The sequence below is a fragment of the Hemiscyllium ocellatum genome, chromosome 31, assembly GCF_020745735.1.
Source record: "Hemiscyllium ocellatum isolate sHemOce1 chromosome 31, sHemOce1.pat.X.cur, whole genome shotgun sequence".
Lineage (NCBI taxonomy): Eukaryota > Metazoa > Chordata > Chondrichthyes > Orectolobiformes > Hemiscylliidae > Hemiscyllium > Hemiscyllium ocellatum.
Window position 1 is genome coordinate 24204483 of NC_083431.1, and position 144179 is coordinate 24348661.

The following is a 144179-nucleotide window of genomic DNA, read 5'->3' on the forward strand; positions in this document are numbered from 1 at the left end:
ATTCATACCGCATAGAAACAGACCCTGTGAGCCAACCTGCCGACCATCATCCTAAAATAAACTAGTCTCAACTGCCTGCAGTTGGCTCATATCTCTCTAAACATTTCTTATTCATATACTTAGCAAAATGTCTTTTAAATGTTACAATTATGCCTGTATCCACCACTTCCTTGAAATTCATTCCAAACACTTAACTATTCTCAAAAAAAGTTACCCCTCATGAATTCTTTAAATCTTTCTCCTCTCACCTTAAAAATGTCTCCTAATCTTGAAATCCCCCTCTCAAAACTGCAAATTCCTACTGAAAGCCTGCAGCTTTCTACAAAACCCAAGATTAAATTGCTCCATCTACTTCAGAAGGATAGCCTGTAAATCAATGTAATCAACTGACTTGGACATCATAATTCTGGGACAATGCAGGCTTTCAATCGAAAAATCTTTCCTCGTCATCATTGCAGAACTGCCAATTAAATTCATTTGCTAATACTATTGAGCATTCACTTGCTTTTGGATGTTCTAATGGGATGGTTTGGAATCTCTCACTTTTCATGTATATTTCTCCTGAGAAGGGAAGTTAATATATTTGTTGACCTTGGTTGCCCAATACAGACAATATATGCGCTTAAGCAGCTTCAAATTTAACATTGTCTAGCTTAACTAACAGTGTCTATCTGATAGTGTACTCTTGTAGTGAAACTGGAAGCTCTTTTGGGTGTTTTAAAATGCATAAAGGTGGATAAATCTCTAGGACCTGATAAGGTATACCCTAGAACTCTGTGGGAAGCAAGGGAAGTGATTGCTTGGCCCCTTGCAGAGATATTTGGGTCATCGATAGCCACAGGTGAGGTGCCAGAAGACTGGAAGTTGGCTAACGTGGTGCCACTATTTAAGAAAGGTGGTAAGGAAAAGAAAAAAAAAACTATAGACTGGTGAGCTTATTAGCGGTGATTGGCAAGCTATTGAGGAATCCTGAGGGACAGGATGTACATGTATTTGGTAAGGTGAGTGATTAGGGATAGTCAACATGGCTTTGTGCGTGGGAACTCATGTCTCACTAACTTGATTGAGTTTTTTGAAGTAACAGAGGTTGATGAGGGCAGAAAGGTGGACGTGATCTATATGGACTTCAGTAAAGCGTTCAGCAAGGTTCCTCATGGTAGACTGGTTAGCAAGATCAAATCACACAATATAGGACAAACTAGCCCTTTGAAAACAACTGGCTCGAAGGTAGAAGACAGAGGGTGGTGGTGGAGGATTGCTTTTCAGACTGGAGGCCTGTGACCTCATTTTTATAAATGATTTGGATGTGAACATAGGAGGTATGGTTAGTAAGTTTGCAGCTGACATCAAAATTGGAGGTGTAGTGGACAGTGAAGGAAGTTACCTCAGAGTACAATGGGATCTTGATCAGATGGGCCAGTGGGCTGAAGAGTGGCAGATGGAGTTTTAATTTAGATAAATGTGAGGTGCTGCATTTTGGAAAGGCAAATCAGAGCAAGACTTATACATTTAATGTTGTAGTTATGATCTGGGGAATGTTGCTGAACAAAGAGATCTTGGAGTGCAGGTTCATAGTTCGTTGAAATTGGAGTCTCAGATAGATAGGCTGGTATTTAGTATGCTTTCCTTTATTGGACAGAGCATTGAGCATAGGAGTTGGGAGGTCATGTTGCGGATGTACAGGAGAATTTTAGGATATTGTGAAACTTGAAAGGGTTCAGAAAAGATTCACAAGGATGTTGTCAGGGCTGGAGGGTTTGAGCTGTAGGGAGAGTCTGAATAGGCTGGGGTTGTTTTTCGTGGAGCATTGGAGGCTGATACAGAGGTTTATAAAATCATTAGGGGCATGGTTAGAGTAAATAGACAAGGTCTATTCTCAGGGTTGGGAGAGTCCAGAACTAGAGGGCATAAGCTTTGGGTGAGAGGGGAAAGATTTAAAAGGGACCTAAGGGGCAAGCTTTTATGTAAAGGGTGGTATGTATATGGAATGAGCTACCAGAGGAAGTGGTGGAGGCTGGTACAGTTACAAATTTAAAAGACATCTGGATGGGTAGATTAATAGGAAGTGTTAATAGGGATACGGGCCAAATGTTGGCAAATGGGACTAGATTAATTTAGGATTGATCGGCATAGATGAGTTGGACGAAAAGGTCTGTTTCTGTGCTGTACATCTCTGACTCATAAGTAGTACGGCCAGGAAACAGCCCCGTTGCACATATTCACAGGATGTATAAAATGCTGGAGTAAGAGGTTACTTGTAACCACCTTAATGCAGCATCAAGATAATGTTTTCATTTTTGCAACTGGCAGAAGTCCATTAAGTTGGCCTCCAGTATTTTAGTACATGGAATAACAACGAAATGCAAAAATTGACTGTAGAGCAGCAATCGCAGGAGTTTCTGGGTGTAATTGAGGACACAGCACAGAGGTTCATCCCAAAGAAAAGAAAGATTCTTGGAGGAGTGTGAAATGTTTGAGACAACCATAGCTGACAAAGGATCACAGAAACAGAGAGAGCCTATAAAGTGGCCAAGAGCACTGGGAAATTAGAAGATTGTGAAGACTATAAAAACAAACAGAGGATAACAAAGAGAGAAATAAGGAATAAGAGAATCAAATATGAAGCTAAGCCAGCCAGTGATATTAGAAATGATAGTAAAAGTTTCTTTCAATACATAAGAAACAAACGAGAAGCAAAACGAGAGATTGGGTTGCTCCAAATTGATGCAAGGTGACTAGTGATGGGAGATAAGGAAATAGCTGAAGAACTTAAGTACTTTGTGTCAGTCTTTACAGTGGAGACAGGAGTAATATCCCAACAATTAAGGAGAATCAAGGGGCAGAGTTGAGTATGGTGGCCATTACAAAGGAGAAAGTACTTGAAAAGCTAGAAGGTCTAAAAATTGATAAATATCCTGGCCCTGATGGGCTACATCCTAGAGTTCTGAGGGAGGCGGCTGAAGAAATAATGGAGGCATTAGTTGTAATTTTTCAATCATCACTGGAGTCAGGGAAAGTCCCAGATGATTGGAAAATCGCTGTTGTAACCCTCTTGTTTAAGAAAGGATCAAGACAAAAGATGGACAATTATAGGCTGATTAGCCTAACTTCTGTTATTGGAAAAATTTTAGAATCCATCGTTAAGGATGAGATTTCTAAATTCATGCAAGTGCACTGTCGAATTAGAAAAAGTCTGCATGGATTTAGTAAGGGGAGGTCGTGCCTGACAAACCTGTTAGAATTATTTGAAGAGGTAACAAGTAGGTTAGACCAGGGAACCCCACTAGATATTATCTACCTAGACTTCCAAAAAGCCTTTGATAAGGTGCCTCATGAGAGGTAGCTGAGTAAGGTGAAAGCACATGGTGTTCGAGGTGACCTGCTGGCATGGATTGAGGATTGGCTGTCTGATAGAAGGCAGAGAATTGGGATAAAAGGTTCTTTTTCAGAATGGCAGCTGGTGACAAGTAGTGTCCCGTAGGGTTCAATGTTGGGGCCGCAGCTGTTCACTTTGTATATAAATGATCTGGATGAAGAGACCAGGGGCATTCTGGTGAAGTTTGCCGATGATACGAAGTTAGGTGGACAGTCAGGTAGTTCGGAGGAGGTGGGGAGCTACAGAAAGATTTAGACAGTTTAGGAGAATGGTCCGAGAAATGGCTGATGAAATTCAATGTGAGCAAATGTGAGGTCTTGCACTTTGGATAAAAGAACACAGGCATGGACTATTTTCTAACTGGTGAGAAAATTCATAAAGCCAAACTACAAAGGGATCGGGAGTGCTAGTACAGGATTCTCTAAAGGTTGACTTGGAGGTTGAGTCCATGGTTAAGAAAGCAAATGTAATGTTGTCATTTATCTCAAGAGAGTTGGAATGTAAAAGCAGTGATGTGCTACTGAGACTTTATACAGCTCTGGTTAGGCACCATTTAGAATACTATGTCCAATTTTGGGCCCCACAACCCAAGAAGGACATACTAGCACTGGAGTGTGTCCAGTAGAGATTCACAGAGATGATCCCTGGAATGGTAGGCCTAACATATGATGAATGGCTGAGGATCCTGGGATTGTATTCATTAGAGTTTACAAGGTTGAGGGGAGATCTAATAGAAACTTACAAGATTATGCATGGCTTTGAAAGCGTGGATGCTGGGAACTTGTTTCTGTTGGGCGGAGACTAGGACCCGCAGACACAGCCTTAGAATTAGAGGGGGTCAATTTAGAATGGAAAGGAGGAGACATTTCTTCAGCCTGAGTGGTGGAGCTATGGAATTCCCTGCCACGAAGCTCAATGGAGGCATGGGCGTTAAATGTCTTCAAGGCAGTGCTTGATAAATGCTTATTCTTGCAAGGAATTAAGGGATACAAGGAGGATGCAGGTAAGTGGTGTTGAAATGTCCAGCCATGATTGAATGGCAGAGTGGACTTGGTGGGCCTAATGGCCTTACTTCCACTCCTATGTCTTATAATCTGATTGTTAATACAAAGCATAGCATGTTGACAATGTCAGAAGGACAAATACATATTTAGCAATGAAAATGCATGCTAACAAACTAAATTCAGGTTGCTTTTACAAATTTAAATGTGTGTATCACTTTAAAGGTTAGATGTAAACATTATTACAGTTGATTCGTTTCAATTGTACAACCATCAAATTGTTTCTCCCACCCTTCGGTTCTGATATTATCTTGAAATAAGTAAAACATTTCATGAGATGTAAAGTAACAAATAGTAGTAATTGCAACATTTAAAATAAACTGTTATAGTTACCCAATACTAAAACAATGTTTAGGAAAATATTAAACTCAAACTGAATAAGATTCAGAGTGGATGCTGGGAACAGGATCCAGAGTAATTGCATGGATTAGATGTATGTAACAGGAAGCATCAAGATTTTCTCATACTCTTACTTGAGAGTTGTTAAGATTCAGTATATTTTCATTAGTTGTTTATGCTAGCATTAAAATATTCAGCTATGCATTCTCACAGAAACTGGCAATATAAAACATTTGTGGTAGATCAGAAACAGCTGATTTATTTTGTTGCAACATTAAAATAATTCTGTGGAAGGATTCTTCTGTGAGAAGTAGTATAAACTATGAATAAGTACCCATCAAATTAATCAATAAATTCAAATCTACAAGAGCAAGTTGCATACTTTTAACATATTTGACATTCTATTTTGACATCTACATTGCAAAGTATTAATCTACAATTACAAGTTAAATGTAACAGAAAGATGTGAATAATAAACTTACCCCTTTCCAACAAAAGGAAGCTTTCATTTGCATCACTTTCTAAGAACTGTTCCTCCAGTAGACTGCGGTCAATTAATATAGCGTCCAGTGAAATGAGAAATGGGCTTTTCCTCATATTTTTATGGATTACAGGATAGTAAAAAAGTGTTGTGTGCAATCCTTCAATTTTTCACTACAATATAACTGCTGTCTTTTTTTAATAGTCAAATCTGACATGCTTAAAATCCAAAATTGACATTTTACTGCAGATAAAATTAAAATGATTCGAGAGAGAGGTGGTGTGAATTGTTATGAATTTTACTTAAAATGAGGCCTGGGCATCAAAATAGCTCTGCTCTCTCATCTGGAAAAGTGGACTATGTACATTGCTAATGTCTTGCTTAAAACGACATGTATGTATGTATGTAATTTTTAATTGATAGGTTGCCCACATCACCTATTGCATGACAATTTCCACAAGTAGCACTCTTGTCGAAGACAGAAGTTCCACTCAAGACACAATCCACATTTTCTTATTGAGATTAAAGTGACAATGCTGAGGAAACATTGCACAGTTGGAAATGCTGCCTTTCTGTGGAGTTATTAAACAAACAAGCCACCTGCCCTCTCCTGTTGACATAACAGATCCCATGGCACTGTTTAGTAGTTTTCGTTGGAGTTCTAATCACTATATTAATTTAAGACTGCCAAAGCATTTTGACATTTTTTTAAAAAAAGGAATCCAATCATCCCTTGGTGACTGCAAATCTCAGTAGTTTGCAATTACTTTTTCAAAGTGTTAATGGCAACCTAACAAAAACTGATTCAAGACAGAAGAACTGAGAATTGTTACAAATTTTACTTAAATGAGGCCAGGGCATCAAAATAGTAGTGCTCTTTCCTCATCTGGAAAAATGGACTAGTCTGTACATTGCTAGTCTCTTGCGTAAAGTGACATATATGCAATTATCAATTGATAGCTTCAGCCTCACATTCATAATTAATTCCTTACATTTTCCACTATGCAAGATGGGTGGTGAAAACAATACTGTCTGTTGATCTACTTTTGTCGGACAGTTTTTTGGGTAACTGTGTTCAGTTACTACTGAGGTGGTTTATACCCTACATTTTGTAGTGATTGAGAAATCAGCCTAAACAAGTTTTGCATCCATATCTTCTCAGTGTCTGTTTCTCAAAACTCATCCCTCTTTGGAATCTGATAAAAACAAAATACCTGTTCATAGCAAGCTAATGTTTCTGCACAACTTGCTCAAATGATTTAGAGTGCAGATTGTTCTCATATTAACTCAAGTAATTCTGCTGGACTCACCATTCAACAAGCACATTATAATTAGGTTCAACCCTGTCCTTCCATGTCCTACTATTTCATTTCAAATAGTAATTAAAACTGATCAGATCTGGTTCTCCACTCCACCCTTCCTCCGGCACTCAGGCAAACTCTAATACTTAATCACCAAACACTGTAGGTTTAAACCTAGTGCTTTCTTGCGTAGTGTTACTAACTTGACATTTAATAAAATCCAAAGTGCTTCTTAAGCATGTGTGTTAATCAATTTATTGTATAGATGTTGTGCAGCAAAATACACCTTTAAACCATATTTGAATGGAAATTACTAGTAATTGTGCATAATTAGTACAAAGTACTATATTTATCCAGTGACCAAGATCACTCAGGTTGATGTCTATAAGACCATAAGACAAAGCAGAAGTTAGGCCATTCAGCCCATTGAGTTTGTTCTGCCATTCATTCATGGCTGATAGGTTCTGGATTGTCAAGGGTTACTGGGAGAATGGTGATGAGAAACCTATCTATCTCAGTCTTAAATACATTCAGTGACCTGGCCTCCACAGCCTTCTGTGGCAGTGAATTCCATAGATCAGGTTGCTATTCCTTGGGAGTGAGAAATCAGAGTAACTTGTTAACATTTAATTAACCTCCCAAGAACTAATTCTGGAACTAGGATGGGATTGGATTAAACTGGGATTCTCAAAGGATATTAACAGGAAAATAACAGGCAAGCATGAGAAGACTAATGTATAATAGGCACTGAGATGACATATTGCATACGCACCTGTGCAGTGTACCTCAGTTAGACATGGACATTATAAATTTGGGCAAATCTGAAAAGAACAGATTAAAAAAGAGATAATATCAATTATATAGAGTCATAGAGACATACAGCATGGAAACAGGCCCTTCAGTCCAACTTGTCTGTGCCGACCAGATATCCTAAATTAATCTAGTCCCATTTGCCAGCATTTGACCCATAGCCCTCCAAACCCCTCCTATTCATATACCCATCTAGATGCCTTTTAAATGGTGTGTGATTTTTATCTTTTTCCACCCCAGTCCAACACCATCTTCTCCAGGTCATCTCTCCTGCCCTCCCTTCCCTACTTAATTAACAAATCTCTTTGCTTTCCATTGACATGATCCAAGCACATCCTGAATTTGCCCCCAATTTCATAAAACTTACTGCTTTATCTCAATTGATCATTAATACAAATTCCCAAACAAGCAAACCAGAAAAGATGAAGTGACAGTTTTTTTAAATAAAATGAAGAGAATGGAATTAAATGAAGCACACTGCAATTTAATCTTGTGCTAAGTTTCTGTAACAGGGCATTTAACAGTGTATGTTAGTAAGTTTTGTCCTTGCAATTTACAACTTTTATTCCCATAGAATTGACAATGTCACAGCATGGAAATCTGGACATCTGAGACCTGTGGGAATAAAGGCAAGCAACATCCTTAACTTAATTATAGGGTTGTGAAATTAACAGTTCAGGGATTGAAAGGCAATGAAAATTACACAGGTTCAAATTCAACAACATATCTGGTACAGAGAACGAAATAAAGGGAAGCAAAATGTTTGAGACAGAAAAATAAATAGGAAAGCTAAACAATGCTTAATAATTTGAAGATTTCAATAAAATAAAAAAGAATTGAGTGTCTACATATTGGTAATAGTTAATTTTCATGAGAAATATTGATTGATAATAATTAACACAAAATTGTTAAAATATTTAAACTGAAATGAACAAGACTAACTTTGTAATGAGTTGTATTTGCATATGTGAGAGTACAGTAAGTTCACATTATTCCATCTTAAATTAGCCAGACTGAGATCCTGTTCTCAAAATGCCAAAAGCACAGCTGCTCAAATCATAACTTTTGGTTATTTAAACTTAACCAGAAATCTGCACCTAGCTATACCATTTGTACATAATTAAAGCCATTAATAAATGGGACAAAGGACATATGTGCATGTGTGTCAGAGAGAAGGTGGGGAGAGAGAGAGGGAGAGAGAGAGGAAATGTGGGAAGATGATTAGTAAAAGCATGTATTTTTCTTTTGGGCATACAAGTTTGGAGAAAAGAAATACTGATTCTCTTGAATGACGTTCTGAACTAATGAAAACATTCACTTTAAGCCACTTAAAATTTAAAATGATAACGATTTGTACTTGGAAACAGAGAGAGCTTGGAACATACATTTTGAAATATTAAACTGATTCATTTACACTGGCAAATATTTAATTACACTGGCTAAAATCAACTTACTTCTATAGGAATTCAGTCATTAAAATATTGAAACAGGAATTTCTTGGTGTATTTGCTTTATTCATGGAAAGATACAGACATCAAGAATGGAAAGCATGATAATATGGTTTAAATTTTCCCATGTTGCAAATACAACTTAACACTCATTTATGAAACCATAAAACTTTAAATTATTGAAATAGAGTGCAAGGAGAACCCCATTATTATCTATATATTTTCCACCAGAAGTAAATCAGTGGGAAAAGGCATTCTCACCAAAAAAGAACTAAAGTAAATTTAAAATACTAGCAGTTATATATAGGTTTAAATATTTTTTCAGTGTAAAATGGAACAGAATAACATTATATTTCAAAGCATAATACAGTTCCCAGTGTGCATAAAACTGCCTTCAGTGCACAGCCCAAGCTCACTCACATTCATCCTAATTACAACTCGTAATTCAGCTGCTTTTGCAGGTCAGTTAACTGTGCCATAGCAATTTACTGAAATTGCATATAGCTACATTTGTACCGACTTGTTGCAACTACAAAATGCACATTTCATTAAGGTTCACAGTACTTTTATTCAGAACACGAGTTTAATATACTTCAGCTAACTAGGTAAAGATTGTATTGAAAATATCTAGTCTCCTCTTCAAAGCAATACCTTCCAAGATATTGTGGAAAATTATTTTGCAATGAAACAATGATTAAATACAAAAAGCTCTCATGGACTTTTCTGTTCTGAAGTCACTTATCTCAAAATGTTATCGGTTTTTCTCTCTTCATAGATATTGCCATATGTGCTGAGTATTTCCAACATTTTTACTTCAGATTTCCAGCATCCACACTATTTTTTCTTTTAATATATTCTTTCCACCTGATCTAAATTATTCCCTTTTCAAACCAATTCAAACACGTCACTGCGTTTAGATGAGGAATGAACTGGGTTTCAAAAAAGCATTTGCAAGTTCATTCATTTCAGTGTTTGTGCTACTATAAACTAAACAAGTTGTGTTTAGTTATTTTGGTACATAGGTCAAATACTTCCCCATCTGACTTGCTTCATTATTTAGTACAAAAGCTAAGGTGAAACCATACATTTGGACAAAGCACTACATTTTAAATCTTTTGAAGCTTATTGCAATGGCTTAGCACTTATTATTCAGGTATGGCAAAGTCTCAGAAAAGGTGTCAAATTTTAAAAATGAATTACAGACATTGAAGAGGATGATAACAATTCCCATTAAATGCTTTTTCATAAGACACAAAGAAATTTAATACAAACTGGCTACAATCTCAATTAGGATAAATAGCTCAGATAATATAATACTGTGAGTACTCAAAAATCTATTTCATGACAGCCTTCAATTATTTCTGAGCCATGTTTCTGAAAGGATTTTAAGTTGACAAATTTGATAGAAAGGAGTAATTTAAACGTAGATTGGGTGCTATTTTGCCTCAACAATGAAAAATATAGACCACAAAGGTGGAGTTGTACAGATAAGATAAAACGAAGGCATTAAGGTGACTTTACAGATATCAAAAATGGTACATCTATTCATTGCATCATTCCCTCCGAGTGGAATGTGTGGGGCAGTTTTCTGTGACAAGCAGAAGTCACAGGATAAACTATTGAAGGACTAATGTGCAATGTGATTTGGACCACAGCAGTACACCTCTCATTTCAGTACCTGCTGTAGTGAAACAGCATACCCTGTGTATACAGTATGACTATAACCAACTGCTGCAGATCAAATGACATTGCACAATGGCACCCAGCCCAGATGACATGGTACAAAGGTCAACCTAACTTCCATCTGTTAGTACATCATTTGCTGCTGCAAAGAAAAACTGAAAATGGAATAAATCTGCTATCATATATACAATAAATATATACACACATATTAACAAACCATTGGAATTCAGATATTGGTAATTTGATTAAACTTCACACTCAGATTATCTAAATCTCTCATAAGTATCCCTTTATGCTGTCATTCACATACTGAATTACCTTGAAACACAGATGAAGGAGTAAAGCTATTTATGTTTGAATCATTTCACGCTTCAAGTGCCTATTAGGCAACTGAGATATAGCGTTCTGATATAAGTTGAAAAATAACCAGAGTATCAGAAAATGTCTTCAAAACTAAATGCTCTTTTATTTAAAGGGAAAAAAAATCTTATTAAATCAAGTACAATTTAAACTATCTTCTCCCACCAGAACATGCTGGGAATTGGTTTGTTATTTTAAGTTTCACCACAAGCATAATAAAACAAAATCATTTTGCATATGCCCATTTATGTACACCATAATAGTATCTGAAACATTTGTATATGTCAAGCAGGTGATAACCAGTATGCTTGAAAGAGTTATCCATTACTTAACGGTTACAAATGTTCTGAAATTTGAGCGCTCTGTAGAAATTAAAATTAAGCTGACTGTAAACTGGCATTTTTTTTGCACATGTACAAATCCCAGCAGAGTAGATATGCACTCACTGGTTCAGCCATTTGGAATAGTACATAAGCCTACTGGCCTATTCAATCCGGTATTCCAGTGATTTTCCTTAGGTTTCTGAAAGCATCATACTTCCAGTTGTATGGACAATACTGAGTGTCACAGAGATCCTGAAAATAGCCAATGTGTAGCTGAGAAAAGTTGGGTTTGGTTCAGGGAAACACTGAAAATAGCAGACCAGTAAAGTGGGATTAATGTTCAAACGCTGTTCATTTTGTCCTCTACCGATCCATTTCATCTAGCAATGGTGTGGCATCACCTGCGATGGACATCGGGGTGCCTTCAATCATGGGACTAGGTGAAGGCCGAGGTGTCATCTTTGCTTTCTGTTTTCGCCTTTCCTGTTCTTTCTCTTGTAGCCACTGTTCTGCTATCTTACCCCAGTCTACTGCAGTATGAGCAGTTGAAGTCCTAGGTTAAAGAATGATAAAGTGTTAGTGTCTTTGAATTCATGTTTTCATCATGCTAAGTTTTGTCTTAAGTTGCACACCATCCAAAAATGCATGCATTTCAATCTAAATTCCAGACTAATATCTGACATTAGGACATTGCTACGAGTAGACTGCAGATTATCCAGACATTATTCGTTCTCTACCTGAAATTTAGCTTAAAGAATTAACTCCCGTATTTAGGTTACAACATGAATGATTTAATGTTTTATTTTCTATTTTTAAATGCAAGGCAATCCCAGTCTTTGAATTTCAATAGTGGAGACTATGGGGCACATTCTTTTCTAGGTACCTTGAACATATAGTTTGGGATGTCAGCACTGCAGATTGGGAGTCCAGGTGATACCTTTCCAACGTCATTACAAACAGGTTTTGCTGTATACACCCAGTACACTAGCTGGGATGTTGGCAAGCAAAATTTCAACTTTACACCTTTCAACCTTCAAGTTATATAAATACAGAAACATTCCAAAGCTCAAGGCCAATCAGAGCATCCGGCACATTTTAACTTTTTAGATTAACCAATTAGACCACACAATGTGCGTTGTGGATATTTTGAATTAACCTGTTCAGATGTGTTATAGCATACTTCTGGAGCAGGTGGAGCTTGAACCCAGACCTACAGGACCAGAGTTAGGGACATTACCACTGCACCACAAGATACTTCCCCATATCACTGTACCCTTGCCTTCAAACATCCATTTGCCTCAGTGTTTAAATGGCCCAACAATCAATTAAGCACAGCCCTTTTGTAGTAATTTCCAGGTTTTCACCACCCTATTTTTTCTAAAGGAAATGCTTCCAAATTTTGCTCCCCTATGACCTAATTTTAATTTTGGGATTACATATACCTGTTCTCGATTCTCCTTCTAGAGAAAATAATGCTTTCTCATCAATTCTTTCAAATCCTTCTAACATTGTGGACAACTTGATCAGATCACTCCTTAATCTATTATAATCAAAGGGATACAAATTCTTCAAATCTCAGTAATATTTTGGTGATTCTGCATTTCATTCCTTCAATGCCTAATATATTACTTGTAGTGCAGACCTAAATTAAACAGAACTTTAAATGGAGTCTGACAAAAGCTTTATAAAACTGAACTACAGCTGCTTCCTCTTTACATCTTCGTCCCCATAAAAAGAATAACAACATTCCCTGAGCCCTTTTGAATCAGTCAACTTGATATTGATGGTTAGTTTTTAAATTTTTTTACTCAACAGTTCTCATTTTCAAAATATGCTCTGATTTAACTTTCTTGGTTCTAAAATGATTATCTCTCTCTTGTCTACATCGAATTTAATGCCATGATTTTTCCCTCACTAAACCATTCCCTGTCCATAAGATGTTCATTTGGCCCAGACAATCTGTTCCACCATTCAATGAGATCATAGCTGAGCTGATAATTCTAAACTCCACTTTCCTGCCTTATCCCAGTAACCCTCCATTTACTTAATGTTTAAACATACGTTTATCTCAACCTTGAATATACTTAATGACCTAGCATCAACAGTCCTCTTGTGGTAAGGAATTCTTACTACCTGAGAAACAAGTCCTCCTCCTTGCTATCCCACTGCAACTCCCTGCTCACTGAACTTATTGTTCCTCTTAACTTTGTGCCAATTGAATTGAAAGATGAGAGATTTATATACGTTAATATCATTTTTGAACTTTGGACTTCGAAAAAAATAGTAGCATATGGATGTTGGCTATTTTAATGAAGGGCTTTTATTGGGACAAACACAAATAGATCAGATATTCCTTCTCGAATAATGATCTAATCCAGTGTCCTAGGAGCAGGCAACCCCACGGGTAATAATGGAATTCTGTTTCTATTATCGTTATTTTCAACAAGTAAACAGCAAAAGCCATTACATTGTTTTCAGATCAGAATAATCAAGGATTGATTTAGATTAGAAAATTGCAGTGATTAAAAGGTTGTCGGGGAGTTCAGAGGAAACCTGATTAGGATCAGAAGCAAACATAAGTTTTCTCCTAGAGATAAAACTTTTTTTCCAGGGCACTTAAGTGAATAAGTTATTCAATTTTAATTTGTATAACTTCCAAATCAGAAGTGTTCATGTAAGATGACTTTACAGTTAATTCTCCTGGGGAGAATCCATTAACTAGAACTTAGATTTGATATGGGCTGGGGGGGGTAATTTTTCAATTTAATTTCCTGAAAAATGATGGTATTAGTAATTAGTAATCGTATTTTTGCTTTGTTGTATAGTTTAAGCTTTCTTGAAACAAACAAACAAAGTCTCTGTACCTGAATGGCTGTTTCTTTTTCTTTTCACCTTTTGGGTAATACATTTCTATTCTGTTAATGAAACTATGTAGCCTCGTGTGACTAAGTTTAAATAACTGACCATTCGGTTAACTGAAATAGAAAAATTTGATCTATCCATTCAGATTTCATTCTGGAATGTGACTTGTGCAGTCGTACCATTGGCTGGGATCTTAACACAATCAATACTGCAAAAGTACTCACTTTGGCTGCGACCTTTGTCGTGTTGTAGATGGCGGTATGACAGAAGCTTGAGGTGTAGCATTACCATGGTACTGAGGTGTTGTCATTGGTTGACTGGGTGTTGTGTATGAATAGCTTGGAGTCATCAATGGTGTTGCTACTGGCTGCTGTGCAGGAGTTGCAAAAACCTGGTAAAAGGATCAGATCTAAGTCAGATTCAATTAAGACAGAAAATAGGCAGCTAAGCTAGAGAAGATTATAAGGGTTACATTTTGCTGTATCTTAACCATGAAAAGTTGTGCCCCAACACTACTAGAATTTAGCAAAAAAAAAGCTGATCAACTCACAAGCTTTTGAAGATATAAATGCCCCTTGAAGTGAAAAGTTAAATTGCAGAAAATATTAACAATAACTCAAGAATTTAACATAACTTGCAGTTTGAATTGCTAATATATTGTTTCGTACTTTGCCATAATGCAATTCAGTGAAAAAGTCAAAACAAAAAACAGAATGGGGATTGGTTTGAGGAGATCTGCTACTTGAAAGTAATGCTACAGTTGGATGTAGCTCATTGTTGGCTGAGTTAATATTTGCTGGCAAGCAACCAGTGGAAATTCTGCTCAGCAAGCTTAACAGTTGACCAAGTTCAGTTCACCCTACTCCTGTAAAAACTTGAATTTGTTCGAGACCATGTCATCTCTGGAGGTGATACATTGCCTAACCGTTCCCAGAGCTGGCAAAGTTGGAGGGGTCTTCAATGACCTTCAATTTCTTTTCTCGACAGTATGGAGCAGCCCAGACCATGCAAGATCTCTGAAATGTTGTGTTGGTACATGGATGAACATGTGGACTGACTGAAAATGAGACATCATCATCTTCCACATGTTAAGTAGCGTGGGTGTGTTTGTTACAGAAAAGGCCAAACAGAGTGCCTTGGATTTCAAAACTGCAGCGCAAAAACACTAAACATTGTCTGACTGCATTGATTACACAGTAGATTGTAACCCACTATCTGAAGACAGCACACCAAGCAGTAGAGAATACTCGAGTATTTCCAGCGCCAATTGCTGACATTTTTTAGTATCTTTTACCAAGTCAAGGCATTGTAAGGTGTGAACAGAGTTGAATAAAGACATTTTCCCCATATTTACTGTTTTATTGTGTTTTCATCTGGCAGTTTCTTTTGACAATGTGTCTGTAAGCAAATCAGGTTACAAAGGGTTCACTTTGGCCATTGTGGAGCTATCTACAAAATGAATTTGAGAGTGGATCCCCTGGGACTGGACTCATTGGGACTTTATGGAGTAGAAATAGAGCAAATGAGGAGGTATCTTCAAAATCGCAATGACTATTTGAAGCATTGATACAATTAATTATTTTAGCTGTCACAAGATGTCAGGTGCAAGGGAAGAAATTACTCTTTTGCACAGTTGACAGCTTGGCTGATAATTAGTCAGAGTTAGTACCGATGCACACTAGGTTAAGTGAAGAGGAAGGATTTCCATTTGTATGCTTGGTATTTTGGATAATGGATAGGTCCAGGAAATCCCAAATACAATTTGCCTACATGAGAGCAACAATTAAGTCTTGGGCAACTTAGAAATTATCAACATGGTAGTATTTAAAAAGGTGAAAATAGAAATCTTAAGGCAGAAACATACATGATAGGCACTGCTTCCTCCATAGCCATACTGACTGGATCCCCACTGTGCTGGAGTAGCATTTGGGTTCTGACCCTGTCCAGTAACAGCTGCTATGGCATTGAACATTTGTGTTGTCATGTTCTGTGGGAGAGCATTAACTGCTCGTGTAATATCTAGTAGAGAAGGGAAATAATTGGTTAGTTAGTTACTGTGGACATCAGTTACGTATTCATTTAAATTCCATTTCCTTAGCACATCTGAAACAAAGTTTATTACATTTACACTGAAAGCACAAACTAAGACAGATTCAGTATGCAACAAGGATCTTAATATTAAACTACTAGATATGCAGTGTACAAACATTACAACAACATGAATAAAAGCACAACATAGAACCACTTTCTTTTTAGAGATTTAATGTCAAAATAAATCCAACACCAACATGACAATTGCTCTCATTACCCCCAAATCTAAAAGCTTTCTTTGGATCAAAATTCAGGACCACTAGATTACGAATCCTCAAAATATCCAATCCACTTCCAACTCATTCTGTCCACCAGGAAGTTACTTTATTAGCTATTAAAAAGATCTGGTGTAATGGTGTTGTGACTCAATATTATGTGAAGCGTGGAAGGGACAACATTCAATTTAATTTTCATCACTGGTTTTCTAAAACCACATGAGAGAAAACACTAAAACACTAAACAATATTTATTGTTTGTTATGGATCTTCCAGCAACTGAATAACCTCACTGAAATATTAACTAGCTGACAGAAGGTGGTGAAAGATAGTGACAGCAACAATGTTAAGGGCATCAAAAACCAGATTTGGAACTGTATAAGTTGCGCTAAACATAAGAAAAAACTGCTTTGGGAGACAAAATTACTTACTTCCTTGCCATTCAGCTTTATTAAACACAAATAAAGCTATAGAAGTACAGCAACGCATTTTACAAGCAGGAACATTATGAAATGACAGTTTGAACACAAGAGAAGAAAGTAATTCCATACACATACCTGCCAAATTAAGATTAGCTGGTGTTGCATCCATAGAGGCAGGTGTTCTGCTGGATCTGCTTGTACTTGAAGGTGTAATACCTGGGAACAGATAATCATGTTCATTTCAGTATTCATAGTTCATGACTAAAATTCTTGTTTATACAGTTGCCACAAAAATCATAAATGTCAATGTATACCTTGTGGTGAAAATATATTCCATCCAAGCTTTTAACAATCTGAATCCATTCTATTTAAAGGTCAAATGTATCTATTTTTCTTACTACTTAATTTCAGCCCATTTGGAAGTGCACAGACTCTATGCATTGGTTAAATTCAACGGCCTCTGTAGTCTTACCTGGAACAGGATCCTGGAAGTGATCCTTAAACCATCTAAACAGTCCATTCACAGTTGGGAAAATTTGCCCCCTGTAGCGGTATCCTTCTGGTGTTACTGTAACATACTCCACCCTACAAACAATATAACATTTAGAGTGCAAACAGAAACACTGTATATGGAATTACTTTGCTGAACTGTTTAAAAAAAAAGTCCTATAATCTTCCTAGTGTTAAACCTATTGAAATGCAGGCTCCCTTCAGTAATATCTCTTCTCTACAAACGTACTGTATTCATACATTAGATTTCCTTTCTTTCCAGAAAGGAATGCAAATAGATTTCTCATACCCTAATACCACAGAACAAAGATACCCGTCTTAGAAATTTTAGTTGCAGCTTGCAGTCCAATTTCTGAAAGCTATCAAATTTACATCTTTGGCTTGTGCTGTAATATAACAACTTGAAAAGTAAGCATTCCAGAAAACTTTCCTATTCTAAAACAGACCATTGACATCACATCATAAATTAAAGCATCCACATTTGGATAGCACAGTGTCTCAGTGGTTAGTGCTACTGCCTCTCAGCACCAGGGACCTGGGTTTGATTCCAGCCTTGGGTGACTGACTATGTGGAGTTTGCATGTTCTCCCCAGCATGGGGTTTCTGCTAGATGATCCACCTTCTTTCCAGATGAGCAGTTTAGGTGAATTAGCCATGGTAAAAACAGGGTTATCAGAATTAGGTAGGGGCTGTCTGGGTGTGATATTCTTCAGAAGGCTGGTGCAGACCTATGGGCTAAATGGCTTCTTTCTACACCATAGGGATTCCACGATTCAAATCAGTTGAAACTGGCTCATTCTTATCACCTAACAGGATCACAGTTCAATATACAGTTACTTTCACTTAATAACTGCATATTGGACTTGTACTTGTAAAAGGAAATGCAACAATGTGAAATTAGTTGAAATTCACATACTTTTCCAGCTCCAGACATACTGTTAGCTACTCTGCACATTCATTGGCATGACACTACTGGCAATCCTCATTTTCTGCAATGTAGTGCATGAATATTACAATTATATCCATAATAACAACAACTTCATAAGCCCAGGAGAGGGGAGACCTTTCAGTAATAATTACACTAGCTAATTAAGAATATTAAATGCTTATCACTGAAATTACAGAACACCACTTTGGAGGTACCAACCTTGGTTTAGCACGAGGTTGGTAGCCTAACAAAAATTTTCCTGGCAATTCCTTTGATGCTGAAATAAAATAGGGAATAAAAGACGGCTTTTCTCTTTTGGATTTTGACAGCAGTTCCTCCATTTTCTAGAAAGGAAAATAAATTAATGCCATATTTAATACAGTCTTGGTAACAACAAAACATTAAGATTAACTGTGGAAATAACTGTTCAAAAAAAGTAGGTCTTTTGGCACAAATTAATTTTATATTTCAAAAGGATATGAGGAGTTTATGCAATGAAATGTTCCACACTACAAAAACAATAAACATGACTTTCTTACTACAGAAACCAAATGACCTACTGTGTTTAGTGTTTTTAATTTGCTTTATTTTCGTAAATAACACTTTTTAGACAACTGTTTACTATTAGAACCACTGATCTATTAAATAATTGCGGTAGAACTGCAAATAACCGTTCTATTAAGAAGGGACCCTGTCTTGATGGCTAATTAAAATAAAAGTGGGCTGACATATTCTGATTGATTAAATACTGGCAGCTTGATTCCCGCTAGTTCCTAATTTGACTTCAGCTGAAAATACTGCTCAGCTCAGTTGCTTTCAGAAATAACTCTCATTTCCAAACATTTAACATGGCAAACAACATTTTTCCTAAGTCACAACGTGTTCAAAATCCAGGCAAATGTACAATTTGAATTTGAATAACTGTCTTAGTTGAATTCAAGGTCCCTCCTATTTAATCACCAGTTTTGCTAAAGCACCTTTATAACAAAAGTAATGCATTAAAACAGTTGCTTGATTTTAATCTATCATAACTTTTACGGCGGCACGGTGGCACAGTGGTTAGCACTGCTGCCTCACAGCGCCAGGGACCTGGGTTCAATTCCTGCCTCAGGTGACTGACTGTGTGGAGTTTGCACGTTCTCCCCGTGTCTGCGTGGGTTTCCTCCGGGTGCTCCGGTTTCCTCCCACAGTCCAAAGATGTGCGGGTCAGGTGAATTGGCCATGCTAAATTGCCCGTAGTGTTAGGTAAGGGGTATATGTAGGGGTATGGGTGGGTTGCGCTTCGGCGGGTCGGTGTGGACTTGTTGGGCCAAAGGGCCTGTTTCCACACTGTAAGTAATCTAATCTAACTGGAACAAATGTTGGTCGAACAGAAAAGAAAAACCATGTCACAGTGTAACTTGGAATGCTCTGCTAATCAGGCTGCTTGCAAGTACTGTCCAGAATCCTGTGCTTATCCAGTGCTCTGAGATGAAGAGCAATCTGTGTCTCCTTACACAGAAGATTAGTATACAGATAGCACAACTAATTAGGGAAGCTATTTATTGGAGAGGGGATTGAATCTAAAAGTAGGAGGTTATGTTTCAATTATACAGTATATTAGTGAGATCACACCTACAGTACTGTGCAGAAAATTGGTCACTTTATTTAAGAAAGAGTGTAAATGCATTGGAGGCAGTTCAGAGAAGGTTTACTGAACTAATGCCCAGAATGGGTGGGTTGTCCTAGGAGGAAATTTTGGATTGGGTAGGCTTGTATCTGGAGTTTAGAAAAATAAGATGCAACTTAATTGAAAGATATAAAATCCTGAAGGGTTTTAACAGGGGTGGGGGATAGATGTGGAGATGATGCTTCCTCTTATGGGAGAATCTAGAACGCAGAGGCAATGCTTAAAAATTAGGAGTTGTGCATCAAAACAAAGATTAGGCAACTTTTTCTCTGTCAGAGGATAAGTCTTTGGAATTCTCCTTTCGAAAGATGGTAGAATCTGAATCTTTGAATTTTTTTTAAAAGAACTCCGTGGAATGTCAAATTCGCTAACTAAGTAGAACACGAGTGCAGATTATACTAGTCATATTACTAAATGAAAACAGTATTTGTTCCAACACATATGAGTAGAGGGTACAACGTTACAAGCTACATTCATATGGTGAAGAGATTGTGACAGCTCAAAGCTTTTCAAACATTAAACATAACAAAATGACGACCTATGGCTGAGAGCAAATAGTAACATGCTATACCACTGGGGAGGAACTCTGACAATATTTCTGTTTGGGACTTACAAAGATTTAAACACAAGTTCCTTGTTTTTATGAATCTGCTTAAAAGTCTCATCAACTCATCCTGACATCTTAAAAAATCTTTATGTATAAACCCCAAGATCTCTTTTTTCTGACCTCCCTTACAATTGTATTATTTAGCTTATGGTGCACTTCTTTATTTTTTCATCCAAAGTGCACCATCTGCTTTCCTGTTCGTCTTTATCTCCAAAGGACTGAAACACAATTTAGGGTGGCACAGTATTTAGCACGACTGCCTCACAGTGTTAGGGACCCAGGCTAGATTCCCACCTCGGGCGACTGTCTGTGCGGAGTTTGCACATTCTCCCTGTGCCCGCGTGGGTTTCCTCTGGATGCTCCGACGTCTCCCAGAATCTAAAGGTGTGCAGGTCAGGTGAATTTGCCATGCTAAATTGCCCATAGTGTCAGGTGCATTAGTCAAAGGTAAATATAGGGTAAAGGGAAGGGGTCTGGGTGGGTTGGTGTGGACTTGTTGGGCCAAAGGGCCTGTTTCATAGAGTATTGCAGATGATCTAATCATTCAGTTTGGGACATGGCACTTCAAAAAAGGTAAACTCCTTGGAGGGCTACAACTTCACCAGAATGATATCAAAATACAAAGCGTTAAATTATGATGACAGAATGCATAAACGTGCCAGATATTCCTTCAAATTTTGATGATTGATGAATAATAAAATGGAGGTGTTCAAATTATTAAAAAAGGTTTCAACAGAGTAGCAAAGAGAAACTACTTTCACTGGTGGAGAATCCAGAACAAGGAGGTGTAATCTTACAATTATAACCATGCCATTCAGAACTGAGAACAGTAAAATCTGGAACTGTTTTGAACAAAAGGTTGTAGATGCTGGTTAGTGAAAGTTTTGAAAGCTGATCTTCACAATTTAATTCACAAAGGTATCGGGAAAGGGATCAAAACTGAATGAAACAATAGACTTGAGGAACTGATTGGTCTATTTGTGCGCCTCGAAGCAATCATTTTTGCATGGATTCTGTGAAACTTCATTTAGCAACTGCAAGAATCATGATGTCCTACTTCTCATCTAATGTATTATGTTCAGTTACAAATAAATTAATGGCACTTGCACAATGGGACACAGTACACAATTTCTCTTGTATGTAATTTTCCCTCTCATTTTCCATTTTGTGATTTCAGGATACAATGCTAGTTAGAGATTTCAGGTTAACTTGATAGTTTCTCTGGATAAGCAATATTATTGCTCCAATAAATGATCTGCGTGTCTTAAACTGAAAATATGACTCAACTGTCCTGGATTTGCTTCTACGAAATAACATAGCATATTAAAACAGTTTCTCTTTGCAACCTGCAATGGATAGGTGTGTCTTTTGTACAGATCTCTTCATTTTTTTTGATGTCAGATCAAGTCAATACTACAGTAGTAAGGGTTCACTGAATCTGTAAACAGAATTACTTCAAACTGAGATAATACATACCTAGCAACAGATATGCTGAGAATAAAATGGTTTAAATTAGGACAACTTATATCCATGCTATAAAACAAAATGAAGGAAAGGCAATACTATCACGGTCCAGTGGATCATTTCCCCAGACCAAATAACACCTTTACCTTTTGTCACAATGCCTAAAGAAAAACATTTGTTTTTGTCAGTCTCCTATTCATTTGCCTCCCATTTAGTCAAACCTGCCTATCCTCAGTTCCCAGAGGAAAGTCTACAGGTTAACTTGACAATAATCCCAAGTACAAGTGAATAGCCTATCAAGACAAGAATGAGTGGTGATGGTTGTTAGTATGATTAAAAAAAATCTTTCATTGCTGATGTTTTAATAGATTGCGTGCCAAATGTTACAGGTTTAACCCTTTTAATGCAATCTTAAGTTAAAATCATGTTTTAAATTAACTCACATTAAGTTATTCCCAGAGGAATTGGTTAAAAATACATGCACCACTCAGAATATTACAATTCCTAGAAAGAGATGACTGTGCACATGGAGTGTATTTTCAAGGATTTAACCCCAACAACATCCTTCATCCCCACCCAACTGATGGCAGGTACAAATCATGTTTTTAGAACACACTTGCTTCCAATAATTCATGTCCTGCTTACAGACTTTTAATAAAATGGGTTCAGTGAAGATTAAAGTTAATGTGAAAAAAAATTAAGACAGTCTTGCCCATTTCCATGTTAATAAACTCATTCGGATTGCTCCTTGTGTGGAGCAAGCCAGGTTCACATGTTGTGTAAATACCTTGCGGTCTCCGCCACTGCAATCCTGGTAATATTTGTGATACAGCAGGTCACGAGCAAATGATGCCATCGGTTGCACATAGCGAGCAGTGATTTCGTCAAGATCTTCAAATTCCTGGATAATGAAATTGAAGATTAAAACTGTAAGTGCCTTACAATACAAAGTTCATTTTTTTTTAAAAAAAGGAGGATATATATTTGCTAGAAAGAATAAACATTTGCATGACTATTTAAAAGGAAGACCTCAACTTGCATCCAAAAGGTTCATGCACTGCATTGCTTTTGCATACATTATGTAAAACATATCAACAAAAAAAAATCTGTCGAAAGTGAATAAAAAGATACATCATTTCACATTACAGATTTACTCTAAATGTGAAGTCAACAGTCACCAATATCAAACATGTATTTGAAATTATAAATAAAGGCACTTCAGTGCAGAAAACAAAAATCTGAAAAATCCAGTCTCTTCGAGAACACTGCAATGCTTATTTCCAGGAAGCTGAATTTCCATAAATTTCATAGCTACAGATTCAACAAACTTCATAAAATCTGTATTTACAATGAAATATTTAGGTGTTTTCTTCTCTTACCTCATTGTTGATCAAAAGAGACTGTCCCAAGCTAAAGGCATTCTCTTTGCCTTCTTCTCTTACGTCTATATGTTGATAGATCCCATCAGTTACTTTCCAGGTTACAGTAAGGTGGTTTGCTCCTTTGCTGCTAGGTCTGATGATAACATCTCCTTGGTCCATGGTTTCCATCATCTTCTCAGCCTGCTTGAAGTTGATATTGTGGAACGAGGGGTGCACTATTACTCGTTTGATATATGCTGTTGGAAAGTAAAGAGTGAACAATAATTAATACAATCATTCTTTTTTTCAAAAAGCAAGAATTTCTGTTTACGCATACTACCAACAACTTAGACCTGCAATTTCACAAGTTTGCAAAACTTGAATGCTGTGGTAAAAAATGGAGGTGAAAAATATCTTTCAAGTCAAAGACTTTTTTTCCTGAAGCTTTTATACACTTAGATGACGGAGACTTGGCTACAGACTTAAGACTTAATTCAAATAAGGGATTAACTTAAAACTGAGGTCAACATAATGAAAACCTCAATATCAAAATAAATCAAATTTTGAACTGCCGAGTGACTTACTCGTGCGCTGCTGTTTTTTCTTGGCATCGTCGTCTACCTTTTGGTCTGCAGCCTCAGAATCAAAGTCATAATATGTGTCCTTGGGCAACTTCCATTCATTGTTCTTGTCCATGAGATCAGATGTTCGACAGGTAAGATCAACACTAAATTTTTCAATATCTATCTTCATTATTCTGCAGTGCACAGTCATACCAATCTACAAGAAAGTCGAAATGAACAATTACACATCCAATCAGATATCACCAAACCTGAGAAATAATTCAAGAGAAAAAAATCCCCACCTTGACCCTTTCTTCGGGATGCTTCACATTTTTGTCACTAAGGAATTTTGTCGGAATGAAACCTGTAACGTTGTTGTCTAGCCTTGTTTTCACACCTATAGCCTGGCCAGGGCAGGCACCGCTGTCAAAATGATTCCAAACCTGTGGGGAATAAAAATCAATCTTTTAAGAACAACTTAAATTACTTTAATGATTTTGAGTTTTTTCTGCTGAAAGGAAAGTGATGATGAAGACAGTAACATTTACACTCCACACAGCCTTTTGCATTGATAGACATTCTTTCAAGATAAAAGCCACATATTTAAAAAAAAATCTTCTTTTTACCTTTATGTCATTCACAGGTCTTCAGATAGAGAACACACAAGGCAGGCAGGAAAATTTGAACCTCCAAGTGGGAGGTTCAAGTGGGAGGTTAAAACTGTTAAAAATCAAAATCCTGACCCAAGGTTGTGACCGGAGTGAACTGAATCATTTTATTACGCTCAAGTATCTGGAATGAGTTTTTCAGCCCATACCAGTTCAGTTTTCAACCCCTCAGACATTGAAGCACTCTGTATTGATATGCAGCAAGATCTGGACAATATTCAGATTTGGCTTGATACATAAGCAGATGGCAGTTGAATTACACAAATGCTGGGCAAAGACCATCTCCAACAAGAGAGAATTTAAGCACACCCGTTTGACATTACCATCACTGAATTCCTCATTATCAACATCCTGTGTTAACATTGACCAGAAATTGGACTGGATGAGATATAAACGTTGTGACTACAGGAGCAGACCACAGCCTGGAAATTTGGGGTAACGTGCCTTCTTACTCACCAAAGTCTATCCAATCTTCTATGAGGCACAAGCCAGAAGTGTGATGAAATAGTTTCCTGTTCCTGAATTAGTGTGATTCAATGACAATGACATTCAGGATGACACAATACAAAGCTGCCCAGTAAATGAGCATTCAGTTGACTAACTTAAACATTCACTCCTTCCACCATGGGCACACAGCTATAGTAGTATGTACAATATATAGGAAACAAAGTTTGTGCGAAGATTTGTAGCTCGGGTGCTTGTTGTAGTGGTTCTGTTTGCCGAGCTGGAAGTTTTAGTTGCAAACGTTTCGTCCCCGGGCTAGGGGACATCATCAGTGCCGTGCAGCCTCCTGCGAAGCGCTTCTTTGATGTTTCTTCCAAGGATAGACCACTATAAATACCGGAAGAAACATCAAAGAAGCGCTTCGCAGGAGGCTCCACAGCACTGATGATGTCTCCTAGCCAGGGGACGAAACGTTTGCAACTAAAACTTCCAGTTCGGCGAACAGAACCACTACGATATAGGAAACACTGCAGCAACTGGCCAAGTCTACTTTAATAGCACATTTCAAACTCAGGACTTGTTAACACTTCTAAGGACCACCATTTACAAGGTTCCTTTTAAGCCACAAACCATCATGACCATTATTTCTATTCCTTCACTGCCACTGGATCATAATCTTGAAATTCCCTTCCTAACAGCACTGTGGTACCAGCACTAGATGGACTGCATGGTTCAAGAAAGTGGCTCACAACCAACTTCTCAAGGATTGGTAACAAATGTTGGCTCAGTCAGCAATCCCCATATTCCATAAATTTAAAAAAATTCAAAAGCTGTTATGACTGACACAATGTTTTAAGAAAAGTACTTTAGAAAAACAAAACACATCTAAACAATTTCAAACTTAATTCAACTGATAAATGCTAAAATGTAAATGATGAATTATGAGATTTAAAAAATTATAGGTCCAAATTTTAAAATGGTGCCATACCTCACTAAGTTCTGGGAAGTTGTCTTGTTGGCAGAAAGGACACTGCCAGAGTCCAGTTTCATCATTCCTGATAGCTTGATCATAACTTTCACCCTGAGGCCTCCTGTGAGCAATCCCTGTCACAACACATGTGATCAACTTACCTAAACAGAAGGAAGAGAGTTAGAGTAAGAGTAATTTCAACAAACCCGTAGAAGTAAAAAGGTTTTAAAATCCTTTCCTAATTACTTAGAGATTAGTGAAAGAGAAGTCTTACCAATGTAAAATGTCTCTGGAGTTTCTTTTGTTAACATGTTGAAAATTTCTTCTGAGTTTGCTGCACGACATGGAACTCTTAAATCCTTGTACCTGCAACTCAGCTCAGCTCGAATATCATATAATGTGATACCTTTGTTACCATATCCCTGTTAATGATAAATTTAAGTGCAAAATAGACACGTAAAATTATTTGTTCTGTACTTAATTAGTAGTTGCAGGAAGCAATGCTTACTAACATTCACGAAAAACAAAATTTCTGCTAAATATTAAACATTTGGGGAAATCAGGGACTACGTCCTAGGCCTAATGCAGACATAGAATTTTCCACAGCATACCTTTTAGATGCATTTTTATATTTCTACCATTTCTACTGAGGTCTAGATATTAAAATTCAATTCTCAAATGCTAAATAGCACTTAAAAAACTGAACAGTAAATTTCTATGAAAATATCTCAAATCAAATGATATTTTGGGGATAAAGGGAGTTAAAGCAGCAAAACATAAATAACTCAAATAATTTTACGTAATCTGGGCAGCCTACTATTCAAATGGACAGGGTTAGTTGGCACACACTGAATATCCTTTGATCTGCTGATCTTACTTCAGATGATATTTGTGAACACCAAGTATATATTTTGCAAATACTGACAAGAATATATTGAGTAGGCATACATAAGCTGGTCCTCAGACAATTAATCAATTGGGTTAGGTTGGAAGGCTGGTCGTGCCTTTCAAATTGCACCACATCAAGTTATCATTGTCAGGGTGCAAAGGTAAATATCACCCTCAAGTCTAACAATGCCAAAGCTTTTGAAGGTTTATTATACATTGTATCATTTATTAATGGAAATTGTTCTACACAGCAACATTCATTCATATAAAATATTCAAAATATACATTCTCTACCAATTCTAGACGTGCAAACAAATATTGAAACATAGCATGCTTATCAGTACACTGGTCACAGATGCAAGTGCACCAAAGATGAAAATGCTCTGTTGTTTTGAATTATATCTGACAAATAATTCTGAATTAAATATTCAATGAAAAGTCATTTATGAAAATACCAACCTGCCTCTCCAGTTCTTCTGCAAATGCGTCAAGGTCAAGATCCTTCAGTCGCTCAGGATTTTCCAAAATTTCTTCCAGTGCTCCAGCTGGGTTGGCGTCCTCTGCTGACTCATCATATTCAAGTGCATCCACAGCCATCTTTCTGGCCCATTCATACGTTTCAGGGTGAACTCTTGAGCCATCGAGGACCTCAATGTAGGAATCAGTACTGCAGATTTTATACAAGGCAGATTATAGGTAAACGTCGCAATGAAAGTACAAGACAAATGCGCACCACATAAGTGAGCAATATGGCATAGGAACTTTAGTGCAGATATAATGTCAGGTATGTCAGACTGCATGCCACAGTACACTCCTATACCTTCAACACTGGCAGAGTACTGACAATGCTCAATCGGCCTATGCTTGCACAAACCAAAGTATGGTGTCCGAAATTAGATGTGATTCCACAATAGGCCAGAACGTGCTAAACAATCCCAAGTGCGTTAATAATTGAACGAACCAATTTAAGATTAGTCAGGCTTGCTGTATATCTTTCAGACAGTTGGGAGAACAAAGAAAATTTACAGCCCAGGAACAGGCCCTTCAGCCCTCCAAGCCTGAAGGAGCTATTTTCTGCCAGGAAAATGTACATACCCACACATTGCACATTTCTCAATTAAACAAAAACATGGGAGACAACAGCTCTGTGACACATTCTATGTGCCAACATTTCAACTACAGTGTACATATCTGCAAGTTTTTTTTCCGTGTAGAATGAATTCTTGCTCCTTTGAAATTTGGCATTATTGCATTTGGCCTGCTATGTGCAAGTTGAAAAGCCTCGATCACTTATCTTTTTTCAGCAATGCAAACTATCATGCCAGAATTCACATTTCCAAAGAATAAGTCTCAAAGGAAAGTTTTTCTCAAGCTTTAGATATTTGATGTATTATCCATCCCAATTCGTTAATCCGGAATAAATCATAAAGTAAAGTCAGTTCTGCTATAACGTGTGTTTCATCAATACAAATTGGCTATAACACGATTGAAGAATTTAGACCATTATTTGTAAAACGCAAACGTTCCTTACTTGCATTGGCTATAACCTCAATTCCAGCCCCATAAGTTGAAATGGTGCAGCTATTATGCGATTTTCATATAATGGAACTATCGCATTATATCAGAACCAATATAGTATATTTTACAAAGCACAGCCTATATCCAGAAAAGCCTTTTTGAGTTCATTCTGACAGACATTATGGCAATGGTAGACACTAAGAGCAGTTAGGTAGCTGGAGACCTCTGGCTCACTGCACTGTTACAGACCTGGAAAGGTGTAGTTGGCAAATCACAGAGTAAACAATACAACACAAAAATTCAGAACAAAATTGTATCCTACATCAAAACTGACCTGTCCCCTAATGATGCAGTATCTATTTTAATAAAGCCTGCGCAATTGATGAAGACCTTTGGGCCCATATGGCACATCGTAACTAGCTGGGTCCTGTTTTCCAGGCGAGTGTTATTTTGTTTGAGGATCTGCATAAGAAAATGACGTTAAATTAAGGTACATACAGAAATCCAAAGTATAATTCTGCTGCTTACAGAACTGTAGTCCCACTCTTTCAAAATCAATGCAATTGTACAACAGGTGAATTGATCTTTGATAGACAGAGCATGCAAAACGGTACCATTGTATTTATTGTTTAGTGCCTTTTAAAAAAACGTTTTCATTGAATATGGGCACTTTAAATATTTTCCGTTTATCTTCCTTTCCCTTCAATCCCCTCTTCATCCACCTCACCCTGTCCTCAATATAAACATTTTAACCATCTGGCTTTACAATATGGAACCAGCTACATCCTTTTGCTGTTAGCAGTGAGTACTACCATGATCGTTAAATATATTGTCAATTGAAATAGAGGCCTTAATCAGCAGCCTTCAGTTTACTTCCTTACCTTCTGTAGGTGCGATCCTTTGCGAGGTCCCAGCCCACAGACATACTGAACCAATGCCTGAGTATGTGGATGAGTTATTGCTCGGTTTACATCAACACCTACTTCATTCACTCTATTTATGAACTCACAGTAAAGTGCATTCAATAATTCTTCCTTTACAACTTGTTCCTGAGGGTAGAAAAAAATTAAAAAGCAAGCATGTTAAAACTCCGTCAATGTAGTCACATTAGAGTAAACTAAGGGTGGCATCCACATAAATATTTCTTTGACCGTGATTAAACTTCAGAAATCACCTAATAGAATTTATGGCATTTTTTTCACTCCTCCAGAGTCTTCTGTTTTGCCTCCTTCTGCTAGCAGAGTATATAACCGATATCCTTCAATCTGACAGGTTTTAAATTATTGCATATTATCCAACTTCTTAAACCTATTGCAAATAGGATATAAGGCAGCAAGGTAGATTACCTGCAATGGATGGAACTTGAGGCAAACAATGTCTTCATCTGAGCTGCAAACTTGAGCAAATTCTACAAGTGGATCCTGTACCCGACGAGCCAATGATACCGCTTGACGTAGCAATGGTGGATAATCCCTAAAGTCATTCTGGTGCACAATAGAACCAAGTTAAACAAAGTTTATATTCCTGTTAAAAATGCAAATTTGTCTACTTTGTCTCCAGCTCTTCAATCTTGTGAAAATACATTTCAGAGCACTCGCTCAGCCCTCTGACAACGTATTTCTTCAGTATGTTGCTGGGAGGTCCACAGGAGCAAAGCATAACAAATATTATTCAGATTCCTTTCTCTCAAGGGACGGCTGGTCTTTTCTTTCCAGAAACATCACTGCTATGGAAATCAGGGGCGCAACCATAAAATTGAAAGGAATAACAAGGGCAACAAACTGCCCTCAAACAAAGTACCACAAATTGGAGTCATGATTAATGCAATTTTGTTATGAAGTATAATAGATTGATGTTGAGGATACTTGTATATTATGTAAGTACAAAATGCTTTCAGTACTTGTGCAAAACATACAGCTGTGTATTTAGTGTAATTTTCTTGAAATATTGTAGCCTGCATTTGTTGATAGTTCACAAACTTCAACAGTGATAATGCAGTCTTACCAAAATCGCATGGCAGCACACACTACAGAAATTTAAAACATACAATGTTTGGAATAAGATTCAAAAATTTCAATGCAAGTTATGCAACTTGTGATTTGCTTTATTTCAACTGGAATCCTTCAAATTCTGTAACTGTCATACGAAGTGTATATGACTGAAAAAGTATCAACTGATTGGCCTATCAGCAGCACTCTGATTTAGAAGACTCAAAGTTAAAATTTTCTCCTTCACTAAACATGCAGCAGCTGAAGATTGAACAACTTTGCTAACTGAACCAAACCTAGGTCTTGTGACTGTTTACTTTCCGGTAGCTATGAGACTAAGGACCAAAGATGTCAGATACTTGGCTGTCTATTGACAAATCATTTTGCTTTTTTATTGGGTCTGAAATATACAACATAGGAGCAGCTCTCCGATTATTGCCGGCAACAAAGGCAGGAAAGAGGCAAGAGAAGGAATTGATGACTTTCTAAGATTGCTCGAGAGCCTACATGAGGGTTGGCCAGTCGCACCAAATGAATGATACAGAAGTTGGTAAATAAAGTTGCATTCCAACAGGTTTATTCAGTGTAACTGTGAAGCACATGTTGTCATAATTCTTACCTCTGACTTTTTACTATTCATGTACAAAAGAGCTAGCTCGTTGTCCACCAGCTGTACTCCGATGGGTGACATTTGATGCTCCTGTTCTAATTCATGTACTATTCGTTTTATGTCCTCTACAACCATAAGTGCATCCCTACCAAGAAAAGCACATATATACACACATTAAACATCCAGCATATGGTAGACATGTCCTGCTCAAAACATTACGTCTGGAAATTTATTATAAATAGTAGTCATACAGGTACATCTATTGCAAAAAAATGGCCACTGGAACTATCACCAAACTGTAGCCAATATTCCTTAGATTGCATAACCATTGATGGCCAGAAAGAACTATTCATAATTCTGCCTCTTACGAAGGGAAGAAATGATTTTCCCAATCAACATATGGCTGAGCAGCAGAAGCACAACTGTAGCACCCACTGCCTCAAATTAATTAAGAATATTTTCAGTGATGTACTGTAGATACAAGGGTTTTAATACACAAACAAAATATCAGAACTAAGTTGTGTCTTAGTAAACATCCTTGCAGTTACGATAAAAAATGTTCTCTAGTTCAATAAAAGGTGTCAACTCTGATGACTTAACGAAAACAGTTATCACAAGATTAGTGTTAGAAAGACTGCAAGCCCATTATAACTATAAGGTGTTGATTAAGAGGTTTAAATTCATCAATAACTAAACAAGATTGTTTGCAATTCAAAACACTGTCTGACCAATACATCATGACTTGACCAACTTTATTTTGCTGCGACTATGAATTCCATACAATAGCCACATGACAGATGCTTCTAAATCCTGAAATTACGAATGTTTATTCACTTCCTTCACCATCTTACTAAATGCCATGTTGTGTGTCAGGTGAAACTAGGCCTTTGACTGGAAGCAGAAGCCAGCTTTAAAATCAAATCAATAAATAAGAAATGGCTTAAAGTAGATTGAATCATATTTTAAACATGACCATCCTGATGATACACCAGCAACTTGATAATTATAAACAAATGTATTGGTTCCTTACCTATTTTCTCCACCTACGGCCACAACATGGGGCTTCTTATTTAGAAGAAACTTTTTCAAAGTTTCAATATCATGTGCCTGTGGAGAGCAAGATGTAGAATTGAGTTACTGCAATTCAATTTACTTTACTTTATGTCTACTACTTTATACTTGCATTTATGCTATTAGCTTGACAATAATGGGAGCAAAAATATTTAAAGTTGATCTGCAGTCTGGTAAATGCCGAATTTGGAAAGCAAAGGCAAAATATAAAAAGTGCTGAAAAGGCAAAGGTCAGGCTGTTAAGGAAGGACAAATTTATGATAATATTTCCAATGTGTAACCTTTTTTAGAGGGGAGAAAAAATATTTTTCTGCTACAGTTCTGATAAGAGGTAGATGGACAAACTGTAACCAGTCTTTTCCGTTTACTAGTCTGCGCACTTCCAACATTATCCATTCTTATTTTTTGTTTATGGAATTTCATTTTTATTAGTAACATAAAATTCCAAAAAGCTTGACACTATGTGCATAGTCAATAAACAGAGCAATAATAGTTCATGATAATTTGGGCAAAAGAAATTAGATTCACCACCTTAACCGTTTATTCCCCCAATACCAACACATAGTGGCAGCACCATGTATGTATATAAGATGCACTGCAACAACTTGCTAACGTCTATTCATAGCTCCTTTCAAGCCCTTGACCTCTGCCACCTAGTTCCCAACATGTATGTGAACATAACCATCGATAAGTTCCCTAAGTTGCACACCACTTTGAATTGAAATGGCCTGCATATTGGATCAAAATTATGAAATCGCTTTCTAACAGGGCTGTGGATGCAGAGATAGATTGCTGTGGTTCAACAAGTTGGCTGACCGTCACCTTCTCATGTACAACTGGAATAGAAATAAGTAAATACTGGCCTTGCTAGGAATGGCCACATCTCAAAATAATTCTAATAATTGGAAACAGTACAGTCTGCTGAATCCTTGCCTGTGATGCCAACATCCAATGAACGAAAAAAATATATGCAACTACTAAAATGGCATAGTCTGTTCTTGTTTTACAAAAAAAGTACACATGCATTTTATTGAGCATGATCAAAACTGGTTTATCTTTTAATCAATGTAGTTCAGCAAGATCTTAAAGCAGAAGAACATCAATTCATCTAGCCCATCTATCTGTTGTACATTGCCCCAATGTCTGAGTGGGTTTCCTCCCACAATGCAGAGATCTGCAGGTTAGGTGAATTGGCCATGCTAAACTGCCTATCACGTTCAGGGGTGTGGAGATTAGGTCAGGGTAAACGTAGAGAAACGGGTCTGGATGGATTACTCTTCTGACGGTCGGTGCGGACTTGTTGGGTCAAATGGCCTGTTTCCACACTGCATGGATTCTATGATTAAACTCTTGCAATTCATTTCAAGTAGACCTAAATTCATTGTGTCCATGGCTTCAGTGACCCCAAATCATTACCACTCTCAAGATCCCATGCCATTATTTAGTACATATTTCACATCAACCTTGCCTCAGCCCAATCGCATTTCCTTTGATCCAATGTATGAAGTTGAACCTGTCCATCTTCTGTCCACTGATCAAACTGGCCAAGGCCTTTGTAAGCTGATATGCATTTTTATTCATCATTTGCTAATAGTATCAAAGGGTTGTAACAGCATGAAAACAGATCCTTTGGTCCATCTCGTCCATGCTGACCAGATAGCCTAACTTAATCTCATCCCGTTTGCTAGCAATCAGCCTATATCTCTCTAAACTCTTCTTATTCACCCACCCATCCAGATACTTTTAAATGTTGTAATTTTGTCAGTAGTGCCCACAGTCTTTGAAAGGGACAAGCTACAAGTAAAAGCTTAGCCCTTCTGCAAACTGGAACTGGATCTTGCACAAGAATGAGGCTTGGAAGGCCATAGACAAGACACCAAGACACTAAACTGCGCTTTAATGTTCCCAACCTGTAGTTGCAAATTTGGATATAATTCCTTTCTCTAAATCATGCAGGAAAATTACAATCAATGCTGCTCTAACAATAGCATGCCACTTTTTCAGTCGGTGTCAACATACATGAAGAACTGACAAGGAAGTATTCCAAAAGTGAACTTCTTACCTTTTTCTCTCTCTCTTCCTCTCGCCATGCATTCCTTCGCTTCAAAAAATAAGGCAGACGAAGGAAATCTGTCACTTCACCCTCTCCATTAACAAGAGAACAGAAAACTGGGGTATCCCTAGCAAAAGAAGGAACATTACATAAAATGATAATAAGCAATATTCTTAAAGCAGCTTCCTTTGCTCCATTACGCCTGCAACTTGTTAAACTGAGGATTCATTGTAGTACCAAGAAGCACAGGAATTTCAGGTTATACATGGTTTTAACAGTATTCTCACAAATAAACAGCCTATTCTGAACTCATAAATAGATAAAACTCATGAATTAAAAACTATATTTTTGAATATAAATCAGTTTGAGCACATTACGATACACCTTTGGGGCAGGTGGGATTTGAACCCAGAATCTCTGACCCACTACAACTCCACCACAAAGACTTTAAATTATTAAAATATTTTTTTAAAAACCCAATCTCTTCAGGCACGTTGTGGCACACCTCAAGGACAGATGGGACTTGAACTCAAAGCTCTAGCCTGAGTTGGGACACTACTGTTATTTGGTAAAAGTTCTGACCAAATAAGTATTCAAACTGTTCATGTGGGGTGACAGGGTGGGGTGGGTTGGGAGACTGATCATAATGCGAATGATGCTCGCTGTTTAAGGAAAGGAATTCGGGGGGTGGGGGTGGTGGTGTGGTGGTGGAGAGGCCAAAGGGAGTCTGGAACATTTGTAATTTAATCTTTCACCATTCAGCCTTCATGAGCTGTAAGCACATGACAGCTTTGATTAAACAGATTGATGGATAAAGTAATATGGCCGCTCTGCATGCACGGATTTGTCTGTCAAGTTACCCAGCTGTGGGAGTAACTGCTTTCTCCATCAGATGTGCTGACCCTCTCCAGCTGTCAGTGACATCTCACGGTCAGCATTGACGGGGATCCCGATCTCTGGACCCATTGGATCATGCACAGATACGGGCCTGCAGCTGCACCTGTTGCACCCCATGCCTCCCTCTGACCCCTGGTCATTCTCCCTCAATTTGGGTATTAGACTAGACATTTTCCAGCAGCGTTACTTCCTTCGGTCACTCCTCTGACGTTGGATCATGACAGAGCACATGTGTGCTCAAGGTGGACATTCACAAAAAATAGCTGCGTCTCTAGATTTTAGAGATAAATGTTAAAACATCAATTAGGTAGCACAGCAACAAAATATTACGTATTTGACTGGCCATTTCTTCACTGAAGCTGACAAGTAAAGCAGCATGTGAGCAGCTATGGTTTGGATGATGCAAAGTTTCTCAACTCAAATTACTTTTAAAAAGCAATAGTTATTCAAACAGATGTGCTACTCCTTAGCATAGTATATGCAAATAATAATGATGAGATATATTTTATATTTCACAGAAACCCTTCTCTCAAAATGCAAGTTTACTCAGCATTATAACAGTTTTATGAATCAATAAACATAACCAAATCTTTTAGCAGCCTCCATTCCTTACCAAAAAACAATTAATTTGAAGGATACAAATGTAGCAGATTCTATTTAAAAATGTTTCACTTATGTTGGTAACTGTGCTGCATTTACGAATACGCGCGCGTGTGTGTGTGTGTGTGTGTATATATATATATAAAAATATCAGACTGAAATTGTGATGATGCTGCTCCTTTAACAAGGTTATGTTGCCCTTAGTTTTTTTTCCTCCCAAGAGGTTGTAAAGACACAAGTTCTGACAAGTCTGGGCTTGGATGAGTTTGAGGGCCAATTTGACTTAAGATAACAGATACTGCCTCAGGAGAAAGGCTTTCAAGATTAAAAAAACACTTCTACAATGAAAGGGGTGTGGCCAATTCTCTCAGCTCAGTTTTTCACGGGTTTGATTTGGTTTTGGCTATTCACTGAAAGCAGTCAGGCAGTTGAGAAGCTGCTGGACCTAAGAGAAGCAGGTGATTCCTGATGAAGGGCTTTGGCCCGAAACGTCGATTTCGCTGCACTTTGGATGCTGCCTGAACTGCTGTGCTCTTCCAGCACCACTGATCCAGAATCTGGTTTCCAGCATCTGCAGTCATTGTTTTTACCAGGTCCACGCTAACCCTCCCTCCCTCTGTCTCTCTCTCCTGTAACACCCTGTGTTTGATTTTATCTTTTGTGCCAAGGGGTGTTTATGGGGATTGTTGCAAGTATTGAGAACAGCATCATTAAGTTGGGATAATCAGTTGGGTTTTCAGGTAGGTTAAGTTATTCTGTATTCCGTTCTTTTTATTTGTCTTTCATTCGGTAATCTTGTAAATAAATTGTTTTGTTTAAAACTAGGTGGTTTGACCAACTGCATCCCTCCTGGAATATCCGCATTACACCTGCTTAAAACAACTAGCAAAGTAAGGGTCTGAACTACTTTCTTGAAATGTTTGGAGAGGATCTGACCTGGTCCATAAGAAAATATTGAATAATATTACAGGAATTAGCAGTAAAATGTGAACTAAATGTGGAATTGGGTTGAATCACAAGGTTGTATCACAAGAACATTAGTTCACTCGATTCTTGTAAGCACCACATTCATTAAACTGGGTTACACCTTTGTTCAAAAGTTTACCATGTCTAACTCCAAGTGCTCTTCCATAAAAACACAAATGGTGCTTTCCATGAATCTCTCAGCATAAATAAATACTCACTTTAACAAGTTATATAGAAAATACATGTTTCCTTGCACACATACCTTTCTCCTGAAAATGCCAAACCAAGCACTCGAACTCCTTTACCCTGATTTTCTTCCATGAAGTCATCATCATCTTCTTCATTCTGCTGGTCAGGTCGATATGGTGCAACTTTCAACCAGTTGTAAAGTTTACGGCTACAACACTATTAAAACGATAACAGCAAGTTAGTATTAAAAGTAATGTTTATACAAAGACGACAAAAATACACTCAGGTCTTCACAATACTATAAGTTGGTTAACTAATTAAACCTAGTTGACATTCAAACGATAATATTTTTTCATGAAAGATTCTCTTTTGGAAATGCTGTGTGCGTGCATTTTTATAAATATAAATGCAGCATCTAGTAAAATATCTGCATCAAATCATTCATTTTCCACTTCACTCCTTTTTATGCTTCTGGTGAAACTGAACATTTATTCATAATGTATACTGTAATGTGGATAGCTCTGAGGTGCATTTAAAGATCTGGTGATTGTGGTCAAGCTCGTAGAATCATTGACTTAATCAGCCTGATTTAAATTCAAATTTGGAACCGTTTTGGATTTTTGATTCATTCAGATCCTTTATCCTAAACCACATGTGGGTTTAAAGCTTCATCTGTGTTTAACCACTCTGATGCTCATTTAATATCCCATCAGATTGACATACAGTTATAACGTCACATTCTAATTCACAGAGTTTATTTTTGTCACGGTACTACTGAAGGTAGTATCAAATCAACCCTCAAATTAATAGTACTCTAAGTGCAGGACATTGACAAAAGTTGACAAATGAGGTATTTCGCTACTTTGAAAACACACCATGTCAGCAGCAATGAATACCAAGATAGATTTAAAGCCAGGCATTTTAGAGTTTTAGTAGTGTAGACGATTTAGTGGAAACAGAAGCCATTACATATCTTAATTACAGACAATGATCCTATCCTGAAAGGGTCATTGCCAAGAACTGAAACTATAATTTTTCTCACATACCTTGCAAAGATAGTCCCTTGCCTCAATTAGCAACTTATTTTTCAGTTCCTTACCCATCTGTGGGTACAGGAACTGGTTTAGTGCACGTTCAATTGCCATGCTGCGCTGTCTGTTCCACTCTTGAACTTGATGGCTGAATTCATCACGGTAATAAAATTGCTTGATTTCATCAAAATAAGTCTGGTCATTCCCATAACTAAAAAATGAGAGATATAACACAAACTCATTATTGGATAAGATATCCCTGTATACTAAAAATGCACAGAACACTTTTTCTAATTAAGCTTCAACAATAATGGTAAACTGGAGCAGATTAATACTCATACATTCATACTCATTTTATTTTGGAAGATAAACAGAGACCCACAGAATGTTCCCAGAATGGTTTACTAAAACCTTCAAATTTACCAAAACTCCAGATAGGAACTAATTTTTATATTGATCCATTCAGTGGACATGAACACACAGGCAAGGCAAGCATTTGTTGTCTATCACAAATACTCTCCAGAATATGGTAACGAGAGACCTTTTTAACTGTAGTTAGGTTGACATGTAACTTGGAGGGTAACCCACAGGTGATGGCATTCTTATATTTTATGTCCTTGTCCTTCCTGATCGTAAAGGTGATGGATTTTTGAAAGTCCTGAAGAACGTTTGTGAATTGCTGCTGTGCATGGATGGTTCATAATGCTACTACTGTATTCTTGTGGTAGATGGAATATTTAAAATGGTAGATGGATTGCAATCAAGCAGAATATCACTGAAACTGCACTCTTGAGCACTTGTTTTTTCCATCATACTCTTGACTAATGCCTTATATGTGGTAGACAGGCTTTGGGGAATCAGAAGATAAGCTTTGTAGTGCAGAATTCCCAGCCATAACAAACAATAAAACTGGTATGTAATCGACATAGTCAGGTTTCTCAGGTACCTTGCCAAAATGGATTTAATTCATCCTGGCATCATCCCATTACCTTTCAGGTTTCATCACTACCTAATCCACTCTGCAATTGCACCGAGAATAAAACTTAATGAAATTATACACGTTATAACACTTCCGTCTTCACTGCAGTGTTCCATTGCCTACAATAAGTATTCTTTTGGGTAACATTTCAACACAACTGTGCAAAAAGAAATTAAGCAGCATTTCCCTTAAACACCTATTCAATCATTAACTTAAATTGTTTACCTTCAATTTTTATTACATTAACAATTTTTCTCCTCCCCATTTATTCTGTTCCCATCAGCCTTTTGACCAGGTTGATCAGTGGAAGTTTTGACCATCAGATTCTGTGAACTCCTGTCTGACAGGCTGAAGACAAATACTATTTAAATAGTACAGAACCAAGTTGAGACCCTAAAGATGATTTTGGTCATCCATTTCTGTAACCCTGTTGATTATTTTATGCCACAGAATTTTGAGGAAGGGGAGAAAGAGGAGAAAACTCTGTTATCCACAAGAATATCCATCACAAAATGATATCATCGGTCAATCCTTTAGTTGCAGGTGGACAACTCAGTCAAAAGTAAGTGCAGAGTATATTCATCAGCAGCAGTAAGCTTCAGAAATATTTTATGTAACAAATACCTACGTATTTATAAATATTATTCTAACTGCTTCATATCATATACCATGTGAACTTTAAATTTGCTGTTGTGATAACTCACCCCTCAACTCCTTTCATATCAATACAGATATCAATTGTTAGTAAGCCATCATCTTCAGCAAGGCACATTTTGAGGAACTGATCATCTCTCAATTCCTTGACTGGCTTGTTCTTTACATATTTGAATGAATAGGCAAAGTGGGCTTCATCAATATCCTGCAATGACAAAACAATATCGTAAATTTCATTTACAGAATTTCTGCTGTAGATACATTTAGTGGGAATATAAAAAGGAGAAAATTGTTTTCTTAGTCTTCATCCTATTTGCCTAATTTATTTGAAATAGTAATCTCTACTCTACTGGATTCTGTCATATTACTGTTCCAAATTTCCAAAGGAATAACATTTTTACTGTCCCCCTTGTTAAGATTCTAGCCAATGGTAATACTGAACAAGTCAGACCTCAAAGTAAAACCTGGCTTGGTCAACTCTCGCATTCTTTTTTAAAGGAAGGTCAATCACTGAAGACATTTGCAGGAGTCTGGCAGTGTAACTTTAAGAAAAATGTGAACAATATTAAACTAGACAAAATAGGTCGAAATAATTCAATACAGACATCACAGAAGGATTCAAATTCACATTATTTCCTTTATGCCAGCAATATCCTGACAAACACCAAAGCTTTCAGTCAAGGATTATCACTATTTCCACGCCAAGGTTTCTTGTTCAAGCTAGCACGGTGGCTATTTTATTTTCTTCCGTCTAATTTCTGGGCTTTCACTTTGCTGCTCTCTCTTCTGGAGACACTTAAGCAAACCGCAGACTAAACTCACTGCTACTTCATAGCAAACAGAGATTTCCTTATACTCAGTTTTCAGTCGTCTTCTTCCGACACACACCCTCTGACAGAGTCTAAGGCTGAAGAAGACAATGTTAAAACTGTAGTTAGGGGAATAGGTGCTGTTCACTGCAGCTGAGAATGATGGTCTTGAAGGGGTGTTAGTTGCCCAATGCCAAAAATAAGGACATCACCTCAGAATCAGAGAGGATGTTGGAGAAATTATATAATTTATGAGTCAACTACATGTGGTGAAGAGGTTAATTTATTTTGGACTTCCAACAGAGATTCCAAATTAGATTTAATGCATTGCTTTAACTCTTGAAATAAACTAGTTGTTCTTGCTTATACTTCAGGTTAATGCTGCTTCAGTGCATGATAACCTGATATAATTGCTTCAAGGCCTCTGGTGTATGTCAGCCATGAGTTAACCCAATTATGTTGGCAAAGTCACAATAAAAATTTGCTAATTGCATTAGCTTCCTCAATTTGACATGCTAGAAATGAGAACCAAAGAAAACCACTGTTTTTCCCCCTTTCTCGACTTCTAAGATATACATGCATGTTGAGGTTTCACATGTTACCTTTTTGCCTTTTTTTGTGGGATTAATATTAATCTTGGCTCTCTCTTGGAAGGTCTGTCTTACAACTTGCTTGACCAATGGTTCTCGGGCAATCTGCATGGCCACCATGTATCGAGAACCTTCCAGTACAGCCTCAGGTGTTGGAAATTGACTGAAAGATGCATAAAGATTATCAGATTGATGCAGGTGGCTAACTTCATTTTTGTATAAGTTTAAATGTTCAGGGTTTCATTTTGGTGCAAACATTAATTTTTTCTCATGCAGGTTTTGAAATAGTATGTTAAACTCAAAAAGGCAGCTGACATAGATTTAAGTGTTAAACATAATGCAAGTCCAATAAGTGTTGTGAGGTCAACTACATTCTAAAAGTTGTATGCGTTGTCAGTTTTATTTCTAACCTGCAGACATAATCTTTTGCGAGTTCCAGTGGTTCAGCGGGAAACTGTTCAGTTTCATGTCGCTGGTAACTGTCTCTCAGGTTCTCACCAAACTGTTCAGGGGTCAGACCAAATTTCTTTGCAAGACCATCTAGAAAAAATGTGGTTAATGTCAGTAAATGCATTTATTATTCTTGCGCTCTATGTTTTTTGCCATAATCATTTGTCTCGTGATATAATTTAGCGTAATTGATTTTATGAGGTTTCAAAGGAGTGAGATCAAATGCTGTCTTTCGGCAATTAGAAACCAGTAACAATTGGGCCAAGATTTGTAGATGCAATTCACTCTCCACTTGAATGTCACACCATTCTATCCTGATTAAGTATGCTTCTATCACATGTCTAGTTTGATAACAAAGATGTTTATAGGGTACCTTTTAGCATTTTATTACATTAAAGACATATTGATGCAGTAATATCGAACAAATCAGACTCTAAGGTATTAGGGCGCATGGCAAGAGATTTGGTCAAACAGTGAGCTTTGAGGGGCATCACAAAGGATGAAAGAGACGTAAAGAGTTGGTAAGATTTAAGAATGTAATTCCGTCATTACATCTGACAGTATGGCCTCCAATAGTGAAGCAATTAAAACTGGAGATGCGCAAGAGGTCAATCATGGGCAGAGCAGATAACTAAGTATTGTAGTGCAGGTTACAGAAATAGAGTGGCAAAGACCACAAAGGAATGTGTAGATAAGACAAGAATTTTTTAAAACATCAAGCATTGGTTTCAAGTAAAGTAATTAGTTGTACATGAACAGCAGAATTTTTGATGATATTAACTTTATGGAAGGTGGAAGATGTGTGTTTGGCCAGGGGTGCGTTCAAATTGTCATTTGAAGGTAACAAATTCATAAACGAAAAATTCAGCAGGGGTCAAAGTAGGAGCAGAGTCAGGCAATGTTACAAATGAGGTCATAAGCATTCTTGGTGCAAAACTTGTTTTAGGATCAAATATAACACCTCTGTTTCAACATGTCTACAGCCTCAGATTACTGATATGAAGAGGAATGTAGTCTGTGGCGGAGAATGAAGACATAATATTGCTTCCATATTTATTTGGAGGTTGTTTCTTTCTGGATCATTTTGCTCAGTGGCAACGTGGATTTGAGAAATATAGTGAAAGATGGTTTGGGCCATTAGAGGATACAGTGTAGGACCTAAAGAAAAACTACTGTAAACAACTCTGGCGAGGTGAAAAGGTAACCAGGATGTGCCTGACATCCAGCTTGACAATGGTGGAGAAGCACTGGAGTAGGATTGGTGGTCAAATGTATTAAAGGCTGCAAACACACCAAAAAGGACAAAGGAATAGTTTACTATTGATCATAGAGAGGTGCCATTATTGTTAATGTTTCATTCTGCAACTATACCCTGACATACTGATGAAAGAAGTTACAAAGGCAGTGACCAGGGGACTTTTGTAGTTACATTGACAGCTTCTATTATGAAAGTGGGTAGAGGAAATGGGTGAAGGTGCAGTCAGTAAATGTTTGAAAAGGCAGAATTTAACCACGCAGATGCAGTCAGTAAATGTTTGAAAAGGCAGAATTTAACCACGTGGGTTTACTTTAAATATCTAACAACTTTGTTTTCTCCGAATTTTTCACTCGTGTCTGCAATTTTATTAATACCTACTGCTATTCAAATTTACAACTACAGTGAACTTTGGTGCAATGCATCCAAAGGTGGGATGGCAAGAAAAAAAGGTACTGACTTTGTACTGTGGATTTATAGCAACTCATAAGCCAATGTAAAGTTCTCTATTCTGCAACCAACTTAACTTCTAACAGTGGACTGCTGACAGAACAAAGAATGTAGAACAATTTATTATCACATTTAACCCCCATCTATAAATTATATTTAAAATTTAAAACATCCACAATTAACTTTTGCACAAATCAAGCTTCATGAACGTAGATCATATATATTTCACTGATATAAAGGGATGGACAAATATCAAGCAAAAGCCTCAACAATGCTGGCAGTGCCAATGCAGGACCAGCCAGAACATAAACTACCTAGAGACACAGGCAATGTTCTGGCCATCTGGGTTTGAATCAGACCATGGCAGATGGTGGAACTTGAATTCAATAAAGATCAAGGATCAAAGATCAAATGATGACCATTAAACTGCTGCCACTTGGAGTCATAGAGATGTACAGCATGGAAACAGACCCATCGGTCCAACTTGCCCATGCCAACCAGATATCCCAATCCAATCTAATCCCACCCGGCCCATATCCCTCCAAACCTTTCCTATTCACGTACCCATCCAGATGCCTTTTAAATGTTGCAATTGTACCAGCCTCCACCACTTCCTCTGGCAGCTCATTCCATACATGCACTACCCGCTGCGTGAAAAAGTTGCACCTTAGGTCCCTCATATCTTTCCCCTCTCACCCTAAACCTATGCTCTCTAGTTCTGGACTCTGCCACCCCAGGGAAAAGACTTTGTCTATTTCTCCTATCCATCCCCCTCATGATTTTATAAACCTCTATAAGGCAACCCCTCAGTCCCCCCCGATGCTCCAGGGAAAACAGCTCCAGCCTATTCAACCTTTCCCTATCACTCAGATCCTCCAACCCTGGCAACATCCTTGTAAATCTTTTCTGAACCTTTTCAAGTTTCATAACATCTTTCTGATAGGAAGGAGACCAGAATTGCATGCAATATTCCAACAGTGGCCTAACCAATGTTCTGTGCAGCGCAACATGACCTCCCAACTCCTGTACTTAATACTCTGATGAAGGGCTTTTGCCCGAAACGTCGAATTCCCTGTTCTTTGGATGCTGCCTGATCTGCTGTGCTTTAACCAGCAACACATTTTCAGTTCTGATCTCCAGCATCTGCAGACCTCACTTTTAACTACTTAATACTCTGACCAATAAAGGAAAGCATACCAAAAGGAACTATGAACCTGCATTCCAAGGTCTCTTTGTTCAGCAACACTCCCTAGGACCTTACCATTAAGTGTATAAGCCCTGCTAAGATATGCTTTCCCAAAATGTAGCACCTTGCGTTTACCGGAATTAAACTCCACCTGCCACTTTTCAGCCCATTGGTCCATCTGATCAAGATCCCATTGTAATCTGAGGTAATCTTCTTTGCTGTCTACATCTTCAATTTTAGTGTCATCTTCAAACTTACTAACTATATGCCTTACGCACACATCCAAATCATTTATATAAATGATGAAAAGTAGTGGACCCAGCACCAACCCTTGTGGCACTCCACTGGTCACAGGCCTCCAGTCTGAAAAACAACTCTCAACCACCACCCTCGGTCTTATACCTTTGTTGGAAAAACCCAGCTGGTACACTAATGTGACTCCAGATCCACAGCAATGTAACTGACCCTTAACTACCCTCTGGATAATCAGAGGTAGGTAATAAATGGTAGCTTAGCCTAGTGATGCACACATTCTGTAACTGAGTTAAAAAAAAATCAGAGAATCGCTACAGAGTGGAAACAAGCCCTTCGGCCCAACAAGTCCACACCGACCCTCGGAACAGAAACCCACTCAGACACATTCCTCTACTACTCTGCACTTACCCCAGACTAATGCACTAACCTGCACATCCCTGAACACTATGGGCAATTTAGCATGGCCAAATCACCTAACCTGCACATCTTTGGATGATGGAGATCTAAAATAAAAGCAGAATGTGGAGAAACTCAGCAATTCTGGGAGCATCTGTGGAGAGAGAATAAAGTTAAAATTGAGTCCGATGACTCTTCTTGAGAACTGTTCCAAAAGACAATTTTCATTTTGACGTCATAGCCAGTTTTTCTCTTTTCCATTAACATGTCCCTACCCCACAAAGGGAAAAATTGTTCTCCACTTTGCCTTATAGTCTGAAGTCACTTAGGTTTGATTAAAACTAAGTTAGTTGTGTGGAATATTGAGGTAATAATTTAATGTACACAATAAGATTACATTTAAAAGCTGTCTTATTTTCTAACCAAAAGTTGCCCACAGACAGTGGGGAAAGTTAAAAATGTAGTTTGGTTTGTTATTAAAAGCAATCCTTGGCCTAAAATTAGGTTTTGTTACAGACACGAAGCAAACACATTCCAATTCTTTACCTAGACCAGCTGTCTGGCAGATGGTATACATGTCTCTGCGAGAAGCCTGCTTAAGTTCTGGCCCATGATGTTCGTCATCTTCAACCTCTTCATCCCTCTCTCCTGAAAACAGTATGATAAATTGATAGTGAAGACAATTAATCAAGTGCAAAAATATGACAACTTTCATAAATACTCAAGTGACTGTAAACAGAATAAAAAGATAGCAGCACATCATCATTGATACATGGTACATATCCCTACACCTTGACTACTTTTTACCATTGGACTTAACCAATTGGGACTTCATAGAAAATTCATACCAGCTAATATAGTTTTCTATGGTTTATCGAAAACCCATATTTCTGTCACTGCATCCAATTTCATCTTAGAAAAGCAGTAACATAACATTTAAGATAATCAATTTGTTCTGGTACAGAAAGTAAGGTTTTTAGGGTTGAGAATGTTATACAACAGTTGAAATATATAAGCAAGGAATAAGCAAACAATCTAATAATATGAAACAAAAATTGCTGGAAAAGCTCAGCAGGCCTGGCAACATCTGTGGAGAGAAGAGCTAACGTTTCAGGTTGAGTGGCCCTTTTCTCAATTATACGGAATCATGAATCTAAGTGCTCATTCAGGAATACAACAGGAAATAGGATTTTTAAAATAAACTAACAAAACAAGCATACAAAAACAAAGAACTTAGTCAACTGCGAAGAAGGCTGAGAGAAAACCGAGCCAATAGAATTGTGTACCCATTCATCCACGATCATCTTCTGCAGAAAATGCCAGAGGCTTGCATGTCAGAGATGGGCTCCTGAGTCTCCCTAAGCAATGTTTAACAATGTTGACTGCCACCATCAAGATGATGATGAACCATCTGCATACAAGGCAGAAGGATATCACCAATCACAAATTACTTCTATCACAGTTTTGTTCCCTTTATGTTTTCATAAGACAGTGAAAGCCAGTGTGTTACTATGCAAGATCACAAATAGGAGTGTGTCAAGGAAAACTTCCAGGGAAATGGAAAATTATTACTAAGTTCCTTGAAACTTAGAACATATTTAATCTCAAATGCCTGTCTAAATTCATATTGGGGAAGTGGAAAGTAGTCTAATCTGCCATATTAGAATGCGGTACTGTACTTTGGAATTTCACTTTATTCTTACACTATCATTAGTATCCCAGAGTAGAAAGGATGACAACACTAATGCAAATCACTTATCCCTGGTAGAAATATTTAGCTCTAGCCTTGACCTCAACTGACTAAGATCTCCTTAAAGATTTTAATACTCAATTATTGTTAAACTAAGGTAATACTTTACATAGCAACAGGAGGCCATTCAGTCCATCAAGCTTGCCCACCACCCATTCTAGGGTTAATTATCTCAATGCCACGTTGCCACACTATCACAATGCTCCTTGACGTCATTACTCTGTAGAAGACTACTGATTTCTGCCTTGAATCTGCTCAATGATTGAGCCTCACAGGGATACAGAATTCCAATGGTTCACCATTCTGAGTGAAGAAGGCCTGTCCCTTACCTGAGATTATCTTCTCTGGTTCAAGAGTCACCAGGTAGGGGAGTGTTCTATTTCTAACCACCTTGTCACGTACTAAGAATTTTGCACATTTCAATGAGATCAGCTCTTCACAACTCTGGAGAATACTGACCCAGTATTCTCAATCTCCTAAAGCAAACTTGCAATCCCAAGAATTGATTTGCTGAATCTCTTTTGCACTCCCACCATACTAAGTATCTCATTCCATCAATACGGAGACCAAAATTGTACACTTACCCGAGCTGAAATCTCACCAAGGTTCTATACAAGTGCAGCAAGACATTATTACTTCTGTACTCAAAATCCTCTTGACATGAATGCCAATATACCATTTGTCTTTTCATTTGCTTGCTTGCTGGACCTGCATGCTAGCTTTAGTGAACAACTTCTCACTTATTCACAGGATATTCGATTTGCCAAGTCCTAGACCATTCACTGACCTCGGTCAAGACTTTTTGAACTTTTCTGCACTGTCTTCAAATGGTACTTTCTCGTCCATTTTGTGCAAGTATTTCAATTAGTCCACATATCAATTTATTTACATAGATTGTGAGCAATTGCGAATCTACCACAGATCCTGATGGTACTCTATTTGTAACAGCCAACAACCTGAGTGTGATCTGTTTATTCTTACTCGGTTTTCTGCCTATTCATCAATTCTCAAGCCAAAGGAGAGTATTCCCTGCAATCCCATGCACTTGGATTTTATTTACTAACCTGTATGGGACCTCATCAAAAGTCTTCTCAAAGTTCAAACACACCACACCACTGGTTCCTTTTTGGCAATGCTAAAATTAGCATCTTGAATAAACCTCCAACAAATTACCCAAATATGATTTCCCTTTCACAGATCCATGATGACAATGCTCAATGCTGCCATTTTTGTTCTAAATGTTCCATTATTATATCCTTTAAAATAGATTCTAATGTTTTCCCTGCTATGGACATCAAGCTAACTCTGCCTCTTCCACTCTTCTCAAATATTGGGATTACATTTGCTGTATTTGAGTAAGAATGCACCTTCCCACAATCTTTAGAATTGCCAAAGGTAGCACCAATGCACCCATTATCCTCATACTTACATCCTTCAACACTCTGGGATAAATCTAGTCCTGAAATATAATTTTGTGTAGGTCTGTAAGTAGGAAAATCCACATCAAATGCTGTTCCACGTGGCAAAGCTTCAAGAAAATGATTTAATCTTCTATAACAAGGAAGTTTTCTGTCAAAGTGGTGATATACTAACCTTCCTCTTCATCTTCTCCACCCTGCTGGTTTTTTTTGTATTTCTTTTTCCTTGGCTTTGATGCATTTTGCATTTTTGGAATATCACGACCATAATACAGTAGGAAATGATTATAGACATCTCGCAACTCATCAGTCGACTGTACATCTTTCAATCTACACAGGTGAAAAGAAGCATATCATACAAAAGCACAAAGCAACTTTGCTTTGTTTCTAGCCCCATCTACTCCAGAAGTATGAATAGTATTTCTGAACAGAGTCGATTGGAAAATTTTATACGGATAAGGTTCTTGTGGAGCAGTGGTAGCATCACTACCTTTGAGCCAGAATGCCAGGGTTCAACTTGCTCCAGAGGTGTGTAAGAACATTTGTGAACAGGTTGAATGGAAAATATCTGTAATTTTAATATTTGAAGCAGGCCATTCAGGAGGCAAATCATTAATCACTTGGATAAAGAGTCACAGAATTCTAGAACAAAGTCCTGAAAGCTGTAATGGACCCGGCATTCCATGCAATTCACTGCATGTCAGGCTGTGGATTACAATGTGTGCCTCATCATTCTGTGACGCATAATATATTTCATAGAATTGGTCTTCAGTCATTCAATTCTATGATTTCAAAATATATGTTGTTTTGCAAAGATCACAACCACCTTAATTAACAATCCAATGCTTTAATGATTAAATGAGGAAATAGATAAATAGATCATTCAGCAGAGAAGAGAGCCTTCAGCCCACTGAGTCTGCGCCACCAAAGATTCTGTATTTAACTTTTCAGAAAAAAAATTTAGAACCTAAAATTCCATTTCATAACATCTCAAAGTTACCTTTCAATGTCTGCTGTGTCAAGTGCCCTAACTCCATCAGCCAGGGGTTTGTCTGGATCAGCAGAGATTTGCTCATACTGGTATGCTTGCATCTTCTGGAACAGTCGCGTAAGGTTTTCCTTTCGAGTTCTCAGCTGTGTCCACTGTGATAGGGAATTGCAAACTGTGACTCAGCAGAACTGTACATTATTTGTCAGTGATAAAATTCCAACAGACCCAAAAAATCGGAGTATGACAGACAGCCAGATGCCAATTTTTGCCAATTGAAAGTTCTAAACCAAAAATTTACACCGCAGTTGAATCAACTACATACTGGTGATTTCTTGTCATGGAATCTGCAGTTTCACACGAGTACAAATTATACAAATTATTGTGCCACTGTGAACATACATTAAGAGTAGCTTTCAGCAGGTCAACAGCGTTGGAAATTGGGGTCCAGCTCATTAGAAATATAGTAACATAGAAAAATAAAGAGCAAAAGTAGGCCAGCGGCCCTTTGAGCCTGCTCCACCATTTCATGTGGTTGTGGCTGATCATCCAATTCAGTCTCCCTTTCCTGCTTTCTTCCCATATCCTTAGAGTTCTTAGGACAAACAGAATCAGCCTAATACCTTCTTGAAAACATTCAATATTTGTCCTCAAATGCTTTTTAACCACAAAGAATTCCATAGGATCACCCCTGTCCAAGTGAAGAAATTTCTCACCTCAGCCCTGAATAGCTACCCTGTACCCTTAGACCCCCTGGTTCTAGACTCCCTGGTCAGTAAGAACATCCTACAGGAACAAACATTCCTGTAGTTCAAGATTCTCTCTCCTGCCTTTCCTTCAATAACAGTATTATATTGTTGACTTCCAAACCCTTCAAGAAATAGATGTTGATTCCTCTTAATTAAACTAATAGGAATTTATTCTATTTCAAACACCAGCTCTTCCTACCTTTTCATCCCATTGCCAGACCTTCCACAAGTCATTGATGTTAAGTTCTGGCTCTACATACTCCTTTCTGTAGAATGCAATGAAAGGCACCTATTAAAGGAAAGATATGTTAATAAAGAAGACAAAGAAAATGTACTTGGAGTCATAGAGATGTACAGCATGGAAACAGACCCTTCGGTCCAACCCGTCGATGCTGACCAGATACCCCAACCCAATCTAATCCCAGCACCTGGCCCATATCCCTCCAAACCCTTCCTGTTCATATACCCATCCAAATGCCTCTTAAATGCTGCAATTGTACCAGCCTCCACCACATCTTCTGGCAGCTCCTTCCATACACGTACCACCCTCTGCGTGGAAAAAGTTGCCCCTTAGGTCTCTTTTATATCTTTCCCCTCTCACCCTAAACCTATGCCCCCTAGTTCTGGACTCCCCAACCCCAGGGAAAAGACTTTGTCTATTTATCCTATCCATGCCCCTCATAATTTTGTAAACCTCTATAAGGTCACCCCTCAGCCTCCGATGCTCCAGGGAAAACAGCCCCAGCCTGTTCAGCCTTGTAGCTCAGATCCTCCAACCCTGGCAACATCCTTGTAAATCTTTTCTGAACACTTTCAAGTTTCACAACATCTTTCCGATAGGAAGGAGACCAGAACTGCACGCAATATTCCAACAGTGGCCTAACCAATGTCCTGTACAGCCGCAACATGACTTCACAAATCCTGTACTCAATACTCTAACCAATAAAGGAAAGCATACCAAACGCCGCCTTCACTATCCTATCTACCTGTGACTCCACTTTCAAGGAGCTATGAACCTGCACTCCAAGGTCTCTTTGTTCAGCAACACTCCCTCGGACCTTGCCATTAAGTGTATAAGTCCTGCTAAGATTTGCTTTCCCACATTTATCTGAATTAAACTCCATCTGCCACTTCTCAGCCCATTGGCCCATCTGGTCAAGATCCTGTTGTAATCTGAGGTAACCCACTTTGCTGTCCACTACACCTCCAATTTTGGTGTCATCTGCAAACTTACTAACTGGACCTCTTCTGCTCGCATCCAAATCATTTACGTAAATGACAAAAAGTAGAGGGCCCAGCACCGATCCTTGTGGCACTCCACTGGTCACAGGCCTCCAGTCTGAAAAATAACCCTCCACCACCACCCTCTGTCTTCTACCTTTGAGCCAGTTCTGTATCCAAATGGCTAATTCTTCCTGTATTCCATGAGATCTAACCTTGCTAATTAACTTCTTTCATCGGCTGTTTTAAGAAACAGGTTGAACAAATAATAACTAGTATTACATCAATACTTTTCATCCCAAGGATTTCAGCAACCTTCTTCAATGCGGCGATATTTAAGAATTCAATTCATATTAGTTATCTTCTATGCTAGTCTTCATAATGACAAACTTTTACTTAAATATGTAAGAACTATCTTCAACTATCGTGCACTTTTTACAGTGGCAAAATTCTCCGACATGTTTCACATCAGCAGAAGACCAGTCAGTTTAACTTCAAAAGTGGGAATGCTTCTAAAAATAATTATTTAGCATAGAATTAGTAGCCACATGGATTGATTAAAAAGGGCCAGCATGGGTTTCAAAGGGGAAACAGTGCTCAACTAACTTGGGAGTTTTTTGAAAAAGTAATAACAGACAGGGCTGATGAGGGTAATGATATTAATGTGGTGCATATGGACTTCCAAAAAGGTGTTCGATAATGCCACACAATCGACCTGAGAGAAATGAAATTGCTCATGGAACAAAAGGGACAGTAGTAATAAGACTGTATGTAACATGTGATGAAGAGCAACAGTCAATGGCTAGTTATTGGGTTGGAGGAAGGTTTGTAGTGGAGCTCCCCAGAGATCTGTATTGGGACAACTGATTTTCCTGGCATTTATCAATGACTTGGTTTGCAGAGGCCAATTCCAAATTTTGCAGCTGATGTCAAAGTTAGAAGCAGCCTGGAACCCTAAAAGGACACCGACAGGTTGGTGGAGTCGGCAGATAGGGAGCAGATGAAGTTCAATGCCGATAACTGTGAAGTGATACATTTTGGACAGACAATACAAAATAAGGTGTACAACTCTCACAGGGGTGCGAGAGCAGAGACATTTGGGTGCATATGAGCATAGATCACTGAATGTGACAGGACAGGTGGAGAGAAAGCAGTTAAGAAAGTGCGCACCATCCTTGTCTTTATTAACAGAGGCTAGGTACAAAAGCAAGGAGGTATAAGATATCTGTTTGTCCCCAACTAAAGTACTGCCTTATAGTTTTGGGCGACAGCCTGTAGAAAGACGTAAATGTATTGGAGAGAAGACAAAAGAGACATTTATAAGAATGGTGCCAGAGATGAGAAACTTTGATTATTATGAGGATCGATTGGAGAGTTTTGGACTATCCTCCTTGGACAGAAGGATAGAAAGCGATCTGGTGGAAACTTTCCAGGTTGCTTGGGATTTGGATAGAGTAGATAGAGAGAAATTTGTTCCTACTCATTAAAAGGTTGATGCATGAGGGGGCACAGATTTAAGATGATGTGCAAAAGATGAATGGGATGTGAGAAAAAACACTTTCACACAACGCGTGGTTTGGCTCCGGAGTGCACTGCCTGAAAATATGGTGGAGGTAAGTTCAACTGATGCATTCAAGAGGGCAATGGATAATTACTTATGTAGAAATAATATGCAAAGGGTATGGAGAAAAAGCAGGAGAATACAGCTAAATTATAATGCTAATTTTTAGAGCTAGTGCAGACATGATAGGCCAAATCGCTGCATCTGTGCTGTAACACTTCCGCAATTCTGTGATCAAATGGAATTGGACACAGAGACAGACAAGGAGATATCATTACATATAACCAAAGTCTTGGTCAAAGAGACAATTTTAAATGGCAAATGGGGAGTGGTTTAGGATGGGAATGTCACTGCTTTGACAGCTGTGATAGTGTGGTTAAAGTCAGTTAAAATTTGCAGGTGTGGGAAGGAAACACAAATGATTGTGAGAGAAGAAATCTGATTGATGGGTGAAATGCAGAAAAGATTGACAACACATTTAAAGTCCTGAGAAGAAAGGAAGATTGGAGATGGCAGCCATTTGAAAGGATAGAGGATGAGTTTCTTGAGGACAAATGGAAGGTCAGAAGGCGATGGGAGGCCAGCATCTGAACTGAAAATGAGTCAGAAAGAGAATTTAAATGGTTAGCAGTCTGGTGGGAACAGGACCATCACATGATAGGGACTTCACAGGCAAAATGAATTTGGAGAGTGAGGAGTGAAAGAAGAAAATTTAGACGAAATTGTGAGATGAGGACCATGATAGTGTCAACTGTAGAAATTTGGATTAGCAAACTAGGGAAAAGCAAACAGCAGAAGCTGAAGAAATGGAACTTGATCTTTGTGGCAACAAAAATCAGTGAACTCTTCACTTGTTATTGATGGAGAGGGTGAAGGAGGCATGTGAAGGTGATTACAGAAACATGCAGTTGAGGAGAGAAGCTGGAATGTTAACCAGTGCATTCCAAATTGACCATTGAATAGCAAACAAATATGGATAGTAGGAGGTACGGAAGTACATAGCCTGACTAGATCTGATGACGAGCAATTAACGGTTACCACAGATGTGCTGGCCTGCATCCAAAGAAGAGGACATGAGAATCTTAGCTGGAGGTTTCCCAGAGTGAGTGATGGAGTAATGGTTTTCATGGAAAAATTGAGTTGCAAGGTGGTGGACAGGATATGATTGGACAGATTAGTAGCGGCAGAAATGCCATGACAAATGAAAGGCCAAAGACCAGACAATTGGTAATGAGTAAGTGCAGCGCCAATGTAGATATCAAAACATAGATGCACATTTCTTTGTAATCTTCTATAATGATATTATCTTAACGTTCACATAATTGTCCCTGTTACTGTAACAGGGATGCCTCTGCTGACGGCTCAAAGTTGATCACCACAGGAACATTTTTAGAAGTTGTATCCCCACCCTGGGAGTGTCATGTTAGGATGCGAAAGTCAACAGTTCCTATCCCCATTTACAGGGCCCCACTGTTTACTCCAAACTCCTGACGTGCTCTCCATTACCTTGTTTTGGAGCTCAAATTTGCAAAATCCATCTTTATGTTTCCAACACATTAGAATTGTGAAATGTCAATATTGTTCTATAATTTGCTTTGTATTTGTAAAATGGAACCATGAAATGTTTATTGCTTTAACTCAAATAATGCCATTAAAACTAGCAGCAAAATGGAAGTACCTCAAAATGCTGGTTCCTCATAAAATTCAGTGCTTCTTTTATCTTCTGGATTGTGGCAGGGCCTTTGCGGCTGAAGTTGCTGACACCCTGGCTTCGTTCGAGGTACTCTGAGCTTTCCTATGATAATATAAAGATGTTCTGTTGTCAAGAGCTCCCTAAAACAAATGGCCATTTCACAAACTTCTCTGCAGAAGTGAAGCAAATTGCATATTGTTTCAAATGCAACACCGTCTGGAAATTGCTTAAAACATTGTTATACTAAGTTATACACAGCAAGAAATGAATTCAAGTTATTAGAGTTCAGTCACTGAAGGGGTTAGAGAGAGTGAGATACCATAAAGAGTTGATTACTCTCAGCACTTTTTTCAGCAAGATCACTGAATCATCATACCTGGAGTGACTCTCTGAAAGAGCTATCCAATTCGTCCCTGTCAGCTGCACTTACCCAGCAATCATGCACATCTTTTCTTTTTCATCTTCACCCACTTAACAGTCAAGAATAATACAGCCTGGAAACAGACCCTTCGGTTCAACTCATACGCACTGACCAGACATCATTGTCCCATTTGCCAGCATTTAGCCTGTAACCCACTAAACCCTCCCTTTTCATATCACCATCCAGTTGCCTTTCAAATGTTGTAATTGTATCAGCCTCCACCACTATCTCTGGCAGCTCCTTCTGTTTGATAAAGTTACCTCTCTGATTCTTTTTAAATCTTTCCTCTCTCACCTTAGACCTATGTCCTCTAGCTTTGGACTCTCCACCCTTGGCTTTTCACCCTATCCGTACATCTCACGATTTTATAAATCTCTATAAGGTGACCCCTGAGCCTCTGACACTCACGGGAAAATAGCCTCAGCCTATTCAGCCTTTTCCTCTAGCTCAAAACTGCCAGTCTTGGCAACATCCTTGTAAATCTTTTCTGAAAATTCTCAAGTTTAACAACAACTTTCCAAAGAAGGGCAACCAAAATTGTATGCAGTATTCCAAAAGTGGCCTCAGCAATGTCGTGCACAGCAGCAGCATGACATTCCAACTCCTATACTCAATGTTCTGCCTGACCAATGAAGGCAAGCATGCCAAATATCTTCACCACCTTGTCCACCTGCAACTCTACTTTCAAGGAACTATGCACCTGCACCCTTACAGTTATCAATCTGTCAAAACCACCAGCCTTTCAGTTCCTAGCTTTCAATTTGTAGCGTCATGGGTGCCTGTCACATTTGTGAACAGGGTTCTGAAACGTCCAAAAGCATTACCTAATTCAGTTTATGTCAGACAGCGTATGACTGCAAGCCCCTGGAGTGTAAATGGAAGATTGTTTATTTATAGTTGGGTTTATGACACAGAGCAAACGTTGAAAGGAGTTATCTTGTTTTGGTTTAAAAATAACAAGTCAGAACATATGGCACTGGAAAAGCACAGCAGGTCAGTCAGCATCCGAGAAGCAGGAGAGTCGACTTTTCGGGCATAAAGCCCTTAATCAGGAATGTCATTCCAGCGCCACACTTTTTTCGACTCTGATCTCCAGCATTTGCAGTCCTCACTTTCTCATCTGAAATTAACAAGGATTGCTAGCTTAGAGAAGCCAGAGATTGAACATTTTTAGGATTATTTTTGAGGAGACCTGGGATCAGAAGCAAAATCAGAGCTTCTCTCCTGGAGGCTCAGTTCACTTGGCGTAAAATTTTAGCTTGTGAAATTTCCAGAAGCTGTGTGTTTGGTAAGAAATCAGTTGACTATTAAAAAGACCGAGAAAGTCTAGGCTTTCAGTTTTGTGACAGTTCATAAGATTGTGCAATTCATAGTCAGAATGTAGGAGCAGTCAAGTGAAATCTAAAGATGTGATCTGAAAGGATAGCCAGAGGAAGAGGTAGAGTCTGGTAGATTTACAGCATTTAAGAGGCATCTTGTTGGTTTATGAATAAGAAGGGTTGAGAGGGATATGGGCCAAGTGCTGGCAATTGGGACTAGATTAGATTAGGATATCTGGTCGGCATGGCCAAAGCGCCCGTTTTCGGGCTGTACGTCTCTATGACTCTGGACTGGGTTTGCTATAAAGTGATAAAGTTGAGTCATAAGCAAAACCTTGATTTGCTATTTGTTTTAAAATTTTCTTCAAACTGTGTTTTATATTGAGATGGTTTGGCTTGTCTTCCTGCAACACATTATCGATGAGGATGAGCACCTCACCAAGACATTCCACATGCCTCCACTTCTCGCCTTTAAACTGCTAAACCATAAACAGACCATTGCTTGCAGCAAACTGCCCAGCCTTCAGGATAACATCGACCACAACACCATATAACCATGTCATGGCAACCACCGCAAAACTTGTCAGAGTGTCAACATGGATACCACCCACCATGTACGTGGCAGGTACTCATGTGACTCAGCCAACGTTGTCTTATCACATGCAGGCAAGGATACCCACAGGCATGGTACATTGGCGAGACCAAGCAGATGCTAAGACAACAGATGAATGAAAACCGTGCAACTATCACCAGCCAGGGATGTTCCCTCCTAGTTGAGGAACACTTCAGCGGTTTGGGACCTTCGGGTGACCTTTCTCCAAGGTGGACTTCAGACTGCGCAACAATGCAGAGTGACCGAGCAGAGGCTGATAGCCAAGTTCAATAACCATGAGGATGGCCTCAACCAGAACCCTGGGTTCATGTCACACTACAGATGACCCCACTACACTATACGCACACACAAACACACTTAACACACACACCCTTATAATACTCTCAGACTCATGCAGACCCACACGTTCTCTCAAAGACATACAACCCCCCCACACACACACCCTCTCACAGGTTTATACTCTGTCACACTCATGCACGCACTCTACCAAGCATGCATACACACAATCTATGGGGTGAATTTGCATTTGCAGAACTGTATTTGCAAATACATTCTATTTTGTTCAAAATACACACAATCTGCAGACCGTCAATCAATGTGACATTTTATAAATTCCTACTTTGGAATATAGACAGACTCCAACCTCACACCTTTAATGCATTGTGAGAGTGGAGATGTCACTCTTAAAACAAAACCTCAAATTATCTCGGGAATGTGACTTGAAAGAAATTCTGGGATTTACATATTAATGAACTGAGACCTGCAATACATTCTAAAAGATGAAAGACTTAACAGCAATCTAGGTTTGTTCAATATATGGTATCAGTTACACAACATTATGATCTTGTGATATAAATTCTATGTCTTATGATCCTGCCCCCAGCTACCTGATGAAGGAGTAGTGCTCAGAAAGCTAGTACTTCCAAATAAACCTGTTGGACTATAACCTGGTGTTGTGCCGACCAGATCAACATCCCAGTCCAACACCAGTACCCCCTCATGTTTTATGATTGCTTTCCTATTGTGTAATAAACTTCTGTTTTATTCCTGGAAATCCTTTTTTACATTGAATGACCACTTTAAATAAAAAAAACTATCCAGTCTCATTTCATTCTGGGATCTGACATGTCCATTAATAACATAAGGTGGGATCACAACAGTTTTGATACCAGCACCACAGGCCATATATTGGGGGATCATTTCAATTAAGCGCATTTAAGACTAATTTATGGAAGTGAAGCATAAGCATCCCACTGCAGGCCCAGGATTGTGAATTACCACTGTAAAGTCAGAAACCTGAAAAATGTGTCTTGCACTTTCTCTTTGTGTTCTCTGGTATTCTTTAGTTTGTTCCACTGAAATACTAGTAATTAGCTTTTTATTTAACTTGTAGAATCAGAGATGTACAGCACGGAAACAGACCCTTCGGACCAACTCGTCCATGCCGACAAGATATCCAAACAGAATCTACTTCCATTTGTCAGCATTTGGCCCATATCCCTCTAAACCCTCCCTATTCATATACCCATTCAGAAGCCTTTTAAATGCTGTAATTGTACCAGTCGCCACCACTTCCTCTGGCAGCTCAGTTCATATATGCACTGCCCTCTGCATGAAAACATTGCCCCTTATGTCCTTTTCATGTCTTTCCCCTCTCACCCTGAACTTATGTCCTCTAATTTTGGACTCCCCCACCCAAGAGAAAATACCTTGTCTGTTTAACCTATCCATACCCTTCATGATTTTTATAAACCCCTCTAAGGTTACCCCTCAGACTCCGACTCTCTCGGGAAAATAATCGCAGCCTAATAAGCCTATCCCTATAGCTCAAATCCTCCAACCCTGGCAACATCTTTGTAAATCTTTTCTGAACCCTTTCAAGTTTCACAACATCCTTTTAATAGGAAGGAGACCAGAATTGCACACAATATTCCAAAAGTGGCCCAACATGACCTCCCAACTCCTATACTCAATGCTCTGACCAATAAAGGAAAGCATACCAAATGTCTTCTTTACTATCCTATCTACCTGCAACTCTACTTTCAAGGAGCTATGAACTTGCATTCCAAGATCTCTTTGTTCAGCAATACTGTCTACAACCTTACCATTAGATATATAGGTCATGCTCTGATTTGCATTTCCAAAATGCAGCACCTCACATTTATCTAAATTAAACTACATCTGCCACTCCTCAGCCCAGTAATCAGATGGGCCAAGATCCCATTGTACTCTCTGAGGTAACCTTCTTCGTTGTCCATTACACCTCCAATTTTGGTGTCATCTGCAAACTTACTAAGTATACCTCCCATGTTCACTTCCAAATCACTGACATAAATGACAAAAAATCAGTGGACCCAACACTGATCCTTGTAGGACACTACTGGTCACAGGCCTCCAGTCTGGAAAGCAACTCTCCACCACCACCACCCTGTCTTCTACCTTTGAGCCAGTTCTGTATCTAAATGGCTAGTCCACCCTGTATTCCATGAGATCTAACCTTGCTAACCAGTTTACCATGAGGAACCTTGTCAAAAGCCTTACTGAAGTCCAGAGAGATCAGTTCACCACTCTGCTCTCATCAATCCTCTTGGTTACTTCTTCAAAATACTCAGTCAAGTTCATGAGACATGCTTTCCCACATACAATGCCCTGTATTTTGAACAGAGGTTGACAATCCTACAACCATCCAAATTCTGTTATCCAAACAACGACCTTAACAATAACACACATACCAAAAAGCGTGCTAAATTCTCTCACTGTGTATGAACTATCACTTTCTAGACACACTGTGACAGATTTAAAACAGTAAAAAAAGAAAATCCCTTAATTACTTGGGAAGTAGATCTGGAGTCTAACCTGCAAAGAAATGGTTGGCGTTGAGAATCCATTTCTATAAATCCAGTCAGCCTCTTCCTCTAGCTCCTCATCTTCAGCAGGTTTAACTGGAATGCCACGAAGCTATAGAAAGAATTTAATAAAGTCAATTTAACCATTGCTGTCCTTGAATGCACTAAAACTTTACAACCTTCTATTAATGATGAGGGTTAAATAAATCAATTTTCATGGATCAAATCTTGTGGACATGTCAGCAATGATGGGTTTAATTTGAAACTATGATACAGATTGATAGGCAGATAAGAAGCGCTGCTGAAACAACTTTGTTAGAGTTAAGCTGCTAGATTTACCCTTAATTTCTCTCATTTGCAAACACTTTTTGTCAGTGCCAACATGGACAGGCATGTCTGCAACAGTTAGATTTGAGCAAACAAGCTCAAGTAAGTTACTACATTGCTTTTCATCATCTATATAAATGATATGGACGTGAACATAGGAGGCATAGTTACTAAGTTTGCGGATGACACCAAAATCGGAGGCGTAGTGGGCAGCGAAGGTTACCTCAGAGCACAATAGGATCTTGATCAGATGGGCCAATGGGCTGAGGGGTGGCAGATGGACTTCAATTTAGATAAATACGAGGTACTGCATTTCGGAAAGGCAAATCAGAACAAGATTTATACACTTAATGGCAAGGTCCTGGGTAGTGTTGCTGAAGTAGGAGACCTAGGCGTGCAGGTTCAAAGTTCCTTGAAAGTGGAGTTTCAGGTAGACAGGATAATGAAGGTGGCACTTGGTACGCTTTCTTTTATTGGGCAGAGTATTAAGTATAGGAGTTGGGACATCATGTTGTAGCTCTACAGGACATTGCTTAGGCCACTTGGAATATTGTGCGCAATCTGGTTTTCTCCCTATTGGAAGGATGTTGTGAAACTTGAAAGGGTTCAGAAAATATTTAAAGGATGTTGCTAGGGTTGGAGAGTTAGTGCTAGAGGGATAGGCTGATTAGGCTGGGGCTGTCTTCCCTGGAGCATTGGAGGCTGAGAAGTCACCTTACAGAAGTTTATAAAATTATGAGGGGCATGGATAGGGTAAATAGACAAGATCTTTTCTCTGGGGTCGGGGAGTCCAGAACTAGAGGGCATAGGTTTAGAGTGAGAGGGGAAAATTTAAAAGGGGCCTATGGGGCAACCTTTCCATGTAGTATGGAATGAGGTGTCAGAGGAAGTGGTGGAGGCTGGTACAATTAGAACAGTTAAAAGACATCAGGATGCGTATATAAATAGGAAAGGTTTAAGACTGATATGGACCAAGCCCTGGCAAATGGGACTCAACTAGGTCAGGATATCTGATCAGAGTCGATGAGTTGGACCGAAGGGTCTGTTTCTGTGCTGGACATCTCTATGACTCTACATTTGATTAGGTTTCTCACCACATGATCCAAGCTAGACTTGACAGCCATAACTTTCTGGGGTCAGCCAACAGTGGTGCTTCTAAGCCACTCTTGCTGGCAGTTACAGAAGATCACACGTTATTATTCTGTACACTTGCTTCCCATACTACAATGAGAACACAGAGGAATGCTGATTTATCAGCTGAGCAGGACTTTAGATGGTTAGCTTTGACCTTTCTTCTTCTGAAGCTCCAAGCTGTGGGGTCAGTAAGTTTACCCAGAATCACACTCATTCAAAAAGATATTTCACTGCATCCACACATTTGGCGAATCAATCCCAGTGGTGGGAATAGAAACACCCAAGAATCCGGATTGTATGCTGATGAGATACTATCCCAAGCTTGAATGCATCAGATTGTGTTTGATGTCTCTTAAAGGAACTTAGTAAGATTAACTGGGTGGAGATTGCGGAAATTTTATTAGGCAACTGGATGAAATATCAGCAGTTATTGACTGGAAAAAAACTGGTAGCAAATACATTGTCAAGTTTCGATGGTGGAACATTTGCGTCAGATTCCTAACCACAAGAACTAAGGAACTGAAAACAACTGCATGTTGAGAATTACAGGCATTCACTTACTTAAATTCAATGTTTTATCTGGAAACAGAAACCAAGAAGAAACAAAAATGACTGAACAGTAGCATGAAAAGCTTAAATTTATTTTTTAGTCATTGATATGATACTTAATAGGCCGTGGATTTATGAATTTATAGGGATGCTGAAATAGAAACATGGCAGATGTGTTATCCAAGACAACAAGTAATTTGATAAAACTGGAATATGGAACCTAATGGGTGATTAATAACTTCAAAAGGATTAAAGTCTTATGATGCACATGGTTTAGAATCCGGATAGAACAGAGTTATAGCACTTGACTTGCCACTGTTGTAACAGAGGAAAATAAATATGCTTGAACTGGACAAGCAGGTTTATAGTGCAATAAAGTAATTTAAACAGCTATTTTATATAAATCTAAACCAAAAGCTTAATTTTTAAATGCTTGAATCCTCTTTCGCTTTTATATAAATGAACGATAATGATATATTTGAGGGAACATCCAAATATGGAGGGCATAAAATTGAATGAAGAGTATTGGACTATGTGTTCACAATGTAAAATGTTAAGCACTGGTACGTGATACTACGTGGCTCAGCTGTTTTAGAAGAAATCAACCAAAATAACAGATGTAAGCTGGAAAACAAAGTTTTTTTTTCCTTAATCTCTAATACAATTTTGAAATAAAGCTAAGTTGAAGCATATGGTCCCTTTCCTTCAAAATGATACACTCACCTGGAATCTTTCTGGCATGTCTGTAACTCTGATCTCATTGTCCTGGTCCGTGAGGTGACTGCTCTCCAGTTCACTAGGCTCATAAATCTCAAAGATACTACGGCGGCTGACACGTTTTTTGGTGGTTTTTTTTGGACGAACTCTTGTTTCACCTTCTCCCAATTCTTCATCTTCAAACTCATATTCATCCTCAAGTTCCTCATCATATTCATTGTATTTTTCAAACTCGTCATAATCAAAATCTACTCCAAAGATCTCCTGAGCTTCTTGAAGAGCACTGCAATGAAAAGTAAAAGCTGCTGTATATAGAAAGGATTCCACTGGGTAAACCAATCCAACTTTCACTAAGATTGGAATTCAAGACCAAAATTACAAAATGCCATGCAATTAGGCTCAAAGATGACGCAGAGATTACATGCTAACACATCCCATGTTCTTATGCATACTTTTTATGAGCAGATTATGTGGGTTTTTAAAAATATTTAAACTCAAACTGCACCAAGCATTTGAAAGTATACATTTGCTTACGATATTTCTCTAAGAGTTGTATACAGTGGAGCTGGAGGATTATAATTCAGCAAATATTTTTATGTGCTTTTTTTTATCAGAGTTGGTTATTTGGTGTTATTATACCACAGAATGCTGTGTGGTTTGTAAAGCATGATCTGTATAGGACATTACTTACGCATCTGTGTAACCTGGGAACTTCCTCTTCCATTTTGGTTTTTTGATTGGTTGTCCATCATCATCAACAATGAAGTCATCAATATCTATATTGAATGCAAAATCAATTTGAAATATTGCAATTCCTGTTCCTCCAGAGTTGCATGCCACATTTGGCTTCAGAAAAGTAACACTTTTTTAACATGGTTCAGACTGTGGGCCCAGCTTTATGCCACACCACAAATAGTTGAAAACCTAAAATGCTTACAAGGTTTAAAGATGATGGCGACGTTATATGCTAAGAGCAACTAATTAGTAATTAAGAAAAGTAAAATAGTAAATGTTATAGATCAGAACAGAACAGAAATGGTAGGAAATATAGGGAATAGGAGTTAAGGAGGGGTTGGGGTACTGCAGTGGGGAAACTATTACAGCAAAATAAAACCTCAGAAATTTTCTTGTCTTTGGAAACACAAAAGTGCATAAAAATTATAGGACAGGTACTGGCAACTTGACACCAACTGATCAGTGTCTGTGTTTATACTTTAAATGAAGCTCCACCTTACTTAATTTCAGTCTCTTGATACATCCTCTCATGTTTACACAGCACAAGCTTTAAACACATCTAAGTCAGCATCTAGTGATGGAGACAGGAAATAATCCTAACTTCAAAGAGCTATCACTTATCGACCGTGTTAACTATTGGTAAATAGGTCCCTCTTATTATCCAATAAGTATTAACATACTGCCTAGTAGACTTAGCCTTGAATTAAATTATCATCCTAAAGGTAATGCTTCTAACGTGGCATCATTTAATACAGCAATGGAGACGTCAGCCTAGGTTGTACGCTCAAGTTTCTGGAGTGACTGGAATAGACAGCCATTGGAAGTGAAAAATGCTAAGCCATTTTTACACTTTGGAGCTAAGTGTCTAAGATTGAACAAATAAGTTTGTTTCTCAGCCAAATGGAATAGGGATGTTAAATTTATCCAAAACTCCAAATGAACTGAATGTCTTTTTCTCAATAAATGAGATGTAACATCAAATTTGTGCATAAAAACATAACAGTTTGCACAATTTTTGAGACAAACATTAAAAACATAACTTTGCTTTTTGAGAGCTTCATGTTTGACACAATAAAATTACTTGTTTATTTCTTAATGCAGACAGGCAGGCATCCATTCTTAAAACCTTCATGCAGTCATTATTGTACTGCAGGCCAACATACCTGACTCCTCCTCCTCTTCCTCCTCCTCTTCCTCTGGGGCTACCACCGGTGCTTCAACCTGTTCTCCCTCTTCACCTTCAAATTCTGGAAAAAGTTCATCAGCGATAGCCTCTTTCTCATGCCCTTTCTTTGCAGTATCTTCTTCTTCATCATCTTCATCATCAGATACTTTTTTCACACGTCGGAATTTTTTCTACGAAGTCATAAATATTATTAACTTTTCAAACTGAATATCAGAACATTTTAATATTTTAGAATGAACAGAAGCAGGTTCAAAGCGAGTATTTATTATACCACCTAATAACAAATTAGGTCAATTTTGTTTGGATTAAATAGCCAATGTAACTACACATGACATTGTTGCAAAGATTATCACAATTTATAGAAAATTATAACAAAAGCTTACTGTGTATAGTAATAAATCAGATTCTGAAAGAGGTGTTGCACTGGGTTAGCCTTTAAGTCAGCCATTTGCTATGGAATATTCAAACTTGCCAAATTGAAATCTGCAGGGCAAACTTTTCACACTGCTCAACCATGGTTCCCATTAGCTTACATTTTAAACTAAAGTGAGAAAAATTCTGTCTTAGTTTGCACATAAATTCTTCTTGTACTCCGGGTATTCAATCAAACAAAAAGCTTTGTATCAGGGCGGTTAATTTGGTGCAAAACCATTTAGTTTGGTTCAACCATATTCAAGAACCATGTTTTTCATCTCCTCAGCCAGGTAGCAATATTGATGGTGCAACTGGATATACTTCAGAGGAGGCTCGCAAGAATGATTCCCAGCTAAAAATCTTTACTTTCACAGGATTTAAATGAAGGGTAATTTCAATACGTTTAGCATTGGTATGACTGAATAATTATAATATATATTTTGCAAACAAAGCAAATCTAACTTAAAGTGAACACAAAATTTTAGTCATGATTGGAGATGCCGGTGTTGGACTGGGGAGTATACAGTTAAAAATCACACAACACCAGGTTTAGTCCAACAGGTTTAATTGGAAGCACACTAGTTTTCGGAGCATCGTTCCTTCATCAGGTGGAGGGCTCGATCGTAACACAGAATTTATAGCAAAAATTTGCAGTGTGATGTAACTGAAATTATACATTGAAAAATTGATTGTCTGTTAAACCTTTCATCTATTAGAATACATAGAAAAATACAGCGCAGTACAGGCCCTTCGGCTCTCGATGTTGCGCCGACCAAAGCCTACATAACCTACACTAGCCCAATAACCTCCATATGTTTATCCAAGGCCCGCTTAAATGACCATAAAGAGGGAGAGTCCACCACTGCTACTGGCAGGGCATTCCATGAACTCTCAACCCGCTGAGTAAAGAATCTACCCCAAACATCTGTCCTATACCTACCACCCCTTAATTTAAAGCTGTGTCCCCTAGTAACAGTTGACTCCATTAGCGGAAAAAGGTTCTCACTGTCAACCCTATCTAAATCCCTAATCATCTTGTACACCTCTATGAAATCTCCCCTAAACCTTCTTTTCTCCAGTGAGAACAGCCCCAAGTGCCTCAGCTCTTTCTCATATGATCTTCCTACCATGCCAGGCAACATCCTGGTAAACCTCCTCTGTACTCGTTCCAATGCCTCCACGTCCTTCCTATAGTATGGCGACCAAAACTGCACACAATACTCCAGATGAGGCCGCACCAGTGTCTTATACAACTGCAACATGACCTCAGGACTCCGGAACTCAATTCCTAGATTAGATTCTAGATTACTTAGTGTGGAAACTGGCCCTTCGGCCCAACAAGTCCACACCGACCCGCCAAAGCGCAACCCACCCATACCCCTACATTTACCCCTTACCTAACACTACAGGCAATTTAGCATGGCCAATTCACCTGACCCGCACATCTTTGGACTGTGGGAGGAAACCCACGCAGACACGGGGAGAACGTGCAAACTCCACACAGTCAGTCGCCTGAGTCGGGAATTGAACCCGGGTCTCAGGCGCTGTGAGACAGCAGTGCTAACCACTGTGCCACCGTGCCGCCCACAATAAAGCCCAGTACACCATATGCCTTCTTCACAGCACTATTTATCTGGGTGGCAACTTTCAGAGATCTGTGTACATGGACACCAAGATCCCTCTGCTCATCCACACTACCAAGTAGCCTACCATTAGCCCAGTAATCCATCTTCTTGTTACTCCTACCAAAGTGAATGACTTCACACTTAGCTACATTGAACTCCATTTGCCACCTTTCTGCCCAGCTCTGCAACTTATCTATATCCCGCTGTAACCTGCCACATCCTTCTTCGCTGTCCACAACTCCACCGACTTTCGTGTCATCCGTAAACTTGCTCACCCAGCCTTCAAGCCCCTCCTCTAGGTCATTTATAAAAATGACAAACAGCAATGGTCCCAAAACAGATCCTTGTGGAACACCGCTAGTAACTGCACTCCAAGATGAACCTATACCATCAACTATTACCCTCTGTCTCCTTCCAGCCAGCCAATTCCTAATCCAAACCTCCAACTCACTCTCAATGCCATACCTCCCTGCCATGGGGTACCTTATCGAACGCCTTGCTAAAATCCATATACACCACATCTACTGCTTTAAGCTCGTCCACTTCCTTGGTCACCTTCTCAAAGAACTCAATAAGGTTTGTGAGACACGACCTGCCCTTCACAAAACCATGCTGACTATCCTTGATCACATTATTCCTATCCAGATGTTCATAAATCCTATCCCTTACAATTCTCTCTAAGACTTTGCCCACAACAGAAGTGAGACTCACTGGCCTATAGTTACTCGGGCTATTCCTACTCCCCTTCTTGAATGAGGGGACCACATTCGCTATCCTCCAGTCTTCTGGCACTATTCCCGTAGACAATGATGACATAAAAATCAAGGCCAATGGCTCCGCTATCTCCTCCCTAGCTTCCCAGAGGATCCTAGGATAAATGCCATCAGGCCCAGGGGACTTATCTATTTTCATCCTTTCCAGTATTCCCCAGACCTCTTCCCTACATACCTCAAGGCCATCCATTCTAATCACTTGTGACTCAATATTCACATCAGCAACAGTGTCCTGTTCCTGAGTGAATACTGACGAAAAGTATTGACTTAGTGTCTCTCCAATCTCCTCCGCCTCCACGCACAATTTCCCATTACTATCCTTGACTGGACCGATACCTACCCTAGTCAGCCTTTTATTCCTGACATACCTATAGAAAGCCTTTGGGTTTTCCCTAATCCTACCAACTAAGGACTTTTCATGTCCCCTTCTCGCTGCTCTTAGTTCTCTCTTTAGATCCTTCCTGGCTACCTTATAACTCTCAATCGCCCCAACTGAACCTTCACGCCTCATCTTTACATAGGCCGCCCTCTTCCCTTTCACAAGGGATTCCAATTCCTTATTAAACCACGGCTCCCTCACAAGACCCTTTCCTCCCTGCCTGACTGGTACATACTTATCAAGGACACCCAATAGCTGTTCCTTTAACAATCTCCACATATCATTTGTGTTCTTCCCTTGAAGCCTATTTTTCCAATCCACGCATCCTAAGTCATGCCTCACCGCATCATAATTTCCCTGTCCCCAGCTATAACTCTTGCCCTGCAGTGCACACTTATCCCTCTCCATCACTAGAGTAAAAGTCACCGAGTTGTGGTCACTGTCCCCGAAGTGCTCACCTACCTCCAAGTCTAACACCTGGCCTGGTTCATTACCTAGAACCAAATCCAGTATAGCCTCACCTCTTGTTGGCCTGTCTACATATTGTGTCAGGAAACCCTCCTGCACACATTGGACAAACACCGCCCCATCTAACGAACTCGAGCTATAGCTTTCCCAGTCAATATCTGGGAAGTTAAAGTCCCCCATAACAACCACCCTGCTACTTTCACTCATCTCCTGAATCATCCTCGCAATACTGTCCTCTACTTCTCTCGGACTATTAGGAGGCCTGTAGAAAACTCCTAACAGGGTGACCTCACCTTTCCTATTTCTAACCCCAGCCCAAACTACCTCAGATGGCAAGTCTTCCTCCATCGTCCTTTCCACCACTGTAATACTATCCTTGACAAGCAATGCCACACCCCCCCTTTTACCCCCATCTCTGACCCTACTAAAACATTTAAACCCTGGAACCTGCAACAGCCATTCCTGTCCCTGTTCTACCCACGTCTCTGTAATGGCCACAACATCGAAGTCCCAGGTACCAACCCACGCTGCAAGTTCACCTACCTTATTTCTTATACTTCTGGCATTGAAGTATACACACTTCAAGCCACCTTCCTGTTTACAGGCACCCTCCTTCGAGATCGATGCCTTGTTCCTAACCTCCCTACACTCAAGGTCCTGTACCCTAAAGCTACAGTCCAGGTTCCCATGCCCCGGCAGAGTTAGTTTAAACCCTCCCAAAGAGCACTAGCAAACCTCCCCCTAAGGATACTGGTGCCCCTCAGGTTCAGGTGTAGACCATCCTGTTTGTAGAGGTCCCACCTTCCCCAGAAAGAACCCCAGTTGTCCAGAAACCCTCCCTCCTGCACCATCCCTGTAGCCATGCATTTAACTGTTCTCTCTCCCTATTCCTCGACTCTCTATCACGTGGCACGGGTAACAAACCAGAGACAACAACTCTGTTCGTTCTAGCTCTGAGCTTCCAACCTAGCTCCCTGAAAGCCTGCCTAACATCCTCACCCCTCTTCCTACCTACGTTGTTGGTGCCAATGTGGACCACGATCTGGGGCTGCTCCCCCTCCCCCTTAAGGACCCGGAAGACAGTTTAAAAAGGGTTTTGTGATTTACACATGAAAGAAATGAAACCATCACTGTATTCTAACAGATGAAAGGTTTAACAGACAATCAATTTTTCAATGTATAATTTCAGTTACATCACACTGCAAATTTTTGCTATAAATTCTGTGTTACAATTGAGCCTTCCACAATCACCTGAAGGAGTGTCGCTCTGAAAGCTAGTGTGCTTCCAATTAAACCTGTTGGACTATAACCTGGTGTTGTGTGATTTTTAATAAAGTTTTAGAAAATTGTACCAGAAATTGCGTGACTGCCCTTATTAATTCACTGTCAGCTAAGCCAGTGAGACAGACTGGTGTGTAATCTTGGCAATCACATAGAAAGACATTTAGAATTTGATTAACTGTAAGGCAATCAAGAAAATGGTATCGTACCAATAGAAGGTGCGAGAATTTAAAGTCTCTGAGGAAAAACAGGAGACTAGAAGGATTCACAAGGAAATACAGCATAATTATCTTTGCTTTGTGGAACAATAATTCAAAATTAACAGAGTAGCTATCTGAAGTTTTATCTGTATATACACAATGCACAATTTTAATAAAATTTCAAAAAAGTAGTATGAGAAATATCATCAGAAAAGACAGAACGCTCAACCAGAGAGAGCACAAAGAGAAATTCAACACAGCTAAGAAACTAATGCACGAAATCAGATCACCAAGAGCTTCAACATGCAGTGCAGTAAAGGCAAAATAAAAGAGGCTTCACTTGCTCCCAGAATCTGTTCCATTCAGTTCAGTTACTTTCGGAAAAAAACTCCAAATGGTCAACTACAAAGCCATCACAAATGCTGGATTCTAACTTCCAAGTCCTTCACCTCAGAATGAGAAATATTCGGGCAGTTAACAGGATAACGATAAAAGACTGTTCTTATTTTCACCCTTGAAACTACCTTTTATCCATACCCACTGCTAGTTTTCATATCTGTATTTAAGCTAGTAACTATTACAGTTTACTTAATCTTGTACAACAGTTGTCTCATAAACCAACCTTTAACTTGTTTAACACTAAATGTGGAGTTATCCAGCTTCTTACAATTCATCTGGTGAAATGGTTATTGGTTAGTTAGCTTTGGGATTTTATCTCTATGATGAAGGAGGCTAATGGAGGCTATGGGTTTTGGAGGTGCAGTTGAAAGTATCTTTGATTGCCATTGTGCATTTGTGACGGAGGGAGTGAATGATTAAGAAATAATCAGAATATTGTGGGTATGTGCCACAAAGCCTCCAACTTGCAGTTATATCCTGCATTTATGCAGCTGGTTCATTAAACTCTTGGTCAATGATGACTCCTCATAGGATAATAATGGTGAGGGGTTTATGGTAATGTTGTTCAATGTCAAAGGAAAGTGTGCAGACCTTTTTTTTGAGATAGTAATTTTGTGGTACATGCACAGACCAAATGTTACTAGTCACTGAACATCCCAAACCAGTAAGCTGTCCAGGTCCAGTCGGAAGTGGGCACAGACTTTATTGGAGAAGTTCTGAACAGTAATCGCCACCAGCATTCCCACTTCAGATATTATGTTTCAGGAAAGGTCATTACTGAAGCAGCTGAAAATTGCTGGTTCAAAAACATTGTCCTGGCAAACTCTGTCAATGATAACCTAGAGCTCAGATGGTTGATCCCAAAAGTCCCAAACATTTTTTGCTTTGGCTGGATATGATTCTAGCCAGTGAACAACTACCGCACAACTTTTAGTCATCAACTTTACTGGCACTCCTTGATATCACACTCAGTCAAATACCATGTTGATATCAAGGGCAGGCAAAGTCTTGAAAAAACTAACTAAAGGTGAGTGAACAGGTGATTGGGAGAAAGTACCACTTATTTGCAGTGCTGACATCTTCCATCACTTTGCTGACAAACGAGCAGACTTGACAGGACATGACTAGGTTTATCGCATTTTAAGTGGACAAGCTAATTTACACAGCATTCTACTTAGTCAGGGTTGGATGCTAGAGCTTTGCCTTTTCTAGAATAGCTTGAGCAGATGTCCAGCCTAGATGATCTCAGCACTATAGGCCAATGCTGTTAGGACCTTTGTGGTGTTGCGTATTTTGGTATTGTGGAGTAAGTTAAGTTGGCTGAAGATTGGCTCCTGCAATAGCTTGGACATCAAGAGGAATGCGCCCTCAGAACTTTACCTCCACAAGGACCATGTTATGGTTTCTACTACTAGGTGCATTTGCGACAGATTATGGAGGACAAGCTCAAACAACATTTTCCCCTATTATTGAGTAACTCACCAATCTGGTGTTTATGTCTTACCAGATCTGTCCAGTTTAGTCATAATCAGGACTTGAAGATATTCCTGTTAATTGACATTTGAATCTCTCATTGGGATTAGGTGCTGAAATTATGTTATTTCTAAAGGGGTTTTTACCCTCAGTATGGAGGAGTACATACGTCTCAGTTATGAAAGGTAGGTGGTGGTAATCAGCTTTTTGTTTTGACTTGACATCATAGTGATGAATTAATGTCGAGGAATCAGAGGATAACTTCTTTTCAACTGGATGCCACTGCCTCCCCATTTCTGGTAGGTCTGACTTGCTAGCAGGACAGGATAGGTCCAGAGATAATAATCGTAGTGTCCAGAATCAGACTATGGAATAATGTGGGGCAGCTTTTCCAGTTGTGGCACGAGTTTACAAATATTACTGAGGACAACTTTGCAAAGCATGTGGATTATCATGTCCTCAATAGAGCTCAATGGTCTCTATTGTATTCTCATTCTTTTAGCTTTTCATTGCAGTTTTGTACACCTAACTGACTTCTCTGGCAATTTCAGTGAAGCATATTGATGGTGCAACATAATTACATACAGGTTAGACTGGCAAGGACAGCAGACTTCCTTTACTAAAAAGACAATAGTGAATCAGAAGGGTTTTAAAAAACCCACCATTCCATGGTCACCATTACGATTCTAGCTTTTTATTGCTGATTTTAGTATATTTGGAAGATTTAAAATTCCCCAAATATTCTGGAAGGAATTGATCCTCTCTCTCTCCAAATCATTTGCCCAGATCTCTAGATTGCTATTTCAGAAACAGAAACACTGTTCTACATTATAGGATTATGAGCAAGGTTATAACCCACAAAAGATGTACCACTTCTCTACATCAAATTCCATTTGACACGTGCCTGTTCATTTCACTAGCCTATGTCCTCTTGATACCAGCCTTGGCAACTTTAATTTTCACTCATCTGCCGACTGAAATTATACCCTGTACATCCAAGGTCATCCATATCAAAAAATGCTATGGTTATTATAACAATCTTGTGAAACAGAACTCTATTCCTCTGTTCAGAATTGATAAATAAACCATTCACCATTATTGTCTGCTTCTGTCCTGCAGTCAATATTTTTATATCAATGCTACCACGTTAATCCCATTTATTACAATTTTGAGACCTTTTCTAAAACCTTTCAAAAACTCATGTACAAGTTAACTCTCTCGTTCAAAGAACTGAGTAACACACGTCAATGCAATCTTCTTGACTAGCTCTCAACCACTGGGGACTGAAGAGATATTTTTAAATATGAATTCTAAAATATCACACTGCAATTAGAGACAGCTTTGCTCTTCTTCACTATCTTTTAATTTCATATCCTGACTCAGAGTACATGCACACAGATAGATAAAGGATATCTAATTCTCAAGAAGCTCAAGAAATCACAATTATAAATCAAGTATGGTATACTAGATGGTTTCTTTCCTGCCTGTTTTCACATGCTAACAATCATACATTTAATGTAAATCTGTCGTTTGAAATGTTTTTATTTTATTTCAATATTTTTACTAGCATAAAATTCCAAAGTACAGGTTATTTTGTCAGAGGACAGAACCAGGCCATTCAGCTCCAAGTCCAAATACACAAGGACAATGACCATTTTCTCCCTTAATTCCATTTTAGCGTGAGAAATACAGTGGGATGGTTAAGCATGATATTTTGACTAACAGTTATGCAAAAGCTAATAAATATTTGCAAACAAGTCCATATGGAAAGCTCAAAATAGAATCAGTTCGGACTGAACAAGAGAACAGATAATTATAAAAAGTCTGAAAACAGACTGATGTAGAGAAAAGAATGTAAAACTGAGGCTTTGAGAGTTTGATGACCAAATTAGAAATAAATTGATCACAAACTGAGTTACTGAATTCATTTAAAGATTTACTGAAATCTCCTACTTCTACAGAGTCTAAAATGACAGACTGTAATTAGAGACAGCTCTGTTCACAAGATTTAATTTTATTCTTGCAAAACCTGACTCATTTCTTTTACAGCATTTAACAAATAAAAGCCTTGCCATTTAATCTATACAGTAAAAACAAAATGCCAAACAGGCTTAACTTCTTTTAAAATTGAGTTCTTTTTCTACTTCTTTTTCTAATAATATCATAGCAATTAGAGAGACGTGGCTCAGGGATAGACAGCTCTGGCAGCTTAATGTTCCAGGATACAAATTCTACAGGTAGGATAGAAAGGGCAGCAAGAGATGAGGGGGGGAAAGAGGCATTTTTGATAAGGGATAGCATTACTGCTGTACTTAGGGAGGATACTTCTGGGAATGGATCAAGGAAAGTTATTTGGGTGGAACTGAGAAAGAGAAAATGGATGATCATGTTATTGGGATTATATTATAGACTCCCCAGTAGTCAGCAGGAATTGATAAGCAAATTTATAAGGAGATTGCAGTTATCGATAAGAATAATAGGGTGGATTTGATAGGAGATTTTAACTTTCCAAACATAGACAGGAACTGCCACTGTGTTAAAGATTGAGATGGAGGGAAATTTGATGTGTGTACAAGAAAGTTTTGAGATTCAGTGTGTGGATGACCTACTAGAGAAGCTGCAAAACTGGACTTACTTTTGGGAAATAAGGCAGGGCAGGTGACTGAGTGGGGGAGCACTTTGGGGCCAGCGACCATAATTCCATTCATTTTAATATCGTGATGGAAAAGCATAGACTGCTCTAAAAGTTGGATTCTAAATTGGAGGAAGGCCAATTTTGATGGTATTAGGCAAGAACTTTCAAAAGTTGATTAGGGGCTGTTGTTCGTATGCAAAGGGACAACTGGAAAATGAGAACCCTTCAAAAATGAGATAATGAGATTCCAGAGACAGTATATTCCAGTTAGGCTGAAAGGAAAGGCTGATAGGTATAGAGAATGCTGGATGACTAGAGAAATTGAGGTTTTGGTTAAGAAAAAGGAAGCATATGTTAGGTATCAACAAGATGGATCGAGTGAACCCTTCGAAGAGTTAAAGACAGTAAGAGTATACTTAAGAGGGAGAACAGGAGGGCAAAAAAGGAACATGAGATATCTTTGGCAAATTGGGTAAAGGAGAATCCATAAGGATTTTATAAATAAATTAAGGACTGTAAAAAGGTAACTAGGGAGAGAATAGCACTCCTCAAAGATCATCAAGGCAGCCTAAGTGTGGAGCTGCAGGAGATGGAGAGACACTAAATGAGTATTGTGCATCAGTGTTTACTGTATAAAAGGACATGGAAGATATAGAATGTAGGGAAACAGATGGTGACATCTTGAAAAATGTTCATATTCTGCACCACCACCTCTGTAATGTGTTAAAACGTATAAGAGTGGATAAATCCCCAGGACCTGATCAGGTCGTAGAGATGAAAATGTGTTGCTGGTTAAAGCACAGCAGGTCAAGCAGCATCCAAGGAACAGGAAATTCGACGTTTCAGGCCCGAGCCCTTCATCAGGATGAAGGGCTCTGGCCCGAAACATCGAATTTCCTGTTCCTTGGATGCTGCTTGACCTGCTGTGCTTTAACCAGCTACACATTTTCAGCTCTGATCTCCAGCATCTGCAGACCTCACTTTTTACAGGTTGTAGAGATGTACAGCCCGAAAACAGACCCTTTAGTCAGACGTGACCATGTCGACCAGATATCCCAACGCAATCTAGTTCCACCTGCCATGAGGGGCATGGATAGGATAAATAGACAACGTCTTTTCCCTGGAGTGGGGAGTCCAAAACTAGAGGGCATAAGTTTAGGGTATGAGGGGAAAGATTTAAAAGGGACCTAGGGGGCAACATTTTCACACAGAAGGTGGTGCACGTATGGAATGAGCTACCAGAGGAAGTGGTGGAGGCTGGTACAATTACAACATTTAAAAGGCATCTGGACGAGTATATGAATAGGATGGGTTGAGAAGGCTATGGTCCAAGTATGGCAAATGGGACTAGATTAGATTAGAATATCTGGTCAGCATGGATTAGTTGGACCAAAGGGTCTTTTTCTATGCTGTACATCTCTATGACTAATTGTTACACTTTAATATCACCAACATATGTAGAGGAAGATTTTCACCTAAGTTAATTGTTTGGCTTTGGCTCAAAGCTCTTCAATCATCTCTAGTTGTACCCCATATGAACGGTGAATGACCTGGTAACCACCAATAACGCAACAACCCTGATGCTACTTGGTTAAAAACACAATTATGTAATTAAACTAAGACAGACAAAAACCTGAAGCAACGACATACACATCATACAAAAGAAACTCAAAAACATTACTTTTTTAAAAAAATCTTATGAACATTTGTAATATTTAAATTACTTACAACGTCACTATGTTAGAGCTGCTTTCTACTTTGGATAGATCAAAAATTTACTAATTTTTAATTCTTAAACTCCAAATCACCAAACAGTTTCAGTTAAACCAAAAGAATTAGCTTTACCCTTTTGACTTTGACACCCAAGTTTTCCTCAATTAGGTCAAAATCATCATCTTCCAGCCTGTCATCATAAGCTGCACATAGTAAGAAAACAATTATTTACATCATATCATGGACATAGAAACAGGACATTCTAGTGACTATGATTCATTAAGATTTTATTAAAATCTTGTTGATCCAACAGAACATTCACAAATATAAATTTAAATTGGTTGACATCATTCCAGCCTCTTCCACAGTACATTATACATCCAAATGCCTAGAATATTGACTCTCTTGTCCTTTCATCAAGAGTCATATCAACAAGAATTTCTCAATGATAGGACATTATCTGCAAATATTTTCCAAAGGAGAATTTTCTTTTTAAAAATAATTAAAATACTCCAAAATATGGTGTAAATTCAGTGAGTCAAGCATATATGCTGCAAGTACTAACACGAAACAGAAGTATCAATGTCTTAGCCTTGTGGGCTCTGAATATCTACTGTAGAAAAATAAAGTGATTTAAACACTGACTTTTACGCTTTCTTTTCTTTGTGATAGAGTCTGAACCTCCAGAACCTTCACTGGCTCCATCGTCATCATCATCATCCTCCTCCTCCTCCTCTTCCTCCTCATCATCGTCATCATCGTTAATGAAGTCCTTTAAATTTCCCTGCTCATCCTGGTCATCCGCATTTTCATCCTCCTCCTCTTCTTCCTCTGTCAGTATGAACACAAAAATAAAGTTTAGATATTCAGTTCCTCACACACCTAAAATGCATTATGTTATAGAGGTGTATAAAATCATGAGGGGCATTGATAGGGCAAATAGAAAAAGGTCGCGAGTATGGTGCTGGAAAAGCACAGCTGGTCAGGCAGCATCCACATTGATCTCATCCCACTCCAAGGAAATGCAGGTCCCAGGCCTCCTCCATTGCCAAACCCTTACCATCCATCACCTGGAGGAAGAACGCCTCATCTACTGCCTTGAGACCCTCCGACCACATGGAATCTATATGGATTTCACCAGTTTCCTCATTTTCCCTCCCCTCACCTTATCCCAGATCCAACCTTCATCTACCTATCACACCCTCAACTACCTACCCCCCAGCCCCAACCCCATTCCATTTATCTCTCAGCTCCCTTGGCCTACAAGCCTCATTCCTGATGAAGGGATTATGCCTGAAACGTCGATTCTCCTGTTTCTCAGATGACGCCTGACCGGCTGTGCTTTCTCAGCACTACACCTTACTCTGATCAGAACCATCTATAATCCCCACTTTCTCCTAAATATAAAAGGTCTTTTCCCCAAAGTGGGGGATTCCAGAACCTATAGGGCGTAGGTTGAAGGTGAGAGGGAAAAGAGTTAAAAGGGACCTAAGGGGGCAACCTTTTCATGCAGAGGGTGGTGCGTGCATGGAATAAGCTGCCAGAGAAAGCATGGGAGACTGGTACAATTGCATTTAAAAGGCATCTTGATGGGTACATGAATAAGAAGGGTTTAGAGGGATACTGGGACAAGTGCTGGCAAATGGGGCCAGATTAAGGGAGGATATCTGGTCGGCATGGACAAGTTTGGACGAGTTGGACCAAAGGGTCTGTTTCCATGCTGTTCATCTCTATGACTCACCAACCTAACCATCATAGATTCACCTATCAAAGACAGAATTGATCAGAATGACTACCCCAGTATACTTGCAATGCTGAATTTCAATCTTTGCACTGAGAATGCCCTTCACCATATTGTGACACAACACTACACTAAATGGGATAAATCCAGTGCAGTTCTAGCAGCATAGGCAAGCATATCCCTCAATGTTTCATTAGCATTTAGACAGGGTACCAACCATGGCTCAATGAGGAAAAGCATACTTGGAACAACACCAGGCATACCTTAAAATGCAGCCTCACAAGAAGTTATAACATGGGACCAGGTTCATGGTAAACACTGGAAGCAGCATGCAAGAGAGAGAGCTAAGCAATACTGCAACTAAAAGATCAGATCAACACTCTGCAGTCCTGCAACATCAAGCCATGACCAATAGACAATTAAACAGCAAAAATAGTAAGAAACATCACTGCTCTCAATGATGGAAAAATTGTCCACATTATCATGATAATGACGAATATGTAGTATTCGCAACCATTTTCATCTAGTCAAGAGGATGATTTATTTGGATCTCCAGCATTACTGAAGCAGATCTCCAGTCTAACTCAATTCACCAATGAGATTCAAGAAACAGCTTAGCAAAGTAGTTGCACCAAAGGCTATGAGCCCTTGACAATATCTAGCATATTGTAAAGACTTGGGCTCCAGAACCAATTGCAAAACTAACCCAAATTGTTCCAGTGCAGCTATGACACCAACATACGTCCAATGTGCCTTGATAGGTTTTGCAGGATAAATCTAATCAACTGCTGTCCTACTTGTTTATACTGAACTAAGTGATGAACAATAGGTTATCAACAGTGCCATCAAGCAGCATTGGTCTCCCACTTGCAAGTAACCTACTCACTGATATGGTGTTTGGATTCTTTCAGCTCAATTTTGCATCATCATCCTCATTTCAACTTTGGTCCAATTATGGGCATAAGAGCTGAATTCAAGACAAAGTGAGAATGATTTCACTTGACATCCAGGTAGCATTTATAATCAGGGAGCTTTACTACAGTTGATGTCAATAGCAATTGTGGGGAAAGCATCTCCAGCGGGTCAACACAATGAAAGGAGGACGTGGTTGCTGAAAGCCAATAATTTCCACAGATGTTCCTCAGACACTTGAGGGCCGACCATCTTCAGCTGCTTCATCAAATGACTTCCCCTCCATCACAAGTCAGCAGTATCCACTCTTGATCAGTGTACCATACTGTACACCTCAAGCACAAAGTAATTCCTGCGCACACACAGCTTCACAACTGAGGAGATCAAATGAGGTCATCTGCTGTACCTCTTTTGATGACTGAACAATCTTAATCAGAAAGTCTTCACAAGCACCTCAGTTGAAGTTGTTCCTGGTCAGTAACATGGGTTGGGATGATCTATGTTGACAACAGGTTTGCAGAGCTTGCATCAAGGCAGATGTTTCGTGGTAGCGACCTTTTGCCTACAGCTGGTGTGACTTACATTAATTGTCAGCTAAGTGTGTTTGTCAAGGGTTTTCATGGATCTTAACAGGATTCTTAAACTAGAGCCTTGGGGGCTTATTGGATTTTTAATACACTAAATAATATCACATCACACATTAAATTCACTTCAAAGTGTATACGGTGTTCTTTCAATGCAGCTGGATCAGAATTCCTGAACTTTGTCCTTAAAAGAACTTCATCAATACTTAAACCATGAAGACTATACCAGCTCAGAATCAGTTCATTGGCACTTTCTCAAGAACAACAAATTTTGCATTCAACATGAGTTTGAAAGATTGGAAGGTAATAGAATTAAGGGACTGATAATAATTAAGCAATTTAACAAAGCAGATATTTTCCACTGATGGGCAACTAAAACCATAGGGCATAATCGCGAAACTGAAGTGGAGCTATTTGGGGGTGAAACTGCAAAGAACCTTTTCCACAGAATGCTGAGGAAATCTAGACTATGTTGCCTTAATAGACTATGAAGTCCAGAAAAATAGAAGGTGCGCTCATGAAGGGATCAATAAAAGATCATCTTGCCAGTGACAGACATGTCACAATCAAATTCTATAAGACAGGTCAGTGGGAACATTCTTCTTTCTTTGATATGGTTTTGAATAATCCATGATAAGCACAAATAATCAATACTGTACCACTGATGGAGTCTATAGTGTCAGGGTGACTGCCTTTTAGAGTAGATGACAAAACTAAGAACTGAGTACATATGGGTATAAAAAGCTTCCATGGCACTTACAAAATGGAGGAACAGGACAATTCTTCTGTTTCCTGGCCAACGGATACTGTTCAGTTTGGAGCAATTAGCAGGCACTTGGACTTGAAAACACTCTCACAGATTTAACAAAATATAAAGTTTAAAGTAAAACATTTGAATTCTGATGAGTTTACAAGGGTGAAAGGTAATACAATCAAGGCATTTATAACAACCTAGGAATTTGCAGAAGCAGACACAGAGAAACTATTTCCTTCCATGAGGCAAAAGAGCATAATTTTAAAATTCGAGTATCTTTTTGATATCGAAGTTGGAAACCTGGACCACAACTCCCCAAAAAGCTGTGGATGCATCTTTGGAACGCATTAGGAGTATGAAACAAAATGGATCAATTGAGTTGAAGGATATATCTGCATTACCTCACCGAAATGGTGGAACAGACTCAAAGGGGTGAAACTGTCAACTCTTCTGCTGCTCTCCCTCGATTTCAACAGAATTTGCTTTACTAAAAAGAACTAATTTAATTTTTCTTTGTTGCCAAAGCAATGCTCAAGAACTTTAGAAAAACAGGCCGTGAAAATTTTGAACCACTATAATTCTGCACCCTGACATGATATGGCATTATCCAAAGCTGATACACACGTATCACAAACAAAGAATAAAAATTACTCAGATAAAACATATCTGTGGTTTCAAAAATTGCACTGCAGAACTGCTGCTTTTCAATGCCCAGTCACACGGTATTATGACAAACTCAAGTTAAGTAGAAACCCAGATTTAAAATAGTGATGGAAAAGGATAGACCAGATCTAAAAGTTGAAGTTCTAAATTGGAGAAAGGCCAATTTTGACAGCATTAGGCAAGAACTTTCAAAAGCTGATTGGGGGCAGATGTTCACAGGTAAAGGGATGGCTGGAAAATGGGAAGCCTTCAGAAATGAGATAACGAGAATCCAGAGAAAGTATATTCCTGTTAGGATGAAAGGAAAGGCTGGTAGGTGTAGGGAATGCTGGATGATGAAAGAAATTTAAGGTTTGGTAAAGAAAAAGAAGGAAGCATATGTCAGGTATATACAGGATAAATCGAGTGAATCTTTAGAAGAATATAAAGGCAGTAGGAGTATACTTAAGAGGAAAATCAGGAGGGCAAAAAGGGGAAATGAGACAGCTTTGGCAAATAGATTTAAGGAGAATCCAAAGGGTTTTTACAAATATGTTAAGGTCAAAAGGATAACTAGGGAGAAAATAGGGCCCCTCAAAGATCAGCAAGGCTGCCTTTGTGTGGAGCCGCAGAAAATGGGGGAGATACTAAATGAGTATATTGCATCAGTGTTTACTGTGGAAAAGGATATGGAAGATATAGAATGTAGCGAAATAGATGGTGACACCTTGCAAAATGTCCAAATTGCAGAGGAGGAAGTACTGGATGCCTTGAAACACAAAGATGCATAAATTCCCCAGACCTGATCATGTGTACCCAAGAACTCTGTGGGAAGCTAGAGAAGTGATTGCTGGGCCTCTTGCTGAGATATTTGTATCATCGATAGCCGGGGGACTATAGACCGGTAAGCCTGACATTGGTGGTGGGCAAGTTGTTGGAGGGAATCCTGAGGGACAGGATGTACTTGTATTTGGAAAGGCAAGGACTGACTAGGGATAGTCAACGCGGCTTTGTGCGTGGGAAATCACGTCTCACAAACTTGATTTGAGTTTTTTGAAGAAGTAACAAAGAGGATTGATGAGGGCAGAGCGGTAGATGTGATCTATATGGATTTCAGTAAGGTGTTCGACAAGGTTCCCCACGAGAGATTGACTAGCAAGGTTAGATCTCACGGAATACAGGGAGAACTAGCCATTTGGATACAGAACTGGCTCAAAAGTAGAAGACACAGGGTGGTGGTGAAAGATAGGTTTTCAGACTGGAGGCCTGTGACTAGTGGAGTGCCACAGGATCGGTGCTGGGTCCTCTACTTTTTGTCATTTACATGAATAATTTGGATGCGAGCATAAGAGGCACAGTTAGTAAGTTTGCTGATGATATCAAGATTGGAGATGTAGTGGACCACAAAGAGGATTACCTCAGATTACAACAGGATCTTGACCAGCTGGGGCAATGGGTTGAGAAATGGCAGATGGAGTTTAATTCAGATAAACGCGAGCTGCTGCATTTTGGGAAAACAAATGTTAGCAGGACTTATACACTTAATGGTAAGGTCCTAGGGAGTGTTGCTGAACAAAGAGACCTTGGAGTGCAGGTTCATAGCTCCTTGAAAGTGGAGTTGCAGGTAGATAGGATAGTGAAGAATGCATTTGGTATGCTTTTTTATTGGTCAGAGTATTGAGTACGGGAGTTGGGAGGTCATGTTGCGGCTGTATAAGACATTGGTTAGGTCACTGTTGGAATACTGTGTGCAATTCTGGTCTCCTTCCTATCAGAAAGATGCTGTGAAACTTGAAAGGATTCAGACCAGATTTACAAGGATGTTGCCAGCATTGGAGGATTTGAGCTATTGGGAGAGGCTGGACAGGCTGGGGTTGTTTTCCCTGGAGCGTTGGAGGCTGAGAGGTGACCATATAGAGGTTTACAAAATTATGAGGGGCATGGATATGGTAAAGGGCCAAAGTATTTTCCCTGGGTTTGGGGAGTCCAGAACTAGAGGGATAGATTTAGGGTGAGAGGGGAAAGATATGAGAGAGACCTAAGGGGTAACTTTTTCACGGAGGGTGGTACGTGTATGGAATGAGCTGCCAGAGATGTGGTGGAGGCCGGTACAATTGCAACATTTAAGAACATTTGGATGGGTATATGAATAGGAGGGATTTGGAGAGATATGGGCCTGTGCTGGCAGTTGGGACTAGATTGGGTAGGGATATCTGGTCGGCATGGACGGGTTGGACTGAAGGGTCTGTTTCCATGCTGTACATCTCTATGACTCGATGCTGTAAATCAGAAACAAAAACAGAAATGCCCCACCTCAGTTCTGAGCTTTTCCAGGAATTTCTGCTTTTGTTTCTGCATTTAAATAGCTTCAATTCGATTTGTCCTACAGCAAGCAACATATTTGGCGATTCTATTCCATATTTAGATACCTTTTAGACAGATTAAAAACGTTTAGCACTACTGCTACTAACATTCACAAATTTACTTTCAGTACTACTTACAACATATTAGCTTAGAACCGATAGAGTACAGGCACCCCTAGGTTGCAAACAGATTCCGTTCTGGGTTGTATTTGCAAGTTAACTTAGACAATGCAGGAAAGTTATAAAATTGCCATTCATAAGTACAGGAAATGTTCATAACTCAGGATTTAAAATTACAGCCTTGTATGAGTTCATGCTTAGACGTACGAGCGTTTGTAAGTCAGCTGTTCGTAAATTGGGGACCCTTGTACTATAATTTCTTGGGTCAAATGACGGCATAAGCTGTACAATGAATTTTAGTCAGTTATTTCAGGAGTGCGACTTTTAATTGCAATATTAAAGCATGGCCACAAGCTCTATCCACCTATTTAGTGGGCACAGCCAAATTCATAACATTATATAAAGTTCAGCAATCATGTCACCTACTACTAAAAATAAATTTGAATTACTCATTTGCTGTTTGTCGATCATTATTTACAAATTGATTGACATTTATCTAGACAACACTAGCATTTCAAAAATTACTAGTTTACTCAAACTTTGAGATAGTCTAATGGCACATTGTCTCATGTAAATATTTGTCTGTTGGATGACATTAATAATGATCTGAACATCCACTGTACATTAACCAAACATCAAATCTTCTTTACACAGAAAATAACCAAAATTAGACATACACCTGGCCCTCACATTATAACTTCTAGGATTGTTTTCTATTGCAAAACATCAACCAAACATATAACATTCATGCATATGTTGCAACATTGTTGCACATACCATCATCATCATCCATGAATTTTTTAGATTTCTTCTGTACTACAGTTCCTTCTTCATTGTACTCTTCCTCAGATTCCTCAGCTTCACTTTCAACAAAATCAGACATGATCACAGGCCCTACACAAGAGGAAGAAGAAATTTAAATCTACAAGACAGCTAAAAGAACACAACATGAAACAAAAAAGCCTTGATAATGTGGTTTGTCCAGATGAGAAACGAATGCTCATTTAAAACAGATGACAAATATTAAATTATAAATAATTTTATTAATATGCCAAAAGTTGAATGTTCCGTGTAAAATTTATTAAGCTTACATTTTATAACGTTAAAAAGAAAAGAGCGTGGAACTGTAGTGTCATGTACAAGGATGCACCTTTTCGAAATTTTAAAATAGTGTGTCAGTAAGGTAACCTTCATAAGCATTAGCTCAACTCGGAGCCCACAGACGACAGAAGACCGTTTGAGCCATCGTGCCTGCAGCAGCTCGTTAAACGAGCATCATTATCGAGTGCCAATCTCCTGCCTTCACCCCCAAGACTTGGACATCGCTTCTGTCCAAATAACCGTCCAGCCTTGGGCCGTACTTGTGATAAATCTGTAGGAGGAGGCGAATTAGAGGAGATTGGGTTAGAGGTGGTTTAAGATGGTTTTGCTTGTTGCGGGCTAGGAGAGGGTGGGGTGTTTGGGGAGAAGGGGGTAAAGTGAATGGCTCTCGGGGCTGGCAGGGTTTGCGGCCTAGTGCGGGGCCTCCAGCACAAACCGACAAGAGCAGGTCAGCGCTCGGGCATAAACAACACTAAATCTTCCAAAAATAACTACGGCACAAAGATGGGAATCAGCACCTCGCCGACCAGCAGGAAGGTGACGACGGACGGGCAAAATACACGCACAAGAAAAGGCCAGAAACCGTCTGAAAACCCCGAGAGGAACGAGAATCCCAAACTGGCGGAGCGGAGCACTGCACGGAAATGCTTTAAAAATGGCCGCCCGTGTGCATCGACAAACCGCCCGCCCGGCTCCTTCATCCCACCGCCTCCGGTTCCGGAAGCAGGGAAGGGGGAATAGGGAGTGGAGAGCACGTCCCACTCTTACTTCAGGATTTGGAGGTGCTGGTGTTGGACTGGGACATACAAAGTTAGAAATGACACGGCACCATTGGACTGTAACCTGGTGTCGTGTGAGTGTTAACTCTCACTCCAAGTGTCGTGCCCTGCAGCCAAATTTACAGAATGCACTAAAGTAAGTGGGCAGGCAGTTTGTGAGAAGGATGCAAACAGTTCGCGGAGAGATGTTGATAACTAAGTGGGCAAAAAGTTGGCAAATGGAATATCATCTGGGAAAATGCAAAGGTGCTCATTTTGGAGGGGAGAATAGAATATTATTTTAATGGAAAAAAACTGCAGAAAGCTGCAACACAAAGGGACTTTGGGGCACTTGTGTACAAAACACAGAAAGCTGGCACAAAGATGCAGCAGAGAATCAGGTAAACCAAAGGAATGTTGGCTCTTATTTCAAGAATTTTGGATATAAGAGTAGGGACTGTCTTATTGCAACTGAAACAATGTGCTGGAAAGACCCCACTGAGAGCCGTTTTGGTTCCCTAATTTAAGGAAAGAGAATATTTCATTGGAGTCAGTTCTGAGAAGGTTCACTAGGATGATATCTACTTTGGATAGTTTATCTCATGAGCAAAAATTAAACAGATTGGGTCTCTACTCACTGGAATTAAGAAGAATGACAGGTGATTTTTATTGAAACCTGCAGGATTCTTAAAGGGTTTGACAAAGTAAATGTTTAGAGGATACTTCCCCGTATGGAAGAGTCTAGGACAAGAGGGCACAGACTCGGAATAAAGGGTTCCAATTTAAGACTGAGATTTTCTTCTCTGAAGTTTGTGAGTCTTTGGAACACTTTGCCACAGAGAGCTGTGGGGACAGAGTTTTTTTATATACTTAAGGTTGAGATAGATCACTTATAGAGTCATAGAGATGTACAGCATGGAAACAGACCCTTCGGTCCAACCCGTCCATGCCGACCAGATATCTCAACCCAATTTAGTCCCACCTGCCAGCACCCAGCCCATATCCCTCCAAACCTTTCCTATTCATATAGCCATCCAAATGCCTCTTAAATGTTGCAATTGTACCAGCCTCTACCACTTCCTCTGGCAGCTCATTCCATACATGTACCACCCTCTGCGTGAAAAAGTTGCCTCTTAGGTCTCTCTTATATCTTTCCCCTCTCACCCTAAACTTATGCCCTCTAGTTTTGGACTCCCTGACCCCAGGGAAAAGACTTTGTCTGTTTACCCTATCCATGCCCCTCATAATTTTGTAAACCTCTATAAGGTCACCCCTCAGCCTCCAAAGCTCCAGGGAAAACCGCTCCCAATAGCTAAAATCCTCCAATGCTGGCAACATCCATGTAAATCTTTTCTGAACCCTTTCAAGTTTCACAACATCTTTCTGATAGGAAGAAGACCAGAATTGCACGCATTGTTCCAACAATTCTTGATCAGTAGGGATTAAGGGTTACAAGGAAAGGGCAGGAAATTGGGCTCGATGAATATCATATCAGCCATGATCATACTGACTGTTGGAGCAAATGTGAGGGACTGAATGGCCTACTCCTATTTCTATTTCTTATGATCTTATTCTTGGTCCTCACTCTACACATGCTGCAAGACCAGCTGAGCTCCTCTAATACTTTCTAATTTAAAGCAAAAATAGCCCATTCAGGCCCATCGAGTCTATTCCACCATTCAGCCCATTGTGTCTACTCCACCATTTAATGAGACCATGGTCAATCAGGTAATCCTCAACTCCTCTTTTCTTTCTTGTTCTTTGATTCCCTTATTGATTTAAAAACTGTCTCAGCCTTGAGTAAAGAATTCCACAGGTCCGCTACTCTATGAAAGATTAAATTCCTGTTCATCGCTGTCCAAACTGGTCAACTTCTCACTGAGTGATTACGTTCTGGTCCTAGACTCTCCAACAATGAAAAACAACTTCACTTAAGAAACTTATATATTTTCAAAGTCACCTCTCATTCTCTGAAATGACTATTTCTATCTTGCTCGTTATACTTCCTTGTTCAGTAGAGCAGGTCTCTTCTGTAAACAAACACAGTTCCACAGTTGTTCACTTGAGTGTGTATAGGATATTTTGTTTATGTTGATAACTTTAACCACTTTTAAGCCAAAACCAGTAAAACTAGTGAATGACACACACTGATTTGATCTGTTTTGTATACTTCAAAATGGAATTTCAGTATGATCAGTATGTTCATTTTCAGGTATCACTAATTTTTAAACTGATCTTTCCCTTTGGTTGGAACATAATTTCACATAATTATGGAACTGTTAGAGCACAAATGGAAGCCATTTATCCATTGTGCCTGCACCACCTGTCTGCAGACAAATCATTTCATGTCATTCTCCCCATAACCCACATTTATCTTTTTGAGGTAATAGTCTAATTTCTGCTACCAGGCAGCGCATTCCAGTTCTTAGTGTAAAAAATGAGGTCTGCAGATGCTGGAGATCACAGCTGAAAATGTGTTGCTGGTCAAAGCACAGCAGGTTAGGCAGCATCTCAGGAATAGAGAATTCGACGTTTCGAGCATAAGCCCTTCATCAGGAATCAGCATTCCAGTTCTTAGCCTGTCATTGCATATAGAAGATTTTCTACTTGCCAATCTGCTTCTTTTACAAATTACCTCATGATACTTTGACAAGTGGGAACATTTCTCTATATCCGTCTGTCCAAAATGCTCATGATTTTGTATATCTCAATCAAATGTCCTCACAGCTGGAATGATACTCCACCACTGAAGTTAAACTGACTGACCTGAAGTTGCTGACCTTAAACTGACTTGGTTGTTGTGTGAGCATGCAATGGTTTCTATTTTCTAGCCAAATCTAAGGAAGACTGAAAAATTGTGGGCTGTGCTTTTACAATTTGCATGTTCACTTGCCTCAATATCCTTTGATGTTAAGTATGTAAGTTAGCTCGCTGAGCTCGATGGTTTGTTTTCAAACGTTTCATCAAAATACTAGGTAACATCATCAGTGAGAGTTTCTGATGAAGTGCTGGTGGTATGTCCTGCCTCTCTATTTATAGGTCTTGGTTTCTTCAGGTGGGTGATGTCATTTCCGGTCCCCTTTTCAAGGGAAGGTAGATTGATTTTGACCCAATGTGTTTTTTAAGGAGTTTTGGTTAGAATACCATGCCTCAAATAATTATCATGCATGTCTTTGTTTCACCTGTCCTAGGATGTGTATGCTGTCCCAGTCAAAGTGGTGACCTTTTTTGTCTGTATGTATAGAAATGAGTGATAGTGGTTCGTGTCTTTTGGTGGCCAGTTGGTCTTCGTGTATCCAGGTGTTTCCTGCTAGTTTGTCTGATATAGTGTTTTTTCCAGTTCTTGCATGGTATCTTGTAAATGATGTTAGTTTGCTGGTGGCATCTATTGGATCCTTTAGGTTCATTAGTTGCTGTTTAAGTGTGTTGGTAGGTTTGTGGGCTACCATGATGCCAAGGGGTCTGAGTAGTCTGGAAGTCATTTCTGCTATGTCTTTGATGTAAGATAATGTGGCTTTGGTTTTTAGTACCCTATTTGGGTTTGTTTCTGAGGAATAGGGTACCCGTTTTTCATGAAAACATTGTATAGATATTTTCTTCTGCTTTTTGTAGTACTTGGGTGCTGCAGTGTGATGTAGCTCATTGAAATAATGTCTTGATTTATGCTCTGTTTGTGGGTGTTGCGATGATTGCTTCTGAAGTTGAGTATTTGTCCCGTGTGTGTTTTTCTGTAGATGCTGATTTGAAGCTCTCTACTGTCACATTTAGGAATGGGAGTCTGTTGTCGTTCTCCTCCTCTTTTTTTGTGAATTTTATGCCTGTCAGGATATTGTTGATGGTGTTGTATGTTTCCTCTAATTTGTTCTGTTTTGTGATGACAAAGGTGTCATCTATGTAGCGGATCCAAAGTTTGGGTTGGATAGATGGGAGGGCAGCTTGTTCAAGTCTCTGCATTATTATTGCTTCCACTATGACCCCTGATATTGGTGATCCCTTCTACCTTCCTTTGAGAAAAAAAATCGGAAATGACATCACCCACCTTAAGAAACCAAGATCTATAAAAAGAGAGGTGGGACATAACACCAGCGCTTCACCAGAGACTCTCACTAATGATGTTACCTAGCATGGTGATGAAATGTCTAAAAACAAACCTTAAAGCTCAGCGAGCTAACTTACATACTTATCATCAGCCTGAGCTACAAATCTTCTCAAACATCCTTTGACGTATTGTCAGAAAAATAAATCAGCAGTGAATCAAACAAAGAAACATGTTTTGTCTTTAGGATATCAGTGTCACTATTTGTTGCCTGTCCTTAACTGTATTTGAGAAGGAGGATACAGCATGCGGTCTAAGATCAAAAATATATTTTTACGATTTAAGGTGCTGATTGGAAGCAAATACTCATATAAATAATATTACAATTGACAAATAATATTGCAGTTCTTTCGATAATGAACAGAATACGCACACAATACAAAATATATTTTCAACACATCAAAGCAAAAGCATAATTTATGAGAAAATGAAAGATACAATCAAAATTCTGTAATGTTGAAATTATCCAAAATCTTATGTTAAACATTTAATACATACAGTTTTAATTACAGTAATGTTTGTGATTCATTGAGTTCAACCACATGTAATGGAAAAGTGATTTTAATTTCATGGTTAGTAGAGAAAAATTCAATTATCGTTTAATGTTTACAGACAAAAAAAGACTTAAAAAAAAACAACTGAAACAATTTTTGCACCTTGTTACTAGGCTGTTTTTTTGCGGTTTGGTTATTTATAAGTGACTGCAAGCTAGTAAACAGCTGAACACTACATGTCAGTATCCAGCTGTTCTTTAACAGCTGGCTCCTTGCAAGCATTCGATCCTCCCCCAGCCGGTGGAGATGCTTGAGTTGGTCCTCCAACCCTGTCGTTGGCGCGAATGAGCTGGACCTCCCAGTCAGCTGGTGCCGCTGATGAGCTCACCCTCCCAGGAGCGCAGGCGGGGCTGATCCTCCCATCTGTCGGCGGCGCTGTCTTCGGAGTGCGGTGTTTGACGGGTTGGATTCTCTTGCCGCCCGTTTTCTGGGCTGACGTTGAGCTGTGGGTCAGTTGGAGCTGGATGAAAGGGAAGATGAGCCTGGGAGGGAGGGTGGTTCTGTTGTTTTGGCGACTTTATGTTTTTTCCTGTTTCTGGGTGTGCGGCCTCCTGGGGACATCTGACTTGAACTATGTCACTTGTGGCTCCGTTATAAAATTATTAAACACCCGACACAATGTGAGGCTGCACTCGCACGACGTGAAGTATGGCTCAGGTAAGGGGGAGGGATCTGTGGGGGGGGTAATGGGGGAATGGGGTAAGAAGGGGGTGTAGGGGTCAGGATGTAGTGGTGGGGCATGTGGGTCTGGAGCAGGAAAGTGGGGTAGGCGTCTGGAGGGGGAAATGGGATAGGAGTCAGGATGGGAGAAGGGGGTAGGGGTAGGAATTGGGGGAGGAAGGAAAGGTGGCGGGATGGGGGAAGGGGTCTGGAGGGGAACGGGTTGGGGGTTGGGGATGGGGAAGGGGTGTAGAGGGGTAAGGGGATGTTAGGGGTCCAGAAGTGGGATGGGGAAAAGTGTCTGCAGGAGGAATGGGGGTTAGGGATCGGGATGGAGAAGGCAGGATAGGCGTTGGGATGGTGAAGGGATGTGGAAGGTGGAATAGGGGGTCAGGATGGTGATCTGGTGGGGTGGGTGTGGTGGGCTGGAGGGGCAATAGAGTCTGGAAGGAATGGGAGGAGGGAAGGATCTGGAGGGAGAAGGGGGAAGGGATCTGGAGTGGTACGGGGGAAGGTGCTGGAAAAGAGCTGTGAAGAGGGAGGGGATGAAAGGGATGAGGGTGGGAGCATGACCAGGAGGAAGTATATTTGATCTACCTTTAGGATCTCTTAAATATCTCCATTCAGAGGATACGATAGGTTATTCAGCCCATTGAGTGTTGGCTGAATAGATTATCATTCTGTTCTTCAGTTCTGAGGAGCAGTCACCGGACCCTAAATGTTAACTTTGATTTCTTTTCACAGATGCTGAGCTTTTTCAGCAAATTCTGTTTTTCTTTCTGATTTACAGCATTTGTAGTTCTTTAGGTTTTAAATTGATTATCATTACAGTTCGAAGGCAGCTTCATCCATTGCTTATCAGTGAAGTTGCTTGTGTGCACCTTGCACCACCTAGAGGTACCTGTGTGCTCTGACACAGCTATTTGTTCAAGAGTCTTTTGCTACTTTTGATTTTGGATTTCAAGTGCTATTTCAGATTTCGAACCCCATATTAGTTTTGCTTCCTGAAGAAATTCCGAAACCAATATTAAAGTAATTTCTATGAAGTATTTTGTTTCAGGAAGTGGTCAGCAGTCTGTGACTGGAGTGACTGAAGCAGATGACAGTAATAGTTATTGGAGGATACGTGGAAAAAGTGACACTGTGTGCCAACGTGGAAATCCGATAAAATGTGGTGAATCTATTCGTTTGACCCATATAAACACAGGCCGTAATTTGCACAGCCATTACTTTACATCTCCATTATCAGGAAACCAGGTGAGCTGAACAAATTTTTAATCAACGTGATTTTTTTTAATGCCATCTGTGCCTTCTGTATTTAACTTTAAAAGCCCCTAAATTGACAATGTACTTTCTGTGATTCTAATTAAGGAACCTGTAGCTGAAACTTTTATTCAGAAACACAATTAGCGTCAGCAACAGCCCTGCCAAAGCCATCTAAAATTACTTTATGGATTTATTTTTGCAGTGTTTCAAAATAACTGCATATTTTCATGTTTCTGTAACCATAATTGCTTACTTGCATTGGCTACACAGACAGCTAATCATCTATCCTTTAATGACTCAAGAATGTTTTTTAAGATTAGGAAGTGCATGTTTCTGTTCCTTACCTGTTTGGATAGAGGTTGAACTGTAAAGCTTGATAGCAAGCAAAATACATGGCATTTAAACTTGCTGCCAGTTATAGTGTTGTTAGTTTTCAGCAGCATAAACTTTTGATGTGCAGGTTGATACAATCCAGTTGGCTGAGTCCACCTCTATTTTTACTCCTAACAATTCTTTTGGCTTCCCTATAACCTAATTCTGAACTCTGTCTCTCACGTCTTCCCTCATTGTCTCACTAAGTTTACATTTTCTATAATATTAGCTTTTGCCTCCCTTTATCCTATTCCTACTAAACAATTGACATGCCCTCCTGGTCCTCATTCTAAATGACATTGTTAAACTTTCCCTCTCATCAAATGCTGTCATTGTGCTTTTATGTTCATTGTCAGCAAAATTCTTTTAAAAGGAAACTACCCATGCAAATTACCCCAAACCATCTTCAAATCCCTTTTATCTCAAAAGTTGTTGCTTCCAAAAATCCAGACCCATGCGATACAAATACTATTCTGAACTTATCCCATTTTGTGTGATGCTAGTGCCACATACCATGTTGGGTGGTATAAGAGAGGTCTTGTTGTGTCAGAAATGTCCGATCATTTCTCTTATCAATATGGTTATGTATCTTAGATGCATAAATTGCAGCTGGGCTGAGGAGGTTTTTCCTTTTGTCTTTGGAGTCTTGTGCTCATTACAAGTCCAGTCTGGTATTTATATTCTTTGAAATGACCCTTAATGATGAACCTTTTAGTTTCGGGTGCATATGCCACCATTGGTACTGCTTACAGGTGGTTTTCAACATGACAATGCATTGATTCTTCAGTTAATGGAAAGCAGTGTGAGGTTTTCTAGCCCACTTGGCATGCTGCCATGTGGTTCAGAGTCCATGTTCAGGACTCCTCAGCTTATTTCCCCCTAAATGTTTACTACTGTGATGCCACATTTGATAGGTCTGTCCTGTGAGTGGCATAGGACATAGATGAGGGAGAGGGTGGGTAGTGATTGAGAAGTCTGGGAACATTGGGTGACAAGTGTGTTTAAATGAGAATGTCTATGGCAACTTGTTGCTTGAATACTGTGTAGGTCAGCTGTCCCAATTTTAGCAGGTCTCCAAATGTTAGAGAGGAGGACTGTAGGCTTGACCAGGTTGGGTACACTTTTGGCATCTCTGGTGATCACGTTGATGCCAGGTTGGTCTGTCCAATTTTATTGTGTTTAGTGCTATTTACTGATATTTATACAACTGATTCTTGTTATGGACCGGGCCAGAGCCCTCAAAACATTTCAGGAAGACACCCCAGACCCCAACTTCACTAGTTGTTTTAAGCAGGTGTAATGTGGAAGTTCCAGGAGAAATGCCGCTAGTCAAAGCACTTAGTTTCAAACAAAACAGAATTTATTTACAAGATTAATGAATGAAACACAAACAACAGAAAACAGAAGACCGAATAACCTAACCTCTCTGAAAACCCAACAGATCATTAGTGGGCGGCACGGTGGCACAGTGGTTAGCACTGCTGCCTCACAGCGCCTGGAGACCCGGGTTCAATTCCCGACTCAGGCGACTGACTGTGTGGAGTTTGCACGTTCTCCCCGTGTCTGCGTGGGTTTCCTCCGCGTGCTCCGGTTTCCTCCCACAGTCACAAAGATGTGCGGGTCAGGTGAATTGGCCAAGCTAAATTGCCCGTAGTGTTAGGTAAGGGGTAAATGTAGGGGTATGGGTGGGTTGCGCTTCGGCGGGTCGGTGTGGACTTGTTGGGCCGAAGGGCCTGTTTCCACACTGTAAGTCTAATCATAATCATCCCACCTTTAATGAGGCTGTTCCAAATACTTGCAACAATTCCCGTAAACACTCCTTGGCACAAAAGGTAAAATCAAACACAAATTCTTACAGGAGAGAAGTCAGAGAGCGAGTACCAGCCTGGATCTGCCTTTTTGGTTCCGGTAACGTTTCTTTCCACACTACTGCTAAAAATCAAATCAAACCAGAGAAAGCCTAGCTGGGAAAACTGGCTCCTCCCCTTTCATTGTGCAAGTATTTTTTTAACTTGAAAGCCTTCTGAGGTAGTCTCTGTTAGCTATTATCAAATTGGCTCTAAAACCCTTCAATCCCAGACTTTTCAGAGTCTGTGTCATTTACAATCTCTTTTGGGAAAAAAAGCCAAGGACAGCGTAACCTCATTAAAGGAGCTGCTTCATCACACTCTGAACTGTCCTCTGAAAAGTCAGTCATGTTGCTCTGGTTTGGAGTCCTACATAGGCCAGGCTGGATAAGGGTGACAGATTCTTCCCAAACCCCTCCCCGCCCCACCCAATAGAATATTCAGTCGGGCAAAGTGCATCCCGTTTTTACAATTTTCTTTCCTTGAACAGAGAGGAATTGCTTACTACGTGTACTTTATTTTAACAACTCTGCCCTTAAGATGCAACTTATCACTAAATTTTCCAGTGCTGTTCCATAATTACACAGTCTACTTTCCCTAGTGAAGCATTCCAAAGGTTCCAAGATCTGATATTATTATTTCTTCTTGAATGAATTTGCACACTCAATAAATTTCAAATTGTTATCCCATGGAGAGGTTGTTGTCTCCTGTGACCTTGCCTTAGTGAGGGAGACAGTGGTGTAAGGTATAGCATTGCTGGAGTAGTAACCTTATTACCAAGGCTGCAAACCGCAGACTGCTGTGTCCTGGGTTGGTGGCATTTTTTGTATATTTTTGTGCTTGTGTTACACTCAGGAACTTTTATTTCCTGCCTTTGTAAAGTCCCAACTCAAGGGTCAGCAGAGATGGGTAAACAAAAAAAGGAGGAGGTGGATCAATGAGAGGAGGAGAACAGAATTAGTTAGTGAGCCAATCATTAATGCGTATCTTCCCCATGTCCCATTTATGTTATCATTATATTGACATTCAGCCTACTAATCTTGAGGTTAATGATGGTCTCAACATGTTGCTGAAGGGCAGACTGTATCTGTGGTTTGATGTTTGCAGAAACTCAGAAGCACTTTTGCATGTGCATGGTAATTGAAATTTGGACATCCCTACCACAAGTAACAATTTCTAGATCAAATATTAGTTTTAAACGTGAGATTACTGGATTTTTGTTGATCAAAAATATGAAAGGATGTGGGGCAAAGCTATGTATAGAGTTGGGCTGGAGATCAGCCCATGATCAGTACAAAAGGTTTGAAGGGCTGCACCTCCTCTTGTGTCTAGAAGCTTGCGTTTTTGCACTGTATTTGTGTACTTTTGTCTTCGTGCTTTTGCCATAATAGTGTCTCAATGTTATTTAAATACACATGGTCAAACTCAAGCCAGCTGAAAATACTGTGATGTTTGATTAAAGAAAATTAAAGGCTGCAACTCACATCGCAGGCAGTACATGGCCAGGGCACTCTTAACTCTGAGGTTTACAAAAATGCTCCTGTCATAAAGATAACAAATTTGCTTTTCAATGCTATAAAGATAGCCTAGTTTAAGAGCATATGCATTGATCAGTGACTCCCCCTCTGAACTGTTTGAAAGTATATAAGAATTTCTTAGGAATTTGATTTTATTTTGGTTCTGTGTACATTTGAATTCCAATTCTTGGAAAACAATAAGTACCTTTTGTTCCTAATGTTATTCTTGTATCTCATCTAATGTTGTTCCACATCACACAGATGTTAGAAAGGTACAAGTTGAGTTATGTTGTGGTTATTAGTAGGATATCTTGAGGTCAGATATGACATGATTAATATATATGCTGAGGAAGGTGAGTATAATTCATGACTTAGTCTTATTTGTCTCAAGCTTTCCTGGCTCACTGCGGCCCTTTATTTGCCCAATATTTAATTCCTGCTACCCAATGTTACTATGCCAGAAATAAATACCTAAGATACAAACAAATCTTTTATGTTCTATTATCCAGCGATAATTGTCCATACTCATCATCTGTCTGAAATATTTCAGAATATCACAATGTGTCCTGACTAAATGGCATCTGATGTGATTCAGTTTTAAACTGCTAATCTTGAATAATTAGTAGACCATTGAATGCTTCCAACCGTCTAGCCAGTAAGGGGGAATCTCATCCAACCATGATGAGTGAGGGTGCCCCGACCCAGTCATTCACATAAGTTGGCAATTCCCTTAATAGTTTTTGATATCTGGGACGTCCATTCCTCCCAGTCTGTGGGGTAGCTGCAGTTCAGTTAGTTTAATAAGGGGTCGCTTGCAATACCAGATAAAGGAACTGAACCAGCTGTTTAGTCATTTCAGTGTTTGCTTAGTAAAAAGCAGAGGAGGCATTCATGTAGGATACAGCAAGCGAGGGAGAATGTTCATTTTAATGAGGGCTATCCGACCTAACAGAGAGATCGGAAGCACCTGCCATCTTTGAAGATCTTGTTTGATTCTGTCGAATAAGTGAGCAAAATTGGTTTTAAATAGCTGATCAAAGACTGGAGTAATGAGTGTACCCGAAGTAGAGAAAGCCCTCCTGTGACCATTTAAAGGGAAATCGAGATTTGTCCTCAGGCCCAGGCATTTCCTGGTGACGACCCATGGGCAAGGCCTCTGATTTCGCAAAATTGATCTTGTAACCTGAAAAGTCGCCAAATGAATTAATGCATTGTGTCAGATAAGGCACTGAAACTGTTGGGTTTGATAAAAAGACAAGAACGCCATCTGCATTCAATGTAATCTTATGTAACTTTGTCCCCACTTCGGGAGCAAATATATTAGGATCCTACGTATTGCCTCTGCCAGTGGTTCAATCATCATATGAAAAGCAATGCTGATAAGGGACAGTCTTATTGACTGCCCCTAAGAATATTGAAATTGCTTGACCGCACATCACTGGTGAGAAGCGTGGCCACTGTACAAAAGGGCCACTATACTAAACCTTTACTCATCTGATGAAGACTTCGCCCAGGCCAAACTGCTTTAAAGTATAAAGGAATGGCGACTTGACCCGGTCAAATATCATCTGTGTCTAGAGAGATCACTAATGCCAGTACCGATCGTCGGTGACATACTTGGATCATATTAAGTAATCTCCTGTCATTATTCAACGATCTGTGACCTTTTATTAAATCTGTCCAATCCTCCTTAATGTTGGAGGGCAGCACAGTTTCTAGTCTTAGTGCAAGAGTCTTAGATGGGATTTTGAAATTAACCTTCAGAAGTGAGATGGGCCTATAGGAAGTACAGACCTCCAGAGTCTGCCCTTATTTAAGCATAAGAGAGATGGTGGGAGGAGGCCACAACTATGTGGATCAGTCAACATACTAAGTATTGGTCCTGACGATATATTTATAAATTCCTTATAAAGGTCACTGGGAAGTCCATCAGGACCTGGCGCCTTTCCATTCTGAAGCTGCCTCATAGCCTCCTGCACCGCTTGCACTGACAGTGGGGCATTAAGGAGAGACTCTTGCTCAAGGGTCATCTCCCGGGAGGTCCAAATTCTTAAAATAAAAGACTCCATTCTAGCCAGCCCATCCTCTCACATTTCAGACTGGTATAGTTCGGAATAAAATTTCTGAAATGCTGCATTAATCCTTTTATAATCATGGGTTAAATTTCCAGTAAATTCCCTGATCAGGGTAATGGCTTGGGGAGCACTCCTTTTTCTATCAAGCTGCGCTAAGTACTTGCCCAGCTTATCCCCATGCTCAAACAACCTTTGCTTTGCAAATGTAGGCTCCCTCTTCGTTGTCTGTGTAAGCATGCAGTTAAGTGCTGTGATTCTTTGCAGTTTAGCCAACAAAGGCCTACCAATGTATGCCTTTTCAGCTGCCTTCACACATGTTTGAGCAAGCGTTGCTGCTCACATTTCTGCCGTTTCTTACTGGCAGAATAGGGAATAATTAACTCCCTAGCATTGGCTTTAGCAGTTTCTCAAGGAATGGATGGATTGCTGGCTGAGCCTGGATTAATATCTTAAAAAGCCCAGCATTCAGTAGAAATGAATTCGGTAAGTTTGCTATCCTTAAGGATGAAAGGATCCAGTTGCCAGTGCCTTGGACCTACCATAGTATCTTACTCTTGACCATTAGATTCACTGGAGCGTGATCAGAAATTGTGGTATTGCCAATTGTACATGACTCCACCGAGCCCAAATGCATGGCGGGTGTCAATAAGAGATCAATCCTGATATGGAGTTTGTGCGGATTCGAGAAAAATGTAAAATCCATGTCAGTAGGGTGAAGGCACCTCCAAACATCGACCAGTCCCACAAATCCCTTAATTGCTTAGGTTGTGAAAAAGATATCAGGAAACCTTTGGACAATCTGTCCACCATAGGGGCTATTAGACATTAAAAAAAATCCCCCCCCCCCCCCCCACACACACACACACACACACACACACACACACACATATATATGCTGAGATGGAAGGCTAACCAGTTTAGGAAGTGCATCTATCAAGAACTTGGGGTGGGCTGGAGGACAATAAGCGTTTAAGATCCCATACTCTGCCCCATTTATCAAAGCTTTAAGGATTTCAAATCTCTCATGTGTGTCTTTAATTCACACACTAACAGCTTCAATGGGAGATTCTTCCTAACAAGTATGGTGACTTCCCCTACTCCTAGTATTGAATAATGAGAAATAAATCCGGTCATACCCACTGTGTTGCAGTTTCAAATGTTCTGCATCATTTACTTCCCTGGCCTATCTCCATATTCGAACAGCTTCTGTCGAGCAAAAGCAAGTTCTTTCTTTGCATTTTGTGTCAGTATTGAATTCAAGGCAGCCCGAATGGCCGTGATCCACTGTAGCTTAGTCACTGAAGGCCACGCATAATGTGCTGCCTCCGCAGCTTTCAACCGAGTCTCAAGTAGACACTGCTGTTCCTCCTTCTGTCGTTTCCACCTAGCTGAATAGGAAATAGCTAATCCCTGAGCAAAGGCCTTAGCAGTCTCCCATAGCATGGACGAAATACTAGCTGTGCCTGAGTTGATAGTCAAGAATTCCTGAGACTCCTTCAAAAAGTATTCCACAAATTTGGAATCCTTAAGGAGAAAAGAGTCCAAACGCCAGTGTCACAAACCTAACCCTTCACTCTTGATCTTAACCTCCAAACATACTGCCGCGTGATCAGAGATAGCTAGATTCCCAATTTTACAACTCCTAATCGAATCCAGAAGGACCGAGGGAGCCAGAAAGAGCTCAGTCCTCATGTGACATTTATGTGGGTTTGAAAAAAAGGTGAAGTCCCTGCTGGTAGGCTGAAGACATCTCCAAATATCCACCAGTCCCAACTCCTTGCATAAGTCAACCACCTGCTTGGCCCGCGAAGAAATAATTGGGGGTCCACAACGCATCCTGTCCACTGTCAGATCTAAAAGACAATTAAAATCCCCCCCTATAATAATGTGCCGTGTTCCAAAAGCACTCAACTTAGAGAAAGCACTCATTAAAAATTTGAAGCGATGCACCGGAGGACAGTAGATGTTTAAAATGCCATGTTACTCCCCATGTATCAGGGCTTTAAGTATCACAAACTGTCCCTGCTCATCTTTCACCTGCTCTAATAATGTGAATGGAAGATTTTTCTGGATAAGTACCGCCACTCCCCTGCTTTTATTAGTAAAGGATGAAAAGAATACCTGGTCTTAACACCACCCCCCCCCCCCCCCCCCCCCCCCACCCGCCGCAGTGTAATTTCAGGTGTTCCCTATCATCAAGATGGGTTTCCTGCAACAAAGCGATATCAACCCTTTCCCTCTTAAGGCTAGAAAGCACTTTTTTCATTTTAATAGACGAATGACTTCCCTTAATGTTCCAGGTGCACCATTTAATAAGACACTTAGCCATATCCCCTATCAGACACCCTTGAACCCCTCGGAGGGAGAACCCTGCTTACAAAGCGCTGAGCATAAGTAAATAAAGACTCATAGAATCGAAAAACTATATATACAAAAACTACTCTATCATAACTATAAACAACTATTACTACCAAAAAAACTACAAAAAAAAGCAACTATAGAACCTTGAATGGAAAACTCTTCCCCCTGCCCATAGGGGGCACCCACTCCATCCATCCCCTTCTTCACAGCTCCTTCAAACCTGGACTGTGCCCCAGCCTTAGGCCAGAAAAAAACAAGGAGATGATCCTTAAATCAACAGGAAAAAAAGACAAAATCAGGATGAGCACTTCACCCATCCCTGGCTTCATGACACCCCTACATGTGACTAAAAGAGAAGCAGAACAAACAAACAAAAAGGAGAGAAACAATAAAGAACATCCACAAAATTTCCCATCAGAAAATCCAGTTATTTTAAAAAAAGAACAACTTATTCCAAAGTCTTTGCCTCCCTTTCCAAAAAGGAAATTAGTAGGGAGAAAGAAAGGAATTAAAAAAAAGGAAGGGAAAACATGGGGAAAAATAGAAAAGAGAACAAACGTTAACCATATTCTGCAGGCCAATCCGTCTATTTTAAAGTGTTAACTTGGCCTTATCTGCCAAGTTAAATGTACAAACTGAGTCTTCGTGGCTGAAACGAAGCACTGGGGGGTATCTCGTGGTATACTGAATGCCCAAGTTCCTCCTCCTCTTTTTAACTTCATCGAAGGACTTCCTCTTTTGGATTACTCCATCGCAACGTCCGAGGCCTTAGTTCGACCCTCCAGCCTCTCCTTGAGGCCCTGGATCTCCTGCTCGTGCTTCTGCAGCATGGATGTGATAAGTTGGACCTGGGCACGAATCTCCCCACGGATCTCCTCAATCGCATCCGCACCTTTCAAGGTAAGTCTCTCCATCGCTGCAGCCAATTCCTGAGTCTGTCAGTTCCCCGGGCGATTCAGGAGAGGCTGCTGCTGCTGCAGTCTCTGGTGTGGTAGGTGCTTCAGGGAGTGTCCTCCCTGCTGCTGTTTGCTGGCTCCTTTTCCCTTTGGCATCCTTCTCACTCCCAAATATTAACAAATATGTGTTCTGTAAGGTTTTAAACTAATATTTCCACCACATTAGTTGGCCAGGGATGGCAAAAAACACTGGTTTGCCTTGGCTGTTAGGTAGAGCTGACCACAGCAGTTCTACAGAATTACCGCTATCTTGCCGAGTCCCCATATCAGCATTTTATACCTTTTTGAAAGTTTCTTTTTCTTAAACTGATTTTTTTTGAGTCAACTGACATGAACGTTTGATAATTCTGGATGGCCTCTACTATCTCAGCGTAACAACTTGAAGATTCTACTTGACACTCCACTATAGTTGCATGCTTTCTTGGAATTGGTGTATTTAGTTCACTGTTTCACATTGACGTTTGGACCTTTCAAACAACTACACAGAGCTGACCTGCACTTACCTGATTTTATTTTGAAATCCAAATCAAAATTGATGTAGTATTCATAATACACCATTCATCACACACGTGAAATATCTTGGAATATAAGTGGTAAACTTTCTGTCGTACTGAATTGCTTCCTGAAGACAAAGCAGCAAACTCCGCTAAAGATGTTAGGTATTAATATCTCTTGTAAAGTTCTCAAATCAATTTCAAAGTTTTGAAGGGTTATATTAATGTGGTATGCTGTAATTAGCTGATGTTACAATCTATTTTCCATACTAATGACTACTTATCTGATATATCATTAAATATTTGTGAGTAAACATGCTGTTTTTATATGATCTGAGCTAGTATTTGTATGCTTATATTTAACAGTCTATCTGAGAGGTGACTACTTTGCCCCAAGTAAGTGTTTCAGTACCAGTGAAGCTGTTCTATAATTATTGACTTAGCTGTTTAAAAAAAACAGTTGCAGTTCATTCATTCATAGTTCATCATTTTCAGAGGAGATTTACAGTAAGACTAACAGTTAGAAAGAGGAATTTCACATCTGTTCAGGTCCACATAGCACTGTGGGATAAGGTATAGTTTTTTATTTAACTTAGTCAGGTCCCCTAACTTTATATTGTCCAACCTGAGAACTTCTCCCTTGATAGTGATCAAAACCCAAATCAGCTGGAGAGTGTGTGTCAAAAAGCGTGATGCTGGAAAAGCACAGCAGATCAGGCAGCTTTGGATGAGCAGGAGAGTTGACGTTTCAAGCATCAGCCCTTCATTAGGAATGTTGTGGGGGCTGGATGAGAGGGCTGAGAGATAAGTAGGAGGGTGGGAATCGGGCTGGGGTGAAGCTAGCTGGGAAGAGGTAGGTAGATGCAGTTGGGGGAGTGGTGATTGTGATAGGTTCGATGGGGAGGATGGAGCGGATAGATGGAAAGTCAGATGGACTAGTAGGACATGTCAAGAGGGCGGTACCGGGTTGGATCTTCGTTGGGGTGGGAGTGGAGGCGTGGGGGAGAGGTTTGTAAACTAGTGAAGCCAACATTGATGCTGTGTGGTTGAAAGGTCCCAAGGTGGAGGATTAGACGTTTTCCTCCAGTCATCGGATGTCTTGGATTTGGTGGTGGAAGCAGCCCAGGACTTGCATGTCTTTGGCGGAGTGGGAGGGGGTGTTGAAGTCATCGGCCTCTAGGATGGTGGGGTTGTCTGATGAGTGTGTTCCAGAGATGTTCCCTGAAATACTCCATGAGTTGGCATCCTGTCTCCCTGATGTAGAGAAGACCACATCGAGAGCAACGGACAGAGTAAATGAGGTGGATGGATGTGCAGGAAAATCTCTGCCGGATGGGAAAAGATCCCTTGTGGCCATGATGGAGGTGAGGGAGTAGGTGCGGGCGCAGGTTTTACACCTTTTGCGGCGTCAAGGGATGGTGCCAGGAATGGTGGGTGGGTTGGTGGGGGGAGTCCACCTAAGGAGGAAATCACGGAGAGAATGGTCTCTGCGGAATGCAGATAAGAAGGGAAATATATCTCTAGAGGTGGGATCTGATTGTAAGTGGCAAAACGTTGGTAACATGGAACAGTCCATCTTCCGCAGTTAGGCTGGGACTATCCCCCACATTTTCCTCTGCTACATTGATATCTGTATCGACGCTCCCATATGGTCCCATGAGGAAATTGAGCAGTTCATCAACTTCACTCACACCTTCCACCCTGACCTTAAGTTCACTTGGACCATCTCAGACACCTCCCTCCCCTCCCTGGACCTCTCTATCTCCATCTCCAGTGACCGACTCGACACAGACATCTATTTCAAACCCACCTACTCCCACAGTTACCTGGACTACACCCCCCACCCCTCGCCCGTAAAAACACTATCCCTTGCTCCCAATTCCTCTGCCTCTGCTGTATTTGCTTCCAGGAGGATCAGTTTCACTTCAGAACATCCCAGATAGCCTCCTATTTTAAGGACCACAATTTCCCCTCCCACGTGATCAACGATACCCTCTGGCTCATCTCCTCCACTTCCTGCACCTCCGTCCTTGAACCCACCCCTCCTATTGCAACAAGGATAGAACCCACTGGTCCTCACCTTCCATCCCACTAATCTCTGGATACAGTGCATTATCCTCCATCATTCCACCACCTACAATCACATCCCGCCTCTAGAGATCTATTTCCCTTCTCACCCCGAAGTGTGTTCTGCAGAGACCATTCCCTCCGTGACTCGCTCGTTAGGTCCACAGCCCCCACCAACCCACCCTCCATATGCACACCTTCTCTTGCCGTTACAAGAGGTGTCAAACCTGTGCCCACACCACCCCCCTCATGTCCGTCCAAGGTAACAAAGTATCTTTTCACATCTGCCACAGATTTTTCTGTACATTCAACCACATCACCTAATGTGTCTGTTGCTCTTGCAGTGCTCTCCTCTACTTTGGGGAGACAGGACACCAACTCATGGAATGTATCAGGGAACATTTCTGGGGGACACACCCAGCAACCCCACCGCCCTGTGGCTGACCACTTCAACTGTCCCTCCCACTCCACCAAGGACATGCAAGTCCTGGGCCTCCTCCATCACCAAATCCAAGCCACCTGATGACTGAAGGAAGAGCGTCTTATCTTTCTCCTTGTGACCCTTCAACCACATGGAATCGGCATCAGCTTCACTCATTTCCAAATCTCTTTTCCCCCCCCCCCCCCCAAAAATCTCATCCCAGATCCAACCCTCCAACTCGGTACCGCCCTCTTGACCTGTCCTACTTGTCCATTTTCTTTCCCACCTATCCACTCCACCATATCACAATCACTGCCCTGCCTGCATCTACCTATCGCCTTCCCAGCTACTGTCCCCCTGCCACCCCCCCACCCCCCACCCCATTCCTGATGAAGGTCTTATGCCTGAAACGTCAACTCTCCTGCTCCTCAAATGCTGCCTGACCTGCTGTGCCTTTCCACCCCACACTTCTTAGCTCTGGTTAGTTCATTGGTGTTTTATTTATTATAAAGCTTTCTTGTCCCTTTTTATATTTAGAAATTGCATTTGAAATTTCCCTTGACCAACTCTTGGAATTGAATTGTGTCTGTCTGTTTTACAATAGATGTAAAATAATAATCTCTGTGGACATAAATGACGACTTTTCATTGATAGCATTTTTCTCTGTCAAATGATTATGGGCTGACACTTCATTGCAGTTGTGAGGCAGTGCTGCAGCTTTGTTATTAACAAAGCACATTAACCTTTTGAAAGAGGGGACAGTTCTTTTAACCCCTGCCTGCTGATCATCCCTTAGCCCATTTCACCAAAGTAGATTCATCTCCTTTATTGTTTTTGGGATTTAGCTGCATGCAAATTAACTCATTTTGTTTTTAAGACCATATTTGAAAAATAATTCATTGGCTGCAAACGATTTGAACATGTTCTGAGAATCGAAACGCATTATGTGAGTTGTTTTTCTTCCTTGCTTACTTTTGTGTTCCATAGTCCAAAAGAAGAGATAACACTATTTAAATGTACATATTGTCTAACTTCATTTCTTTGAACTATTTTCTGGCATCCAATTGAGAACCCAGAGATTGAAATTCATCTGGAAACATTTAGCATCATAAACACATTAAATGCTTGGCTCATTAATATTTATTCTCAACCAATACCTTGACCTTAAAGGAATTGTTAAAATAGTACAAGCTTTATGCTAGTTTTTCTTCATTTTGCTTAACATTTTAAAATGTTTCAATGGAACCCTTGAGGAAAGTGTTTGTCTAATGCTTTGGAAGCAATGATGAATTGCCTTGCATTTACATTAACATGAACTTAATTATTTTTGGATTACGTAAACCTCAATCCTCACTGGTGAGATTTCACACTCATTGCAATCAGCTCCCAAACTTCTGAATAGTGACAATCCCATACCTTGAGGACATCTAGGTATGCAGTTAATTTGAACTTCCATTAATTCTAAAATAAATGCATCATTGAGAGGGACAGATATTTTTCATTTTCCAATATTGCACAAACTGAGTATCATCGATTACATAGTGGTGATCAACAGAAGGTTTTTATGGTAGGATTGATATTTGTCAGGGTGTCAAGCCAAAACCAATAATTTGCGATGTTTATTCATTTGCCTCCCTCCACTGACTGCATGAAAATGTGTTTTGTAAACTTGTGTTGTCAGCATAACAGGCTCCAAAAAGCCACAGGGCAATTGAAGTTGCTGAGGCACTGGAGAAAGTTGATAATAGATTTTCTTTATAGGTTCAAAATTCTGATTCAAATCTATAGTTGACTGATGGCATTTGGAAAAAAAATGTACTGACCTTTAATGATTTTTTTTTACTTTCCCTTGAGGTAGAGTTACAGATAAGCTTTTATCTATTTAATCGAAAATGGTGCTGGAGTATATCTGGAGTTTAGGGGTGTGTGCTCACAAATGTTTCAGTGTATCACAACAAGGGCCTGCTGGGCTTTGTATTAATAAAACTGCACCATGAACAAATCTGGTTTAAGCTTTCTCAGAAGGACTAAGCTTTCTTGCCTGTATAATGACTGATACAATAGCCTTGAAATTTGGTAGTAATGAAATTAAAGGTTAATGCTGAATGCATGTGGTTTTCAGGAGTTCAGGGCAACTATGATATGGAGGTAATGTTATTGGTCCAGAAGCCCAGGCTCATGTCCTCAAGACATGCTCAAATTTGGGAGAAGATTTGTAGCTCGGGTGTTCGTTGTTGTGGTTCTGTTCGCCGAGCTGGGAGTTTGTGTTGCAGACATTTCGTCCCCTGTCTAGGTGACATCCTCAGTGCTTGGGAGCCTCCTGTGAAGTGCTTCTGTGATGTTTCCTCCGGAATTTATAGTGGTTTGAATCTGCCGCTTCCAGTTGTCAGTTCCAGCTGTCCGTTGCAGTGGTCAGTATATTGGGTCCAGGTCGATGTGCTTATTGGTTGAATCTGTGGATGAGTGCCATGCCTCTAGGAATTCCCTGGCTGTTCTCTGTTTGGCTTGTCCTATAATAGTAGTGTTGTCCCAGTCGAATTTATGTTGCTTGTCAGCTGCATGTGTGGCTACTAAGGATAGCTGGTCGTGTCGTTTCGTAGCTAATTGGTGTCACACTGCAGCACACCTGAACTACAAAAAGAGGAAGAAGAATACCTATACAAGGTATTCACCAAAAACGGATACCCGTGCAATTTCATCAACAGATGCCGCAGGGAAAGACAACGAAATGAGGACATGCCACAACCCAAAGGACTGGCCACACTCCCATACATCAGGAGCATTTCTGAACTGACAGCCAGACTGCTGCAACCACTAGGACTCATAACAGCACACAAACCAACAGCCACTCTCAGACAACGACTCACCAGGACAAAGGACCCGATACCCAGCAGGAGCAAAACCAACGTAGTGTACAAAATCCCATGCAAGGACTGCACAAAACACTACATAGGACAAACAGGAAGACAGCTATCCACCCGCATCCATGAACGCCAACTAGCCACGAAACGACATGACCAGCTATCCCTAGTAGCCATACACTCAGATGACAAACAACATGAATTCGATTGGGACAACACCACTATTATAGGGCAGGCCAAACAGAGAACAGCCAGGGAATTCCTAGAGGCATGGCACTCCTCCACAAATTCTATCAACAGACACATCGAACTAGACCCTATATACCGGCCACTGCAGCGGACAGCAACTGACAACCGGAATCGGCAGATTCAAACCAGTATAAATGCCGGAGGAATCAGCACAGAAGCACTTCACAGGAGGCTTCCAAGCACTGAAGATGTCATCTAGAAAGGGGACGAAACGTTTGCAACAAAAACTCCCAGCGCGGCGAACAGAACCACAACAACGAGCACCCGAGCTACAAGACTTCTCACAAACTTTGAAAGTTATTTTTCAAAATCTACTTTCCATCTCCATAACTCTTTGCTTCATTTTGCATGTCTGGAACTTGTTTAGTTTCTTTTTGTTTTCCTCCTGCCTGATCCCTTCTGTTGCAGTCATTGATTGGCAGTTTTGAACAGTGTCAGAAGTATTAACAGTAATTGATTATGTAGTACCAGATTCCCTAATTGCTCCTGTTCTGCTTTCTTCATTTGAGGAGAGCTGTGTTTGCTGGTGTCTCTTGCAGATTTTTTTGGTGCCTCATCCAGTGCTACAGCACGATAAATGAGGTAGAATAGGAGCAAGAACTTTGTGGATAAGACATTGTCTGAAATAATGCTGCACATTTATCATTGAGACTCACTTGCAACAATATTTTGCATAAAACTCATTGACAATTTCTTCAATGTGGAAAGGTAATCAAATTTTATTTTACTGTAAGTGCAGAAACCCAGCTTTATGTATATACATTTATACACGCACATATATTAGTACCTTATCTTCATCTCCGCTTAAAGTTGATTTTTTTTTTAGTTTCCTCTCGAGTTTCCAGGGTGGTTTTGTTTTTCAATAAAAAGATAAACTCTGCAGTTGTTTATCAATATTTATTTGTGGTAGCATTGTTGGTAAAAGGAATTTCTTCATCCCTCTTTCCTGGTTAATATGAATTACTCAATTATATCACAAAACAAAAATGATCTAGTCATTATCACATTGTGAGAGTTTACTGAGCATATACTAGCTGCCTCATTTCTAACATTATAACGATGATTGCACTTTTTAAATACTTGGCTGTTAAGTGCTGCAAAATACCTGGTTGTGTTGAAAAGTACGATATAAATGTGTCATCTTTTTGATAGGTTCTTATACTCAATCCAATTTTTTTCTCATTTCTGTTTTGATATCTAATATAGCACTGAATCCACCCATTCTAATTTACTGAATCTTCTCAGTTTTTGTAATCAGTTATTAATTTAACAATTCTTTGATCTAGTTAGTTGAAATGCTCTGCTACTTCTGGTCCCAGATGTCATTTCCCTTGCTGTCACAATATCAGCTCATATTTTCAGCCAGTTTTCAACCAAGAAATATAAAAACAAATTTACAGTCAAGTCAGATGTGTTAGATGCCCTACCTATTGCACCATTTGACCCCTTGTCTTCCTGTTAGAGGTTTAAGCATGCAAGGGTGGTCTGGTTTTTAACAAAATGCCCAATGAAAGCATGTACGAAGAATTATTATTCAACTGTTTCTCAGCTCTTCTGTAATTGATTGTTTCCAACTGTGATTTGGTAAACAATCTTGCAACCTGTTCCTGAGCCTGAGATTGACAAGTGCCATGACTTCAATTATTATTTATTGCTGGTGTGTGCAATAACAGTTTGTGTTCTGCAAATTTTGCATTGATCATGTTTTTTTTTCATGTGCATCAACTCAGTAACAACATATTCAGCTTCATTAACTCTGCATTGTATGATTGGACATCTGCCTTTTGCTAAAAAGTCTACGATGGGTGTCTACTTTGGGAAAAGAGACATCAGAACAATTTAAGGACAGCTGAGAAACAGTTGCAAAGTAATTCTTCATGAGTATCTTCTGCAAATAAACTGACATTCCCTAGGTACTACCAGTTCTGAGGAAGGGTCATTCGACCTGAAATGTTAACTCTGATTTCACTCCACAGATGATGCCAGACCTACTGAGCTTTTTCAGCAATTTCAGTTTCTTCATGCACGCTTTCCTTGGGCATTTTGATTGGTGACTGTCAGAAAGAGAAGTCTTACTGTTTCATCTAGAGGTAGAAAATTGAATGCACAGTTAAGACGTAACTATTCCTCCTGAATGTGATATGTCATGCAAAATCCCCTGCCTGGGCTGCAACACAAAGGAAAGACTTAAAAAGTTCCTAAGTATTGTGATTGGAATTTAGTTAATTGTGCCTTTAAAAGATATAGGTTGGTTTCTCTTTGAAACTTGAAGAACAGATGCAGTCTTTTCCAGAGCTTAAGAACTTACTGTTTTTCTGAAAACAAAGAAAGAGGTAAAATGGGTAGCAGTGGACATTTTGAATATTGTTTGATTACATTGGGAGGACTTTCCAAGAATCTTTGTTTTTCCCAAAATTGGTCCAATTTGACTACTTGTGTCGCCTTTTCCCTCCTTCAGAATTGTCAATATTTGTAACTATTGTGTGTCGTTCACCTAGCTAGAATATCTATCGTAGAACTCCCCTACATTTCCTATTAGAACAACAGGGCAAATTCTTTTGTTCACAACAGTTAATAGGGCCTCAGAACTAAGAATTGCACATACATGTATAAGCTGATCCTAGGGCTGTCCTGTCATTTTCCACACTGCCTGTTCAATGTATCTTCTCCATAGAGTCATAGAGATGTACAGCTTGGAAACAGGTCCTTCAATCTAACCCGTCCATGCCGACCAGATATTCCAACCCAATCTAGTCCCACCTGCCAGCACCCGGCCCTTATCCCTCAAACCCTTCCTATTCACATACCCATCCAAATGCCTCTTAACTGTTACAATTGTACCAGCCTCCACCAAATCCTCTGGCAGCCCAGTCCATATACGTATCACCCTCTGTACAGAAAAAGTTGCCCCATAGGTCTCTTTTTTTTTATATATCTTTCCCCTCTCACTCTAAACCTATGCCCTCTAGTCTGGACTCCCCGATCCCAGGGAAAAGACTTTATCTATTTATCCTATCCATGCCCCTCATAATTTTGTAAACCTCTTTAAAGTCACCCCTCAGCCCCTGAGGCTCCAGGGAAAACAGCCCCAGCCGGTTCAGCCTCTTCCAATAGCTCAAATCCTCCAAAACTGGCAACATCCTTGTAAATCTTTTCTGAACCCTTTCAAGTTTCACAACATCTTTCCGATAGAAAGGAGACCAGAACTGCATGCAATATTCCAACAGTGGCCTAACCAATGTCCTGTACAGCTGCAATATGACCTCCCAACTCCTGTACTCAATACTCTGACCAATAAAGAAAAGCATACCAAATGCCACCTTCACTATCCTATCTACCTATGACTCTACTTTCATGGAGTTACGAACCTGCACTCCAAGGTCTCTTTGTTCAGCAACACTCCCTCTGACCTTACCATTAAGTCCAGCTAAGATTTGCTTTCCCAAAATGCAGCACCCCACATTTATCTGAATTAAACTCCATCTGCCACTTCTCAGCCCATTGGCCCGTCTGGTCAAGATCCTGTTGCAATCTGAGGTAACCCTCTTCGCTGTCCACTACACCTCCAATTTTAGTGTCACTTGCAAACTTACTAACTTGTACCTCCTTATGCTCGCATCCAAATCATTCATGTAAATGATAAAAAGTAGAGGGCCCAGCACCGAATCTTGTGGCACTCCCCTGGTCACAGGCCTCCAGTCTGAAAAACTATCCTCCACCACCACCTTTGAGCCAGTTCTGTATCCAAATGGTTAGTTCTCCCTGTATTCCGTGTCCATTATGAACACATTCCAGGAAACTAGTTAGCTTGTCAATGCACTAAATTAACCAACCAATTAGGGCACTGACAAACTGTCCTATGGGGCTCATGATCCATTGTTTGTTTGGGAGCCTGTCCTAAGAGACAGATTGAGTATAGATATGCTTGACTGATTCTCTTACAACACACTCCCTCGTACAGTTGGATAATGCTCAGTGGTTTGAAAACATCTTCACTTCACAAACTTTCTGCTATGTACCAGCTGTTGATAACTCCAACTTTGGTGTAAAGATACTCTACATTAAAAGCATTTTCTTGCACATCTGGTTAGGATCATATTCTGTCTGAAATGCACTTTAGCTTTGAGTACAACTTGTACATCAATGTTTGGTTGTAAATGCTGTCATTCCAACGTTGATATTCCATACATAACCATAAATCAGGGACACCTTTCCTGAGGCCAGCACTAGCTGTGTTAACAATCAATGTAATTCCGTGTTTATGATAATGCATTGAAATAAATAAATGAACTTGAAAGCCAATTTTAATGACACCCTTAGTGAAGTTACTGGAGACTGTGCTCGGGTTCTTCCATTTATTGGTGTATTATACATCTCATAAATGTTATATTGGTGAATAAATTTAATAGGTTATGTTTTATGCTTTACTTAAATGTCCTGTTCTCTCTCATTGCAATGAAGCAAAGCATCATGGACAATTTTCACTTATAGCACAATTAACGTATATCAAGGAATACTGTACAGTGAGCATGTAAGACACTGACTCCAAATTAATAAGGTGGGTAAACTATTGAGTTATAGTATTGCTCTGGGGCAATCATAACTTCAATACAAGAAAATTGGCTCATTGAACAATCCATTATAATGCCAAGCCAGAGAAGTGTAGCGAATAAATTATTCCTGAAACAAAAGTTTTTTTTTCCATTTTCTGCAAATGCTATAAATTATATATGTTCTTAAAATCTTAAATATGGAATATATTAACAAGTTTAAAAACCTGATGGTAGTTCCCTAACTTTATTTATGGCACTAGAGAGCAACAAAGGGAATGTCCAAAAAAAGACTGACACTTGAGGTTGCACTTGCAACATAAAATGGCTTTTTCTACCTAAGGCAACATTTAGGAATGAATCGTGACAACTGCAAAGTGAAGTTGGAGTATGTGTCTGGGAGGTCTTGAGGGGAGGAACTGAGAAGCATAGCCTTATAACCCTTAGGAAATTGTAAGTATTCAACCAAGCACATTGTGCAAGTGTTGTAATAATAGGAGACATTCAATAATGGGAATTCATGCAAGTAAAATAATGACTGTATTCCCTACACTTAAAATATTGTATTTTATTAGTGATGGAAGTTCATTGCATACATTTTCAATTAAAAACAAGTCTAAATTTTAAAGGTGCAACATTATTACATGATGTTTCACAGAAGTTGGATTTTTCAAAATTGGCAACTTATGATTTAAAATCTTTTAACAATCCAAAATATGATTTAACTTAGAGATATTGGTAAGTTGCAGACACCAGTATTGCGTCAGTTCATGTTTTTTTTTCTCTACTTGTCAGTAAATTGTAGTAAAACAAAAGTCTTAATTGCTATATCTGTTTTGATTTCCTTTCCCACTGCTATTTCCATTTTGTTTTGAATTTAAGATTCTGTACCACTTCGGTTGGTTGATGCAGCTGGTTCAGTGCAATTTTGTTATGTATTATGTTATTTCTTTTTATTTTGAATTAACTTACTTGCAAATAGCAGTCCTAGGCACAGTGAGCCTTTGTTGTTTTCTGCTTGCTTTTTAGTACAAAAATAAAGGATTATATCCATACTCCACCATAATTTGTGGATTTATATTTTAATTTTCAACTTAAATGTGTAAAATGAGGTTGTATTAATATTTTTTCTTTTTTTTCTCATAAAGGAGGTGAGTGCATTTGGTGAGAATGGAGAAGGAGATAACCTGGATAATTGGACTGTTATGTGTAGTGGAACATATTGGGAACGAAAAAATCCAGTCAGGTTTAAACATACTGCTACAGAAGTCCTGCTGTCCATTACAGGAGAACAATATGGGCGACCAATAAATGGCCAACTTGAAGTTCATGGCATGCAGTATTCAAACCAGTTTAATTCTTGGAAAGTAATGGAAGGAATCTTTATGAAGCCTGTGGAAGTGTCAAGGGCTGGAGTGGAAGCACATATTGAACTATAAGTAAAACAAAAGCTGTCAGTACCATGTGGTTTAATTTGCATTTGGGCCCTGAGCAAACTCCAAATCTCAATCTATTTTCAGTATTTTATATACTGTGAGTTGGACATGCCAAATCTTGCACCTTGACAGTACACTTTTGAAAAATTGATCCTGAGAAGAGCACAAGGTGTACTGGGAAGTCCTATTCTTTAACACCAGATGGCTGCAGAAATATTTTAAAACGCTGAAGTTGAATGGGACTGTATTTGTTTTTACTTATGCGTGCAATGTAAAAACAAAATTTAGGATGCATTTAATGTGTTCTATGATTGGAACATACCCCTGTAGTATTTAAAATTAGGAATTAATTCCGAAGAATAGTAAGGCTATAACTTTTGGACCACTAAAAAGCAGTGGCAAAAATAAAGTATTAATTATATTGGTGGTCATTTATTGAGTCCTGAATTAATGCAAAGGAAATTTAGATTATTAAATGAAAGGAAAATGGAGTTACTGAATGAAGTTTGGAATGACTGAAATTAAAATTGGCAGTGTAAAAGACTGGTATTGAATTAGTTTTGTTTCATAGTCTGAAGATCATGAACTTGCTTTTCTTGGTTGGCCGATTTTCATAAGGTTTCAATTCTTTCCCTAAATACATGGGATTATGCAAAATAAAGGCAAGGTGCCTCATTTCAAATTTTGAAATGGGAAAGCTGAAGGACCAAACCCTTACTAAATGAGAAGTAATTTCTTTAGCCAATTGTTAAATTCACCTTTGCTGGGAAGATGTATGATGGCAATCAGCCTGCAAAAGGTAAAGAAAGCAGGACTGGGATTGGAAGGGGCATTTTTAAAAGAAGTAAAACCTTATGTTTGGTCTAGCGATTATAAAACTAATTGTTTGTTTTTGGGTGCCAAGCTAAGAGCCAAAGGCAATCATTTGAAAGAACATCTTTTCTTTGGCAACCATTTCCAATCCATCCCCGTCTTTGTGAAGTATTTACTATATTCTTTGTTTTATTCTTCGAGAATCCTGATACTTTTAAGACCTTTTAAATAAAATCAATTTCTTTTGGCTTTTGGAATTCATATTTAGAGATAAGCCATTACTACTTTAACACATCTGAGCATCTTTGCTGTTATGCATATGGTCATAGTGATGTAACAAAATTATGATAGGATAGTGTTATGAAATATGTTTGGACCAAAAAAGGAGGAAATTATTCAAACTCTGGTCTTTGCAAAATTGTAATTGTGATGTCTAATGAAGTATTATAATTAGTCCTGAAGCAAACTACCCTAAAGTTAAATGTTGCTACAGCTGTACATTGAATTTTCATATGCTCTTCACTGAACTTGAACCAAAATGCCCAACTATTATAATCCACGATTTAATATAAAACTTCTGCCACATGATGTCAAAGCACCATTTTTCATTGTACTGCATGGAATAAATTCTGTTTATGTGAAGTTTTGTAAAAAGTTACTTTTTAAAAACTTTATCTTGAAGCTTCTATTCATTGGATTTGTTAGTTCTGAGATGTGAATCTTTTATCATTTAACAGTTTTATTGTAATTTGAGCATTTTGAGTTGGCCTATTTTGGTCTGCTAAAATATCTATTTAGCTGACTATAGATAACTTTTTTTCATTATAAACGTATCAATCCTGAAATTTAGAACGGTTGGTTTTCCTTATGTGCCAACAATGGAATAACAGTAATGAATACTTAACTCTCTTTCTCTCCTTCACACATTTACTCGATCGTAATCTATTTCCATGTTTGTCCCTTTCTTGTTAGGAATATTAGGCACCTGAGTGAATATTTCCATAAACCACATGCCCAGGTGTTGGCATGTACTGTACATAGGATAGAATAAATGTAAGCTAAGTATCAAAATATTGTATTTAATCCTTTTTAGAATTATGCAGGTGACTGACTGAATTTTTAACCATTTTTCTATCCCTTTTTAATAAATCACTTCCTTACTTAAATGGTTTATAGCTGTCGTGTTTACAGTCTGGTAACAAGTGGCATATGTTTCAAATTTGAAAGGATTGCCTGAGTTATAAGACTATTTTTCTCCTCCCTCTATACCCACCAACAAAATAAAGGCTCAGCATTCAATATGTTGTCAATATATTCCCCAAACCCAATTTTAATCTGTTGTGAAATTGCTGATTCTTGTCATGTGCACCAACAAACTTTTGGATTTGCTCAATTAGCCATTCTTCATTGGCTTTGGAGCTTGACTGGTTCCCACTGAAGACTAATACTGACATGCCTCAATGCCAGCACATGATACTTTCTATTTGCAGTGGTTTTCCTCCTTTTTACATGTCAGGATTATGCTAGTTTAGAAGGACTAGAAAACCTTTCAGGAGCAAGTGTGGGAGGTAGGCAACCTTTTGGAGAAGTTTTCACTAATTTAGTTGCTTCCACTTTTTTTGGAGGACACTTTTTTTTCTGATATAGTTTCTTTTCTCTCCCAGTCTCTCTCTGTTTCTCCCTCTCCTCTTCTCTCCCCCCCCCCACCCCACCGTTTCTCCTCTCTCTCCCTGTTATATGTAAGTAAACCCAGCAACTATGGAGTTGGCATTGACAGAAGAAGTCTCTACGTGACCAAAATACGTACTGTGTTTAATGATGATTCCAAGTCTTATCTATAGGATCTGCCATTCCATAGGACTGAAAAGCCATGTTAGAGGTGTTTATTGGACAAATCAGAGTGGAATCATGTGTGGTGATATATGATGGAATTCATCCTTACAGGCCACTGTGTCTACGCCTGAATGAAGACCATTCAAGAACTGTACTTTGAGAGCAATAGCATATCGATGAGCTGTTTTGTCATTTCCAGCTTATTTACCATTGTACCACTCTAAGAACTCATTGTCATTTAAACTATGTGATTATATTAAGGCAACACAATGACTTCCTGGTTAGCACTGCTGCCTCTCAACACCAGGGACAAGGGTTTGACTCTACCCTCTAGCGCTTGTGTGAAGTTTACACCTTCTCCCTGTGTCTGCATGGGTTTTCTCTGGGTGGTCTGGTTTCCTCCCAAAATGTGTCGATTATGTGGATTGGCCATGCTAAATTGCCCAGTATCCAAGGATGTGTAAATTATTTGGATTAGCCATGGGATATGCATGGTTACAGGTGCAAGGTAAGGAGGTGGGCCTGGTTGGGATGCTGTTTGGTGGATCGGTGTGGACTCAATGGCCCAAATGGCCTGCTTCCACACTGTAGGGTTTTTTTATTCTTTATCACGATAATCTAGCTGTGTCACTTGTTTCTTGATCTGTTTATCCATCCGTGAATTTAGCAATTTGTGCAATTGAGTTCAGTTTCAGTTCCAGTTCAACTATGCATGCTTAAATGGATGATGTTGCTGTGGGATCCCTTCTAAGTCCAGCTCTTGTTGGCATCTTTGTTGAGGGAATGACCATTAACCACTGTCTGTATAGTTCTGATAGGTTGATGACTTGTTTGCAAAAATTAAATCTGCAGCCAAATCCAAGGATCTTGTTCCACAACTTGATAAGATCCGTCCTGTGCTCAAATTTGCCATTGAAATGGAACAATCAAACAAGCTTCCTTTCCTTGACCTGTTAGTTGAGAAATTTGCTAATGGTTTCTCTATCATCTTATGAAAACCTGCATTCACTGGTCAATGTACACATTGAAATTTCTACAATTGAACACAGTATAAGGTTAATCTTATAAGCAGGAGACAGGTCTGCAGTTGCTGGAGATCAGAATTGTGTGTGTGTTGCTGGAAAAGCACAGCACGTCAGGCAGGAAAATCGACATCTCAGGTCGGAGCCCTTCATCAGGAATAATCTTATAGGCAACCTTGTGAATAGAGAACCCTAGCCATCTGTACATTGTGTAAGCTTGATGCTGAGATAGGATGTCACAAAATTGTCCATCAGAATGACTATTCTGATAAAATCATTTCAAAAACTTGTAAAAGTGTCCATTTCCACTATTTTTAGTCCTTGAGCAGTGCACAGGCTTCCCCAGATTACCCTGGAAAAGGGAGTTGACTCAACGTTTTGAGTAGCAGGTGAAGCTAGCTGTATCATGCTTTTATTTTGCAGAAAACCCAGGGATAGTTTTCTCCATTATTGATCTGATTGAGGTTTGTAAAAGATCAGTGGGGCCTTGGCGGGGTAAATGGGGAGAAACGTCTCCTCTTCTTAGAGCGGCCAGTAGTCAGGGTACAGTTTTAAGGTAACGAACTGGATTTGAGGGGATACTTTTTCACTCAAAGTTGTGGGCCTCAAAATATTTTAAAATGATTTAGATAACACTTGAAATGCCATACCATAAAAGGCTACAGGCTAAGTGCTGAACAATGGGGATTAGAACACCTTGATGTTTGATGATTAGTGAAGATACAATAAGTCAAATGACCTCTTCCTGTGCAATAAGTCCTGTATGATTCTATTTGTGCATATGCTAAAAGCTGCATTTATTAATACAAAGGATCTTGTCTTATGTAGGCAATGGAATTTGTATTTAGTACCTTCTTTATGGAAAGGTGATGGAATTATGGAAGCTGCTGACTTCTACTGCAGTCATGATTTGAAGATGCCGGTGTTGGGCTGGGGTGTACAAAGTTAAAAATCACACAACACCAGGTTATAGTCAAACAGGTTTAATTGGAAGCGCACTCGCTTTCGGAGCGACGCTCCTTCATCAGGTGATAGTGGAGGGCTCGATCGTAACACAGAATTTATAGCAAAAATTTACAGTGTGATGTAACTGAAATTGTACATTGAAAAATTGATTGTTTGTTAAGCCTTTCATCTGTTAGAATACAGTGATAGTTTCACTTTCATGTGTAAATCACAAAACTTTTTTTAAAAGTTGCATTCTCGGGTTAGCTGTTAATAATGGTGATAGCTAGACAATATGTTGAAGGTGTTGGCCGCCTGTGTTCTCTGTCTATGCCATGATGTTTAGATTGATTCTAATCTAAAAAGTGAGATAAGAGTTTTATATAAATTCATACAGTTTTTGAGCAAAGTGCAATGTAACTCTGCAAGTACAAATTCACCCCACAAAATATATGCGCGCATACATTGTTTATCTGCATCTGTGTCTTGTCTGGGGTGGGGGTTGTGAGTGTGAGAAAGTGTGTGTGTAGTGAGTGCAGAGTGTATTAAGTCTGTGAGGGGGTGCATGTGAGAGTGTGGGAGTGTGTGTGTAGTGCAATGGTGATCACCTGAAATGTGACATGAACCAAAGGTCCCGGTTGAGGCCCTTCCTATGGGTACCGAACTTAGCTATCAGCCTCTGATCGGCCACTTTTCTCTGCTGCCTGTCCCGAAGTGTACCTTGGAGAATGGTCACCTGAAGGTCCGAGGCAGAATGTCCTGGACCACTGAAGTGTTCCCCAACTGGGAGGGAACCCTCCTGTCTGTTGATTTGTTGTGCGGTGCCCATTCATCCGTTATCGTAGCCTTTGCTCAGTTTCCCCAATGTACCATACCTCCAGGCATCCTTGCCTGCAATGTATAAGATAGACAACGTTGGCTGAGTCACATAAGACCTGCCATGTACACATGAAAGAAGTGAAACTGTCGCTGTATTCTAACAAATGAAAGGTTTAACAGACAATCAATTTTTCAATGTATAATTTCAGTTACATTACACTGTAAATTTTTGCTATAAATTCTGTTATGATCGAGCCTTCCACTATCACCTGATGAAGGAGCGTCACTCTGAAAGCTAATGTGCTTCCAATTAAACCTGTTGGACTATAACCTGGTGTTGTGTGATTTTTGACTTCTATTGCATTCCTGTACAACATCCTGATCAATCAAACTCTACCTGTTTGGTTTGAGAACTATGATTGACAATTAGCTGTTCTGGTATTCCTATGGCAATGATGGCCTAACCAATCAGCACCATCTTCTCATGCTGTATGCATTTTTTCATGTCTGTTTCTTGTGTCCTAGTCCCAGTGAAGACAAGATGAAAATCTTCAATCCTTTGCCTCCTTTTAGCAATATTTAATACATATGTGAAAAAAAGGTCATGGGGAGAAGGAAGGAAGTGGGATTAAATAGACCGCTCTGTGAAAGGCATGATGGGCCAAATAGTTGTCTTTGTGCTGTATCGCTTCTTATTCTAGTCTGTTAAATATTTACTTCTGGGAATAATGAGGACTGAAATATATCTTTGTTCTAAGTTACACACAATTGTCATCAGCTTCTCGCGATGAACACTGCTTTAATGTGATTGTGCACAGTGACAGTTTTGAAGTTTTCCTGCAGAGATTCTAAGTCATTTAGCTCATTTTTGATGCTGAAAATAGGATCGAGAAAAATACCCATGTAGGCAAATTTGCTTTGTATCGCTATATGTGACTGGATGCGATTAATGGATTTCAGAATCTGCTTCATTTCATATCCTAATTTAGAGTCCTGCTGAGTTTTGCATTAGTATTCATTTTGAATAGAACAACTACAGTGAATAGATTGTTGATCTTTAATTTCAGCTAATCTTTATTCTGATTTGTTCTTATGGGAACACAGGGAGTGCATGACAGATTTTAATCACGGCTGCTTGTGTTATTTTGCAGTGTTTTTATTTTTAATATTATAACCACTGTAGATTTTCTACTGATCATTGGTATCTATTTAGCAATGCAATTGATTGAGTTAGGTGAGAGGGAGATGGGAAAGGTGTCAGGTATTGAGATACTACTACATTTAAATATTTTGGAAGGGTCCAACATTGGCAGTGAGCAGGTAACATATGCCAATGTTACTTATGTGCATTTTTGAGTCTGTGATTTCAGGGAATACAGTGTAGTTGCAGAGTATTAACCTCCTGTAAAATTACAGGAGCAGTCCAAGGATGTAATGTATTCAAGTCGGTTTCTCAAAGAAACGTCTGTTTTAGTTACTAGTGTAATTGCTGTTTATTTGTTAATGATTACTCTTGGTTCTGTGGATTAGACCTTCCTGCTGTTATTCACCACTACCCCAAACAATAATTTTTTTTCTTTGTTCTTGATGTCTGCTGTCATTTTCATTAATGGTAAAAGTTAGGACTGGGAATTTCCTGCTTTAGCTGAGGAAGATGTTTTCCAAATGCAGTTGCAATGAGGGTGCTAATCACGTCCCCATGTTACTGACGCCATGTGCATATTTAGATGTACAGTTTCTATGCCACAGGAACCACTTGCAGAGTCATGTTATATGGTGCAAGATGGCGTGCAAGCATCATTTGCAACAAGGCCAATTATTCCCATTAAATGATGAGTTTCAAAGCATGGAGGCTTTCAATTTGATGAATCCTTTCAAGCCACTGCAGGAATATCATGGTGGTCTAAAATGACAACATGTCCATCAAGCAATAAACACAATATGTTTGCAAAGTTCCTCAGATGAACATTTTAGCCTCAAAGAATAGAAAGAAGCCTGCACTTAATTATTGATTAGATTTGATCTTGTCATAAAAAAATTGGGCCATTGATCAAGATAAGCAAGATAGCAGTGGAGTAGGACTCCTGACCGGAGCTCGTCAACTCCAACCTGTTTCTTCTTCTCACTTTTTCCTTTCTTTCTTTTAGTTTTTCAGTTTTTTTTCCCTCCTTTGCTTACCTTATGGAAGGTGCTCAGTTGTGGAGGCATCACTGGCAATGGCAACGATTGGGAGTTTTTGACAACTGGTGTGCCCCGGTGTAACTCTGGCAATCGGTGACGTTGCGGTTTTATCGATGTCAGAAGCAGACCAGGACTCTGCAGCAAGGCAGCTAACATGGGAACGGAGTGGTAGTGGTTGGGGTTTGGCGCGAGCCCGGGTGGTGGCAGCAGCGAGGCGACAGCCAGCGGTAAAGGATGGTGGTCACGGCCAAAGCCTCGAATTGTGGTGATGCCCAGTGTGCCTAATGGAGGTCAGTAGTGGCATTAGGCAGTGAAGACGGCTGGTAAGCATGGGTGAAACATGTCTAGCGCAGGGGAGAGGGATTAGCCCAGCTTGGAACATCTGCAGGCTTGTGGTTTAAGAAAGGAGTATTATTTGACTTTTTAACTTTTATTTCTTTATTTTTCTATTTCTAATCAAAGAGGACTACAGTGCTAAACTTTTGAACTTATTTCTTTATTTTTCTACTTTTAGAACATAGAACAAAAATCTACTTTTAGAACATAGAACAATACAGCACAGAACAGGCCCTTCAGCCCACGATGTTGTGCCGAACATCTATCCTAGATTAAGCACCCATCCATGTACCTATCCAATTGCCGCTTAAAGGTTGCCAATGATTCTGACTCTACCACTCCCACGGGCAGCGCATTCCATGCCCCCACCACTCTCAGGGTGAGGAACCCACTCCTGACATCTCCCCTATACCTTCCACCCTTCACCTTAAATTTATGTCCCCTTGTAACACTCTATTGTACCCGGGGAAAAAGTTTCTGACTGTCTACTCTATCTATTCCTCTGATCATCTTATAAACCTCTATCAAGTCACCCCTCATCTTTTGCCGTTCCAACGAGAAAAGGCCGAGAACTCTCAACCTATCCTCGTACGACCTATTCTCCATTCCAGGCAACATCCTGGTAAATCTTCTCTGCACCCTTTCCAAAGCTTCCACATCTTTCCTAAAGTGAGGCGACCAGAACTGCACACAGTACTCCAAATGTGGCCTAACCAAAGTCCTGTACAGCTGCAACATCATTTCACGACTCTTGAATTCAATCCCTCTGCTAATGAACGTTAATACACCATAGGCCTTCTTACAAGCTCTATCCACCTGAGTGGCAACTTTCAAAGATCTATGTACATAGACCCCACGATCCCTCTGTTCCTCCACCAGACTAAGAACCCTACCGTTAACCCTGTATTCCGCATTCTTATTTGTTCTTCCAAAATGGCCAACCTCACACTTGGCAGGGTTGAACTCCATCTGCCACTCCTCAACCCAGTTCTGCATCATATCTAAGTCCCTTTGCAGCCGACAACAGCCCTCCTCACTGTCCACAACTCCACCAATCTTCGTATCATCTGCAAATTTACTGACCCACCCTTCGACTCCCTCATCCAAGTCATTAATTAAAAATTACAAACAGCAGAGGACCCAGAACTGATCCCTACGGAACTCCACTTGTAACTGGGCTCCAGGCTGAATATTTACCATCTACCACCACTCTCTGACTTCGACCGGTTAGCCAGTTTTCTATCCAATTGGCCAAATTTCCCTCTATCCCATGCCTCCTGACTTTCTGCATAAGCCTACCATGGGGAACCTTATCAAATGACTTACTAAAATCCATGTACACTACATCCACTGCTCTACCCTCATCCACATGCTTGGTCACCTCCTCAAAGAATTCAATAAGACTTGTAAGGCAAGACCTACCCTTCACAAATCCGTGCTGGCTGTCCCTAATCAAGCAGTGTCTTTCCAGATACTCATAAATCCTATCCCTCAGTACCCTTTCCATTACTTTGCCTACCACAGAAGTAAGACTAACTGGCCTGTAATTCCCGGGGTTATCCCTATTCCCTTTTTTGAACAGGGGCACAACATTTGCTACTCTCCAGTCCCTGGTACCACCCCGTTGACAGTGAAGACGAAAAGATCATTGCCAACGGTACTGCAATTTCCTCTCTTGCTTCCCACATAATCCTAGGATATATCCCGTCAGGCCCGGGGGACTTGTCTATCCTCAAGTTGTTCAAAATGTCCAACACATCTTCCTTCCTAACAAGTATCTCTTCTATCTTACCAGTCCGTTTCACACTCTCCTCTTCAACAATACGGTCCCTCTCGTTCGTAAATACTGAAGAAAAGTACTCATTCAAGACCTCTCCTATCTCTTCCGACTCAATACACAATCTCCCACTACTGTCCTTGATCGGACCTACCCTCGTTCTCGTCATTCTCATGTTTCTCACATACGCATAAAATGCCTTGGGGTTATCCTTGATCCTATCCGCCAAGGATTTTTCATGCCCTCTCTTAGCTCTCCTAATCTCTTTCTTCAGGTCCCTTCTGGCTATCCTGTATCCCTCCACTGCTCTGTCTGAACCCTGTTTCCTCAACCTTATGTGAGCCTCCTTCTTCCTCTTTACTAGACTTTCAACCTCCCTCGTCAACCAAGGCTCCCTCACACGACCATTTCTTTCCTGCTTGATAGGTACATATATATCAAGGACACGTCGTATCTGCTCCTTGAAAAAGTTCCACATTTCCACCACATCCTTCCCTGACAGCCTATGCTCCCAACTTATGCTCCTCAGATCCTGTCTTCCAGCATCGTAATTTCCCTTCCCCCAATTGTAAAATCTACCCTGTTGTGCGCACCTATCTCTCTCCATAATCTTTGTAGCTAAGATTTTGTACCTAGATACTTTGTACCTAAAGATGGCACCATGTGTAGTGACATTGTACCCTTTTCACAATACCCCATATTTGAGTACTTGTGACAACGAAACCTAAATCTGATCTAAAGAAGTAGCTGTGAAACCTTTGTTGTGTATGATGCTTTCTTTAAAAGAGAAGAAACAAGAAGAATTCTGGTAATCGGGGTTAACCTCAGAATCCGCAATTTTTGATCACAGTAAATTGTCCCAGTGGCTCAGGTAGAAAACTGGAGCATCAGTTTGCTGTCCATCACCTGAACTCTCCAGCTTAAAGAAATTTGTCATCTGTTATAATGAAGAAGTGAGCAGCGTGGTGGTGTCAGTGTGCAATGCTTTATTTGGTCTTTTCCAGAGAGTTGATGCTTTTTTTTCCCAAAAGCAATGTGTGCAAGTTTTTGAAATCTCTTTCTGAAATCACCAGGTGTTTTTCCTTATTTACAATAGAGGCTTAAAGGTCAATTATGATCAATTAAATATGGGTGGCAACTTAATTTAAACTTTTGCTTTAATTGTGCTATCAGATCAATTCATTTTTTTTTAAACCAAAATGCAATTTTGAATGAACAGAATTAAACTGCTTTGATTAAAAGCCTTACATTCACTGTAACCTTTAACAGAAACTTTAGCACATCTTTAGCTGGTGAGGGTCACTATTCTCAATACAGACTCAGAATTTGACCCACAGCATTGCATAGTAAAAAATACTTTGTCTGATATTAGGTTTAATCAGCAGTCATTGAAAACTTAACAGACAAAAATGTAGTTGTGCTCATCGTTCAAACTTAGGGCTTTTTATTGGTGACCGTTATTGAAAGGTATTCTGATGTTTCATGTATTCTACTGTTTCTTGAGTCATTGAATGAAAATTCTTTCTGTTCATGAAGGCAAAAAGCTTGATATGAAGTTTTTGCACTCATGGGTGCAAAGTCCTCAAGAGAACTCTGCAGCCAGTTTGTGATTCATTGATGCCCCTTTCCAGAGAAGTGATGAAAATGGTATGCTTTGGAACATTACGAGAAAGAAGTGTGCACTGCACTCTGTGATCAATGTCATTGGTTTGAAAGAATGTGACAGTATGAAAGCCTCATACTGTGGTAGCCTTCACTTCAATGAGAAAAGCTGCCACAGTTTAAGGTGTTTACAAGTTAACCTGCAGCAGATGGTGAAGACAGATTTCCACTGACATTCTGAAATAAATTAGCATAGCTCATACATTTCCATCTGATTCTTTTGCCCTTGGCACATCTTGCACCTTAGTCTTCCTCACCTGTACATTCAAAGTCATCTATCTAAAGACACTGAATGCTCAAAGGGATTTTTACCTTCCTACTTCCCTTTGGTAACATTCTGAAGAATAGCTTTAATAAGCAAGGCTGAAAGCAAGTGACTTCAAAAATTTAGTAAAATGTTGAAGCACGATAAAATTGCTAGATTTACAACATAGTGATGTTTAGCTAACTAAGCATTCTTCAAAAACATTCAAAACATTATACATACATCTCTGAAAGCTAAATGCATCCTTTTTATAGGAAAAGCAGCAAACTGTGAGCAAGCTCTCAGCTCATGTCAACAAGTTTGACATGAGATCTAATTACCATCTGATACTTGTTCCAATGTTGTTTTGCAAGTCTGTAAGAAAGCCTCCCTTTTCTTTTTTGCTTTCTCTTTCAATCCAAATAAAGGAATATCTTTGTCCTGTATCAGGTTCCTGTCCGATAAATTTTGGTCAGTGCCAGATGTTTTCGAATTGGATTCTGATTTAGTTTTTGCCAGTTTCCTAGTTAATCCTGTATTATCATCTTCTGCCCTGCTTTTAACACATGCTGACTCTCTTTAATTTATTACTGTATAATTTCTTGGCACTCTATATATACCCCTCAAGGTTGTGTTTTAATTCCTTGCCTATGATTGATGTTAAGCTCATTGGCCTGTGCTTTATTCATTCTCTATACTCCCTTCTGCTACACATGACTTATGTTTTGCCTTTATTTAATCCTCAGGTAGTATTCCTGTTATCAATGCATCTTTTAAATATACCTACAGAATTTGATGGATTTTATTAGCCTTCTGTTTAAAAGCCCAGTCAATTAAGACTGGGCACCTCCTTCTCTCTTGTATTTTCCATTACTTACTCAGTTAAAATTTTTAACATTATTAAGGTTTTCTCATGCCATCCTGAAAAATTCACCTCTGTACATTATTCAGCTTCAATGTTCATGGTGGGTTAAAAGTCTCACTTCGGAAATCTGTGCTCATTTGGTATTACATTGTCTAAAATTATTCAAGTGGCTGCTATTTCACTGGCCACTTGCCATGGTCAGGGTACACTGCTAAGTCAAATTATCTTTTAGTTTGAATTGAAATTTAATTTAAACTTTTGCTTTAATTTTGCAACCAGATCAATCCTTTTTTTTTACCAAAATGCAATTTTGAATGAACAAGACTAGACTGTTTTGATTGAAAGTCTTCTATTCACTGTAGCTTTTAATCTCATTCTCCTAACCAATTTTCATAACATCTGAGGCATTTCTTTTCACTTTTCTCTTAGTCCTCAAGTTCTTTTCTCCTTATGCCACATTTCATTTCATTGGTTTGCCACACAGCTTTGTTTCTGTCTCTGCCAGAGTATGGTTACTTTGTGTTTTCTATCCTCTATTCTTGAAAATATTCCATCTATTTTATGATTTGGAGATGCTGGTGTTGGACTGGCGTCGCTCCGAAAACTAGTGTGCTTCCAATTAAACCTGTTGGACTATAACCTGGTGTGTGATTTTTAACATCTATTTTATGTACTCCATGCTTCTATGAATGTGTTCCAGTCAAGTTCTCTTTACTTTCACTTCATCCTCCTCATGTACTTTACGATTCTATGATATTCAGTTCCTGAAATTCATTGTCTAAATCTTCTTCATTTTAACTGTAGACTTAAGCAGTTGTAACTATTGTTTCCAAGTTGCTGACGAAACTATCCTTTGTACATTGTGTCCTTACATGTCACCTAACAGTATCAAATGTTGGAAATTTGAATGCAGCGTATCTAAATTTCTAAAGAATACAACAGGAGGGCTTAAGGGCAAGGAACTAGATATCCTACTGACATAACTTGGCTAGCCCAAGTTGTTGGTTCTGCCAGCACATTTAAATTCTTTGTCAGTCTGATTTCTATAGCAATTCTGTAACAAGCACAAGAATATATGTAAATTTGTCCTGACATAACATGAAAATTCCATTCCTGTGTGATCCTGGATTATAAGAAATTCGCGTACTAACAACTGCATTTAAACCAATAGGACCAGAATTACATTATAGCCGATACAGGTAAGGAAGGTTCACGTTCTACAAACAATAGTCTAAATTCTTCAGTCATGTTACATCCAATTCACGTTGAAGAAATGTGCGTTATAGTAGAACCGACTATACTCCTATCACTGCCACTTACTACTGCTTCAATGAGATTGATCAAAACAATTACATTTTCTCACTCACATACTTTTCCTTCTTAAACATAATCTTCTGAATGCCACCTCTATTTGACCCAGTGATCTATTAAAAACACCAGTAGCATTTCTTCTGAATATTATTTTCCCAATCACTATGTTGCAACTCAACATAAAATTGCTTGACATCAAACCAAAGTCGATTCAGTTGAAGAAAATACAAGGCTTAACTGTGGTTCAGGGAAAATCACGTTGGAAATTTGCTGAGTGACAACCCTCATGACTCAAAAGAAATGTTTAAAATTTCACATTGGGGTCTATAGGTTTTGGAGTGGAAAGGTAATATTCAAAACTAATTTGGGTTTATTAAGCTAAATTACTTAAAAACAAATGCTAGTTTGAATTGCAGTTACTTAAATGCATTTGATTAACATTTATTGTGATACCAACTTTATTACCAAGAGTTCTAAAGTTATAATAAATTAACCACTTTTCAGACATATAAGCAGAAGGCCAGTCAGCCCATAGAATCTACTCTACAATTCGATGGCATTGTGGCTGATCTGATAATGCTCAGATCGACTTTCCTGCCTTTTTCCCTAAAACTTGAATTTCTAACTTATTAAAACATCTATCTACCTTTGAACATCATGAATGACCCAGCCTCTGTGGCAAAGAATCATCATCATTTGAGATAAGAAATTTCACCTCCTCTCTGTTTAAAATGGGTGAACCCTTATTCTGAGATTATGGTCTTTGGGGTTCGACTCTCCCACAAGGGCAAACAACCTTTCTACATCTACCCTGTCAAGTCCCTAAGAGTATAGTATGTTTGAATAAGGTGGCCTTTCATTTTTCAATGAGTACGGGCCCAACCTACTCAACCTCTCCTCATAAGACAGCACCGCATAGCTGTTATCAACCTATTGAACTTTCTCTTAACTAATATATCTTGCCTTGGATAATGGCCCCCAAAAATGTTCACAGTATTCCAGTTGTGGCCTGACTACTGCCTTGTATAACTTTAGCATTACCTCCCTACTTTTATATTGCATTCCCTTTGAAGTAAAGGCCACTATTCCATTTGCTTTCCCTATTACCTGCTGAACTTGTAATCTAATGTTTTCTGATTTGTCTAGAGAGTGGGAATGTTTTTTATTAAGTGTTTCTTAACAAAAGGTGAATTCTGATGTTTATTGTGATTTTAAACCTAAATGATGACATGTTATGGAATTAATCTAAAACATGTCATTTTGAAGAATTAGAAATTGTGAAACATGCTTAGTCATGATATTTTGTGAAGATTTGGATGTATCATTTGGCATTTAGGAATCAGGGAATTGTCTTCTGGAAAGTAAATGTTGTGCTATAAAGATTATATTAATTTGTGTGAATTGCAATTTGTCTCAGCTATTTTCTGAAAGATCTAATGTTTGCAGATCTTGGTGTATGTTTGTAAAGTGAAGAATCAAGCTTGCATTGGAATATTGGCCAAGTTCCACAGATGTTACTTTGTGTGCTTCAGTTTACAGAATTTGTTCTTTCTGTATTACAATTCCAACTAATTAGAAACAGTCAGAAAAAAGAAATGTGCTATGTTGAAAATGTCAATCCAACATGATTCGAAGAAATGATATCTTCTGAACTTTTGGTCCTTAACATAGAAATTGAAAACGTTATGCATTGATGATGATGCTGTCCTGTGGGGAGAACAATGAGACAATGTTTCTGAAATTGCGAAAATTTGTTTACAATGTCATTGTTTCCTTTTCTTCATGAGATTACTCATGCTTAGGCAGAGACCCAATCCAATGGAAATTCACCTAGTTTTCTAATGTCATTCAGATTCCTCTACTAAAAGATTTATAACTGTTTATTGATAGGATATTCCAGGATGCAGAGAAAGTGTATACACAGTGACATTTGGATGGTCTACTCTGTGCCTGGGTTCATCATGTGTCATATTAAAGATTCTGACTTGACTGTTAGTGCCCCCCAATAAAATAAATTATATAGCTTATTTTGATTTTAGATCCCAGACTGACCATTTAAAATTATGATCCCAGATTAGATCACCAAATTACGTTACAATTGGGTTGAGGGTGAATAACTTTTATTTTTAAATAAGACAAAAGATGAAATCCAGGGGCCTTGCTAAGAGGATAAAGTCAAAACGTTCCATGAGTTTGAACAATGAACAATACTATACAATTTGGACCCCTAATGCAATTTATAGTATGTACATATTTCTTATAACCAGATTAACATGTGGCAAGCATAAGTAACATACCATGGCCAAATGTCCCATAGTCCCAAATCAAGACAGATCTTACAGATTTCTAAGCAAATTCCTCTCTCCCAAACATGTTAATGCCATGATGGGTCATTAAATCTCATTAAACTTTGTGAGGGACTAAAATTCTTCACACTTGCTAATTGAAATTGAAATTCACTCTGAGAAGCCATCCTGACATGGACTTCCTCAGTGACTGCTCCTTTTCTAGTCAGTCACCTTTCTGTCCTGGGTCTTTATACCATTTGACTCCAAAACTGCACTCCTGTACTTATTCAACAAAACAACTCTAACATTTCACCAACAGCAAACTTCACCAAGCTAGATATTTCCCTGACTTTACCCTGAGCTCTAATGTTGGTTAGTTGCATCAAACAAGCATTGTTTATCAATTTTCAACTACCAGTCTCTCAGCTGCACTAATGCATTAATGCTTGCATGCTTCTTCTGCACTTTTCCAAGCTTCCCTATCACTGAGCCAGTGACCTTCCCACAGTCTTTGCTCGCTAGTCCTAACTCCAACTCTTAGCTGTCTCCTAATACCTAGAACTTCTTCCTGAGTTCATTCTAGCCACACATAACCAGCCAACTGTTCCTTACTCTCTTCTCTCTGCCTTATCCGATGGTATAGCTAACTGCTATACTCCGCATATGGGATCTGCCTCAGTCTCTTACTCCAATTCGCTGTGACCCTGAAACTGTCCTGAGTGACCTCTGAAAATCTTGCATAAGACCTACCCCTCTTACGAAGCAGAATTGAATGTTGTTACTTTACAATTTTTTTTGCTCTCTCTACCTTTAAATGTTGCAACAAAAATTTCACAGAATGCTGGCTTTCAGCTCAAAGAATGTCAAGTAAAAGAAGAATTTAATAAAGCAGGTGTGACTGCATCTATTGCATTGTGACAACTCTTCAATTATTTTTCTTCTCAAGCCATACAATCCTCCAACACCTTTGCATTCCTCCAATTTTGACCTCCTATGCATTGTGATTGTCATTGCACCACCATTTGATGTTGGATTGGCAGGCCCTAAATTATGGAATTTCCTCCTTAAATCTCTGTGCCATCCTGTCCCTTTCCTGTATTTCAAGATCATACCTAAACTTTATAGTCAAGATCTTGGAGACTTACCCTTATATTGCCTGAGGTATGAAATTCTTTTTGAAACTGCCTCCCATGACTATTGGGTCACTTTGTTGTGTTTAAGGTATTGTCTCGGGTGTGACTTTAGAAAGGATTTTGTCACCTTACATTTATACAAGTAGATATTGGCTGATTTCTGACATTCTAACAATTAGTTTTTGTACTTTGTAAAGTAACTAAAATATTACTGTAGAAAGCAGAAAGAATTTTACGATTAATTAAGTGATTTTATCAAGTGCTTAGACAATTCCTTTGGTCCTGTACAAGACAATGAGGAGCAAGACTCTACCACCGCTCCCAATCCATTGCAGTCTCGCCTACTCCAACCTGGTGCTGTCCCACCCGACAAAGTACTCCTTAAATGTACTTTGTCAAATCTTCTTTGCCTGGCTGTGTCTTCTTTTCCCATCAAGTGGTGTCTATTCTGTTCTGGAAGAATGCATGTCTGGGAGACAAAAATAATAGTTTCAGTCATCTATCTGTTATGATGCTCTATTAGTAGCCCTGACCAGTCCTGTAAGTAAAAACAATGACTGCAGATGTCCTGTATTCCTGATGAAGGGCTTTTGCCCAAAACGTCGATTTTACTGCTCCTTGGATGCTGCCTGAACTGCTGTGCTCTTCCAGTACCACTTGAATCCAGAATCTGACCAGTCCTGTGTATCACTTTTTTCTTGGTACTGCTGCCTCCTTAAGTAACACAAGTATCTTATGTAGAGAATGTTGGTGAATGACATCCAATTTGTACAACTCATGATTTACAATGATACAAATCAACAGATAACTTGTGCTCTGAGCAATCTACACTTCACTAGAACAGAACGGTCCTGGATATGGAGGAATGATGACATGTTTGTTAAATGTTGTAATAGCTGAACCATGTGTGGGTGAATAGAAGGAAGAAGTGGAGAATACAAAATAATCATCATTTGGGGTTATAAATGAACTGAACATACACAGCCACTTCTCAGGCCTCTACCTGCAACAGAAAGGCTCATATGACTATTACGTGTTACACAGTCTCCAAAAACCCACGTTGAAAATGTTGTAATAGACAATTTTACTTGTGACATCAAGCTACCTAGTTCAAATGTTGATAATCTTGCTATATTCAAATCCATATTTTTCTTTCCAATTTCCAGCATTCATTTTTAAGAAGTTATCTAGTTAATAAATGAGTCTTTGGAGTAATTTAACATAGTTATTAGTTTAAGAGAATTCAAAATACAAATACACCTAATGGTATCAAGTTAATATTGATGACTAATGGCATAAAAACCTTGTTCATAATTTACGTTGCCTGCAATATCTAGTATCTGAGCCAGAACAACATTAAGCTCAAATCTGATACTGAGTTCTCTGAGCTTCAGTAAGTTGAGTGGAACTTGATGGATGTTCTCCAGTGTGAAAACTTTTATAAAATTGCTTCCAGTTCACACCACATCAGTTAACAATCTGCAGATGAAAGCAAGAGTGAATGTTGTACTGATTCCTTTCATTGAATGCCAAGGAACCTAAGACCAATATGATTACAACTGTCCGAAGATGATAGCCATTTATCTATGTCCAACTATTCAACTGAACAAACACGCTAGCTGCCTTTCATTTTAATAATGAAGTTATAATGTTTTTAATTTCCCAATATTTTTCCCAGAGAGTTACTTTGCAGAAATTCTTGCTTCAGGTGTAGCTGGACATTGAATTACAGTAGATCGATCCCCCCTGCCCGCACCCGTGGGGCATATGTTCCAAGACCAACCACAGAATCCTAAAACTGCGGATGGGACCACACCCATTCATTTAAATGGGAAATTTACCTTCCCAGCAGCTCCTGGTCCCTGGTTATGGAATGTTCCCTGTAATATGTTCAGGCACCGGGAAACCGTGAGTAACTGAAACCATGGTAGCAGGACATGCCGATTTAGGGGTTGCCCGTACATATTGTTTTGTGTTTTTTAATTGAAACCCCTTCCTTTGCTAAGGGGGCTATGATAGAGTAAATTAAGCACTGTCAGTCTTCTACTATCTCATCCACATTATCTCCAAGCAACATATCATCCTGACTTGGATCTATATTGCCATTCCTTTTTTGTCCTTCCTGAACATGGATTACAGCAGATAGAGGCAGCTCAAGCGGAATTAAGAATAAGCAATAAATGCTTACCTTTCAGTGACGCCCAGATCCCATGACTACATAATAAATGAGAGTGAGCCTGTACTTTTAGACACTGAGAGAATCGAGGGGTGCAGGGATATGGTTGGCAAAAAGAGTTGAAGTCAAAAGTTATTGAATGTCAGAGCAGGCTCAAGGGATTGTATGGCCTACTCCTGCCTCTATTATTTAGTTTCTCCTTGTGTTTTTTGCACTTACAAAATATCGATTAAATGACTCCACATGAACAGCTTTTAGCATGTAAGGCAAAAATAGAACCAGTTATTTTCAACAACTCCAATATATCTTTACTTAGTGTACCCTTGACTTTCCTTTGGTTTTGAAAAAAACATGTTTATTTGAAGATTAATTTGAGTTTCAATGTACAGTAGTACTATGAGGTGGTGGTTAAAATGTTTCTCCTGACCAAGTGTTCAGCAATCTGAATTATTAGTGACAAGGTTTTGATTTATGAAGTCTGTAACACTTCTTCCCAAATGGTTATAATGATGTGTGAGGCATCCAGTCTAAATGATGTCAAGTGAAGGCAGACCTGGAAGTTTCACTCACAGCAGAACTCCAGGAGTCAACTGGCGCGAGACAACTTCCTCCTTCAAAGGTGTGAGTGCTGTTAATGAAGCCACCATTAACAAAAGAAAAGTGACAGGACGAAATACCAGATTACCAGCACCTTGCGGACATAGTTTTTAGGGAGGGTGCAAGCAAGTTTAACAGACAGATTATTTGGAAGAGGTACTTGCTGCTGTAGTGGCTATAGTGGAATCATTGTATCTGTGGTTTTGATATGGCGGTGGCTTTGATAATCAGGTGACAAGCTCTTTCATGAATAGAAAGAGAAACCCATTAAAATCAGGACTGGAAATGTAAACAAAAATAGATATTTTAATGACATTGCTCTCACTTCCTTTTGGAATTACCTCAAAAGAAGTCATTTCCAGAGAAGTGAGTAGCAGAAAATAATAATCTTCCTACTGAAAAAGGCAATGTTTTCTTTCTATGTAATAAAGGTGCTGAAGTATTTCCTTGGTAAGACAAAAACTGACTGTAATGACGTCATTTTTCAGATTACAGAGAATAGTAAAAAGGATGAAGATGGAATAAGCAATGGGATACAATATGGAGTGTTAGCCTGTTGCATATTTTCAAAGATTGTCTGCTGCAAATGAAGCATAATCAGTCCCTGCTTAGTGTCAGACGCACAACAGTCAATCACATAATGAGAAACAGACAGAATACATTGTCATGCTGAGCAGCACATTTACATTTTCAAAAGTTGAGTCATCCCATAAGGTCATTCACATTAAAGGATAGAGAAAATGTTTTACAGCATTTCAAAGAAAGCCTGTACTTCACTGAAACCAAATTGCAAAGTCAAATGCATTTCACAGCACAAGTGTATTTTATGGCTCACTGGGTTTTAGAAGAATGTTATGCCATATAGGGGACACAGTGTCAATTTGCCTCAGCTGGTAGTACTTACCTTTGTGGCTGAAGTAAGTGTAGATTTAAGCTCAGCATCGACTTCCATCAAAAAGAAGTTGTCACTCTAGTGTAGTACAAAGTTAAAAATCACATAACACCAAATTATAGTCCAACAGGTTTATTTGGAAGCACTAGCTTTTGGAGCGCTGCTCCTTCATAGATGGTTGTGGAGTATACGATGTAAAACACAGAATTTATATCAAAATTTTACAGTGTGATATTGAAAACAACCTGGATTGTTTGTTAAGTCTCTCATCTTTTAGAATGACCAGAGGCTAATAGCCAAGTTTGGTCCCCATGGGAATGGTCTCAACTAGGACCTTGGGTTCATGTCACACTACAGACGACCCCACTGCAATACACACACACAGACAGTCCTACAGACTCACATGCACGTTCCTACAGACACATACACTCCTACAAACCCATACACTCACGTAGACCCTCTCTCATGCGCTCACGCATACACTCCCACACTCACACCTACACCTGCCCCCTCTCACAGACTTATACCCCTTTGCACTCACACTCACACACATACGCATGCATACACTCACAGACACTCACACCCACCCACACACATACACCCAGATGGGTACACACCCACATTTAAGTTTGTGGGGTGAAATTGTACTTACAGAATTACATTTTATTTTGCTCAAAAACTCAAAACATGGATTTTGCTCAAATCCGTATCAGATTCTGTAAATTCCCTTTTTTAAAAATAGAATCAGTCTGAACAGTGGGGCACAGACAGCCTCACACAAAGCACCTCACACCTTCAATGCATTATCTGAGCAAACATGGCACCTATTGTTAAAGTTCACTTGAGAATGTAACTTTTTAAAAAATTTCTGGGATTTACAGATGAAAGAACTGAAACCAACATGGTCACTCTAAAAGATGAGGGACTTAACAAACAATCCAGATCTTTTTCAATATAATTTCAGTTACATCACAGTGTAATGTTTTGCTATAAATTCTGTGTCTTACGATCTTATACTGCACAACCACCTGATGAAGGAGCAGCGCTCCAAAAACTAATGCTTCCAATTAAACCTGTTGAACTATAACCTGGTGTAGTGTGATTTTAACTTTGTGCATCCCAGTCCAACACCGGCACCTCCAAACAATGCAGTACAGGTGGGGTGCTGTATTGTCAAAACTATCATATTTCCAAAGAAATGATGGTGACAAACCTAGACTTAGCTGGCAATAGCAGATATATGCCTAGAATTACTTGGAACAATGTCCTAAGATACTTCACAGATGTACAATTATATTCATCCATGTGCAAATTTCAAAAGCTTTGCCAATGAATGGATAGTGGGATTAGGCCTGTGGTACCAGGAACTGTTTCTAGTACTGAATGCTTCCTTTTTGACTCTTCCTATGACCTGACTTAATAGTCAAGATTCACCTTGACTTGAGCTCTATTTCGATTTAACATGCCATTTGTTGACAAATTAGCGCATTATCTGCTGGGACACTAATGCAGATAGATGTTTAGAACATATGGGTTGATGGGCTTGTTATTAGACTCCACCGGTTGAAGGAGCAGCTCTCTGAAAGCTTGTGATTTTAGATACACCTGTTGGACTATAACTTGGTGTTGTGTGACTTCTGATGTTGTCTACCTCAGTCCAACACTGGCATCTCCACATCATTATTATAGAAGAATGAGATTAAAGTGCAGCAATTTTACTGAAGCTTGCTCCTAGTGGAATACTTTCTTTGAAGCGTATATGAGTGACTTGTCTTACCTTGTGTTGTCCTTCCAAGTGCACATGTTTATAAATTTTGATACAAATGAGTGGTTGGACATTATTTACTTAAACACACCCTAGCAGAGTGAACCTAACAAAAAATGGAAAGTTTTGATTTTTTCTCTGCTCTGTCTCTGTGCATTTGATTGAAATAACTCTGACACCTGCATTAATCAGCTGTACATCATCACTCCATATTAAACAGCAATTGCATGAAATCACATTAGGAAATCATAATGAGGTGAGAGTGACTGCTCTTGACTTCAAGGGAACATTTGACTAAGTGTGGCATCAATGAGTCTTGGAGGAGCTGGAGTCAATGCAAATTGGGGGGAAAAGCTCCCTGCTAATTGGCATCGCTCTTGGCACAAAAGACAATGGTTGTGGTTGCTGGAGGTCAAACATCGCAGTTTAAGTATAATCATAGCTGTTCCTCAGGGGAGTATCCTCGTGCCAACCATCTTCAGCTGTTATGCCAATGACCTTCCCTCCATTCTGAGACCAGAAGTGTGATGTTTGCTGCTGATTGCACAAACAGTAAAACATGGACAACATTGAGGCTTGGACTGATAAGAATTAAAGAGCATTCAAATCTAGTAAACGTTACAAAAGTGCCAAGTAATGACATTTTCAACAAAAGAGAACTTAACCATACATCCTTAATGACCAATAATATTACCATCATGCAATGTCTTGGGCGATACCATTGACCTGAAGCAATAACCATCATGATACGTGGCTACAAGGGATGGTCAGAGGCTAAGAATTCTGCAGTAAGTAACTCACCTGCTATCTCCACCATACGTGTTCACCATTGATAAGTCACAGCTCAGATGTGTGATGGAATATTCTCCATTTGCCTGGATCAGTGCAGCCCTAACAACAACCAAGAAACTTGATACCATCTAGGACAATGCACCTTGCTTGACTGGCATCCCATCCACCACCTTCAACATTCATGCTATCCACCACCAGTTCTCAGTGGCAGCAGTCCATACTGTTGAAATGACACTCGTTAGGAACCAATAAGATTCGTTTGATGGCAATTTCCACACCTGCCACCTCTATCACCTCAAAGGACAGGGGATGAATGGGAACATTTCCCACCTTTCCCACTTGCAAGTTCCCCTCTAAGCCACAAATCATCTTCTCCTGGAACTATCACATTATTGCTTCACTGTTACTGCGTCAAAATCTTGGAAGTTCCTTCCCAATAACACCATGGATGTTCCTAAATCATTGGACTGCAGCAGTATAAGTAAGATCACCAGCATCTTCTTCAGGGCAACCTGGAGTAGTCAATAACTGCTGACATAGCAGTGACACCATATCCTATAAATTAAACAAAAAAAGGCACAATTCCACCTAAAAATTGCAAGAGGGAATAACACTTGTCTTCTCCAGTTTATCATGAATTAGCTGCTTACTTTCAAAACATGATTTTCTTTGAAGTCAATGCAAAGGTTCTAAAATGGCTGCCAATTTGCTACGAGCTCAGATCTTGCTCTAGCGAAGACGTCACCTTCATAATTTGTTTCAGTGAATTATACTTTATACCATTTCGCACCAACGCTATATAAGCAATAGAATCCAATATCCAATTTTTTTAATTGAAATACTGCAGAGTAGACTATGTACATAGAATAATAGTAAAAAAGTTGATTCAACCTGATGATTTTCCTTCAAAGAAGGAATGAAGATTAACCATTGTAGACTTTTAAAAAATGGACACATCACTACAAGGCTGAAGATTAGATAAGTAGATAATCACATTTTGTGGTATACTGTTTATTACGGAGGGACAAAAACAATTTTTTAAAACTTATTTTGATTGTCAAGAAACAATTGCCAGTAGATGGTGCTATAGTATTGTGACATTTTAACTTTATCACATTGAATAATGAACCTTCATGTATCCAACATCTTGCACAACCTCAGGATTTCCCAAAACAATTTGCAGCCAGTGAAGAACTTTGAAAGTGAAGGCACTATTTTAATCCACTTCCCTTTGTATGCAACATTGGCGTCACTCCAATCTCCGGAGTGGGACTTGAGTCCTTGACTATTTGATCAATATACAACCACCGAACCAACCGTACGCTGTTATTTCCTCAACTTCTTGGTATTTGAAAGATTAGGTTAGATTTTTTTGCCATAGATACACTAAGCTCATCTTTTATTGAATGGAATCTTGTAGGGCCACAAATTACATGGCTACAGTGAGAAATCTGGCTGAATTGTGTGAGCAGTTTACTGAGTCTTTAGCAATTAGCAGCATTTTTCAACCAAGTTCCAGACGTCGAGATGCGAGTCTTGTCGGGCTACCAACTCTCTGCCTGCTCTTCCAGACCACCATCTTGGTCACCTTGTAACATCTCAGGGTGCACTCTAGGGCACCAGATGTGTTCAACTCCCACTCATGAACACTGGCATTTGATACCTACTAGCCTATATTCACATCACCTCTCCGATCCACTTAAATGACACCTCTGCACTTCAAGGTTGCATATTGGAGTGCACTAGCAACTATCATTGAAAGGCTGCTGCAGGGACACTTTAAGTGTCAAAATCAGGCAGCCAGCTCATGGATTGGAATAGGCTGCACCTCATGGCTGCTCACTTGCTCTCTCTCAAACACTCACCCTGAGCCTACCTGGTTGTTCACAGCATCCCTGCCCTGCCCTGCCTTGCAGCATTTAACCCTTCAGGAGCGCTGGTGCAGAGACCTTCTAATGGATAGGAAAGGTTTAGATTAGATTAGATTCCCTACAGTGCGGAAACAGGCCCTTCAGCCCAACCAGTCCACACCGACCCTCCGAAGCATGGCCAATTCACCTGACCTGCACATCTTTGGACTGTGGGAGGAAACCGGAACATCCAGAGGAAACCCACGCAGACACAGGAAGAACATGCAAACTCCACACAGACAGTGACCCAAGGCTGGAATCGAACCTGGGATCCTGGTACTGTGAGGCAGCAGTGCTAATCACTGAGCTACCATGCCGCCCCAATAAAAGGATATGGATTAAGTGAATGGAAATGGGAGTAGCGCGGATGGATATTTTGGATAGCGTGGAACAGTTTGGGCCAAAGGACTGTCTCCGTGCTGGAGAACTCTGTGACTCTACAGTGCCTTGGCATGAAGGAGCTGCCAGCAACCAACCCCTGAGCTCTTGCCATCCTTCCCCTTGTGTGGACTTCCAGACTGTGCAGTGCTTGTGATGATTGGTTTGCACTAAAGGGGCAGCTTCTAGATTATGTATACCTTCCTTTCTACATTGCTTACTGCATGCCTGGGAGATCATGAGATGGCAATCAGGTAAAAATATATTTTGGCTCCATGACTTCAAGAGATCTTATTGAAATGTGATTACTTCAGGATTATTGATGTGCTGACAATGTAACAGTTGAAGGTAGAGGGGTTATGTATCATAGTAGTAGTGTCTCTACCTCTTGGCCAGAAGGTCCAAATTCAAGTTCCCAACTGCCCCAGAACATTAAAAAGAAACAGTTGAGGGTAGCTGCACCCAATGGTCCTGTTTCTGGATTCCTAATTAACATCGACAACTTCCCAAGACTAGCCTGTGGACAGGGCTTGTATCTGTGAGGACAGATAGCAGACTCTGCCATTTCCTCATTTCCTAAGATAACTTTTCTTTTGTCTCTGAACTGCTTCCAATTCAGGCATATCTCTCCTTAAGGCAAACATGAGGACTGCAGAGGGGGGAAACCAAAGTTTAGATTAGAGTGGTGCTGGAAAAGCACAGCAGGTCAGGTAGCATAAGTAAGGAGGCCAAAACTGTACACAATACTCTGTGTGTGGTCTCTCCACTGCCTTGTACAGTTGTAACAAGATTTCCTTACTTTTACATTTCCATCACTTGCATAGAATCACAGGATTATTACCACACAGAAGGACGCCACTCAGTCCATTATCTGTGGTGGCTGTCTGTAGAAAGTGATTTAACTGCTGCCATCTCCTTGCCTTCTCCTTGAATCCTCGCGCATTCTTCCTTTCCGGATTACAATCCAATCACTTTTTGAGTATCTCAATTGACTTTCCATCCACCATGTTCCCAGGCAGTGTATTCCAGATCCTAACGAGTTGCTATGTGAAAGTGATTTTCTGCATGTTGCCACTCCTTCTCTTGCCAATTATCTAAAATCCATGCCCTTTCTTCTTGATCGTCACACTACATCTGACTCTGCACACTTAAAATGCAGTCTTTGAGCTCTTCAATGATTTTCTTAAACCAAGAATAACTTTAAATTGATAGATCTTGTTGGAAACTGAGCACTGTATAATGTGCACTCTAATTACTAGGTGTCATAAAGCCAAAGATCATAGTTAGTCTGTGCAAGAGAGAGAGAGAAAGAAACCCACACTGCTAACTGACACAGCAATGAACCTGCACAGTTACTACCTTTACTGTTGAATTCATGTATCACTGGACATCGGACTGAAATTCACAACTGACCTTGTAGGAACCTGTTTGGGAGAGGTCACAGCACAGAAACAGATAAGTAATAGGTTTTGAGTGTGGCCTTGCTGTAAGTCTGTACTAGTGAGTAGAATGGGTTCTTTCTTGATTATATATTTTATTGAGAGATGTCTCTTGACTAAACTTAAAAATATAAGCCATAAGTATTGTGTTAGCCTGGAGCAGTATTTTATAGAGGAATAAGACCGTCCTATTTTCTGGGTCTGCAGATTGGAAGAAGCAAAAATGGCCCTTAGTAGAGTGTTATGCTCTTTTGTTGGATGTGGGAGTTTAGGGAGAGTTTACATGTTACTGAGGATTATATCTGCAATAAATGCTGTTGGTTGTGAATTCTATCAGACCAAATAGAGGCAGTTAGACGCAATGAGGAATTTACAAGAGATTGGGATGTGATGGATGGCAGTTGTAGGAAGGGAGAAAAGCCGCAGATTCAGTCACATAGATGGGTCAACTCCAGAAAAGGTAAGAGAGGTAGGCAGGTAGCGCAGGAGCCTTCTGTGGCTATCCCCATTTCAAACAAGTATGCTGTTTTGGAAAATGTAGGGGTGATGGATTCTCAGGGGAATGTCGCATACAAGTTTCTGGTTTCAAGATTGGCTCTAATGTACTGGAAGGTGTGTCGGGTTCCAAGAGATTGATTGTGTGAGGGGACTCTCTAGGCCGAGGCACAGACTGACGTTTCTGTGGCCAGCAGCAAAAATCGGAATGCTGTATTGCTTCCCTGGTGCCAGGATCAAGGATGTCTCAGAGAGGGTGCAGAATGTTCTCAAGGAGCTGAGGGGCCAGCAGGAGGTCATTGTACACATTGGAACCAATGACATAGGAAGGCAAAAGGATGAGATTCTGAAGGGAGAATATAGAGAGTTAGGCAGGAATTTGAAAAGGAGGTCCTCGAGAGTAGTAATATCTGAATTACTCCCTAAGAGCTAGTGAGGACAGGAATAGGAGGATAGAGCATGGCTGAGGATCTGGTGTATGGGAGAAGGATTCACATTTTTGGATAATTGGAATCTCTTCTGGGGTAGAAGTGACCTGTACAAGAAGGACGGATTGCGCCTGAATTGGAAGGGGACTATTATACTGGTAGGGAGATTTGCTAGAGCTGCATGGAAGAATGTAAACTAGTAAGGTTGGTGGTGGGGGTTTGATATAGTGAGGAAAGAGATCAATCTGAGACTGGTACAGTTGGGAAAAGAAGCGAGTCAAACAGTCAGGGCAAGTAGGGACAAAACAGAGAACACAAGGTAGGGCTGATAAATTAAACAGAATTTATTTCAATGCAAGAGGCTTAATAGGGAAGGCAGATGAACTCAGGGCATGGTTAGGAACATGGGACTGGGATGTCATAGCAATTACAAGAACATGGCTCAGGGATGGACAGAACTGGCAGCTTAATGTTCCAGCATACAAATGCCACAGGAAAGATAGAAAGGAGGCAAGAGAGGAGGAGGAGTAATGTTTTTGATAAGGGATAGTATTTCAACTCTACTGAGGGAGGATATTCCCGGAAATATGTTCAGGGAAGTTATTTGGGTGGAACTGAGAAATAAGAAAGGGAAGATCACCTTACTGGGATTGCACTACAGACCTCCTAATAGTCAGCAGGAAATTGAGAAACAAATTTATAAGGAAATCTCAGTTGTCTGTAAGAATAATAGGGTAGTTATGATAGGGGATTTTAACTTTTCAAGCAAAGACTGGAACTGCCATAGTTTTAAAGGTTTAGATGGAGAGGAATTTGTTAAGCATGTACAAGAAAAATTTCTGATTCTTTTTGTGAATGTACTTACTAGAGAAGGTGCAAAACTTGACCTACTCTTGGGAAATAAGGCAGGCAGGTGACTGAGGTGTCAGTGGGGGAGCACTTTGGGGTCATGATGGAAAAGGATAGACCAGATCTAAAAGTTGAAGTTCTAAATTGGAGTAAGGCCAATTTTGACAGTATTAGACAAGAACTTTCAAAAGCTGATTTGGGGAAGATGTTTGCAAGTAAAAGGACGGCTGGAAAATGAGAAGCCTTCAGGAATGAGATAACGAAAGTCCAGACACAGCATATTCCTGTCAGGGTGAAAGGAAAGGCTGGTAGGTGTAGGGAATGCTGGATGACTGGAGAAATTGAGGATTTGGTTAAGTAAAAGAAGGAAATATATGTCAGGTATAGATAGGATAGATTGAGTGAATCCTTAGAAGTGTATAAAGGCAGTAGGAGTATACTTAAGAGGGAAATCAGGAGGGCAAAAAGGGGACATGGGATAGCTTTGGCAAATAGAATTAAGGAGAATCCAAAGGGTTTTTACAAATACATTAAGGCAAAACACATTAAGAATAGAGCCCTTCAAAGATCAGCAAGGTGGCTTTTGTGTAGCCGCAGGAGATGGGGGACATAATAAACAAATATTTTGCATCAGCATTTACTGTGGAAAAGGACATGGACAATATAGATTATCGGTAAATAGATGGTGACATCTTGAAAAATGTCCATATTACAGAAGAGGAAGTGCTGAATGTCTTGAAATGCAAAAAGTAGATAAATTCCCCAGGAGGTGATCAGGTATACCCGAGAACTCTGTGGGAAGCTAGGGAAGTGATTGCTAGACCTCTTGCTGAGATATTTGTATCATCAATAGTCACAGGTGAGATGCCAAAAGACTGGAAGTTGGATAACGTGGTGCAAATATTAAAGAAAGATGATAGGAAAAGCCAGGGGACTTACGACCGGTGAGCCTGATCTAAGTGGTGGGCAAGTTGTTGGAGGGAATCCTGAGGGACAGGATTTACATGTATTTAGAAAGGCAAGGACTGATTCTGGATAGTCAACATGGCTTTGTGTGTGGGAAATCATGACTCACAAACTTGTTTGAGTGTTTTGATGAAGTAACAAAAAGGATTGATGAGGGCAGAGCGGTAGACCTGATCTACATGGACTTCAGTAAGATGTTTGACAAGGTTCCCCATGGGAGACTGGTTAGCAAGGTGAGATCTCATGGAATACAGGGAGAATTAACCACTTGGATACAGAACTGGCTCAAAGGTGGTGGACAGAGGGTGGTGGTGAAGGGTTGTTTTTCAGACTGGAAGCCAGTGATCAGTGAAGTGCCACAAGGATCAATGCTGGGTCCACTACTTTTCATTACTATATAAATGATTTGGATGTGTGCATAGGAGGTAGAGATGGTAAGTTTCCAGATGACCCCAAAATTGGAAGTATAGTGGACAGCCAAGAAGGTTACCTCAGATTATAATGGGATCTTGATCAGATGGGCCAGTGGCCTAAGGAGTGGCAGATAGAGTTTAATTTAGATAAATATGAGGTGCTGCATTTTGGAAAAGCAAGTCTTAGTAGGACTTATACACTTAATGGTAAGGTTCTAGGGAGTGTTGCTGAACAAAGAGACCTTGGAGTGCAGGTTCATAGCTCCTTCAAAGTGGAGTAACAAGTAGATAGGATAGTGAAGAAGGCGTTTGGTATGCTTTCCATTATTGGTCAGAGTATTGAGTGCAGGAGTTGGGAGGTCATATTGCAGCTGTACAGGACATTGGTTAGGCCACTTTTGGAATATTGCATGCAATTCTGGTCTCCTTCCTATTGGAAGGATGTTGTGAAACTTGAAAGGGTTCAGAAAAGATCTACAAGGATGTTGGCAGGGTTGGAGGATCTGAGCTATAGGGAGAGGTTGAATAGGCTAGGGCTGTTTTCCCTGGAACATTGGAGGCTGAGGGGTGACCTTATAGCGGTCTATATAATCATAAGGGGTATGGCTGGGTAAATAGACAAGGTATTTTCCCTCCAGAACTAGAGGACATAGGGTTATGGTGAGAGGGGAAAGATATAAAAGAGACCTAAGAGACAACTTTTTCACACAGAGGGTGGTGCGTGTATGGAATGAGCTGCCAGAGGAAGTGGTGGAGGCTAGTACAATTGCAACATTTAAGAGGCATCTGGATGGTTATTTGAATAGGAAGAGTTTGGACGGATATGGACCAGGTGCTGGCAGGTAGGACTAGGTTAGGTTGGGATATCTGGTCTGCATGGATGAGTTGGACAGAAGGGTCTGTTTCTATGCTGTACATCTCTATGACTATGACTCTAGCTACAAAGGACAGCTGAACATTTATCCTGCTTAGATCTGGAGGGAAGCAGAAAGATTGTATGGTATGAACTTGGATAGGAATCGTTTTCTTTCCAATTTGCATTGTTACATGAAATTATTCTTCTGCGTGTAAAAGAGCAGTTTTGTCTGCATTATTACTTGTTGATGTATTCATATCCTCCGACACCAGAGTAAATTCTCTTGTGCTAAAAGCAAATGCTATCTTATTCCATCAGTTTCTCCATTTCCATTGATTGCACTTTTCACATTTATATGTGAGTAGTTGGATGACAGGATTCATGGATTTCTTTGAAATTCCAACAAAAGTTTACTGTGAAAAGGCATGCATGTGATGGCTTCATTCAATTAAGTAAGGATTCGACTTCCTTCCTCTCTAGTTTATTTCAGTTAACATTGTTGAAACCTACAGTTGATAACAGGTACATTTACATGTTCCCCTTCACTAACTTTATTCAGGACTGCCACTGAAATTTCTGTTTATACATGAAATCCAACACCGCCTTCATGATAATTTTGTTAGGTTCCAAATTTTCACACTTAGATAGGCATGAGCTGTACCAAAAAAAGTCAGGTTGTTCTGAATTTTCCCGATCCCACATCTTCATTGGTTTCTTTGAGTGACATTGTCAATTTAATGCTAATTGGTCTAAATGTTTGTCTTGAACCCTGCATTTACTTTGCGCAGATCCCTTGCAAAAACAATGATAGCTTGCATACATATAGTGTTTCTCCTTAGGAACATAATCAGATAATAAT

General features: G+C 39.5%; 2 protein-coding genes and 1 non-coding gene across 5 annotated transcripts; 1 reads left to right on the forward strand and 2 right to left on the reverse strand.

Annotated features, from left to right (window-relative positions):
• Positions 1-10945: 10945 nt before the first annotated feature.
• On the reverse strand, positions 10946-84229 carry supt6h (SPT6 homolog, histone chaperone and transcription elongation factor). Of its 3 annotated transcripts, XM_060848459.1 has the most exons (38): positions 84114-84229; positions 83683-83866; positions 83272-83388; positions 76024-76209; positions 75511-75581; positions 63996-64188; positions 62789-62873; positions 62104-62380; positions 59381-59482; positions 54157-54273; positions 49896-49985; positions 48960-49102; positions 48135-48289; positions 45338-45439; positions 41210-41339; positions 40812-40962; positions 39451-39605; positions 37783-37978; positions 36810-36952; positions 34094-34211; positions 31991-32067; positions 30970-31105; positions 29709-29846; positions 29244-29411; positions 28697-28824; positions 27304-27511; positions 26231-26378; positions 25975-26117; positions 24177-24317; positions 23896-24091; positions 23330-23568; positions 22738-22851; positions 18430-18554; positions 17245-17357; positions 16908-16988; positions 15909-16063; positions 14269-14435; positions 10946-11735 (listed from the first exon to the last, which is right to left on the reverse strand). In XM_060848459.1, the coding sequence occupies exons 3-38, from the start codon at positions 83375-83377 to the stop codon at positions 11546-11548; spliced, it is 5187 nt and encodes a 1728-aa protein (XP_060704442.1). In that variant the 5' UTR covers positions 83378-83388; positions 83683-83866; positions 84114-84229; the 3' UTR covers positions 10946-11545. The 3 variants fall into 3 exon arrangements, with proteins under 3 accessions (XP_060704442.1, XP_060704440.1, XP_060704443.1); XM_060848457.1 differs by lacking the exon at positions 83683-83866; XM_060848460.1 differs by lacking the exon at positions 83683-83866 and having other exon boundaries at positions 84162-84225.
• On the reverse strand, positions 33795-33928 carry LOC132830631 (small nucleolar RNA SNORA35). Its single transcript, XR_009646411.1, has one exon. It is a non-coding gene; the product is annotated as a small nucleolar RNA SNORA35 (small nucleolar RNA).
• Positions 84230-89419: 5190 nt separating the features above from the next.
• On the forward strand, positions 89420-113651 carry LOC132830350 (stromal cell-derived factor 2-like). Its single transcript, XM_060847993.1, has 3 exons — positions 89420-89660; positions 90724-90920; positions 111848-113651. The coding sequence occupies exons 1-3, from the start codon at positions 89468-89470 to the stop codon at positions 112136-112138; spliced, it is 681 nt and encodes a 226-aa protein (XP_060703976.1). The 5' UTR covers positions 89420-89467; the 3' UTR covers positions 112139-113651.
• The last annotated feature ends 30528 nt before the right edge of the window (positions 113652-144179 follow it).

Excerpts from the sequence above, each read along its gene's own strand:
- supt6h (XM_060848457.1), bottom strand. The coding sequence starts at position 83,377 with ATGTCTGATTTTGTTGAAAGTGAAGCTGAGGAATCTGAGGAAGAGTAC. Across the intron at positions 76,210-83,271 it reads ATTCATGGATGATGATGATG|AGGAAGAAGAGGAGGAGGAT; the intron begins GTATGTGCAACA and ends TCATACTGACAG. Across the intron at positions 14,436-15,908 it reads GAGGAAGCAGTGCCTATCAT|GTTTTTGCAACTCCTGCACA; the intron begins GTATGTTTCTGC and ends TCCTTTTACCAG.
- LOC132830350 (XM_060847993.1), top strand. The coding sequence starts at position 89,468 with ATGAAAGGGAAGATGAGCCTGGGAGGGAGGGTGGTTCTGTTGTTTTGG. Across the intron at positions 89,661-90,723 it reads CGACGTGAAGTATGGCTCAG|GAAGTGGTCAGCAGTCTGTG; the intron begins GTAAGGGGGAGG and ends ATTTTGTTTCAG. Across the intron at positions 90,921-111,847 it reads CTCCATTATCAGGAAACCAG|GAGGTGAGTGCATTTGGTGA; the intron begins GTGAGCTGAACA and ends TTTCTCATAAAG.